At 43.7% G+C, this 144,179-nt stretch overlaps 1 protein-coding gene across 3 annotated transcripts; it reads left to right on the top strand.

Moving 5' to 3' along the window:
• Window positions 1-41,701: 41,701 nt before the first annotated feature.
• On the top strand, window positions 41,702-123,296 carry LOC148451048 (uncharacterized). Of its 3 annotated transcripts, XM_088462339.1 has the most exons (4): window positions 78,937-79,019; window positions 104,333-104,968; window positions 106,319-106,396; window positions 106,492-107,132. In XM_088462339.1, the coding sequence occupies exons 2-4, from the start codon at window positions 104,491-104,493 to the stop codon at window positions 107,019-107,021; spliced, it is 1,086 nt and encodes a 361-aa protein (XP_088318465.1). In that variant the 5' UTR covers window positions 78,937-79,019; window positions 104,333-104,490; the 3' UTR covers window positions 107,022-107,132. The 3 variants fall into 3 exon arrangements, with proteins under 3 accessions (XP_088318464.1, XP_088318463.1, XP_088318465.1); XM_088462338.1 differs by lacking the exons at window positions 104,333-104,968; window positions 106,319-106,396; window positions 106,492-107,132 and adding exons at window positions 41,702-41,807; window positions 122,066-123,296 and having other exon boundaries at window positions 78,918-79,019; XM_088462337.1 differs by lacking the exons at window positions 104,333-104,968; window positions 106,319-106,396; window positions 106,492-107,132 and adding exons at window positions 41,702-41,807; window positions 122,063-123,296 and having other exon boundaries at window positions 78,918-79,019.
• The last annotated feature ends 20,883 nt before the right edge of the window (window positions 123,297-144,179 follow it).

Raw genomic sequence — 144,179 nt, 5'->3', positions numbered from 1 at the left:
TCTCACTGCTTCTCCCCTCTTCTTTTTCCGTGGGTTCGAGACCTTGAAATTACAGTATGTTTTTTAAATTTATTTTTAAAATCTTCACTTAAAATATTCAGTATTCAATACAGTACATGTGGAGCGCATCCCAGTGCTTCGGGAGTCAAACAGCGAAAATAGGATTTTTATTATTCTACATACAGTACTGTACCTTAGAACGCAAACTTGCGTCAATGCCGGCGCTGACATAAACGTGGACATTATAGTGATTTATTATGACCATCAAGTGGCAATGGGCCCTGTTAAAGAGACTGGTTTCTGTATAACAAACTGACTGCGCGTTTAAACCGCAAAATTGCGTGAATGTCTGCGCATGCCAAGTGGTCGGGTTTCAATCACAATGGAATGTGTGCCGCATGTCCAGTGGAGCCAAGCCATACATTAAGTAGCGCTATGCCATGGCGCATGCCCAGTTGTCTGTATTGCTAACAGTACTGTTGAATTTTCACACTTGTGCCATTCTGCACTGTCCTAGACTTACCGCACAGTATACACAATAGTAAATTCATGACTTCATAAAGTGCTACAGTAGTGGACTAACAGTAGTTTGTAGGGAAGGCTGTTTATTACATAGTGACTGTGATGCAGAGCTCAAGCTTGCGTCAATGACAATGCTGTCCTAGACTTGGAAACTTTAGTAATTTAATATGTTCAGTAACTGATAGTTGACTCTGTATAAGAGAGAGGTCCCTATAGTACAAACTGACTCCGCGTTTAAACCGCAAAATTGCGTCAATGTTAGCACAGTTTGCATTGTGGTGACTTATAGCCAGTTCTGATGGGTTACGGTACAAATAGGATCTCTGGCGCGTGCCCAGTGGCGGGGTTGCAATGCATTGCCAGTGGTGCTGAATACACTTGTAGCGCTATGGCTATGTACGCCATGGCGTACAGTATGGAAGATCATACTGTACAGTAGCGGGTCATGATTCACACACAGTGAAAGTGTGTTAATATTATTATTACACTGACTGTGTAATAATAATATTAAAAATAAAAAGTGTAACCTTGACTGTCTAATAATAATGAAAAAAGAGTTTAAGCTTCCAGGTTTTGAACGTGGAACCGGGTTGTACAGTCGTCTGCAATGTAGAAGTTCGATTTCTTACCTCTACGCTACAGATGCCTGAGTACTTCATCGTATGGTACTGTAGATGTCACATAAAGTACTGTAGAGGACTAGGAGAGACTTGTGAGCAAGGGCTTAAGTGATCCGTCTTGCTTATACTTCTCTCCTTATGTTCGAGACCTTGATAATTTAATTTATTTTTTTAATGTTCACTATAGTACTGTAGTTCAGTCTTGTTATCCAACCCTTACAAAAATCAATATATTGTACTGTAGATGGGCCCAGCTACAGTACTGTAGTTTGTTGCTCCATACAGTACACCATACAGTATACCGCATTGCTAGTTGCGCGCTACACTGTGGCGTATTGAGTCTCATAGCACTGCGCATGCCCAGTTGTCTGTATTATACGGTACTTACAACTGTAGTTGTAAGTACAATATGCTAGACATTGTAGTGATTCCCTGACTCTAGGAACTACAGTACAGTTAATGCAGTAGTCTAGGGGGCTAATGCCTAGCCCTACTGCATCTACTATTTTCTTGTCCCGCTGGTTCGAGACCTTTAAAGTATATACTGTATACGGTAATTTTATTTTGTTTTAAATCTTCACTAATACATTATCCAGAAATTCTGGTATTCTATGCCACAGTACTTTATGACAAAAAAGTGTAACCTTGACTGTGTAATAATAATAAAAAATAAAAAGTGTAACCTTTCAAGTTTCGAACCCGCAAAAGGGTTGTACAGGCAGCGTAATGTATTGGTTTGATTATTTACCAATACACTACAGCCGCCTGCAATACCAAGGTTGCACCTGGCTTGAGTGTTTCCTACAATACTGTACTTCATCGTATCTCAGGCGCATGCCCAGATCTACGGTATACCCATGTAGTGCTTTTTTTTTTTTTTAAGTCTTCGCTACTTTTGTTCAGTATTGTTATCCAACTCTTACTAAACTCAGTACATTTTATATATTAGGGGGTAAATGTACTAAGATGGGAGTGCTATTAAGAAGTATTACTGTATCTTCTAGAAGGTGCTACTGTAGATAAATGAGAAGTAGAATCTGATTGGTTGCTATGGGCAACATACAGTACAGTAACTTCTTAAATAGAACTCCCATCTTAGTAAATTTACCCCTACAAGTTTCACTTTTTCCCCCCAATTTTTTTTCTTCCGCCCCAAAAATGAAAGTGAATTTTTAGTGTGTTCTGACTTTTTTTTTTAAAAAAAGTTACGCAGTTTACAGTACCTTTAGGGGACTGTCTTAAGGCTGCACGTTGAAGGCTTCCCGCAACATTGCACCCCCAATTCACCAATTTTTTCTGCCTGCTATTCATACAGTAGGCAAAACTTTTTCACATACTGTCTTACTGTACATTGCATTGACCTCCCGCCTACGGTAGGCGGAAAAGCTTTCAAATTGAATACAGCGATAATTTTACCCCTGGCGAAATGACGTAATCTGCTAAACTTTTTTAGCCAATAACGTGTTTTTGCTCCAATGGGTGAAAAAGTGCCAACCAATGTTCTCCCAACTGTCATCTCACAGGCTGTGTTTGAAAAATGACAGTTGGGAGCTGATTGACTGACACCTTATCACTTTTTTATCACTTCTCACTCTGTCTCCTAACACTGCTTAGTACAGTAAATACACCCCTTGGAGTGAAAAGACGAGACCGGCTAAAAAAGTAAATAGACCACCACTAAATTGAAAACGTCCCTCAGTGTATACAGTACTGTATGTCTACTGTACTGTATTCTACTGTAAGTGCCGGGCAGCTGTGAAATCACTGTGATGGGCAACAGGGATACTGTACAGTATATGACTGTGGGCGGCAACCCCCATTGCCCGGCGCGCCCCTGGTGAGTGAAATCCTGTCCAATAGTACGATGCACCCCTGCATCTGTGTGTTATTGACTGTTTGTACCTTTTTAATGACAGATGCACGTGTTGGGTCTCAGGCGCACTTAAAGACTGAATTACATACAGTACAAACACCAATTGTATAAATTAATGAAAATTTTTATTTAACCTACAGTAACATGCTGTACAGAGGGGGGGGAACTTCTTTAGCTTTCCACCCCCGTAGTCCTCTACTGTCCCCCGCTTCTTTCTTCTGCCGCTGGCATGTCCTGGAATTCCAAGCTGGACACTGACATGACTACTGTACAGTACCTACAGTAGGAGGAAGGAGATGATGTGAGAACAGTCCTTCCTCAATGCCGACCGATATGCCCTACTGGACCGAGGACTACAGTACACAAAAAGATTAGGCTTTTAAGTTAAAATCATCACTGGCACTTTTGGCCTCAGATCCACAGTTTCACCTATACCAGGTGCAGACTCTACCTTGCATCGGAGTGCAAGGTCCACTGTACGCCCTGAAGAAAGGAGGATAGGCAGAGACAAACAGACAGTAAAAGACAGACACACAGGTTCTCACCGGAGATGCTCTTGTTCTTCATCCTGCTTGATCCCACACACCCTGTACTGTAGGAGAGAGAATCTGCTGTGCAGGGCCCTTCCCTGCTCTAACAGTGTCACACTAATACACTTCTCCACATTAATATATGCCCTAACTAACCAGACTAACAAATTTATTAATAACTAATTTGTATTATAATTAAGCCTGGTGGTGAAATACTGTAAGCAGTGCCCCTAGGCCCACAGCCCATAATATAATGATAAAAAAAAAATACATTAAACAAGACAGTATTTGGGTGCCTCAGATGGAGGTGAACACCAGCTGTCATTTTGAGGTCGAAAGTGAAAATAACTCCAAACCCCCCCCTACTGTAGCAGCAGGTGGCACTGGGTTTCCCAAAGAACAAACTGGCAGGGAGCTAGAAGTATCAGAAGATTTGTCTGAATGCGATAATAGAGCACTAACATTATAAAAAATGCTTTTCTCACCTTATCCTGATGTCAAAGGGACCGCCGCTCCAACCATACAGTAGATGTACAGTAGAAGCCTGTCTCTCAATGCACGGTGCACCCACTACTGTACAGTACTGTATGTCTGTAACTATGGATGTGGATGTTGAAGCAGCCACTACTACTATACTGTATATGAACCAAAGGAACCTGAAAACTTGAAACATCTGCATTACAAATGGCAACATCAAGTGCAGTAGCAGAAACTGGCAGCTGCAGCACAATCTGTGATGATGCCAATGTGTGCCTTGGAACAGGGGGCAATGTACAGTAAAAGTAGGTGTAAGGAAAAGAGGAAAAGTATGAAGTACAGTACATAAGGTACAGTAAGGGAAAGTTATTGTAGATAAAGAGCTTATAAAATAAATTAGGAGAATACTGTATACTGTATAATGTAGGGACAGAAAGCACAACCACAATACTGTACATACAGTATGGACACAGTGTACAGTACTTAGCAGTCCAGATCACAAACTGAAAAGAGGAAGTTAAACCCCTCCTTCACATTACTAATTATATACAGTACAGTATAAGCTACATAGCAGTTGCTTGACCGTTTCTTTCGATGACAACTGGTAAGACTCTATGGAGATGATCAATATAATTGTTACACTGGGCACGTGTCAATACTGTTCTCCAAAACTTCATTATCCCATCCAAAAGTTCCTGTTTAGTTGTTGGTTTCACATCAGACCTGATGAACCTCTTCAACTGGGCCCAGACCATTTCAATGGGATTCATGTCCGGTGACCTACAGGAAAGTAAAAAACAAAAACAAATATTCAGTCACAGTACTGTACTTTAGTAAAAAGTGTACTAGAATAATTACTGCTCGGTACTGTACATACTTTTTGGTACAATAAACAGTTAATACAGTACTATAGGACAATACTCACTCTGGTGGTGTGCGTTCCCAATTTATCCCTCTCTCTTCCATGAATTTTGCTGAAGCCGAATGTTTGGGATCATTATCCTGGAATAATCGATGTCCTGATGGAAAGCATTTTCTCACAAATGGCACCATACAGCAATCTACTATTTTTTCTTGGAAGAAGGTCTTATCCATGATGCCTAAAGAGATGAGAAATTGTCAGTAACAAGTGTACACTGTACAGGACTGTAAATAATTTTTACAACAAACATTACTGTACTGCACCTTCAAAAATATAGATTGGTCCTGCACCCCAATGAGATATACCTCCCCATACATGGACCTTTAACGGATGCTTCAGACGTGGTTTAAGTGAGAGATGTGCACGGTGTCGGAAGGACAGCTTGAGAACCTCTCGAGAGAAACTGAAGTTTCTTCTGTGAAAATTACGTAATTAAAATGCTCTCCACTCTCTATCCACCGTCATGCTTGTTCAACTCTCTTTACTTTATTAACATCCCTTATCATGGGATTTATCCTGTGGAATAAAAACAAGTTTTAGTTTACTGTCATGTAAAATCAGTGCATTATTAATATACAGTATATATATATATATATTTTATGTACAGTACCTTGTAGGGCCAAAAGTCCATCCCAGTTCCTTATGCATCCGTTTGATGCTGGAACAGGAGATATCCAGGTCCCATTCTGCTTTTAGAATACGTTGGATTTGTAAAGCTGTACGCTCATCATCCTCACAAGTCAATTTGTGCACAATCTTTTTGACGCTCCTACGGCAGAACACATACAGAGCATATAGCAATTATTGGACAGTTAGTGTTGAAATTGGACCACAATACAGCAATCTAGCAACATACAGTATACTATAATAAAAAAAAGGTTGATGTAAAGTACCTACCATGTGCATTTAGAAGGAAATCTATATCTGGTCCGCGTTCTCTCAAATGCATGATAGCGCACAGTCTGTAAACTATGTTGAATCGCCAGTATTAACCTTTAATATATTCCTGCCTATAAACCTCTAAGATTCACCTGCCTAGAACCTCTAAGACAAAAACCTGCCTATAACCTCTAAATAGAACGCTAATTGCATACGCAGTATAACCGCAAATAAAGACAGGAGTGGAATCTGTGTTTCCAACGCACAAGTATTATTCAGGTAAAAGTACAGTCAGTTACACGCAATCTATACATACATAAGTTAGGCGTAAAAGGAAATAATACAGACCCAAGTACAGTTATACATACGCTGCGCCTCTGGACCCAGAGATAGACCTCAGACTTGATATCCTCAGTTCACCCAATATTCAGCATGAACTTGCAAACCAGTGTTCGGACACATGTATTTATTCCCCCCAGACTGAAACAGGACAAAGGGAGAACTTCCTGCTGATCTCATTGGTTCCCAGAGGAGAAGCATATGTAACGACACATTTAACAGGTTGTTTCAAATAGACTTTCCCTGCCTCTAACAGCCGGAGTCTTTCTGGTAACGCCTCCTGTAACATTCCATCAACTAAACATTTTGTTGTTTGTAAGTTCTGCGATCCGTAACTTGAGTTTGCATGATGCGATCTCTCCACCGATAACACCGGGATTCTGTAAAAAGCGTACGCATCAGAACGAAACCAAACACACCTTGCTTATCATGTATAATACCTTAGATATCAAAAACCTCTATTTCTTAGCATTTAAACTAACTTAACCAACTTGAATCATACAATTTGATGCTAATGGAACCTTGTGTGCGAATATGTAGTGTGTGAGTATTCGGGGTTTGATATAAGGACGCTAGATAATTTGGGGCAGATGCGTGCGCATAAAGCTACTTTTTCAGCGGTTTCATACTAAGTCTCATGCATTCGCTAATTGCGATTATTTAATAGCGCCCTTGTGGGTATAATTGTGCGTATGAAAAATGGTGGAAGAAGCGATCGCATAGTGCTAATAAAAATATCGCCACATGTACTATATTGTGAGTTCACCTAAAATGGCGCTTAGGCGGCCATTCGCAAGATGGCGTCACTGCGATTAAATTTTAAACTGAACTTGTCTCACTCAATTATTCAGCTTCGACAGTCCACCCTTTGATAGCAAACAACATGCTATCACATTCTGCTATAAAAATTTATTTTGGGCTTACATTCACATATTATTTAGTGTTATCATGGGATGGCACAAGGTGGTTCTTAATCCATCAACAATGTGTCTCTAGGCGGGGGCATAAAACTACTATTATACGCACACCGCAGATCTTGGGAGATCATGTGACAGATGTGGGAATGCACCAGTCTTATAACAGTAGCTTTGAAGGGGAATTTGAGACTTTACATTGTATGGGTGTTCTATAGATAACATTTCAATAATATCTTCTATGCATGTCTAAATATTATACATTTAAATGATGGTACTTCCTAGCTCAGGGTTGTAGTGCAGTTCTGTATCTACCTCGGTATACATATTATCATTTCTGACCACCATCATAGTTTCATCCCTTCGTTTCACTCTGTTTTCACATTTTCCACACTTCAACACAATAGGAACACACCGGACGCATATGCCAATTACTATGATGACAATCAGTATAAGGATCAAGAATTTGCCTACGCTGGCAACCACTTCCTGGACCCACTCTCCCAGACCCGAGAACCATTTCACTGGGTTCAGCCATGACACCCATCCTTCTATCTTTTCCCCTGCTTCAGCCACTGATGCGTTATGGTTCTTACGAAATTCCCACTTTAGCTGCAGAATCTCATCCATCTTCTGGTCTATCACCTCCTTAGGGTCGCTGGTATCATTGGTGACATGAGTGCAACACTTTACTCCAAATTGGGTGGCTAACGTTATGCAATACACTCCAGTAACAGCAGTTAAATAATTCAACACTAGCCTGTGTTGCACTAGTTCTTTCTTGTACGCTTGCAATTCTCTCTCTGTGTACCTGAATGTGTCATCGTACATCTCGGTGATATTATCTATTAATTTAGCAAGTTCCTGGATATATCTAAAATGTAATGTACCCCTAGCAATTCTGGTAGGATCCAGGGTGACTAAAACTTGGAAGCCAGTTGTCTCACTGATTAACTGAGCGGCTTTATGCATATCACCAGGTATCATATTTCTCTTGCCTCTGTGTTCATATTGTGTGTGAAGATATGGTGACGGTGTGTTTTTATGTATTCCCAACATTTCAACATGTGTGAGGGTCATAACTTCTGGGACTACTCTTCCCAGATAACACAAACCTTCGGAACTCGGTGAGAGCCATTTATACGCTTTTCTTCCACATATAAAATATACATTATCAGGGAGAATATAAGGAATGGTATGCATCATTATCATTAAACACATTTCTCTTGCAAACAATCCTATCTCAGGCTCTTCCATCTGGTATATGCAAGTTTCTGGTTGTATTATTTTAGCACAATAACCATCTGATACTTTACCAATCATTTCTTTGGTGGAACTCAATGTATACCGGTACCTAAAATATTTCCCACTTGATTTAATGGAGCGTAGCAGATCATAGTTTATGGACTCATTATCAGCTCTTTGTGAGGAGGTCATCATCTGATTATTCCCCGTCACTTCCCAACCTCCGGGTTTATTGGAGTTGGTTATGTTTAAACACAAAAGAGATTTATCTACTTGAAATTGACAGAGTTTGAAATTAGGCGGTTTGGATGAGAGGAATTTTCCATCCAATGTTTTCCCCTTCTGTAATTCTAAAATTTCCGTGATATTCAGCGGAAATGGCACCAACCCTACATTATGCTGTCCCTGTGGCACATGTGAACACACCCAGCAATTGGTTTGATTTAACACTTTGCCTACCATGCTGTGATAATCCTTTAAAGGATACCCTCCCCAGTACGTGCTATATTTAGGTTGGCACCGTTGAATGCAGTTCTCATCAACTAAGGACCCACAAAACTCACAAATACAGGAATCTTCAGATGATAACCCTTCACACCTTCCCCGAGTATCCGGAATGACAGCTCCCTTAACAATAACAGTACTAAGATTGGTCAGACACTCCCCTGATTGGCATTGCACTCCTCCTTTCTCCACTCCATCAGCACTGCCATCAGCTCCTGTTTCCTCAATAGGTCCCCCATCACAGACACTGGGTATTCCGGAACTGACCAGGACGGTGAACACTCTAAAAGAGAATATGAAAATGAACACAGCAGGCCCGTCCATTGTCACAACAAGACCTGCAAATTTCTCTTAGTTCAGGTATCTCACTACAACCTTTTCAATCCTCCAGGAACAAGCTCGTGAGTGACAGATCCACACTATCAGCTTTGTCTCCGACCTGTTTCTCCACCGGTTGATTGACCTTTTTACAGTGAGTGGAATGGACCCAGGTATCTCTCTTGGCCACCTTCAAAGATGTAGTACTTGTCAGCAGCACCTGGTACGGACCTTCCCACCGATCAGTCAAACAACCTGAACGTAAGAAATTTCGGATCATTACATATTCTCCTGGTTCAACATCATGGCAGTTCATTTCAGTTTCTGCTGCTGTTGCTTTAACTGCTTACTCATTGATATAAGATACTTCACAGTTACCTCGTTGTTACCCTTTAGATCTTCATGTGGACTTATAATCAAATGAGGTTGTCTACCAAACAATATTTCAAATGGGGACAGATTCAGAGGAAATCTAGGAGTGGTCCTTATACTATGTAGGACCAAAGGTAAAGCTTCTGGCCATCCTAGTCCAGTCTCCGCCATGATTTTACTTAGCTTATTTTTAATAGTCCTGTTCATCCTCTCTACCTTGGCACTGGCTTGCGGTCGGTAGGGGGTGTGAAGTCGGCTATTAATACCCATCAGCTTACACATATTTTGGAAAACATCACCTGTGAAATGGGTACCCCTATCACTTTCGATGATTCTAGGGATACCGTACCTGCTTTTAAATTCCTGAACTATTTTCTTGGCAGTAAACGCAGCAGTATTAGTGGCTGCTGGGTAGGCCTCAACCCAGTTAGAGAATACGTCTGTGCACACTAATACATACTTAAGGTTCCTGCAGGGTGGTAATTGGATGAAATCAATTTGTATCACCTGGAAAGGTCCATCAGTCAGTGGAATGTGGGACGGTTCGGTAGGGATTGCTTTCCCTATGTTCTTTCTCAAGCAGGTCAGACAGGACATTGCTATCTTCTCTGCTTGTGAAGAAAACCCTGGTGCGCACCAGTATGCCCTCACCAACTTGCACAAGCCCTGTTTACCCAGATGAGTCAGACCGTATGCTGCTTCAGCCAGGCTGGGGTAATATGCCTTGGGGGCTACTGACTTACCATGTCCGTCCCTCCAGAGCCCGGAGGGCTCTTGCCCACACCCCTTGGACTTCCATATGGATTTTTCCTGAATTGGACATAAATTTTGCATCTCAATTAATTTCAGCATATAAATGGTTTGGAATGACATAATTGTTTCAATTGGAGAAGGCATTTTTAACCCCGCTGCCCATTTTGCAGCTTCGTCAGCTCTGTTGTTGCCCAGTGACACTGGGTCATCCTCACATGTGTGGGCTTTGCATTTAATTACTGCCACTACTTTGGGCAGTTGGATTGCTTCTAAGAGATGTTTTATGTGTCGGGAGTGTGCAACTGGTGTGCCTGCTGCTGTCATAAAATTTCTCAGACACCATAGAGCCCCAAAATCGTGCACCACCCCGAACGCGTACCTCGAGTCAGTGTAAATGTTAGCAGATTTGCCTGCTGCCAGTTCACATGCTCTAGTCAGTGCTACTAACTCTGCCACCTGGGCTGAGTGAGGAGGACCGAGAGGTTTAGCTTCCATGATGTCTGTGTCATTTACAACAGCATAATCTGTACATAATTCACCTGTGTCTGTTGTCTATGACAACTCCCATCCGTATAGAAAGTCACATCCACATTCTCTAAAGGTGTGTCATGTATGTCAGGTCTAGCGGTAAAGGTCTGATTCAGATATGTCATACAATCGTGGGTGTCTGCTGAACTCACCTCCCACCAGCAACTCCTCTCCTTCCACCCTTTGTACATCATGTTGTACATATGGCAGGTATGTTGCTGGATTCAGCATACTGCAACGTTTAACTGTAATATTTGCAGGAGCGATTAGGGCTAGTTCCCATTTGGTGAACCTAGCCGAGGAGACGTGTCTGGTTTGAGCTGAGTTCAACAGAGCAGATACAGCATGGGGAGTGTAGACAATCATATCATGGCCCAATACTACGTCCTCACTTTTGCTCACCAATAAAGCGGTAGCTGCTACACTTCTCAAACAGGTGGGGAGTGATCTTGCTACCGTGTCCAATTGGGCACTGTAGTATGCTATGGGCCTACTGGCATCACCATGTTTTTGTGTAAGGACACCTGCAGCACAACCATCAGCTTCCGTACAATATAAATCAAAAGGTGTTTCATAATCGGGTATTCCCAATGCAGGAGCTTTTGTCAGGCTATCCTTAAGATTATGAAAAGCCTGTTCTGATTCCTCAGTGTGTGTGACGCGATCGGGCTTTGAGGAAGACTAGTTCCTGTAAAGGCAAGGCCAAAATAGAAAAACCTGGGATCCACATTCGGCAATATCCACACATTCCCAAGAAGGTACGAATTTGCTGTTGATTCTGCGGCAGTGTCATGTTTTGTATGGCCTGGATTCTATCATTTGTGAGATGTCGTAACCCCTGGGTTAGGCAGTGTCCCAAATATTTTACTCTGGGCTGGCACGGCTGTAACTTGTCCTTAGCCACTTTGTGTCCTGTTTGCGAGAGATGAAGTAACAAAAGTTTAGTATCATTCACACATGACATAAAAGAGTCAGAACATAGCAATAAATCATCCACATATTGAATTAGAACTGATCCATTGGTCGGTTGAAAAGCTTGTAAACAGTCATGCAATGCCTGGGAGAAAATACTGGGGCTGTCTATGAACCCTTGGGGCAATCGTGTCCATGTATATTGCACACCTCTGTATGTAAATGCGAATAGGTACTGACAGTCAGGGTGGAGAGGCACAGAGAAGAAAGCAGAACAGAGGTCAATGACAGTGAAATGGGTTGCATTTGGCGGGATCTGCATCAAGATGACAGCTGGATTCGGCACTACAGGGAATTGGCTCTCTACTACCTTATTAACACCTCTAAGGTCTTGCACCAGCCTATAACCCCTCCCACCACTCTTCTTTACTGGAAAGATGGGACTGTTGGCTACACTAGCTGTACGAACTAAAATTCCCTCTTGCAATAATCGCTCGATTATTGGAAACACCCCTAGTTCTACTTCCTGTTTTAGTGGGTACTGGGGAATTTTTGGAGCTTGCCTACCGCTTTTTAAGTGTATCATTACCGGGCTTACGTTTGCCATTAATCCAGTGTCCTGTCCATCTTTTGTCCAAAGGGAATCTGGAATTTGGGACAACATTTCATCTACTTGTGATGGATTTTCTTTTAAAACTGTAGAGTGATACATTATACTTTGTGGGGTGTCTAACATATCCCGCACCTCGTATACCATTCTCTCTGGGATATCTAAATATACACCATCAGGGGTGCAATATATGACACATCCCATTTTACATAACAAGTCTCTGCCCAGCAAGTTAGTAGGAGCCGCGGCAGCCAGAAGAAAGGAATGTCTGGTATGCAACGGCCCAATACTAACTTCTGCAGGTCTGGTTAAAGGATAACGTTCCACTTTACCTGTCACACCCATTGTTGGTATTGTCTCGTTGGTCACCTGCAAAATTAACGGGAGATTTCATCACTGACTTGGTCGCCCCTGTGTCTACAAGAAAAGGATATTCAGTACCAGCTACATCAACCATCAAGACCGGTTCTTCCCTAGTACTTCCCATTAACCTGACTATCTGTAGACTACAGGTATGACCTGACCCCTAGCATTGGCTACCATTCTCCAATAAAGCATTTACGGCTACAATTGGAGCTGGTGCTTGCTGAATATTTGCTGATCTCTGTGAATATCCCTTATGGGGATATCCAGGTTTCCCTTGGTGTGGGGTCCATACTCTTTTTACTGTACAGTTTCTACTTAAGTGTCCTGTTTGTTTGCAATTAAAACATGTCCGTGATTCAGGTGAAAGCATGTGTTGTTGTGAAGTTTGAGCAGAGGGCAAAGGTGGTGGATATGGGTAAGGATAGGGAGGGTAAGGGTATTGTGGGGGAAAAGAAGTGGGTGGATATCCTGGGACTTGTGGTTGCATTGGGTTAGTGGGATAGAGTTGTGTTTGTTGTTGAGTGGGGTTAGTGAGAGCAACTTGTTCTGGCATGAGTGTGTGTGCAAGTGCAAGCGTGTCTGTTGGCTGTGATGTTAACGTCATTCTCTCCAGAGCTTGTATACTGACAGCCATTAATTTTTCGCTCTGGGTCTCACTCTTTTTTGAGATGTTTTTGTCATGTTCTATGGCAGACTCTATGAGGTTATCTATTGTAAGTCCCCGCCAGCCAGGCTGTGAGGTCTGAACCCGAGTTTTTAAATTCTCTTTTAACCCATCCATTAATATCGTGACTATCATTCCCCTGTGGTGAGTGCTATCTTTAATCTCTTCTATCCCAGTGTACTGGATGATAGCCTGCAGAGCCCGGTCGCAATATTCTTCTGCAGTTTCACTCTCTTTTTGTTTGATTGTGAAGATTTTGTTCCAGTTAACTACTACCGGAAAATATATACCCAATTGAGTCACAATGCGGGAAATGTTACCTTGGTTTACTTGGTCTGTTAAGGGAACGTCGCCATCCAATACACAGTCCGTGATAAATTTTGTCACGTCGGTATTGTGTGGCAGGCAGGCCCTTAACACCACACGCCAATCTTTATTAGTGGGCTCATGAGAACTACCCAAATTTCTCAAAAATCTTTGACATTTGGCTAATTCCTTTTTGGGATTGGGGAAATCATCTATGATGGAATTCAGTTCTGCTCTTGTCCATGGACAATGCATTACTTCTTCCCTCGTGGGCACTACACCGTTTGCATCCGCATTTCCATTCGGAACAGTTATTGTCCGAATGGGATGCAGACCGGCAGCGTTGCTACCTCTGACCTAGTTACCTGGCTGGGGGTTTAATCTGCTGCTGCTACGTATGGTATTAACAACTTCCTCAATGGGTGCAGAGTGTATTAACACTTGCCTTGCTGTTACCGATGGAGATGGCGGCACCACCCGTGATTGTGGTGATGCAGAATCTATCATTTGTACAGCATGGGAAATGGCAGACATTACAATAGGCTCATCTTTTACATCATAAACATTTTCTTTATGGTTACTTAAAAGGGGGTACAAATTACTTGTTACATTTTTATTGGTATTTTTGGTAACTGTACTTGCACCTCCATCCACATAAGGTGGGGGAGGTGAGCGTGAACTGCTGGCAATACTCTCCACGACGCTACTTTGCCGCACGTGCGCGCCAATTTGCAGCTCGCCCGTATTGCATCTCAGCGTCGTGGATGTATTTTCTGGCAATGTGTTCACAACACTAGTTTGCGTCGTTTGCACATTTTTAAGCCAAGCATCCCCTTCATGCTGCCATATTTTTAAACATTCAAAATACTTAATCTTTTTCTCTCGGGATCGCACCATACTGATGTGATCCTGGACATTACCTAACACATTTTTGTCAAAACTTCCAATTCTGGGAAACGGTCTAACACTCTTTCTCGTCATATTAAACCATATATCACAATACCTTATTGCATAAGTACCGTACTTAGTACGCATAATACGATGGGCTGATCCAATCGGAGCCTCCATTAGCAGCACATCATTGCTTAACATTTCTACTGTTTGCGTGGCTCCCATTCTGAGACAACTCCTACACTTTTCAATAAAAATGTAAACTGGTGAAAGACAATCAAGATACTTTCACTTACCTGTGAACGATTTAAGTCGGCGGCGCCCACACACCTGGATAAGATTTCGTAAGGCCACTTCCACACCTAGATAAGTTTTGAAACAGGCAACTTCCAGACCTGGATATGCTTTAGTAAGGTAACTTCCAGACCTATGAGAGTTTATATGTCGGCCACTCTCACGCACCTCTATACAACAAAGACAACATGTACACCTGCTACTGTGTTTAGAATGGTAAAGCTGCTTACCGAGTGACTAGGCTAACCCTTGCACCTAGCCCTTAAGGATCATACTGTACCCTTAACTTTAGGGAATAAATTACCCCTACCAACAATACACACACTGTTACACACTTTTTCTCTGCGCGGAAAATAAACGTTTAACCCAGATATTGGTAGATAGAAAAAAAATGTAAACCTCAATGGCTTTGTTCAAACACGTGGCAGCAGAACCGGAAGTGCGTATACCCTATTGTGCGATCGTACGCATACACAATTATGCGTCTACCACACAAGCGTATAATTACTTTTTTTAACTGCGTACGCAAAAATGCGTTTTTAGCTGCGTACGCAAATACTGCAGCACCCCTCTAAACACAAGGTTCTATCAACAGAGGAAAAACAAACTTTTTTTTTTTTCCTCTCTTGTCCCTGGATTCTAATCAGCGCTTCCTCTACACAATAACCGGCAGTACACTCTCAGCAACACTGTGGTAATGAAAGACTAATGCGTCTCTCAAAAGGCGCCTCCACCCTTTTGCTGAGAGAGGACTGACCGAGTGTTATTGTACATCAGATAGTGTGATAAACCTACGAGCCCCCAACTGTTGAATCGCCAGTATTAACCTTTAATATATTCCTGCCTATAAACCTCTAAGATTCACCTGCCTAGAACCTCTAAGACAAAAACCTTCCTATAACCTCTAAACAGAACGCTAATTGCGTTCGCAGTATAACCGCAAATAAAGACAGGAGTAGAATCTGTGTTTCCAACGCACAAGTATTATTCAGGTAAAAGTACAGTCAGTTACATGCAATCTATACATACATAAGTTAGGCGTAAAAGGAAATAATACAGACCCAAGTATAGTTATACATTCGCTGCGCCTCTGGACCCAGAGATAGACCTCAGACTTGATATCCTCAGTTCACCCAATATTCAGCATGAACTTGCAAACCAGTGTACGGACACATGTATTTATTCCCCCCCAGACTGAAACAGGACAAAGGGAGAACTTCCTGCTGATCTCATTGGTTCCCAGAGGAGAAGCATATGTAACGACACATTTAACAGGTTGTTTCAAATAGACTTTCCCTGCCTCTAACAGCCGGAGTCTTTCTGGTAACGCCTCCTGTAACATTCCATCAACTAAACATTTTGTTGCTTGTAAGTTCTGCGATCCGTAACTTGAGTTTGCATGATGCGATCTCTCCACCGATAACACCGGGATTCTGTAAAAAGCGTACGCATCAGAACGAACCAAACACACCTTGCTTATCATGTATAATACCTTAGATATCAAAAACCTCTATTTCTTAGCATTTAAACTAACTTAACCAACTTGAATCATACAATTTGATGCTAATGGAACCTTGTGTGCGAATATGTAGTGTGTGAGTATTCGGGGTTTGATATAAGGACGCTAGATAATTTGGGGCAGATGCGTGCGCATAAAGCTACTTTTTCAGCGGTTTCATACTAAGTCTCATGCATTCGCTAATTGCGATTATTTAATAGCGCCCTTGTGGGTATAATTGTGCATATGAAAAATGGTGGAAGAAGCGATCGCATAGTGCTAATAAAAATATCGCCACATGTACTATATTGTGAGTTCACCTAAAATGGCGCTTAGGCGGCCATTCGCAAAATGGTGTCTTGCGATCGCATTTCTAAAATGGAGTCTTGCGGCCATTCGCAAGATGGCGTCGCAGCGATTAAATTTTAAACTGAACTTGTCTCACTCAATTATTCAGCTTCGACAACTAACAAGAACACCACACTCTTTCAGCCAGGCCTGGATCTGTCGTGTTGTTTTGTGTTCTTTTTTCATGCTTGCAATTATCTTGCTGATGGCTTTGCTGATTTTTGCCATGTTTGATGACAAAATCTGTGTAAAGAACAAGAGAAATACGTTACAGTACTGTTGCTGAGTATACAGACTGAGTACAGTATACAGTACATAATTTAATGTCCAGTATCTTAAACACAGGGGGGTATTACATTCTTACTGTACATCAGCCGTAACATGTGTACACCGGTATATACTGTACTGTACAGTATAACCAGCTAGTAAATTTCATTTTGCAGGCTGTGTTTAATAAATGATAGTTTTGAGCTAATTAGTGATATATATTTCCCAATTTAATCTCACATCAAGCTTTCATACAGTATGCCCCTTAATACGCAAATATGCATCTACCGTATGAAGGAGACAAACAGGACAATAAACACAGCAATATTGCGACTGAAACTAAGATGGCCGCTGAGCAAAACAAGATGGCGGCGGGGACAGGATGGTCACTCACAGGAGACTATGAGGGGCAACGGGAGGCTAGGAACGATCGGTGTGTGTGTGATAGTTACTCGATTCACAAATAAGCCTCTACGGGGATGGGTGAAGGACGGGGCATACCGAGGCAGTGGGACGATAAACACAGCATTATTGCTACTGAAACTAAAATGGCCGCCGAGCAAAACAAAACGGTACCGTATATGCATTGAAACCTCGCTACGCAAATCAGCATCCAACACAGCAAACTGCAAAAATGACCGTAAGTACTGTACCCTACACAACTGTACAGTACATTGTCTTCTTCTGTACTGTCTCTCTCTCCATTTTTTGTTTTCACAGCGTCTCTTTCTCTCTCTTCTGTACTACAAAGACGCATCTCCAACCTCTTCTCCTTACAGACTTTGTGTTTTTTTTTATTTTTATAAAGGACATCACTCTAAAGGTGCCCATCCACTTAAAGATACCGATATGACAACCACTGCATGATTACAACATTGTAATCGTGCAGTCGTTTGTCAGTACAGTATGTGATGAGCCTACTCTGAACAAGCAGTTGTTCAGTGCAGGGTCATCAATCATTTGCAAACATGCTTTGCAGATACTGTACAGTAATAGTCATTAAATTGTGGGAGGTTACTGTACTGTATCTACACTGCACCTAAAGTATCTCTCTGTCTGCCAGCTTCAGTCAGTATAATCACCTTTGGTGTAGCAATGCTTACACTGTACAGTACTTTTCCTGCATTGTACCGTACTGTAGCCATTGTATTGTTCAGTTTGTTTATGTACTGTACAGTACTTTGTTAGGAGCTACAGTAGCCAAACCATGTACAGTAGCACCATACCATATAAAGGTAAATACAACACTGTTAATGTTAATATATTTTTTCCAATACAGTCTTCAGTCAGGGACCCCCAGGGAAGCAGGGACCCCAAGGGAGGCAGGGACCATGCCTGACTCGAGGTACAGTACAGTATTTATGGTAGTGTCAAGATTGTACAATATTGTACAGTTTGTTATACAGAGCCCTGTCTCACATTCTAGACAGTAGATTCACTAGCAGTTTCTGCAGTTATGAAATCACTATTCTGTGCTGGTAAATTCTACGGCACCGTCAGTTTTTAATATTCAGTACAGGCACATTCATAGCGGCACACTAGTTGTCCTAGCAGATGGGGGATGGTGTCCTTGGCAATGGTCACAATTCCTAGCATTTTTCAGGACACTAGGGCAGAGCTGACTGCTTACAGTAAATGGATTAACAAAGCTTCCTTTATTATGGTAAGGTGAGGCTCTTGCTTGCTTTGGGGGAAGGGACCTGATGCGCACTGTGTATGACTCTCGGCCCCACTGGGCATGCGCCAGAAATCCCATCGCAATCCTCCTACTGGGCATGCGCCCACCAGAGATGGAAATTGAACAGCATACAGTACTGTACCGACTGCAGTAATACAGCCAACTGCGCATGCTCAGTGATGGTATAGCGCTACATGGCGTATGGCTTGGCGCCACAGATCTCATTGTACCCCCCTCCATTTCTAATCCATCGCAGATGGCTGACAGCCACCATAGCACCAACCGTGTAATACAGAGAGCTCTCTCTCATACAGATCCCACTACTACCGTACTTAGTGTGCAAGGTTGGAGCAACATCACCATTGTCATAAGTTTGCGATGCAATGCTATTTTGCACTTCAAACGCACAGTCAGCTTTGAACACAGAGTGCTCTCTCACAGTCAGAAACCACTCTCAGACACAGTCCAAGGGACGTAGCCATAGTGCGTAAGGCTGAGACCGCATCTACGTTGTTGCATGTTTGTGTTTTGTGTTTTGGGCACACAGTTTGTGATACAGAGCCCTGTCTCACATTCTAGACAGTAGATTCACTAGCAGTTTCTGCAGTTATGAAATCACTATTCTGTGATGCTAAATTCTATGGCACTGTCAGTTTTTAATATTCAGTACAGGCACATTCATAGCAGCACACTAGTTGTCCTAGCAGATGGGGGATGGTGTCCTTGGCAAGGGTCACAATTTGTAGCATTTTTCAGGACACTAGGGCAGAGCTGACTGCTTACAGTAAATGGATTAACAAAGATTCCTTTATTATGGTAAGGTGAGGCTCTTGCTTGCTTTGGGGGAAGGGACCTGATGCGCACTGTGTATGACTCTCGGCCCCACTGGGCATGCACCAGAAATCCCATCGCAACCCTCCTACTGGGCATGCGCCCGCCAGAGATGGAAATTCAACAGCATACAGTACTGTACCGACTGCAGTAATACAGCCAACTGCGCATGCTCAGTGATGGCATAGCGCTACATGGTGTATGGCTTGGCGCCACAGATCTCATTGTACCCCCCTTCATTTATAATCCATTGCAGATGGCTGACAGCCACCATAGTGCCAACCGTGTAATACAGAGAGCTCTCTCTCATAGAGATCCCACTACTACTGTACTTAGTGTGCAAGGTTGGAGCAGCATCACCATTGTCATAAGTTTGCGATGCAATGCTATTTTGTGCTTCAAACGCACAGTCAGCTTTGAACACAGAGCGCTCTCTCACACTCGGAAACCACTCTCAGACACAGTCCATGGGACGTAGCGATAGTGCATAAGGCTGAGACCGCATCTACATTGTTGCATGTTTGCGTTTTGCATTTTGGGAGCACAGTTTGTGATACAGAGCCCTGTCTCACATTCTAGACAGTAGATTCACTAGCAGTTTCTGCAGTTATGAAATCACTATTCATTGAAATACAGAGCCCTCTCTTGGCACTACAGATCCCATTGTAAACCCTCCACTGGGCATGCGCATGAAATCCCATTGCAACCCCTCGAAGCAGACAGCCACCACAGTGCAGACATTGACAAAAGTTTTGCACTATTTAAACACACAATCAGTTTGTAATGTCTTACTTTTAAGCAGCCTTTTAAACAACAACACTACAGTATTACAGTACAATACAACACTACTAAAGTAGTTTCACTATAGTGTCCAGAGCAGACAGTGACAATAAAAAAAAATATACGGTACGGTATATTCTTTTCCAGGGATCGAACCCGGGACCATAATTCTACCAAAGTGATCACCTAACCACTAGGCCACACGACAGATACAGTGAACCGCACAGAGCGGCCTCATCCTTGTGCACTCCTCCAGCTGCTGTTTTTAATAAAAAAAATAAAAAAATTGTCATACTGTAATTCATCCCATCTCAGTGAAAGCTGTGCGTGCATCTCATTAATCTACAGTATCGGTTATACCGTGACAACAACTCGGGCAAATTCTCTACTATTCAGTTACTGCACCGTACCGTATGTACAATACAGTATGTGCAGTGATTTGCATCCTGTTATAAGATGTTACGGTATGGTACAGTACTGTATATATGTATATTATGTGACATTAAAAATACAGTATGGGTTGTGCGTACATGCAAATGCTGTGAATGTGATATCCATCCAATTTACTGTAAGTTTAACAGTATGGCATTCAGTACAAGGCATTCAGTACAAATTACAACAGTGGAGCACTCGCCACCCAGCGGTTAAGCACTGTATTACATGCAATTACAAAAGTGGAGCACTCGCCACCCACATGCCGTAGCATATCCTTCGTTGAAGAATACCACGGTATGCCACAAGTCCATGGCGCGACTAAGAGGCCTGCACGCCACACCACAAGTCCATGGCGCGAGTCACGCCACGCCATGAGCAACAAAATAGCTGGGCAGATCTGTATTTCCTAGTTCAGGGTTGTAATGCAGTTCTATATTTACCTCGGTATTCATATTGTCATTACTGACCACCATCATAGTTTTGTTCTTATGTTTTACTCTTTTTTAAATTTTCCAAACTTCAACACAATAGGAACACACCGGGCGCATATGCCAATTATTATGATGACAATTAGTATAAGGATCAAGAATTTGCCTATGCTGGCGATCACTTCCTGGACCCATTCCCCTAGACCTGAGAACCATTTTGCTGGGTTCAGCCATGAAACCCATCCTTCTATCTTTTCCCCTACTTCAGACACTGAAGCGTTATGGTTCTTACGAAACACCCATTTTAGCTGTAGAATTTCATCCATCTTTCAGTCTATCACCTCCTTGGGGTCGCTAGTATCATTGGTGACATAGGTGCAACATTTTACTCCAAATTGGGTGGCCAATGTTATGCAATACCCTCCAGTAACAGCAGTTAAATAATTCAACACTAGCCTGTGTTGCACCAGTTCTTTCTTGTACACTTACAATTCTTTCCCTGATACCTGAATGTGTCATCGTACATCTCGGTGATATTATCTATCAATTTAGCAAGTTCCTGGATATATCTAAAATTTTACGTACCCCGAGCAATCCTGGTGGGATCCAATGCGACTAAAACTTGAAAGCCAGTTGTCTTACTGATTAACTGAGTGGCTTTATGTACGTCACCAGGTATCATTTTCTTTTGCCTCTATGTTCATATTGTGTGTGAAGATATGGTGATGGTGTGTTCTTATGTATACCCAGCATTTCAACATGTGTGAGGGTCATAACTTCTGGGACTACTCTTCCCAGGTAACACAAACCTTCGGAACTCGGGGAGAGCCATTTATACGCTTTTCTTCCACATATGAAATATACATTATCAGGGAGAACATAAGGAATGGTATGCATCATTATCATTAAGCACATTTCCCTTGCAAACAATCCTATTTCTGGGTCTTCCATCTGATACATGCAAGTTTCTGGCTGTATTATTTTAGCACAACAACCATTTGGCACCTTACCAATAATTTCTTTGGTGGAACTCAATGTATACTGATACCTAAAATGTTTCCCACCAGACTTAATGGAGCGTAACAGATCATGGTTGATGGACTCATTATCAGCTCTTTGTGAGAAGGTCATCGTCTGGTTATTCCCCCTCACTTCCCAACTCCCGGGTTTATTGGGGTTGGTTATGTTCAAACACAAAAGTGATCTATCTACTTGGAATTGATAGAGTTTGAAATGAGGTGGTTTGGATGAGAGGAATTTTCCATCCAATGTTTTCCCTTTTTGTAATTCTAAAATTTCCATGCTATTCAGCAGAAATGGCACCAACCCTACATTATGCTATCCCTGTGGCACATGTGAACACACCCAGCAATCAGTTTGATTTAACACTTTGCCTACCATACTATGATAATCCTCTAAAGGATACCCACCCCAGTACGTGCTATATTTAGGTTGGCACCGTTGGATGCAATTCTCATCAACTAGGGACCCACAAAGCTCACAAACACAGGAATCTTCAGACGATAAACCTCCGCACTTTCCCCGAGTATCCGGAATGATAGCTCTCATAACAATAACAGTACTAGGATTGGTCAGACACTCCCCTGATTGGCATTGCACTCCTCCTGACTCCACACCATCGGCACTGCCATCAGCTCCCATTTCCTCTATCGGTCTCCCATCACAGAAACTGGATACTCCCGAACCGACCAAGATGGTGAACACTCTAAAAGAGAATATGAAAATGAACACAGCAGACCCGTCCATTGTCACAACAAGACCTGCAGATTTCTTTTAGTTCAGGTATCTCACTACAACCTGTTCAATCCTCCCGGAACAAGCTCACGAGCGACAGATCCACACTATCAGCTTTGTCTCCAACTTGTTCCTCCACCGGTTGATTGACCTTTTTGAAGTGAGTGGAATGGACCCAGGTATCTCTCTCGGCCACCTTCAAAGATGTAGTACTCGTCAGCAGCACCTGGTATGGACCTTCCCACCGATCAGTCAAACAACCTGAACGCAAGAAATTTCTGATCATAACATATTCTCCTGGTTCAACATCATGACAGTTAGTTTCAGGCATATCATGGGACAACAATTTCAGTTTCTGCTGCTGTTGCTTTAACTGCTTACTCATTGATATAAGATACTTCACAGTTACCTCGTTGTTACCCTTCAGGTCTTCCTGCGGACTTATAATCAAATGAGGTTGTCTACCGAACAATATTTCAAATGGGGACAGATTCAGAGGAGGTCTAGGAGTGGTTCTTATGCTATGTAGAACCAAAGGTAACGCTTCTGTCCATCCTAGTCCAGTCTCTGCCATGATTTTACTTAGCTTATTTTTAATAGTCCCATTCATCCTCTCTACCTTGGCACTGGCTTGCGGTCGGTAGGGGGTATGAAGTCGGCTATTAATACCCATCAGCTTACACATATTTTGAAAAACATCACCTGTGAAATGGGTACCCCTGTCACTTTCAATGATTCTAGGGATACTGTACCTGCATACAAATTCCTGAACTATTTTCTTGGCAGTAAACATAGCAGTATTAGTGGCCGCTGGGTAGGCCTTAACCCAGTTAGAAAATACGTCTGTGCACACTAATACATACTTAAGGTTCCTGCAGGGTGGTAATTGGATGAAATCAATTTGTATCACCTGGAAAGGTCCATCAGTCAGTGGAATGTGGGACGGTTCGGTAGGGATCGCTTTCCCTATGTTCTTTCTCAAGCAGGTCAGAGAGGACATTGCTATCTTTTCTGCTTGTGAAGAAAAACCTGGTGCGCACCAGTATGCCCTCACCAACTTGCACATACCCTGTTTGCCCAGGTGAGTCAGACCGTGTGCTGCCTCAGCCAGGCTGGGGTATTATGCCTTGGGGGCTACTGGCTTACCTTGTCCGTCCCTCCAGAGCCCGGAGGACTCTTGCCCACATCCCTTGGACTACCAGATGGATTTTTCCTGAGTTGAACAGAAATTTTGCATCTCAATTAATTTCAGCATATCAATTGTTTGGAATGACATAGTTGTTTCTGTTGGAGAAAACATTTTTAACCCTGCTGCCCATTTTGCAGCTTCATCGGCTCTGTTGTTGCCCAGTGACACCGGGTCATCCTCACATGTATGGGCTTTGCATTTAATTACTGCCACCGCTTTGGGCAGTTGGATTGCTTCCAAAAGATGTTTTATGTGTTGGGAATGTGCAACTGGTGTGTCTGCTGCTGTCATAAAATTTCTCAGACGCCATAGAGCCCCAAAATCATGCACCACCCCAAACGCATACCTCGGGTCAGTGTAAATGTTAGCAGATTTGCCTGCTGCCAGTTCACACACTCTAGTTAGTGCTACTAACTCTGCCACCTGGGCTGAGTGAGGTGGACCAAGAGGTTTAGCTTCTATGATGGCTGTGTCATTTACAACAGCATAACCTGTACATAATTCACCTGTGTCTGTTTGTCTATGACAACTCCCATCTGTATAAAAAGTTACATCCACATTCTCTAAAGGTGTGTCATGTATGTCAGGTCTAACAGTAAAGGTCTGGTTCAGGTATGTCATACAATCGTGCGTATCATTATGTCTGCTGAACTCACCTCCCGCCAGCAACCTCTCTCCTTCCACCCTTTGTACATCATGTTGTACATATGGTAGGTATGTTGCTGAATTCAGCGTACTGCAACGTTTAACAGTAATATTTGTAGGAGCGATTGTTGCTAGTTCCTATTTGGTGGACCTAGCTGAGGAGATGTGTCTGGTTTGAGCTGAGTTCAACAGAGCAGATACAGCATGGGGAGTGTAGACAATCATATCATGACCCAATACTACATCCTCACTTTTACTCACCAATAGAGTGGTAGCTGCTACACTTCTCAAACAGATGGGGAGTGATCTTGCAACAGTGTCCAATTGGGCACTGTAGTATGCTACGGGCCTACTGGCATCACCATGTTTTTGTGTAAGGACACCTGCAGCACAACCATCGGCTTCCGTACAATGCAAATCATAAGGTTTTTCATAATCAGGTATTCCCAATGCAGGAGCTTTTGTCAGACTATCCATAAGATTAAGGAAAGCCTGCTCTGATTCCTCTGGTTGTATGACACGATCGGGCTTTGAGGAAGAGACTAATTCCTGTAAAGGTAAGGCCAAAATAGAAAAACCTGGGATCCACATTCTACAATATCCACACATTCCCAAGAAGGTACGAATTTGCTGTTGATTCTGTGGCAGTGTCATGTTTTGTATGGCCTGGATTCAATCTGTTGTAAGATGTCATAACCCCTGGGTTAGGCAGTGTCCCAAATATTTTACTCTGGATTGGCACGGCTGTAGTTTGTCCTTAGCCACCTTGTGTCCTGTTTGCGAGAGATGAAGTAACAAAAGTTTAGTATCACTCAAACATGACATAAATGAGTCAGAACATAGCAATAAATCATCCATATATTGAATTAGAACAGATCCATTGTCAGGTTGAAAAGATTGTAAACAGTCGTGCAATGCCTGGGAGAAGATACTGGGGCTGTCTATGAAACCTTGGGGTAACCGTGTCCATGTGTATTGTAAACCTCTGTATGTAAATGCGAATAGATACTGACAGTCAGGATGGAGAGGCACAGAGAAGAAAGCAGAACAGAGGTTAATGACAGTGAAATGGGTTGCATTTGGTGGGATCTGCATCAGAATGACAGCTGGATTTGGCACTACAGGGAACTGGCTCTCTACTACCTTATTAACACCTCTAAGGTCTTGTACCAGCCTATAGCCCCTCCCACCACTCTTCTTCACTGGAAAGATGGGGCTGTTGGCTACACTAGCTGTATGAACTAAAATTCCCTGTTGCAATAATCGCTCAATTATTGGGAAAACCCCTAATTCTACCTCCTGTTTTACTGGGTACTGGGGAATTTTTGTAGCTTGCCTACCGCTTTTTAAATTTACCATTACGTGGCTTACGTTTGCCATTAATCCAGTGTCTTGTCCATCTTTAGTCCAAAGGGAATCTGGAATTAGGGACAACATTTCATTTATCTGAGATGGATTTTCATTTAAACCTGTAGAGTGATACATTATCCTTTGGGGAGTGTTCAATATATTCCGCACCTCGTGTGCAACTCTCTCTGGGATATCTAAAAATACACCATCAGGGGTGCAATATAAAACACATCCCATCTTACATAACAAGTCTCTGCCCAGCAGGTTAGTAGGAGCCGCAGCAGCCAGAAGGAAAGAATGCCTGGTATGCAACGGCCCTATAGTAACCTCTATAGACTTTGTTAAAGGATAATGTTCCACTTTACCTGTAACACCCATTGTTGGTACTGTCTCGTTGGTCACCTGTAAATTAACGGGAGATTTTATCACTGACCTGGTCGCCCCTGTGTCTACAAGAAAAGGATATTCAGTACCAGCTACATCAACCATCATGACCGGTTCTTCCCTAGTACTTCCCGTTAACTTGACTATCTGTAGACTACAGGTATGACCTGACCCCTAGTGTTGGCTACCATTCTCCAATAAAGCATTTACGGCCACAATTGGAGCTGGTGCCTGCTGGACATTTGCTGGCCTCTGTGCATATCCCTTATGGGGATATCCAGGTCTTCCCTGATTTGGGGTTCCTACTCTTTTTATGGTTGTGTCAGGTTAGTGGGATAGAGTTGTGTTTGTTGATGTGTGGGGTTAGTGAGGGCACATACTTGTTCAGGTGTGAGTGTGTGTGCAAGTGCAAGTGTGTCTGTTGGCTGTGATGTTACCGTCATTCCCTCCAGAGCTTGGATACTGACAGCCATAAGTTTTTCACTCTGGGCTTCTCTCTTCTTTGAGATGTTTTTATCATGTTCGATGGCGGTTTCTATGAGGGCATCTAATGTGAGTCCCCTCCAGCCAGGCTGTGAGGTCTGAACCTGAGTTTTTAAACTCTCTTTCAGACCGTCCACAAGTACTGTGACTATCATTCCCCTGTGGTGAGTGCTATCTTTAATATCCTCTATCCCAGTGTACTGGGTCATAGCCTGCAGAGCCCGATCGCAATAATCTTCTGAAGTTTCACTCTCCTTTTGCTTAATGGTGAAAATTTTGTTCCAGTTAACTACTACCGGAAAATATATACCCAATTGATTTACAATGCTGGAAATGTTACCTCGGTTTACTTGGTCTGTTAAGGGAACGTCACCATCCAATACACAATCCGTGATAAATTTTGTCACGTCGGTATTGCTTGGTAGACAGGCCCTTAACACGACTCACCAATATTTATTAGTGGGCTCATGTGAACTACCCAAATTTCTCAAAAATCTTTGACATTTGGCTAGTTCCTTTTTGGGATCGGGGAAATCATTTATGATGGAATTTAGTTCTGCTCTTGTCCAAGGACAATGCATTACTACTTCCCTCGTTGGTACTATACCGTTCGCATCTGCATTTCCATTTGCAATGGTTATTGTCCGAATGGGATGCAGACTGGTAGCGCTTTTACCTTGGTTACCCGGCTGGGGGTTTAGTCTGCTGCTGCTACGTATGGTATGAACAACTTCCTCTACGGGTGCAGAGGGCATTAACACTTCCCTTGCTGTTACCGATGGAGATGGTGGCACCACTCGTGATTGTGGTGATGCAGCATCTATCATCTGCACAGCATGGGAAATGGCAGACTTTACAATAGGCTCATCATCCACATCATGAACATTTTCTTTATAGTTGCTTAAGAGAGGGTACAAGTTGCTTGTTACATTTTTATGGGTATTTTTGGTAACTGTACTTGCACCTCCATCCACATAAGGTGGGGGAGGTGAGCGTGAACTGCTGGCAATACTCTCCACAACGCTACCTTGCTGCACGGGCGAGCCATTTTGCGGCTCACCCGTATTACAATTTAGCGTCACGGATGTATTTTCTGGCAATGTGCTCGCGACGCTAGTTTGCGTCGCTTGCACATTTTTAAGCCATGCATCCCCTTCATGCTGCCACAGTTTTAAACATTCAAAATATTTAACCTTTTTCTTGGGAGCGCATCAGACTGATGTGATCCTGGACATTATCTAACACATTTTTATCAAAACTACCAATTCTGGGAAACGGTCTAACACTCTTCATCGTCATTTTAAACCATACATCACAATACCTTATTGCATAAGTACCGTACTTATTATGCATAATACGACGAGCCGATCCGATCGGCGCCTCCATTAGCAGCACATCATTGTGTAACATCTCTACTGTTTGCGCGGCTCCCATTCTGAGACAACTCCTACACTTTTCAATGAAGATTTAAACTGGCGAAAGACAATCAAGATACTTTCACTTACCTGTGGACGATTTAAGTCGGCGGCGCCCACACACCTGGATAAGATTTGAAAAAGGCAACTTCCACACCCGGATAAGATTTAGTAAGGCAACTTCCACACCTATGGAAGTTTAATGTCGGCCACTTCCATGCACCTCTCTACAACAAAGACAACATGTACACCTGCTACTGTGTATAGAACGGTAAAGCTGCTTACCGAGCGACTAGCACTTAGCCCTTAAAGGTCATATGGTACCTTTAACTGTAGGGACCAAGTTACCCCTACCAACAAAACACTCACTGTTACACACTTTGTGCAACAGTACTACTATAAGATCTTGCCTGTGTACGGAACAACTGCCAATTCTTTGTGCAAAAGTGCATCCTATAACATCTCGCCTGTGTTCCGAACAACTGCCAACTCCTTGTGCAAAGTGCATCCTAAACATCTCGCCTGTGTGCTCAGCAAGTGCCTATCCATCGTGCAACAGAGCATATTCATATCCTTACCTGTGTACCCATCAAGTGCCCTCTTGGTGCGCAACTGTGCGTCAGGACACCACATCAGAGTGTGTTACCAGCACCACCCCTTGGTACAATTCTGCATCAAAACCACCTTCAGTTCTGTACTATTACAAGTGCCACCTCTCGGCGCAATTGTGCGTCAAAGACCTTTCCAGTGTACAAGTTGCAATCTCCTCATTGGTGCAGTCAACTTCTTACAAACGTAGTTCTCTAGTGCCACTGTAGTAATTTCTCTATTCCCGTGGGTACCAGACACCCGACCAAAGGACCGCGACCTGCCAGCTGGGTGCAGCTAAATCCATATTCCGCTTGGAGGGGTCACTGGTGAACACCTTCCAGCTGGTTAGACTCCGTACCATTGGTCAGGTCTCATCAACATATGGTATTCGTGGATGAGTAGATCCAATTCCTTCCTTTGCCCGGGACCTCAGCTTTCATCCCCACAGCAGGGGATTCCACACAGCCAGCCGTGACAACTATCTTATGTCCCTATTTAAAAAATGGGGGGGGCAATGCTCTTTCTGGCACAGGTCACCAAGGAGTCTATGTCAGGACTGTGAATATTTCAGTACATAAAGATAGACTACTTTTGCCAAAGTTCCATTGTGGTCGTTGGAGGAGCTATCCTGCTTGCTGGCATGCTTCTCATTCAGGGAATAGAGTGTTAAAGTGATCATCTGTTTCCCAGGTGTCGTCAGGTTGTGGGTTTCCTAGATTGCTCATTATTTCAGACCTGATTCCATTTGGGTCACATGTTCTGAAACTTCCTATGGATCACAGACCTCTAGTATAAAGCCTGTTACTAACTTTGTCCCAGTGTCTGTGCAATGTTGCTTTCAGGTCTTTTCTTGGACTCCTGCCAGATCCCCGCTGTACCTGTGGATTGCTGTGGACTTTGTTGTATTCCAGATGAACTTCTGATGTCAGTCACACGCTTCACTACAGGGCCCAGCATTCCTATTGCCGAAGTATTGCTGATGGCTCCATCACTGCAGTTTCACCATTTCGCTGCACTATTTACTTTGCCTGTTGTCTTTCCGTTCCTGTGGATATTGAACTTATCCTTGTTACTGTTGTCAACTGCACCATTACAGTGTCATCGCTGCACCATGGGGCTCAACCCCGCTCTGAACCATAGCCACACCACAGGGCCCAACCCTGCTACAATCTTCTCTGCATCACGGGGCTCAACCTCGCTACAATCTTCTCTACATCACAGGGCTCAACCTCGCTACAATCTTGTCTGCATCACGGAGCTCAACCCCGCTACAGTCTTCTCCGCATCCCGGGGCTCAACCCCACTACAATCTTCTCCGCATCACGGGGCTCAACCCCGCTACAATCCTCTCTGCATCATGGGGCTCAACCCCGCTCCGAACTCTAGCCACGCCGCAGGGCTCAACCCTGTCCTGGAATCTCATTGTCTTACAGGGCTTAACCCTGCTCCGACTTCACTACTCCACAAGGCTTAAGTTTGCTTCATCTCTCACTGCACTGCAGGGCTCGGTCCTGTCCCAGAACTATATTATTCTGCAGGACCCGCTCTGCTCCTGATTTCCATTACTACCGGGTTCTACCCTGGCAAAGGTCCTTAATGTCATCCTGAGGTGTTAGCCTCATTTTGGACTCGGGGTTCCCTACCACGTTAGTTCTTATATGCTAAAGACTGATTATATATATTTGGGGATTCTCTCCTATACATTTTATTGCATATGTGAACCTCTGTGCTGTTTGAGACTTTATTTGAGACTTTGCTGTTTATAATCCTTATGTGAATAAATTCTATTTTACTTTTATCCTGTGCTACTGAGTTTCATGGAAAGGTCATTCCTAAGACCACCCCAGTTTATTGTGCCTAGTAGGCCTGCCTCCCTCCAGGAGTCTCAAGTGTCAGCAACCGTGACAGTCTACTTACGGCTGTGGTGTCAGTGACAGGCTTTCACCGGGGAGCCAGGGATGGAGAGATTACAGCAGGCTCCCAACACCCTGTTGCTGCTGCCGGACTAACTGGAGACCGTCATCCCTGCACAGTGTTGGTGCCTGTGCACTGCATGTACAGAGGGAGGAGGGGGTGTAAGGAAGATGGCTTCTGCTGACCATGGACAGAGGTGGGGGGTATGGAGATGACATCTGTTTTGCTGCCCCTGGACAGAGGCTGTTGGTGCTAAAACTAATCTTTTAAACACTTGCTGCATACTGGACAGTGAGGAGGGGCGGGTTGGGGCGACAGATCTATTGAATACAGTTTTACCTATAATTAATAATTGAATACGGTATTACCTATAATTATTGATGAATTACCCATTGCCCACTGTTTAATATTGGGAGGTTAGGGGGTGTAACCCGAAGCTGAGTGATTGTGAATACCAGTGCGCAGACCACCTTAGATGGTGCACAGACCACCTTAGATAGCCATTCTGGGAGCTGGAATGGGGTGTTGGCCACCTTAAATAGCAGTTCCGGGTGCCAGAACAAGATGCTGACCACCTTAGATAGCCTTTCCATTTGCCGAAATGGGGCACAGGCCACCTTAGATAGCATTTCCGGGTGTCGGAACTGGGAGCTAATCACCTAAGATAGCCATTTTGGTGCTGGAATGGGGCACCGGTCACCTTAGATAGTCATTCCAGGTGCCAGAATGCGGAGCTGGCCATCTCAGATAGCCATTCTGGGTGCCAGAATGGGTAACAGGCCACCTTAGATAGCCGTTCTGAATGCTGGAAGGGGGATGACCACCTAAAATATGCCAGAATGGGTAAATAACCATCTAAGATAATCATTCCAGGTACCGGAATGGGGTGCTAGCAACCTTAAATAGCAGTTCCGGGTGCCGGAATGGGGAACAGGCCACCTTAGCTATTCTGGATGCCAGAAAGGAGAGATGACTGCATAAGATAAACATTCTGGGTGCCAGAATGGGGTGTTGGCCACCTAAGATAGCCATTCAGGGTGGCAGAACGGGTAGATGACCACCAAAGATAGCCATTCCAGGTGCCAGATTGGGGTGCTGACCACCTTAGATAGTCGTTCCAGGTGCCAGAATGGGGTGCTGGCCATCTCAGATAGCCATTCTGCTTGCCAGAATGGGGAGCAGGCCACCTAAGATAGCCATTCCATGTGCCAGAATGGGGCGATGGGTACCTTAAATAGCAATTTTGGTTACTGGAATGAAGCACATACCACCTTAGATAGCCATTCCAGGTGCCGGAATGGGGAGTAGGCCACCTAAGATAGCCATTTTGGGTGCCGGATTGAAGAGCTGCTCACTATAGATGGCCGCAGACCACCTCAGATAGTCGTTCCAAGTTCCGGAACAGGAACAGGTAACCTTAGCTAGTCATTCCGGTTGCTGGAATTGGCGTGAACCACCTTAGATAGCCTTTCCGTGTGCCAGAACAGGCATCAGGCCACCTTATATAGCTGTTCTGGGTGCCTGAACTGTGCTTTGAACATTTTAACCAGCCGTTCAGATGACCACCTTAGATAGCAGCTCAGGATTTTGTAACAGGGCACAGACCACCTTAGCTAGCCATTCCAGGTTCATTGAAATGGGCGTGGACCATCTAAGATAGCCGTTCTGGGGTGCGCAATCAGGATGCACACCACCTTAGCCAGCCATTCTGAGTGTCATAATAGGGCGCTGACTACCTTAGATAGCCTTTATTGGGTGCTGGAACGAGGCATAGGCCACCTTACATAGCCATTCCGGGCGCCTGACCTGTGCTTTGAAAATTTTAACCAGCCATTCAGGGTGCTCTGACCAACATAGTTATCCGGCGAAGACCACCTCAGCCAGCCATTCTGGGTGTCTAAACAAATATCTGACAATCTTAGATAACCATTCCGGGTGTTTGAACGGGGCACAGACCACCTAAGTTAGGTTTTCCGGGTGCCTCAACTGAGCTTTGAACATTTTAACAAGCTGTTCGTGGTGTCATAATGGGGGTCTGACCACCTTAGCAGACTGTTCCAACTTAGGACGGTGACGGGGGGGTGGTGGTCGGCGAAACACAGGTGTGCCAGTGCTTTTGAACGCCGGCGTGCACCAATTATCCACTGTGATGCCCTGATAGCATGCGCTGAAGTAAGGTCAGAGTTTGTGCAAGTGTGCGTGAGGCTGCGATGGTACTCGATTGTACCGATGTTTTCGCAGTCTTGCTAAACATTACGGATGTGTGTAAGGTAAAGTGGGCGTCCTTATGTAGAGCTGTGGCGACATTGCGATCGCAATGAATTAGCATACTATCTCAGTTTATAATCGCTGTTGCATTTGCAGTTGCGATCCGTAATGAATCAGGCCGGATTTAGGGCCTGATTCAGAGCCAGACGCTAATTGCGGACGGTCGTTCCTAAAAAGGGGCCAGCTGTTTAAATTGAGCGCTCGCTCATTGCGGTTTGTTGACGCCTCTATGTCTGAGCGAGCGAATGAAAAATGCGCTCGCTATTTTGTAAAGACGCCCCTTTGCCGTTCGCATCACACGTCATCTCCGGTATTTATTTGATTAATTGGGTACATCGAAAGGCATCTGAACTGCTCGCAGTGCTTGAGGTAGGTTTTTCCTACCGCAATCACTGCGAGCAGTTCAGGCTGATAGACAACCAAGTGACGTAGTCGATGACGCTCCTTTACTAATTATGCACTCCCATGAAACGCCCTTTTGACCGTTAGGCACGCCTGCGTTCGGATCTCCACTCTCCCGTTTTCAATCACCTTCCCCTGTTACCACCCACAAACGGTACATTCTGTCAATCAAATTAGCAGCCCCTTGCTGTTTTGCGAGCGCTCGATTTCCGACCGCAATGACTGCATTACGACCAATACGCATGCGCAGTTGTGCAAACATCGCTCACAGAGAACAAGCGGCCGCTTACGAGCGGCTCTGAATCAGGCCCTTAGTGTACAGTATAGTAGTAATACATGTGGATCTTTGCCTGTAGATCTTTGTATGCATGTATGCAGCAGAAGTAGTCATCATCTCTATTAGCTTTAGAAATGTGCGCGGCTCCCGTGTTTTGGTTTTGGATCCGGATTCATCTTCGTGTTTTGGTTTTGGACCTGTATTTTTTTAAAAGAAAGTGGCTAAAATCATGTAATTTGGACCTGTTTGCATGCCATTTAAATCCTGAGTTTGGTTTTTAAATTCGAGTTCCGAATTGACTGCAGAACCGAACTGGGACTCGGATGCCCTAAACTCAGTTGTTGTCGGTTCTCTGGGAACAGGACACTCACATCTCTAATTAGCATGTATTTACCCTAGATCCACCCAAAATCAGCTGGTTCTCTGTGTATGCAAAAGTCTGCATAGCCTGAAAGTAAGTCTACACACCTCCGACACGCCTTAACAACACTTACTGTACAAGTGATCGCCAGGTTCCTGTCCAATTACACCTAAATGCATTGTGGGCACTGTAATACCGCTGGTGCATCTTTAGTCGCCACCATCACTCAAACCATCGAAATTTGCACCAACCCTATGGCAGGTGCAGATTCTCTGTCTGACTCTGTCCTCCTATGTCTGGGAGTGCATCCGCTTTCACTGACACACCCGCAACATTCACATAACACGTCCCTGAGATGGATCATTGTTGCATTGCACTTCTAGCCACCTCCCAGTCACCACCCAAGAATGCCCAGCACTTTCCCACAATATATCTGATAGCATGCGTACTGATCACAACTGCGCTAGAATACCTGTTTTCTTTTTTCTTTATGTAAGACTTCTGATTTATTCTTAGGTGCACCTCCCCATACACATAAGCTAATATAAAGTTTAAATTTAATCTAAAGGGGAACAGATTTTGATATAAACATTGGAGTTCCTGTGCAGATAACCAAACCGTTTGGTCGCATCAGATGCAACCATGCCAGGGAAAGTCCAGTCTGGTGTGGTCGCATCTGATTAAAGCATATCTTGGTTAAAGCATATCAGCCCTCCTCATAAAAAATTTCTTTGCTGCCTCTCCATCATGTTTTCTTCACCCTCCAACTGGTCACCCCTTTCCATTAGTATATTGGGGGTCATTCAGACCCGGTCGTTAGCACCGATGCGCTCGGACCGGGTCGATGGCCCCCCACAGAGCATGCGCACGACGGCGCCGTCGTGCGCATGCGTGAGACCCGCTACGACCGGGTCTCGTTCCAAAGGGGGCGAGCTGTCGATGTTGATTGACAGCTCACCCCATTTGGAAGGCGGGCCGGGGGGGTGGCAGCCCAAACGGAGGCGTTCCCATGGGAACGCCTACCGTTTGGGGGCGACCCCACTGACATCACTAGTGATGTCAGTGGAGAGCTTCCGGCTCAGACAGAGCCAGAAGCTCTGCGGGGCTTACAACCCTACCGTAGGGCGACCCTACCCTAGGGTCTCGTCGTAAGCCCCGATGATCGCAATGGTCTTGACCATCGCGACCATCACCTTAGGCAGTCGTAAGGCTGTGGGTGTTAACCCACAGCCTTACCACCGCAAAGGAGGACGTCTTGAAAATTGAAGATGTCCTCCCCTCATTCAGACCGACCGCACGCTCTGTGCAACCGGCTCTGAATGAGGTCCATTATCTCTTCCAGGCAGGATCCTCCTCCCTCTTGCTCTTCTCCTAGCACACTCCATATCACCAGTGCTCTGCTCCCTTATCTCCTTCAGAGACTGACTGTTTGTTTACCCATACGTTGGGCACATGATCAATAAGTACTTCACTAATTCCACCTGCAGCTCCAGCTAGCCTCAGAGGGTTTCTCAACCCATGCTGCAGTTATCTGTCCTTCACAATCTAGTGTGATGTTAATGTTTATTACTTCTGCTGGGTTGGGTAAGGGATGCTGGCACTCAAGATCCTGGTGCTGAAAATCCCGACGCCAACATCCCGACTAGGTTAAAATACAGACATGTGTCGGTAAGTCCCCTACCCCTAAATCTAACCCCAGGGCCGGCATGAGGGGTGTTCGACCAGTGCGGTCGAACGGGGATGCCACCCATAGAGGGCACACCCCTCCCCAACATTCTGATTTCAGCAGTACAGTAGTGTCCCGCTGTTCCACCCGCAGGTGGTCAAATCAGGAGGTTGGGGACCCCACCGACGCAGCTATGCGATGGTGCAGGATCCCGGAGTCTGAATGGATGCTGCCCCGGAGTCTGACAGACTTTACCTCAGTACAATCCAAGCAACATAGAGTTTCAATTGAAACTCAAACCCGACGGATAATAAATAATAATACACATTTTTTATGCAGTATATACCTGTCCGTTTGCGTTGTTTTTTTAAACTATCGAAAATGTACCCTTTTATCTTTAGATAGAGGCAGTTTAAAAGGGCCCGTGTGCAGGGTCCGTGTGAGCTCCCTCCTCACTAGCAGTAGACTCTGGCTTAGTGCAGGTCTCCTTGAACATGGCACCTGTACCACGTTCCCAGAGAATTCTCTATTGTTCATGCGCAAAACACTGGTAAAATGGCTGCCGCACCATTGTCCCAGTGATTTCTCCTGTACTGCAGTGCCGACCAGCATGGGACTGTAGAGTGGAAAGTAAAATAACACTGCACAACAATGAAAATTTTTCAGATGTGAAAATAGTTACTTAATTGATTTCAGCATGCAAAGAATGAATATGACATTTAAAACTCTGTTAGCTCTGAGTTCCGAGTTATAGCCCATTTATGATGATGTAGAGGTATTCCTAGTGAAGTAGGCAGAATGGAGAGAATCTTATCAGCAATCTGCGTTCTGCGCAGAGGGGGCGGGGCCTAATGACCCAATTAAATGAATCAGTTATTTGTCCCCTCCCCTATGCAAATATATGCGATTCACGGGATTACCCACACAAGATAACTGTGGTGCATTGAGTGACAATCATTGTGAGCGATTCCACCAAGACATTTCAGCAATGGAACAAAGATATCAGGGTAGGTGAATCATTACTGTTGGACAGTGACAAGAGATGCCCCAGAAGAGGAGTACAAGCGACAAGCAAAGAGAAAGCACCCCCATGAATAGGCCACTATATTACATAGTACTTTCCTATGCTGTATGTTTGTTTCGTTTTGTGTTCTTATTTGTGATTGATTGAATTAAAACAACTGTTATTTATTTTCTAACAAGAAAATATCAGATTATTTTAAAATAGCTTTTCTCTATGGCTATATTACTAATGTACATACAGTATAGTGCAAGTAGTGTAGCTCAAAAAATAGAGCTAGTAAAAACATTCTAGTTTTTCTTGACCTCAAATTAGTAATGTATGACAATTTTTAGAAAGGAAGCAAATTAAAAGTATTAATTTGTTGTACAGTGTTATGGGTGCAGGGTTTGCAGTGTACCCATTTATAGATATGCCAATGTCTTTAGAGTCAGTCTATACAAAAAAGGTGGAGTATGCTTGAAAAAGCTGTATAATTTGTGGGCATTCATGGTAATTGCAAATACTCAATGATGATGGCAGGGCTTGAATTACTGAAATGTTTATGACTGGCTGATTGGTGATTTGTTCGCCACTTGGGCACAGAATATGCTTTTGAGAGCATATTTAAGCAATTAAATTTTGGGGGGTTTCTTAGTGTACGCAAGATGGTGATGTGTTTTTGTTGTATTAAAGAGGTTTTAAACATTAAAATAATGTTGTATAGCAATGCAATTTTTACACATAATCAAAGTGGTTTAAAAATATGTGTGACTATAACAGTTTTTTTAGTTATTTGCACAAAGTACAATACCTACAGTATGGTTACGTACACCATCCACCTCTTCCATCCTATCCAACTCCGTGTAGCCTCTTCCATCCTAGCCAACTCCGTGTTGAACCCCTGTTTCTGTCTCCCATTTTCCTGATAAGTTCTCAACCTGGCTCCCCATTCTCTCTTTTCTGATCTCCCCTCCCTCATTGTACTGTAGGTGACTTTAATATTTCAATTGATAATCCCACCAAACCTACTCCCTCCAAACCTCCCTTCCTCATTTGGTCTCTCTCAGAGGACTTCTACCCCTTCCAATAGCAACGGCCAATCCCTCTACTTGGTTGTCATTCACGTTTGTGTTATCTACAGCTCTTCATTCCTCACTATGACCACCACCTCCTATTCTTCAGCATTTCCCTTTGCTACTGCTGCACCGTACACCTCCGCTGAGGCTAATCTTATTAGCAGCAACCTTAATGTCCTTGGTCACTCTAGTTTCACCTTATCCATAGTTTCTCTTCTTTCCACAATCATCACTCTCTTCGGTCAGACCACCCTCTATGGTCAAGCCCTTTCCTCTGTCCTTGACTCTAAAGCATCAGTTGTCACTATTAACGCATGATGATTCTCTCCTCAGCCTTCATGATGTACTTCACTCTGACCCTCTTTCTCGAAAAATACTCATTTTCTGCTGAGCTCCTGTGAAGGAAATTGCACTGTTTAAATTCATGGGGATGGGATGTAGCGAGCACTGGGGAGTGGGGCTGAGCTCCATCCTGTACAGAGAAAAAAAAAACCATTCTCTCACAGTCATCAATCTATGGCAGCGAACCATTGGTTCTCTGCCATTGATGGCAATACTAGTTGACATTGGCCAGGAACCATCGATGTTTCGAATACATCGATGATCGATGGCCAGTCCAGCAGCAGCAGGGTGTGGGGTGCTGACTGTAATATCTCCCACTCCCTGGTGTCAGTCTGTCACTGACACACCCCCCGGATGAGGACGCGCTTACACAGCTCCTCAGCGGCAGAGGTCTGGCGTTCCGGAATCTCCAGATTTCACTGATACCCGGTACATAACATATATTACACACAGTATGTATATTATACCAGACATGACCCCTTACATCAGGTACAAAATGCTCCGCTCCAGGACTTTCCTCTATGATTGACGTCACCTGTGTTGAAACACCTTTCTCTTCAATACTTAGTTCAACAGGTGACGGCAATCATAAATTAAGAGGGAATTTCAGGAACAGAGCATTTTGGGCCCCATTTACAAACAAAAAGTAACCCCTTTAGCGCTCCCTAAAGGGGTTATGCCGCTTTTCTGAATTTACCTTCCAGGCACTGCCGGGTCTCCCTGTCATGCACATGCGCAGACGGACAGTCGCGTATGCGCATGACACTGGAGCCCTGTCGCTGGCAGCGTTGGGCTGCCAGCAGCCCAGATGAGGACCTCGCCGAGGACTCCGCTGGGCTTCGCGGGACCTTGCCGAAGGGGTATTACTAAATTCCAGTGGAATTTTCGTTTGTTTCTCAGTGATACTACACGAAAATTGCTGCTGGTATTTCCCTTCATTTGTAAATGGGGCCCATAGTACCAGGTGGAAGGGGTCATGTTGGAGGGTCTGTAATACCACTGTGAAATCTATGGGTCTGATTCACTACCGTACGCAACTGCGATTACGCACGCAATCTGCTGATTGTTTCGCAGTGCGAATGCCTACGCATTGCAGTGCGTGTGCATGAACCAGCCACTGCGATCGGGACTACGATCTAAGTGACTATACAGAGCCATCACAGAGTAATTGACAGAAAGTTATGTTGTAGGTGGTAACGGGTGTGGGGGGGTGTTTGGTGAAACACAGGCGTCCCAGTGCGTTTGCACTCCGTTGTAGGGGCGTGCATAAATTATCCACTGTGATGACCTACACAGTCTGAGGTCTCATAGCATGCGTGGAAGTTAGCAATTTCTGAGTAAGATCATGGCTTCTGCAAGTGTGCGTGAAGCTGCCATGGTACTCGATTGTACCGATGGTTTCGCATCCTTGCTAAACAGCAGTGGCGTAACTAGGGTATTTGGAGCCCAGGGCAAATTTGAAAAGGTAGCCCCCCCCCCCTCTCCCCCCGATGTGCCAAAAAATGGACGTGGTCACTTAAAAATGGGACGTGTCAACATGACACACCCCTTTATTTTCACACTGAACATTCCTATCCATATGCACCTTAACCCCAGTAGTACCCCTTATACAGTACCCCCAGTATGCAGTTGTGGTCCCTCTTATGCAGGCCCATAGTAGTGACCCTTATACAGTATCCCCAGTAGTGGTCCCTTATACAGCCCCCAATTAGTTCCCCTTACTCAGTACCCCCAGTAGTGGCCCCCCCAAATGCAGTGCTCCATGTAGTGTTCCCCCTTATGCAGTGCCCTTTATATGGTGCCCCAAGTAGTAGTCCCCCCCCTATGCAGTGCCCTTTATATTGTGCCCCCAGCAGTAGTCCCCCCCATGCAGTTTTCCCAGTAGTGGCCCCCTTATGCAGGCACCCAGTAGTGATCCCCCCCTATCCAGTGCCCCCTGTAGTGGCCCTTCCTATTATTGCCCCCAATAGCGGTCCCCTGAGTGCAGTGCCTCTAGTAGTAGGCCCCTTTTATAATGCCCCCAGTGGTAGTTCCCCCCAAGTAGTAGTCCCCAGTAGAGATTCCCCCTCCCGATTAAGTGCCCCCTGTAGTAGCTCCCCCCCCAGTAGAGGTCCTCCCAATAATGGTGCCCCCAGTAGTAGCCACCCCTCCCCCGTTGTGCCCCACCCCCAGTAAAGGTCCCCCCAGTAGTAGCCAACCCCCTCCCCCATTGTGCCCCCAGTAGTGCAGATAGGTTAAAAAAAAAAATTTATATATATAAAATATACTTACCTGACTCCACGCTGCTGCTGCTCCAGTCCGCGACGCCGCTGCCAGTCCTCCCTGGTCTTGACGTCTGTCCCATTACCCACTGCAGTAGCCGGACGGAAGCCCGGCTCTTGCAGTGGGTGCTGCAGCAGTCAATGAGAGTCTATCTGACTCTCATTGGCTGCTGTTTATGCACAACCTGAGCCCGCCTCCTAGCGCTATTGGGCAAGCGCTCAGGGGGAGGGAACGGGCTCAGGTGTGCAGCACAGGACCGGCGCTGGAAGCCTAGCGCCAGTCCTGTGTAAATGTGTAGCGCTGACCGCACTCATTGCGGTCAGCGCTACACTGGCTAACTAGGGTGGGCGGGCCGGCACCGTGGCCGGCGGCGCCCAGGGCACGCACCCCGCTCGCCCTGCCCTAGTTACGCGACTGCTAAACAGTACGTATGTGTGCTGAGTAAAGTGGGCATCCTTATACAGTGCTGCAACGGGATAGCTATCACAATGAATTAGCACACTATCGCAACTGAGTATGTAATGACAATTGCGTATGGTAGTGAATCAGGCCCTATGACATAATGAGGTGATATTTGATATTTATACAGAGGAGTTATGAATGTATACTACAGAATAGATCAGGCTTACACACAGATGATGAGGGGCTCATGTTGGAGGGTTTAGCAACATTAAGAACTTATAAATGGGGTAGGTCTCTCCATCTGTTGTAAAATTAAAAGTGCTAGCAGGCAGGCTGGGTCGTGTAATATCATATAAGATGAAAAGCGGGTACTAATTACCCTACCTCTGCAGCGGGAGACTGCTCCAGGCTGCTAAGCAGCAGCGACAGCAGTCTCCTATGCCTTGGGGGGGAGCGATCACACCTCCTCCTGGCTTTGCGCCGGATTGAGCCTGGGGCTCACGCTGTAAAAGTTAATTAAACCCCCCCATAAATTATGTATAAGGGGGCGTGGCCACATCTGGCGCGATTAGGCCACGCCCACTTTCTCCCGCCGCGTCTGACCGCAAACCTGCTCACACATTTCGTACACATACTATCAGACAAAAGGTGTCATTATGCAATTGACACATATAGTTTATAAAGTTGTTTAGTTTAAAAGAAGGTCGAGAGAGCAATGCAGGTCCCGGAGGATTCTGGATATTGTAGTTTTAAGATCGCACTGTCGTCGGTGCTGACTAAAGTAGAAAAACTACAACTCTCAGAAAGCAGAGGTGGACGATCAGCTGAGCCCATAAACCAATCAGGGAAGAGAAGATGGAAGGGTCTTTTGTCCACTGAGATGTTGCCTCCACGCATGCGCGAAGAGACCTGGAGCAGGTAAGCGCAGTAGGTTATGGATATTGTACTTAACTGTGAATGGTGGAGAAACTTTGAAGAGCTGCAGTATGGAACATTATTTTATATTATATGTGACGTGGGCTGTGGTGCTAAAACAGAGTCTAATCTATTACACAACTCAGCCAGTGGGGATCGGGCAGTGGCTACTGGGGGTCAGGAGGGTCAGTCATACTTTCGCCCCTCCTGTGGCTACTGCCAGTGTGACAACATGTAGACCTCCAGTTGTTGCCTGTGTTCATGGCTGTGCTTCGGCTCCTGGCAATGAAGAGTCAGCTCTGGGTCCAGAGGTGCATGTCACTACTGTTGTAGACAGCCTGATGTTCCCACCTGGTGTCACTGATGTCTTTTTTGGGGGGAAATCTTGGAGAATATGGAGTTTTGTATAATTTGTTTACATTTTTTTTTAGAATTGGAAAGTTGCACAAATACAGTATATACAAAATATCAATGTAACAAATACTGTAACCCTGTATATACTTTGCAATGTCCAAATGCCAGTACAAGGCAGGCTGTAGAATGTAAGGCTAATGATTAGGCAGTATTTTTGTATTCATTACTCATATTGAGAAAGTTAGGAGTGTGAATTTTATGGGCCTGTTCACATGAAAACTAAAGTCCTTTAGATGTGTTTTAGTGATGCGTTTTTAACAGGTTTTCCAAGCGCTTTTATCAAATACCATAGCCCTCATTTATTAATAATTGCAATGCGATATGGGCATGACATTACCGCCCATGATTGCATAACAAGATGCGATCCTATCGTCTGAATGTATCATCTGGCACATGCAGGGACAGGGCTCCGAAGGGAGTCCATCCCTGCGATGTGCCTGGAGAGCTGACGGGGCTGCTGCACATGTGTAGTCCCGCTGACTGCACATGCACGGCTGCCATTGCCGGGGAGGGTTCCGGAGGAACCTTCCGCCAGCTAATTTTACGCGATGTAGCCCATAGGCTATAGCGGCTAACGCCATCTTCAGATGGCAATAGCTGCGGGAGCCAATATCCGGAATGCATCCGGATGTTGGTAAATTGGCAGCATCGCATCCCTATAGAAACCTATGGGGGATGCGGCCGCCCGCGGGAATGGAGGGATCTCCGATACCTGCTGCACGCCCTCCTTCATATATCCGTGGGAAACTTAATATTTGCAGTTAACCCCCGTAAATAGGGTGTTTTTGGGAATATAGCCGCAAATATAGAATGATAAATGGGCCCTCATGTATTGTTCTGGTCGTTACCATACCAACCTTATGCATAAACATTTTATGTGGCAATAGCATCATTTACCCTTGTTTATCCTAACTACTAATAGATTTGTCACATGTTTAACTTGTGAACCTTAAGGGTTGTGTCCAGTGTTGCTTTTTAAAGCCCATTTTCAGGTTTTGAAGCACTTACGCATATTTTGCATACCTTTGTTTTTAATTGCAGCACTGTGGACCTGATTCAGATTCGCACACATAATGGCTATAGCTGTGTTTTTTTTATCCTGTGCATACTCACAAGGCATACTTACTCCCCTCTGTGGATTTGCGGGGCTATTCAGAACAGCACGGAAGTCAGCCGCATCGTCACTTATTTCTATATGTGTTCTAAATTTTTGGCAATGCATTGGGGAGTTTGCATTGCCAAAATTTTGCCCTGAGTATGTAGAACAAATGATGGCTTAGTCAGCGGTAAGGGTATGCACAGATCTTCGGTTTTCAGGTGGATCTCTTGCAGCCAGGATGAGGCTGGTGTAAATGTCCGCTGATAGTGATGATGAGTGCTCTCAAAAGAGGATGTATAGAGGCAGCCACTTACATCGGGCCATCTCTGAATACAGCTATTTTACAGAATGCATTGCGGGGGCGCTTTGTCTGCGAACTGAAGCAGACAGTGTGTCTTTTAACATTGTACAGCTTATAATGAGTGCTTACAAAGCATTGTGCAGTGGGTGTCCCCATTAATTATGGATTTTAATTGAAAAATGTTAGTATTGATTACTTTGGATGTTTGTCCAGGATGCTACTTTCGGCATTTAGAAAATAGCCCAAGCGCTGAAAGGGGCAATTCAATTACGCGCAAGGTGAATACTGCCGGGCTGTTGGTCCCGATTCAATTCACTGCACTGTTTAGTCCGACTTAAGTCGGAGAATGCCAGTTCTCGCACCTTAATCTGGGTGTTTAGCTACGAGAACTGGTATTCTCTGACTAAAGTGCCAGCTGCGAGGCTGTTAGTGCCGCATTAAGCCGGAAAACAACCTCGTGGCCGGCACTTTAGTCGAATTTCTTCACACACCCTTCTGAGAAATCCTTTAGTCGGCTTAACATTGCGGTCATTTGAATAGCTTTGGGGCCTCCTTTCCGGGGCCATTCAACATAGCGATCAATTGACATCATAACCACTGTACTCGCAATTGCATGCTTTCAGTTTCAAATGTTTTTATACCGCACTTTAAACATGAAGGCACCAGTGTGACATTTTGTGTTTACTAAATTGTAATATTTGTGGTTCAGGTTTTAGGGATATCCATGGCTGAGCACATATGACTTCATTAGTATCTCAGTCAATTCGATTTAACCGCCTGTGCTCAACCATGGATATCTCTAAAACCTGAATTGTTGGGGAGCCTTGAGGACCGCGTTTGGGAACATCTGAACATTAAAGGTAATTTGTTTTATTGTTGCAGCTTTTATATCTGCTGAAAGATTGATTTTATCATTGTATAAATGGTTCTTCTGTGTACTTTTTTTATTTTAGATGTATCCAGTTAAGTAGTCAAAATAAAAGTTTTATTGAAATGAAAACTTTATATGGGATGTAGTCAGCAACTCGACAGTCAGTGTTCATGCGGTCACAATATTGACAGTGGCATCCCGACTGTCAGAATACCGACAGATTGCGGGGGTAAGTATTAGGGACAGGGCGAGAGTAAGGGTTAGGCTGCGGGAGGGGAGGTTTAGGGTTAGGCTGAGAGACATGAGGGTTAGGGGTGAGTTAGCATTAGGGGAAGGTTAGGGTAAGGGTTATAATACTTATAAAAATCTGTCAGGTTTCTAAGTGTTGGGATGCCGCTGTCGGTATTCTGACAGTCAGCATCCTGACCTTTGGGATCCCGTACCCAGCCTCTTTATATTGCAAAGTGTAAGGTGCCTACACATTTGGCGATGTGCTCACGATTCGACCATGTGTCCGATTTCCCCTTGAATTCTCCCCGGCAGTCGTGGGCACGATTTGATGTTAGAAACTGTCCAATGTGACAAACTATCGTGCCTCCTAACTATTCCAGTGCATCGTGACTGAGATCTGCTCTACAGCACGGCAGATGTGAAGATGCGATGTACGACCAGCGGGTACGCGCATCGGCATCATGATCGTGAGTTGAAACTCACGATTTGGTCATAATTTACACTATTTGTCATCACAATTCGTCGGAATCGGCAAATCGTGTAAAAAAAATCGCCAAGTGTGCAGGCAGCTTTACTCCCAAGTAACTGAAAGTCCATCATTAAACAATGCTCATTTGTATTATAGAGCCTAACCATTTTCATAACACCACCACCAGCCGGAACCGTGACACAAGACAGGATGGATCCATTGATTCATGTTGTTTACGCTAAATTCTGACCTTCTCACCTGCATGTAAAATCAAGATTTTTCACACCAGGTGTCATTTTTCCAATCTTCAATTGCCAGGTTTGGTGAGCCTGTGATCACTGTAGCTTCATTTTCCTGTTCTTAGCTGGCAGAAGTGGAACTCTTTTTTTTTTTTTTTCTGCTGCTGTCGCCCATCCACTTGACGTTTCAACGTGTCTTGCATACAGAGATAATTTTTTGCATAACACTGTTGTAACACATTATTCTCTATAAGGTCTAAAGACTTTTTTGAGTAAAAGTCCACAGAGATCAGCAGTTTCTGAGATACTGAAATAATTCTGCCTGGCACTAATAATCATTCCATGGTCAGAGTCCCTTAGATCCCATTTCTTCCCCATTGTGATGTTTGGTCTGTACAATACACTTATACCTTTAGGGCCTGATTCAGTTTTGGGAATAGAGTAAAGGCCCTCCTCATACATCTGCAATGGATTGGGGCGATTTGGCGACAGATTGTCTTGATGCTGCTATCTACAGATGTCGGGTCGGAGGATTGGTGATTTCACCGATTTGCCTATCATGATCAATATATGATCATGATTTGCAATTGGTGAAATTTAACATGTAAAATTTCAACAATATTCCGACGGATCGGGGGAACATCGATGGCCGCCGGTTGGCATTTCTGATCCAATCGCAGGAATGGACAATACGGCTGTAGGTGTATGAGGGCCTTAATAAGGAGCCAATAACTGAGCATTTTGGTAAAAACCATGTTGCACTGCAGGTGGGGCAGATTTAAAATGTGCAGAGAGATTTAGAATTGGGAGGGGTATTTCTATCTGAATTCTAAACTGCAGTGTAAAAATAAAGCTGTCCAGCATTTGTGGGCTACATGCAAAAGCAGCTGGAATTTACACCACATGCAAAAAAAAATATATTTATTTGCACCCCTTTCAATGCAACATGGTTTGTCCATGTACACAGTAAAACCCCTTTACATTAATTTCCCGGGTCTGACGCGGTATTTGGAACAAGGTTCCAAACCGTGCCAGACCGCGGAGCCGGGTTGGCGTCATTCACGCTGCACACGGGTGTAGTGAGACCAGGAAGTGCTCATGCTGTAAAAGGGACCAGGGTTGCCCGTTTATACTGAGTTATACAGGTCGTTTCCGTGTTCAACCCTGCAAGCTACCCGGGTTGGATTGCCAGGTCACTCGACCCGGGAATCCAACCCTCTCCCCTTTCTCACCTAGCAGCAGCCTGGGTTAACCCTGCAATAACCCTTTGCTGCTAGTCTGAAAGGGGTATTACTTGCTCTATACATCAGCATTTAGAAAACCGCAATTGAACGATTTGACGATTTGTTGCCCGATTTAACGATTTCCCAATCTAGCAATCTTCACCCATACATTGCTGATATATTTCAGTGATTGGCAGATCTGTCTTTCCTGAAAACAATCTGCCAATCTTGAAAGGCTCATAATTTTACGAGTAAATTTGCAAATTAGCTGATTATTACCATACACTACAAATCTAAATCCCTGATTGATTGATTGGTTAAATCCAGCATGTTGGACAACCTGATTTGGCTATTGCGATCACTTTTTAATGCAATAGTCAGTTGGGGAAGTACATACATTGAATTATTGGGCCACTCATAGCCAAATCGCCCCAATTCATTGCAGATGTATGGGGACCTTAACTCTATTCCAAAATCTGAGTCAGGCCCATAAGGCCCCCATACATTAGCAATCTGAAAAACACAATTGAACAATTTGAAGATATGTTGTCCAATCTTTTCCCAATCTAGCAATCTGCGCCCATAGATTACAGATCTTTTCCAGTGATTTGCAGATAATTTTCAGCAAACACAGGCCCTCATTCAGCGGCGATCGCAAGATGCGAACTCTCTCTCTGAATGATGGCGGCCGCTTCATTTTTGAAGTGCGGCCTCCTGGTCACTAAATTAAGCTGTGGGTTACCACCCACAGCTTAACGACCGACCAGGTTGATGGTCGAGATGGTGAACACGCTCGCGACCATCGGGGCTTGCGACGAGACCCTAAGGTTGGGTCTCGGCAACCGCAAGCCCCAGGGGGCTTCCTGCTCTGATCGAGCAGGAAGCTCCCCACTGACATCACTGATGATGTCAGTGCTTCCGCCCACAAAACGGTAGGCGTTCCTTAAGGAACGCCTCCGTTTTGGAAACCACCCTCCCGGCCCGCCTACAAAACGGGGCGAGCTGTCGATCAACATTGACAGCCGCCCCTTTTGTAGAGAGCTCTGGAGCGAGAGAGTTTCTTTCTCGCACCGGGGCTTGCGCATGCGCAGTGCGGCGGCTGCGCGTTCGCAGGGCTAACTATCGACCCGGTTGCGATTACATCGGTGCTAGCGACCGGGTCTGAATGAGACCCACAGATCTTCCAGTCTTGAAAGGCCCACCATTTTACAAGTAATGGTCTGCACATCTGCTGATCATCTCCATACACTAGCAATCTACAGCCCCAATTGATCTGTGAAATCCAACATGTTGGGCAACCTGATTTACCAATTCCAATCACTTTTTGGTTGAAATCTGTGATCTATGAAGCCCATACATTGCAGATTTGTATACGCAAACATCTGCAAATTGTAGAACTGCCGCAATTGATTGCTGATGTATGGGGGCCTTTTGTCATGTCTGTCTGCTAGTTATTCATTCATTTGATTCCACATAAATGGCTGGTTAGATAATTGCGTTAAAGAGCAGGTGTACCCAATAGTGGTCGCTTTGTGTCTGTGTATATATTTATTTATAGTGTTCCCGTTAGGCTGCTTTAGCGGGGCGCCGCGCCCTGCCCTGCAAAATGCACCCTGCCCCCTCCTCGATCGACATGCCCCCTTTTCAGGATTACGCACGCCTTCGGCGCTTGCAGAGGATGCCCTCCCCGCGAGTCTGTGCCCTGCTTTCCCCCTGTTTAGCGGGAACACACACACATATATAATTTCTACTCCAGGGTCCTTGGGGATCCTAGCGTTCCCGCTAGGCTGTTTTAGCGGGACCCTGCCCTCCAGGAGGAGGGCAAAAAGCGCCCTGCCCTCACAGCCTGCGGGTGCCGTCCTCACCCGCGGGACGCAGTGTCCTGCGGGTGGAGAAACGTGCGGTGACCCGGTCACCACCGGAGAATAGACGCCGGGCACGCCCCCATGTATGACGAAAATGGGACGCGTCTTATAGACACGCCCCCTTTTCATGACCACGCCACCTTTTCGGACGAGGTTGCCCTCTCTAGCTCCGGCGCCCTGCCTGCCGCCGGAGCTAGAGTGAACACTAGGATCCACAGGGATAACTTGGGGTATAGGCATGGGCTTGTCCAAGGGCACCACACAGTTAAAGCTGTCATCCCAGGATGCACCGGGCCCCCTCCTATACCCCGCCCCTAGGCCATGGCACCTCAGTTTCAGTAGGTGCCCGGCTGGAGCTGGGTCACCGCACAGGTGGGCTGTGTGTTCACAGCTATCCTCCCCCGGGCCCGCCTCTATTGATTCCTCCGGCGGCCATCTTGTATGAGCTAGACGCTGGTGTCAGGGTGCTTAGCCTGGGTCCCCCTTACATACCTCTCCTCCATAATTTCAGGTCAGCGTATGTATACATTTTTTATTTTTTATCTATTGATTTGTATTAAGCAGATTAACACCCTCCTTTTACAGCTGCTTGTTGACAAGCGCCACGCTCAGTTTCTTTTCTTCGTATTTATACTGTGTTTTGAGTTAACGGCTGCTGTCATGAGTGGGTTTCTAGAAAGAGCTCAAAGAAGGCAATCATATTTTAATGAGTGGGATTGTGATATAGACAATACTAGTTCAGTTGTTAAAGACTCCGATGTGATTATTGACATTAATAGAACTGTAATGCGTGAACAACTATTCCATTTAGAAGATCTGTTACGTGATGAATCACGGAATTGGTTAGATTGTGTTAATTTACAACACTATGTGGACAGGAAGATGATTCCCCGGGGACTTAGGCTCTTTAAATCCTCTATTTTTGAGCAGGGGTCTGAGTTCCAACAAGAATGGGAACAAACACTAGATTTATGTTCAATTAATTTATTGAAAATCATTATTAAATATAGGTCACATAAGACTGATGTCTTGGAAAAAGAAATAGAGAAAACTAGGAAAGAACTGGAACCTTTTCAAACTGATAAGGAATTCCAAGAAAAAGATCAGATTATTAATGAGAGAATTAGCAACTTTGAAAAATTTATAGTGGAAAATAAGAAAAAGAAATTTAGAAGGGATCAAAATGACTACCAGAATAACAGAGTCAGAAGCTTTAAGACACATAATATTGAAATGGAATCTGACCCTGGGAGAAACACTGCTGAGATATATTCAGGGACATATAAACACAATATGAGACATCATACCATTCCCTATAGAACCAACAAGAAAGAATGGAACACTCCCCGACCAGATCTTAGACCTCACAATAGAGGACAGCAATATCTGGAGACCCACAAAGAATTGGAAGCGAAACCGAAAGTTCGACACCTATACAATAATAAACAGGTTGAATCTTAGCCGAAGGTTTTTCGAGAGGCTCCCCCTCGCCCCAATCACTGGGACATGCAACATCATCCCATAAGAGATTCAGGAACACCAAAAAGACAGAGGGAAAAAAGTTTAGAGGCTGCAGGGGAGGTACACACAGTAAAAAGAAATGTGAGAAGAATTTAAGATCTAGGGAAAATATGAAGGGAAGCAATAATGTGGATACTAAACCACATGAAACTGTTGTATACCCCAATGTTTTCAATATTTCCTCTAGAAGTCTCAATTATGATGAACTATCCCTATTGGGTAGGGGGTTAAAATTTGCCCCAACAAGTGAACCAAACATTTTTGAGTTATTTGTGGATCTCAATAAATATGTCAGAACTTTATGTCGCAAAAGGTATTTTGCCAATAAGAAACTGAAACATGATCAGGATGACTCTATGCCAATTATTCTTGACTCCACAGATAACCAATCCCTTTCTATTCTACATGAACTTTGGGAAGAAGGTCACACTACGACTCAGGATACAGTAGTGAAATTATATGACACTACATGCTCCAATGTTAACCAATTTAAGCTGAAATCGGAATTTTTTCCGATCTCGGCTAAAAGCAACAACATTGAGTCATTTTACAAAATCACTCTCGAGGACTTTAAGTCCTTATGTCATAGGATTTCAAAAAAGTCCTCCCATACCTCCAATTTGACAAGAGCAGAGAAGCGTGCTCTCCATTTATTAACAAAGGACTCTTCGATAATAATAAAGGAGGCGGATAAGGGAGGGGGTCTGGTGGTCCAAGATAAGGAGGATTACCTCCAGGAAGCATATAATCAATTAAATAATGCCACCTTCTACCGGACTCTCACTAATAACCCTACAGAAACCTTTTTGAGAGAGTATAAAATTTTGTTAGACAATGCTTTATTAGAGGGGGTCATATCCAGGGAAACATGGCGTTTTCTATTTATTCCTTTCCCCACTATTCCGGTGTATTATCATTTACCCAAAATCCACAAATCCCTCATTTCCCCTCCTGGTCGTCCAATTATTTCGGGCATTAATTCTCTTACGTCTAACCTCTTTTTATGTTGATTCTTTTTTGCAACCTTTTGCTCCCAAGCTCAGGTCCCATCTCAAAGATACCACTCAATTTTTACGATGCATTCAGGATATAGAGTGGAAGGAGACCTATGCGTTCCTTACACTTGACGTACAGTCACTTTATACCAATATACCCCATTCATTGGGGGTGGAGACCATTGCCACCTGCTTATCGAGAGATGGGAACCTGACACGGGAACAAAAATCATTTTTGTTATCTTCCATTTCTTTCATTCTTTCTCACAACTATTTTCTTTTTAACAATGTTTATTTCCTTCAAATCATGGGGACGGCCATGGGGACCAGATTTGCGCCGAGCTACGCCAACCTATACATGGGGGAGTTTGAGAACCTCCACGTGTGGGGTGGCGACTTCGGCGCATCTCTGGTCTTTTATGGCCGTTACATTGATGACCTTTTTATTATTTGGGATGGGGATCTTCTTTCGGCTGAACGTTTTGTTTCTTCTTTGAATTCTAATACCTTTAATCTCACTTTTACTTTCACCTATGATAGAAAACGCATTGACTTCCTGGATGTGACCCTTGAAGCATCTGGTACCAGAATATACAGTTCGAATTTTACTAAACCGGTTAACACTCAATCTTACCTTCATTTCCAAAGTTCACATTATAAACCATGGAAGGTGAACATCCCCAAGGGGCAGTTGATGCGATTACGCAGAAACTGCTCCTTGGATGATGTATTTAGGCAACAAGCTGATGAAATGCTGAAAGCCTTCAGACTAAGAGGCTATCCAGAGGGTATCCTAAATAAAGCTTTGAGTGAAGTTTTGGAGATGAATAGAATGGATCTTTTGACTCCGAAACTTCCTCACCTAAATAGGGATCGAACTCTAACCCTGGATTCTGCATTTATCTGTAAATATACATCTTGTCACAAAGAGATAAGCGACATCATTAGAAGAAACTATAAAATTTTGGGATACGATAATGTTTTGAAAAGTGTTCTACCAAAAACACTGCGTATTATTTTTAAGAAAAATAAATCATTAAAAAACATATTGGCTCCCAGTCATTTTAAAACTGCTAAATCCACTGATACTGATTCTGAATCAGCAAGACGCTTGTCCTCCCAATGGTTACCATCTCGTCCACCAGGTTTCTACGGGTGCGGTAAAAATAGATGCACTATGTGCACACATATTCCAAGACGTACTACCACTATTAGTATAGGTTCCAATGATGAACAATTTAATATTGGTAGTTTCATGAATTGTGACTCTATATATGTCATTTATTTACTCACCTGTGGTTGCGGTCTGAGGTACGTGGGGCGTACGACAAGAGCTATTAAAATAAGATTTATGGAACATCGCCGTAATATAATTAATAAGTTCCAGAATCATAGTGTGTCAAGACACTTTATGGAAGCTCATGAGAGCAATATCAGTGGTCTTTCTATTGTGGGATTAGAACAGATTCAAACAACAGCACGAGGCGGCGACAGATATAGAATTCTGTGCCGACAAGAAGTTTACTGGATGTTCAAGTTGAATACCTTCTATCCAGAAGGTCTGAACGAATCAGTGGAACTTAACTGTATTGGTTGAACTCGGTTGAGTATTCAAGCAGACTGGTTTTCTATCACCGGATTCAATCAATGCAGGATGAACGTGATACCATTCTCCACTGATCGGAGCCCCCCTTTTTTGCTATTGTATTTAAAATGTGTATATGATCCCTGATAGATATTTATACCTGCAATTGGGTATTATTTAACATAATTCACTGATTATCTTTCCAGGTTGCGTTTTCTCTAATATTGATAATGTTTTTTATTAATAATATTTTTGGTATCAGTTTAACAATATTGCTTTAAATGTGTAAATTGATTAATGTGATTGGTTTCTTGTTATTACCTTATCATTTAATTGATCCAGATAAATTGACAGTGACCAATATATATGGGATCAAGTTTGCATGGAGTCCGCTTTATCGATATATCATTATCTTTTTATTTATCTTCAGTACACAGTATGTTGTTTGATTGACCGTTTAATTGATCGCTATCTGGTGATATCAGTCCGTATAAGTTTTACTGCACCCAGCGAAGGATAGGTCTGCTAGCTGAGACAGCCCCGCTGATATCTATGTCAGCGTCACGTGGTGTTGTTTACATCACGTGACTGCACCAGACTTTGTAGCAATCTCCAGCCCTGATACAACATGCGGCTGTTTCCAAGGAGACTCCACGCGGCTGTGAATATACGAGATAATCAGGACCAATCACACTTCATCTGTGTCACTAGTCACATGATCGGACCGAAGTCACATGACCATGTTAGTGATAGAACGAATAACAGTATTTCAGGTATTTTAAACTACTCGTTTTTATGGGAACATATATGATTCTATATTTTGATTGCCTTCAGAGAGATTTTTATGTATTGTTATTGTCTTTTTCTTACTGGCTTGGTTAATTAGTTTAGAAAATCTGCACATCTGTTTTGGATTTACTCATTTAAAGAGGTATAAGTACTTGGCACATTCAGAGACACTTATACACTTGCTCCTGACGAAGGTGTGGGTATTTCCACACGGAAACGCGTTGAGCTTGCCATTAACATTGTACCTTGATATCCTTTGCTGAATCTACTCTGGGAGGACTTTAAATCAGTGTGGACATCCTAACAAGATCCGGACCAGCACCTTTTCCGTTCTGAGACACCACTGGAATCACCCTCCATAGGAGGATATTACTGCAAGGACATCTTGCTAACCAGGATTGGTAACGTCTCTTTTAACACTGGATTATTTTCCGGAATCTACAGATTGACATTTATTATCCACATCAGTGCCTCCAGTATGAGTAAGATATCAGAGTTAATTGACTGAGAATTATACCTAATTGTGATATCATATCTGTGCAGCAATACAACTACTCCGATGTAAGGAGCGGTTTATTAATATTGTGTTTTATACGTGATGGAATAAATGTTTTTTTAACCAAGCCAGTTACCTATACATTTGTTATAGACTAATATATATTCAGGGTAATTTCCTGAACCCCACTCATTGCAACATCTTTCACGCTAGCGCTGTATACATTTTTTATTTTTTATCCTCCCCCGGGCCCGCCTCTATTGATTCCTCCGGCGGCCATCTTGTATGAGCTAGACGCTGGTGTCAGGGTGCTTAGCCTGGGTCCCCCTTACATACCTCTCCTCCATAATTTCAGGTCAGCATATGTAGCACTATCACTACCGGGCTGCTGCTCTGTGTAGTTGATAGTGCAATTAGTGCAGGCAATTTCTGCATTGTATGTGACTATTATGCTAGCGCTGTGTGTCTGATTCTTATCCTGTCAGCCATTTTACTATCCCTATTTTTTCCTGTTCAGCCCTCTCGGTGCAGTACTGTCAGGATGGGAATTTGTCTCACAGTTTTAAGTGTTTATTAATGTGGGAAGGTCACATACAAAATATGTCCAGTGAGGACTCCTAACGACCGAGAAACTGAAAAAGGAAGCAATCGCACGGTCGGTCGGTCACAACCAAAGTGACGCCCATACATGAACAATACACCTCTTCTAGCTAATGAGTGATAGCAGCTAGCGATTGAGTCAATCGTTGTCAGTCGCTGTATGTTAATTTTCTCCTGATGGTTGCGGCCGCTTGTGTTGTGTTGATGCCCACAAAAATATAAAAAAAAACGCATAGAAAAAGCCACCCCCATGAAATGTATTTATTCTTATTATTCGCTAATGCAAACGCAGTTGAATCAATTACAAGCCAATTAGCAGTGTTATTCGCTTCATCAATCGATAATCGATTATTAGCTGCTTGCATTGTGTGGCTCAAAATAGAAACAACAATCCTAACATCAGTAACATTCGAGTGTATCGATTGTACTGTGTGGCTTGTGGGAGCTCCTACCTTACCTTAAGCTGTAGATTAGCCCGCCCTCTAACCTGCTCGCAGAGTGACGTTTTACTACTTCTGGCCTTCTATGTCGGTCGTAGCAGGTAATTTATGTACGCCCCTAAAACACCCTCAAAACGCTGAGGCACGCCTGCGTTTTCAGACCACCACCCCCGTCAACACCCACAAACGGCCTTTCATGTCAATCAACGCTTGTAAGCCATACGATCTACAGCATTTTGGATCGCAAAGCCTTGTGCGCACAACTAACTGTGCGCATGTGTGGTTTGGAAACATCGGATGCGTACGACCGAGCGGCCGCCTGCGACTGACTCTGAATGAGGTCCTCTGTGTCTATGGGAGCACCTCTCATGTTTTCCTGCTCTATGTGCAAGGCAAGTGTGGGGGAGGGTTTAGTACTTCAGGATGGTATATGTACTACATGTTTGACCCTTCCTGGTACCTCTGCTGTACCCAGCACCTCACAGGAACCCCCATTGGCTTCATTTGCACAAGCCTTTGAATATCCTTGTGAATAGGTTAACAGCCCCGGCCTGTGTTTCCCCCTCAGCAGGTTCTTCCACCGGTGGAACCTGTTTGGGCGCAGTCTGTGTCTGCTACGGTGTAAAATATTGCAGAGCAGGATTCAAGACCTGCTAAAAGACCCCTATTGTCATTTCCATCTACACAGTTTGATGATGATGACGGGTCATCTGATGATGGAGAGATTCTGGATATGTCTGACACTGACACTCCTCAATTAGGGACGGAAGTTAAGTCCAAAATATATATATTAGGTCTAATACGGGCAGTCCGTACGGCCATGGTGATTACTGACGACACGCTACCTGCAACACCTACACATGCTTATTTTAAGGCTGTTAGGGGAAAAACTGCTGCAGCACCTCTATCTGGCCAGCTAGTGGAGGAGGCGTGGAATCCTCCGGGTAAGAGGTTTCAGCCTCAAAAACGTCTAGCACGTGCATACCCCTTTGCAGAGGATTATTTCACTAAATGGGAGTCTCCCCCCTCAGGTGGATTCTCATGTGACGTGCTTAGTAAAGAGCGCGACTCTACCTAAGCCGTCAATGTCTTCTTTGACAGATGCTGCAGACCGTAAGGTGGAAGTGTGTCTTAAATCTATTCCATGGCAGGGGAGCATCCACGTCAGCTATGGCAGTCTGCTGGGTGGCCCAGGCTATGGAAAGAACAGGTGGTGTTAGTGGTTAATCTCCGGGATTCTGCTACGTACATTAATGAAGCGCCTTGGACCTTTAGTCTTCTGACTTCTAGGATTTCCGCGGCTGCCATGTCTGCTCGCCACCTTGTGGTTATGTTCCTGGAGGGCGGATGCTGAATCCAAGAAGGGTTTGGAATGCTTACCTTATGATGGTCAGGTCCTGTCTGGGCCCGCTTTGGACAAAATTGTGGACACGTTGGCGGGAGCCAAATCGGCATGTCTGCCTTCGGCCCCGACTCCGTCAGGGTCTAAGAACCCATCCTTTCGACCCTATCGCCCACAGAGCAAATCTAAGGTGCAGTCCTTTCCGAGACCATCCTGCCCCAAAAAGACCGCCAAGCCCAGCCAGACGACAAACCCTCAGCCTGACGGGCTGGGCCTCCCCTTGGGGGACCCCAAGGTGGGAGGCCGACTTCTGCAATACGCCCAGTGCTGGTATCAGATCACCACAGACACTTGGGTAAGGGAAGTGGTATCTCAGAGCTATGCCCTCTCCTTCTGCAGATGGCCTCCTCATCAGTTCTTTGCAGCAGGCCTTCCTCCAGATCCAACAAAACCTCTAGCGATCCAGGTCATGGTGGCACACCTGCGGTTTCAGGGGGTTCGCCTCTTACCTTATTTGGTCGACCTTCTGTTGTTGGCGGGGTCGCCACAGGTCCTTTGCAACCATCTGCAACTGACAATATCAGTGTTGCAGGCACACGGCTGGCTAGTGAACTGGAATAACTCCTCACTAATTCCTTCTCAGAGGATGGTCCATCTCAGAGCATTGTTGGACTCTCAGCAGCAGAAGATCTTCTTGATGGAAGAAAAGATAGCCCTGTTGCAGTCCAGGATACGCAGTTGGCTACAGAGTCGCCGAGTGTCTCTTCACTCGGCAATGAGGTTACTGGGTTACATGGTGTCGACGTTTGACATGGTGGAATATGCCCAGTTCCATTCCAAACCTCTGCAGATGTTGATCCTCTCCAGATGGGACGGAATTCCCCGTCTGATAAAGACACAGATGATCAGGCTCTCTTCGGAGGTGCGCCTGTCTCTGACTTGGTGGTTACAGAAGTCTCATCTCAACAGGGGACGTCCGTTTTGGATTTTGGATTGGGTCCTTCTAACAACGGATGCCTGCCTGCGGGGCTGGGACGCTGTGACGGGACCACACGTCTTCCAGGGATGGTGGACGTCAGAGAAATCTGTCCTGCCAATCAATATATTGGAACTTCGGGCAGTGTTCAGAGCGCTGCAACACGCAAGACTGTTTCTGCAGGGAAAACCCGTACACATTGTCAGACAACGCCACCACAGTGGCTTACATAATCCCTCAAGGAGGAACTCGAAGTCAGGTGGCTCTAAAAGAGGTATCCCCCATTCTGATCTGGGCAGAAGGCAATCTCCCTGCCATCTTGGCAGTGTTCATTCCGGGAGTACTCAACTGGGAAGCGGACTTCCTCAGCCATCACGATGTACAGCCGGGGGAATGGTCTCTTCACCAGGAGGTATTTCAACTCCAGGTGAACAATTGGGGCCTTCCTTAAATAGATCTCATGGCCTCCAGACATAACCTTAAGCTGTGGGCGTACGGATCGAAACGAGACGCAGAGGCTCTCCTGGTGGACGCTCTGTCGGTACGGTGGCTTTTCTGGTTCGCGTACCTGTTCCCTCCGTTTTCCCTACTGCCTCGAGTACTTCGATAGTTCAAGCAAGGAGGCGGCAAGATCCTGCTGGTCGCTCCTGTGTGGCCCAGACTACATTGGTACTCGGATCTTCAGTGTCTGTCCATTGACGCTCCATTACCTTTGCCTCAATGCCCGGACCTGCTGTCTATTTTTGACGGCGTGGCTTTTGAGACTTCCCTCTTGAGGGCTAAGGGTTTCTCCAGATCTGTGGGGAATACCATGCTATGAGCTCGGAATCCTGCTTCGGCCAGAATTTACCACAGAGGGAGCATTCGTATTTTGAGTGGAGTGGCCCTGGAGAGTACGATCCTCAGGAGTTTCGGATATCCAGGATGCTGGCTTTCGTACAGGGTGGCTTGGATCTTGGTCTGTGCCTCGCCTCAGGGAAGGTCAACTGGGAAGGTCTGTCTGTTTGGTTTCATCATAGGATTGCTGCGCTGCCTGATATCCGCACCTTTATGCAGGGTGTCCTTCGCATCCAGCCTCCCTTTGCTCCCCCAGTGGCTCCTTGGGATTTGGCTGTGGTTCTGAGGGTGCTCCAAGGTCCTCCATTCGAGCCTTTGGGTTCCATGGATTTGAAATGGCTTATGACAAAGACAGTGTTCCTTCTGGCTATTGCCTCGGCCAGAAGAGTGTCGGATCTGGGGGCTTTCGCCTGTCGCCCTCCCTTTCTGATTTTTCATTTGGACCGGCCGGTTCTTCGGACCCACCCTGATTTCCTTCCTAAGGTGGTGTCTAGTTTCCATATTAATGAGGAAATTGTGGTTCCGGAATTCCTCTGATCTCTCAGCTGGTGAGGCTTCCTTGGATGTGGTACAGGCGCTGCGTATTTATGTGGACCGTACCACTTCTTTACGAAAATTGGACTCCTTGTTTGTCCTGTATGGCTTTCAAAAGACGGGTTGGCCTGCTAATAAGCAGACTTTGGCGCGGTGTATTCGCCTGGCGATCTCTGAGGCTTACAAATGTGCCACTCTGTGAAGGCACATTTGTGACCGGACGCCTTCGTCTAGGCCGGCCCTGATCACAGGTTAGCACTTTCAGACTCCCACTCACGTCAGTGACCGGCTGTCACTGACTCCGCCCACTGCGCCGTGGGCGTTTACTGAAGCTGCCACCACCAAGCTCCCTTCAGCGGCGCTTGGAACCGCTTTTAGATACACTCAGGCTCCTACCTTGGCACCTGGAACCGCTTTTGCTGCGTATGCGTTTGACTAGCTGCGGCCACACCCCCTGATTGGTGTCGGCTGATTCCTCCTGATCCCTCGCCAATGGACCAGGTCTGCACGGTAGCTTGGCAGAGGGCTTGAACTTGGAGACGCGGAGCTCTTACCCTGAACAGCCGGAGAACGGAATAGCATTTGGCGCAATTCTGTTGGTCGCAGGATTGAGGCAATTGAAATCAGGCAAGATGTTTATTGCTCAAAGTCTTAAAGAAGACTCGTTGCCTTCGGATTGAAGGGGAATAATCAGCATACAAGAGGTTACAGAAATTAAACAGCAGTTCTTCTCCACAAAGGATTCTCAAAGATGTACAATATTACCAGGCACAAAGCCGTCTTTTGTGCCACTCCAATACACATTACCACAGGGGGTAAGTCTGCCCTGTGGTTTCCAACCAATCTCCTTAAGTGCATGACCTGTGCATGTGCTGGCCACATGCACGTTTAACATTGTCCCCTATAGACAGTGGGGACTGGTCACTCCCCTGAGCCTGAGACTACCTGGTGTTTTGGTCGCCACCAAGGAGTCAGCTCGTCTAGGGCCGGGGAAGGTTTCCCTCCAAAACCCTACTTAGGAATCTACTAAGGGACCAGGCCAGCCACCTCTGCCTGACTGAGCTCCAGAGGTGGGCAAGCAGGGTCCCCGGGCACGGTTTCCTGGCCACGTAAGGGAAGCTATTTGAAGCTCCCTAAACCCACTTAGCCAGTTCCCTATGCACCTCCTCATACCACTTCCAGGCACGAGGCTGCATAGGAGACATTTTATTCCCCTAGGGAAGAGGCTGGGGGACCCAGCAGCCCACAGAGAGCTCCGGATCCCCCTGGACCTTCACAGATCACAGGTAAGTGCATTTTTCCTTAAATTATACACTTTAAACATCCATTTTTAAGTACATTTCATGCCTGTGCACAGCATCAGGCTTCTAAACACTTGCAGCACAGCAGCCCAAGACCTCCTATCCTGGCTCACTGCTGCCCAAGCCATTTAAAATGTGTTTGTTTTTATTATTTTGTTTTGCCCAGCGCACAGCGCTAGGCTCCCTAATCCCTGCCGTCCTGGACTGCTGGGGTTAATCCTCCTGAGCGCCGCAGCACAGAACTCTGGCTGTGAGTGCTCCATATTGCCCCCTCTCAGCATTGGGGACTTAGGGAGCCAATGCTCCCTGTCCCCCAATCGGCAGCCACGCTGCCCTAGACAGCCCCCGCTGCTCCGCTGCACTGGGAGCCGGCTTCTTCGGTCTCCCAGTGTATGGCCTTTCCTCCTTGATGGGGTATAGGGAGCCAGAGTTCCCGACCCCCAGTGTGCGTCCATCGCAGTCCTTCCCTCAGTGCAGAGCACCGAGGGTTAACTGCCTCCACGCTGTGCTGGAGAGCTGGGATGCAGGGAGCTAGACTCCCGGTCCCCAGCGTCAGCGCACAGCACCACCTGGGGAGCTGGCTAGCCCGGTCCCCCTGTGCACCACTTAGCCACGCAGTCCGGGACAATCATGTCCCGGCTGCAGCGGCTTTCTGCTGTCCTGGGGTGCCGGGAGCGCTGCTCACAATCCCCAGCAGCCAGCACTCAGCCCTGCCCTCCGCTGCCTGGCCACGAGGAGCAGCCGGCACGGAGGGGCCAGCAGCGTCCATGTGGAGCTGGGGTGTCGGGAGCCAGGCTCCCGGACCCCAGCGTGGAGCCTTCATTGCCGCATCGGAGACGATCCGGGGGTTGTGGCGCTTTCTTACAGCCCCCACCCCCGGCCCAGCATTCCAAGGGTTAACACAAACCACTGCCGTGGCCACCGGGGAACGTCTTGGGCCCGCGGCAGAGCATTACATATAATTTAAACACTCGGCGCCTATCGCCGGCAATTCATTTCTAACATGGCGACTAGCACCCTCAATACAATCAATTATGGCGCCTAGTGCCCATTGTTATATTTAAAAATGGTGCAGCAGCATGGGTGTTAACCCCTTCAGTGCCGCTGCCGCCATTGTACAAGTGGGACCGGCCTCCGGCCACAGCGTTCCACGAGGCCTGTGGGTCCTTCGTGGGCAGCTTGCTGTGGCGCCTTGGCTGTTCAGCTTTGCAAGGCGGCTTTGTGGTCCTCTGTACATACTTTTGTCAGGCATTACACCTTTGACACATTTGCTTCTCAGGATGCTTCCTTTGGGCGGCGGTTGCTCCTTTTTGCACAGGAGCATCCCCACCCTTGAAGGATACTGCTTTGGGACATCCCAAGGTATCCCTGTGGATCCCTAAGGGCCCTGGAGTAGAAAACAATGGATATGGTAAAAACTTACCTTTGTTATCTCTGTTTCTACGAAGTCCTTAGGGTCCACAGGGCGCCCACACTGATGTTCTGTGCTTCTGTAGGGTGTTATTCTGGTCACCAGTTTCTGTCTCCTTTTATGTGAGAATGGGATCCTTCTGTGTTCCAGACTTTCTTCCTTTTGTTCTCCTCCTCCGGCCTATGGCTTGCTACTGAAACTGAGGTGCCGTGGCCTGGAGGCGGGGTATAGGAGGGGGGGACCGCTGCATCCTGGGATGACCGCTTTAACTGTGTGGTGCCCATGGACAAGCCCATGCCTATACTCCAAGGTATCCTTGTGGACCCTAAGGACTTTGTAGATAACAAAGATAAGTTCTTACCGTATCTTTTATTTTATTATATACATATATATTTACCAGCAGGGAAATATCACAGCTGTTTTCCCACACATGTGGGAAAACGGTTATCATTTGCTGTAACTTAATAAATCTCAGGCATTATTTTCCAAATTGACCAATAAATCTCTATAGTGTATCCCATACCTGTTAATTCTTTTTTTTTTTTTTTTTTGCTCTTTAAAACTGCGGGACAAACTTATGAGTTAACACCTTTGTACTTAAAAAGAGCCCATTTCATTTGAATGGTATATAATGGTGTCGGTTTGTCTTTAGGCAGGCAGGTAGCATTGTTTTCCTTCCTTTTCCTCCTTATCCTTCTTTTTTGACTCTGCAACGCACCATTCTCATCCAAGCCAAGGGTAGGCTTTATAACCTGGAAGCAGTTTTGATTGTGAAAATTTAAATATCTGCATCTGAAAGTCCAGCAGTGCTTTGATGCATTTAATGCTCATTTTAGAGGCACCAGGATGGACCGGCCAGGCTAAAGAAGTACAAAGAACTGCTTTCAGCATTTCTTATCCCAGATGCAACCTAGACTAGACATACACATTGGGCTCAATCTAATTTGGAGTGAGTTTGCGAATGAGAGTGTGTTTCATGAAACTCGCATAAAATGAAACCACGCACCCGAGAGATGACGTGGCGAGGGTGTGCGACTTTCCTACAAAATGCATCCTGAGAGAAGTGCATGAAAAATTGGGGAAATCATCATGGACCCCCAAAAAGTGACAACTGAGATTGCATATAGAATTGCTATTAGTGGCCATAAGGAATGCACTGTAGGTTTTTTTTTTTAAATCGTTTATTAGAATTAAAGGTAAACAACAGTACAATTTGGTGTCACAGTAAATATATTCTTCGAAAACAATATATATATATATATATATATATATATATATATACACATACATACATATATATACATACATATACACATAATCATATAGAAAAAAATACACCGGTAATGTTATAATAGAAGTTCTTCAACTAATTTGAGATTGAAAAAAATATTATCTTAAGTAGTTATAACAACATCGGTAGAATGTGGTAAGAAAGTAAAAATTTAAATTCAGGTGAAGGATATTTGGGACGAAGGGAAAGTCTAAAAAAAAAATTAAAAAAGGACGAGGGGGGGGAGTGTGTAGGCGAGTCGGGGTAATGCAAGAAAAAATAAATAGATATTAAATAAATAAATAAATGAAAACATCGAGAATAGATATAGAGGATACGATTCATGAAAGACCTGGAAGAGGAGTTGCTTGAGAGGAGTACCAGGGTGACCAAATTGAATGGAATTTCTGCACTGAGTTATTCAAGAGGCTGGTAGTATACTCCATTTTAGAAACAAACCAGATTCTATTTAAAAGTTCTTGTTTAGTTGGGGTATTATTTTTTTTCCAGTTGCGTGCTAGTTGATACTTAGCCGCACAGGAGATGTGGAGAATTAATTTATTAGTGTCTTTGGAAACCTGATCCAACGGGAGACAAAGTAAGATGTTAGCGGGGGAAAGAGAGATAGGTAGGGTGACAGCAGATGATATGAGGGAGCAAACCATATTCCAGAATGGGACTATCCTTGGGCACGACCACCAAATGTGAAAAAATGTGCCGACATGACCACACTGTCTCCAGCACAGGTTAGAGGTGTTGGGATACATATGATGGAGGCGTTCTGGGACTAAATACCATCTTGTGAGAACTTTATATGAATTTTCTTTGATTGCTACACTGATGGAACATTTAGAAATAGTAAGATGTATTGTCTCCCAGGTGTCATCGCCCAATGGGTGTCCCAAATCTGACTCCCATGCCAGCTCGTGTGTCAAGGCTAAGGGGGATTCCGGTGCCAATATAGAATGGTAAAGAAAAGATATAGTACCCTTGTCAGTGGATCGGTGAATGCAGTATCTTTCTATAGGAGAAGGATTTCGGGGCGAGGTAGTGGAAAATAAGGAGGTGATGAAGTGGCGAATTTGTAAGTATTGATAGTGTAACGAGTTGGGAATCATGTGTTTTTCCTGAATATCATTAAACGTTTGAGGGGCGAATTGTCCTATAATATGACGAAGGCAGGTAATACCCGCCCTGGTCCAGGTAGATGCCATGATAGGTGAGAGGCCTGGTGGGAAGGAAGGGTTGTTCCATATGGGGGTTTGAGGAGAAGGATAGGTGGAGAGAGAGAGTTTTTTTATTAAGATTATCCCATATGAGGAGTGTCAGAGCTACCGTTGGTACGGAGAGGGCAGTGCGTGGTCTGAGTTTGAAAGGTAACCAAGGCAGATGTGAGATTGAATCATAACCCACTAAATCATTTTCGATATCAACCCAGCGTTTAGTAAAACTAGGAGCATGCCAGGCCACCATCTGACTCAAATGGGAAGCTTTATAGTAGCGTGACAAAAGAGGCAAACCTAGGCCTCCGTCTGATGGTCTTCTAGCTAAGATATCTCGACGTATACGAGGTCTCTTATAGTTCCATATAAATTTACAATATAAAGATTGGAGTTGGTTGAGGACTTGGGTTGGTATTGCCACAGGTAGAGTCTGAAACAGATAAAGCAATTTTGGTAAAACATTCATCTTTATGGCATTGATACGCCCAATCCATGAGATAAAATAAGTTTTCCACTGCAGGATATCCTGTTCAATTGTTTTAAACAAAGGAGGATAATTCGCTTTATATAGGTGATCATATGTTTTAGTAATATTAACAACAAAATATCGCAAAGAGTCTACTCTCCAATGGAAATTAAAATTCAATTGCAATAGCCGTTTCAGATCACCCGGGAGGTGAATGGGAAGAGCCTCAGATTTAGTTTGATTGACTTTGTAGCCCGACAGGTCTCCATATAGGGACAATTCATGGAATAAATTTGGTAGAGAGGTAAGTGGTTTGGTCAAAGTAAGAAGAATATCATCAGCAAATAAAGAGAGAGTGTATTGAGAGTTTCCAATAGTTACACCAGATATGTCAGGGTTAGCCCGTATTCTCCTAGCTAGTGGTTCGATAATCATTGCAAATATAAGGGGCGATAACGGGCAACCCTGTCGGGTGCCATTAGTTATAGAAAAAGGATCTGAGAGTATCCCCCCAGCCAGAACAGATGCAGTTGGATTAAAATAAAGGGATTTAATAGCTTGTAAAAATTTACCCCCGAGACCAAAAGATGTAAGCGTGTGCATCATAAATAACCAGGAAACCCTATCAAAGGCTTTCTCCGCGTCCAGAGCAAGCACAAGAGAAGGAAGTTGATGATTATTTATATAGTGGATTATGTCCACTGTTCGCCTAGTATTATCAAGTGCTTGCCTGGACGGAACAAAGCCTACCTGATCCGGGTGAATAAGGTTGGGTAGAAGGGGGTTAAGCCTGTTTGCCAGGATCTTAGCGAAGATTTTTAAATCCGCGTTAAGTAATGAAATGGGTCGATAATTAGAGGTGAGGAGTGGGTCCTTACCCGGTTTGGGAATGACCGTGATGGTAGCTCTTGTGGTAGAGGGATGAAAAGTTTCTCCATTTAAAATTTGGTTAAACATTTCAGTAAGATGGGGAATTAAAGAAGCTTGAAACGTTTTGTAATAGGAAATTGGGAATCCATCAGGGCCAGGTGCTTTAGATGGTTTTTGTGATTTCAGAGCATTACATGTTTCTTCTTCTGTTATGGGGAGACCAAGTGTTCCCGACAATTGTTGGTCAATACAAGGGAGATCACATTAGGATAAATAATCTACAGTTTGAGAGTCAGCATTGGGATCTGAACTGGCTGATTCTGAAAGGTTATATAAATGGCTATAATAGGTCTTAAAAATAGTATTTATGGCTATTGGGTTGTATTGAGATTCCCCATTGTCATCTTTAAGGGCTTGAATGGCAGATTTAGCTTTCCGGGATTTTAATCTATTAGCTAGTAGAGTGTCCGCCCTATTACTTTTTTCATAGAAACGTTGGTTAAGCCAGCGGAGGGATTTCTCTGTTTTTTCAGCCAGAAGGGCGTTAAGATCATTTTTAGCTGATGTGAGTTGTTTATAAATATGGGAAGAAGGATTGTTTTTGTGAGAGGTTTCTAATCTTTGAACTTCTTCAGTTAAATGAGCTAATTGACGTTTATTAGTCTTATTTCTATAGGAGGCATAGCTAATTATACGTCCGCGTATAACTGATTTATGAGCTTCCCAAACTAAGGGTGAACAGGGGGAGTTTGCTTTATTAATAGAAAAATAATCGGTCATTGCAGATCTAATTTTTTCTTGAAATTGGGGTATCCTCAAAAGCGTTTCATTTAAGCGCCAAGGATGTTTAGACATAGGTGTCTCTAGGAGATTGAGTGCAATTGTAAGAATAGAATGATCCGACCACGTATTGGGTAGAATAGAGGAATTGACTATGTGTTCTGAGAATTGAGTGCAACAGAGAAATAGATCAATTCTAGAATAGGTTTGATGGGGGGGAGAAAAAAAAGTGTAGTCACGAGAGGAGGGATTAAATGCTCGCCAAGCGTCAAAAAGTCCCGATTCTCGTAGGTGTTTGTTAAGAGATTTGCTTAATTGATGTGATTGGGGACGATTTGGAGAGTGCGATTTATCGAGTTCTGGGTTAAGAACCGCATTAAAGTCCCCACCTACAATGAGACAACCCTTCCTTCGTTTATTTAGAGTTGAAAAAAATGAATTGAAGAAGGAAATTTGGTTTGTGTTAGAAGCATATACATTAGCTATCGTCAGGTCTATATGTCCCAATTTTCCTGTTATAATAATGAACCTGCCATCTGTGTCGGTAAAGACAGAGTCTTGAACAAAGGGTAGTTTATTGTTGATTAGTATAGCTACACCGTTGTGTTTAGTCGGACTGGAGGAGTAAAACACGTTTGAGAAATGTTTAGATTGGAGAGACGGGTGAGAGGAAGCACGAAAATGGGTTTCCTGTAGGAGTACAATGCCAGCTTTAAGGCCACGAATGGAGCGAAATAATAGTGATCGTTTCTGGGGCGTATTGAGACCCTTGACGTTCATGGAAGCGAAGGTCAAAGGCATTTTGATGGATTTTAGAATGCAAGATTAGGTTTAGGGGGAAAGTAAATAAATGTTGGGTCCTGACTCGCCTACGGGGTAAAGGGAGGAGAGGAAAGAAGGAAGAAAAGAGAAAAAAAAAAAAGGGAAAAGGAAGAAGATCGGTTATGAAATCCCCGAGTCTAGCGGAGAATATCACATACAGAGATTAGGACTTAAGAGTCCAGAGAGGTTTAAGAAACTTGATCTCTATAACCTCTAGGGAATATGTAAATAATAAAAATAAAAAAGTAGCAAACAGAAAAGAAAAATAATAATGATTTTGGTATGGAAAATATTCACTGGTTAAATATAAATTAATCTAAACAGAATTGGATTTAGATAGAACCCTCTGGGTGTGTTCTAACAATAATAAATGTATGATAAGGCCTATATTGTATTAGAAAAAACATATAATTAGTATATATAATCCAGTAATAAGAACTTCAAGAACCGTAAAATAAGACATTCGCTATAATTTTAAACTGAAATAAGTTTGAAAGACATTTTCTAGAATATGTGGTAAACGACTGATGAACCATTTGTGGATAAACAACATATAGGTAGGAAAACAAAAACATCATGGTGTTTAAATTTTGCAATAAGAAAAGCCTATAATGACAAAAAAAATAAAATAAAAAATAAAAAATATAGGCCGACTTAGATATTGATGTATGAGTGGGAGTCAAAAAACCAAGCTAATAGGTATGACTGAGTAGGATCTATGTAAAATAACAAAACCTATTAGACGAGTGTATTTTCATTTTTGATTAATGAAAAGTTCAAGTGCTGTCATTAGTTGAATGAGGAGGGGGTCCGGATTCTTCAAGGTGATTCAGCAAGTCTTTACCCTCTCTAGGGTCTCGAATAATAATCGTTTTTCCGTGTAGATCGATAATAAGTTTGAAGGGGAACCCCCAGCGGTATCGAATCCCACGATCACATAGAGCTCTTGTCAGTTCTCTGAGTTCTCTTCTTTTAATTATTGTGGTAGGTGCAAGATCTTGGTAAAACTGAAGTTTGGTGTTCTCGTATAGGACGTGAGGTTTGCCTCGGGTTGGGGCTAGGATAGATTCTTTATCTTTGAAGCTGAGAAATCTTATAATGACATCTCTCGGGGGGGTCGCCCTCCCGAGGTTTGGGTCTGAGTGCTCTATGTGCCCGTTCCAGAGGCATGTGACGAGAGCCCAGATCTGGGAGGATAAAAGAGAACATCCTATAAAGGTACGGTTCCAAAGATTCTAAGGTTATGGATTCTGGTATATTTCGAATACGGAGGTTATTTCGCCTTTCACGGTTCTCAAGATCCTCATTTTTCGTGCGAAGATCCGAAAGTTCTTGTGCTATATGATCTAGGTCTTTGTGGGTCTCAGTCTGAGCTTTATGAAGAATATCCTGACGTGATTCCAGTTTAGACGTTCTAGAGGCCAAGGAGGAGATATCTGATTTAATAGATAAAACTGCTTTGTCAAGTTTGGTCTCCAAGGAATCTTTAAAATCGGTGATTAGTGATCTTAGGGCTAGAATATTGTCCTTGGTAGAAAGGGCAGGGGAAGATGATCTATCTTCATCTGGAAGCGAGAGTGAGGGAGTGGTAGAATTTTGCGGTTGTGACATTTTGTCGGTTTTCGCGAAATGTTGAGCGATATCGCCACTTGGTTTCTTGGTTCTCGTATTGGATCTGTTCATGATGTTAAGGCAGTTTACTGTCGGAGAGAGGTCAGGGAGATGATTGGTGATAAGGCCAGTGAATAGACTCCCAGAGGGTATGAAATCTGTTGTTTAGGGAGCCATAAATGAGGTACTGAGATGTTAAATGGAACTGTTAAAGAGTGTTGTAGTTGTACAGATAGTGAAATTACACCAAGTCGTCACAAGAGGGAGCCAGTACTTCAGAATTAAGAGCAAATAATTTCTTCATCTCACTTTTTTTTCCTTGTCACTTGATCTTTATTTCTTTATATAGGTTGTAATATGGTTTAGTTAGTTGATCTAGGTTTTTGTTTGAGTTGTATGTACAACAATATAATAGAAAAACAATATTATTAGTCTGCAGTCTATTGGGATTGACTGTTTAGACCTCTGTAATATGGAGGGTTGCAGGGAAAAAAATAAATAAATAAATAAAAAAAAAAAATAAAAATAAATAAATCAGGGCCAATAAACCTATATGGGGCTTGTCAATAGTGGTTGTAAACAGGCACCACGCAGCTTGCAGGGCTGCAGTATAAACTTGTGGGCACTTGAGTGAGAAGGCTCGCAGCTCCAATAACCCCTGATAAAGGTAAGTCGTGCTAATAGTAGTGCAGCGGCAGTAAAGCCATCGAGAGTCAGTGAGAGTGAAAGTCAGAGTCAGACACCCGCAAGTTCAGGCCCCAAGCGGAGTCACCACCAAGCTGTGGAGTCCTGCAGGGAAGATGGCGGCCTCCCGCGCTTCCGATCGCGGGTGTTTCAGGAGGTCCTTTGGGGTCACATGCGGCCTCACCTGGAGTCTTTGGCTGCAAGCAGGGGTCCGGAGGGCATATGGAGAGCGCGGTCCCGTCCAGCGGCGACTGCAATCGCTCCGGCCCGCTCCGGTCTGTGGAGCTCCAAAATTGAGGCCGGGGCTTCTGGAAGAGGTGTAGGCCTCAGCGATTCCGGAGCCTCAGGTCACTCCCAGAGTCCGGGTAAAGGGTCAGCGGGGCAGCAGGCGGTCGGGGGTGGTAAAGTGGACCCACTAAGGCAGCGGGGTCCAGCAGGAGACAGGCTTATAGGTGGGTGGTATAGGGAGCTGTAGGAGAACACGTCTGCTCTGTTCAGGAGTTAGGCCACACCCCCCTTTTACAATGATTTTATTGATCGCACTGTAGGTTTTTAAAAGGTGTTAAATGGCTGATTTGTGCGCTTTTTTTATTAATGGTTGAAAAATTATAGCAAACAAGTATTATTTTTCAAATTAAAATCTGTCTAGCATTTTAGAGGGACAGAAAAATGTCTGTTTAGCAGTCTTTCAGTGTTTTTATACACATTTGTTAAACATTGGAATAAACACCTTTACCTCCCTGCATGTTCAAAAACCCCTCTCCCATCAATGCACCTCCACATACCAGTCCCACATAATTTATCCCATTAATTTAACTTTTTTGAGAAATTCACCTGAAAACTGGCATCTCTATTGGCCAAATTAACTATTTAAACCACTCCAAATGCATGATTATTCATTGGGAGTTGTACCAGAGGTTCTGCACACTGACATTTTTTTTCTTCAAATAAAAACTTACTTCCATACTTTTTCACCTACTCCTTTCCTGAAAAAGCAATGTGAGTTTAAAATTGGATTGCAAATATAATTCACAGTGCGGGTTCGCTATGAGAACGGCTCACAGGACCCCAGTGGCACCTAATAGGATTGAGTGGATGGAGTCTGTGTCCAGAAAAAAACTTCAGCCCATCCCTAAACAGCCAAACAGACCCACTTGAGTTAAAAACCCAACATTAGGTGTTTTTCATATCTTCAATTTATACTGAATAGTTGTTACAATCTCACACGATGGTGAGGCCGCAGGACTGCTGATTGAGGGCTACACAAGATGATGAGGTGGCAGTCCTTCCACTTTGGGGACTAGCTGGAGTGTGGCTGTGGGAGGATAGCACTACACAGAACAATATAGTCGTAGGTATGTCAGGGACTGAGGAGCAACTGAGTAGTTAGGCAATGAGTGGCACGACAATACTAATTGCTGCAGGGCAGGGCTGACCTGGACTGAGATGTAGCAGGATTACAGACAAGACTGGACTGGACATGACAAGAATAGACTATGACAAGAGGGACAGAAAAACAGACAAGAACTAGACAGACACAACAAAATAGATTCAAGGTACTAGATGTGGCCTAGAGGCCGTGGTGTGGCTTTGAGAACCGGGTGATACTTGGCTGACTTGCAGCCTTTGGGCTGAAGTGCGGCTTAGAGGGCCGGGTGATACTTGGCTGAAATCAGCCTGCGGGCTGAGGTGCGGCTGAGACAACAAAGATGCGAATTTGGGAGCCTGGTAGTACTTGACTAGGAAGCAGTCTGTGGGCTGAGTTGTGGCTTTGGGAGCCGGGTAGTACTTGGCTAGGAAGTAGCCTGCAGGCTGAGGTGCGGCCGAGACAGCCGGGATGCAGGAACCTGACGGCAGGAAGGTGAAAACAGATGCAGCCAGAACACAGGGTAAAAGCAACTGGATAGAGAGTACAGCAGATTGAACAGCTGAATACTGACACACAGCTTAACAGGACATGCAGTATAGAAATGCCACTGAACAAATGCTGAAAGGTGCAGGATACTGGAACTGTGGAACTTGGGAAGACCAGCAAAAGTTCAGACTTCAGAGAGACATGCATACATTTGTTGTCAGACAGTATAACCGGCTCTGAGTGCAGGGCTGGCTGTAACTTTAAAGGAAGCAGGGTCCAATCAGAACCATTTCCTGGAGAGAGCAATTCCTAATCAAAGGCATGTGTGCATCTGCTCTGCACACAGATAGCTAGTTAATTAGTGAGCACATGAGATTAGCACACTGACAGGCTATGAGCTGTACACAGACAAGACAGAATTAGATGCAGTATCCCAGTCACAACTATAGCTGGGACCTGCCACCAAGATGATCCGCTACCTGCGGATCCTAACAATAGTTAGTTATAGTTTTCTTTCTCAGTGCTCTCCAAGAGCCTATATTAAATAAGAAACTAGCCTAGGATTTGTGCAAAAGGGATAAAGTTTGTGTAATTGGGGCCTGATTCCGAGATGTACACTATTCCAATGTTCATGCAATTGTGAGATAATTATCGGTAGTCTGCACATGTATGACGGTTGCAATACGCACGCGCAATGATTGAATTGCAGTGAGGATTAATTTGCTAATGATTGACAGAAAGTGAATGTTTTGTGGTATATAAGGGGAAATGACGGCTAAAACAAAGGTGTGTCACGGCCATTTTCATGGTGTGTTTCCGGCTGTGTCTGTGATCCAGTACGCAGATAACATGGCTCCGGTGTCTCAGTTGTAGCGCCCATTCTGAGTAACCATAGACTCCCTCATGGAGTTGATGTTTGCATGATCTGCCTCCGATGCTGCGTATGTGTACGCGTTTGCGGACAGCTGTGATGGCTCCGATGAGTCTTAGTACAAGTCCTGACGGCTGTTTCATTAGCATATATAGGGCATCTGGGGGACACTTCCTTACATCTGGGGTTAGAGTGGCAGGTAGGCTTCATCACTTAATGAGCTAGCTAATTAGCCCCTCCCCTCTGACCCCATCTCAGTTTTTCTCAAGTGCTGAAGGAGTAGACAGCATGGAGTTAGCTCCAGAGACAGGCAGTCTCTGGAATTTTTTTATTTTAATTTTTCTCTTCCCTCCTTCTCTATGAGCTGGTATCCCTCCTGTTCTCCCTAGATATCCAGGCTGGGTATGTGCGGAGTCTCCCCTTACTGTTTGCAGGATCTGCAAAGAGCTGAGGTCATGGTTCCGGACGGATTGCGGGGCTCAGAAGAGGGATCCAGGCACGGGGAAGGCAGGAAGCGCTGCGGTGCCATGAGGCTGGTGCACTGCCAGCAGAAGTTGCTAGCAGGAACTACATGTACAAAAACACCAGCTGATGCTTTGGTTGTAGACCAGGGGAAAACTCCTTTTTAGGCTAAAAGAAAGTTCTCTTTATAAAGACTTGTGTAGTTTCTCTTCAATATGAATAAGTACCATAATCATAAGAAGACCTCTTAAGAGGCTAAAGGGGCCTATCCATTAGCAGATAAATTTGAATGATGAACGATTTATCGTTCAGTCGTTCAATTTATCTGCTAATGGATAGGCTCTGAACGATGAAAATGCGCATTCCCGCGGCCGACAAATTTTGTCTTTCGTCTCTCCAACATGTTGGTCAATTATCACTTATAGCTGACAGATATTAGAAATATCTGTCAGTTTATAAGCGGTAAACGAAGAAACAATATTTTTTATAAAAGTTAATAGAAACAAAAAAAATCCACTCCCTGAATGATGTCATGCAATATTGTTCGTCGTTCGCAAAAATCTGTCATGTACATGACAGATATCTGTCACCGCAGCCCCAGGAGTTTTCAAGGTATAAATAATTTGTCTTTCATCGTAGAGAAAGATCTGCTAATGGATAGGCCCCTTAAGCCTGGAGGAAGATTGAGTTTGCATAAATGGTTAAATAGTCACACTAATCACTTAATAGCAAATGTTGTCAATTCTATGAAATTTTCATGTTTGTGTCGGCCTAACTAGGATGGACTACTTTTTGGGAAAGTTAAGCTTGGTCCAGGAAGATTGAAAAGTCTACTTAGTATTTTTTTCTCTTTGTTAAAGATTGTGTTTACAGCCACACCGACCTACAGCAAGACCAGGACATGTCCAATGTCATTTGATCTTGGAAGCTAAGCAATGTTGGGACTGGTTAGTACTTGGGTGGGAGACCACCTTGGAATACAAAATGCTGTAGGTACCACAGGGAAATAATAGGTGCTGTTGATACGGGTATTGGTGCAGATAAATAGGGTGTCTAGTTTATTTATGTCTTAACACAGTGGTCAGAAATGTATCTGAATCAGGATTTTATTTGACATAGAGTAAAACTTTGGTTAAGCTCGGTGGATATATCTCAGACATATTATAGCAGGTTTGGCTGTTCTGTCATTCTCAGTATCATTGCTGTACTGCAGACTATAATGTTAATTACAAATTTAAGTTAGTATCTGTAAAGAAGGTCATATGGTGTATAGACACTAGTAAAGCTCACCAACACATGTCCATTTTGGATTGAAACCTGAATTCACTTAGTTGTGAGTATACCAGGTATGTCTATTAAATAACGAGACTGAATAAATAACTCCTCTTTATTTATTGGTATTACAAATATAATGTTTGTCCCCTTCAATATACTCCCCATTTGCACTAATACATCACTGTAGTCTTGTTTTCCACTGGTCAGAGGCATGGAGCAAATCAACTTCTGTTGTTTCAACATATCTGCTGTTTTCTTCTATACAGCATCAACTGATTGAAAATGTGTCCCTTTAAGCACTGATTTAACTTTTGGGAAAAGATAAAAGTTGCAAGGTGATAAATCGGGCGAATATGGTGGATGTTCGAGTGTAGTAATGTGATTGTCGGTCAAAAACAGCTTCACAGAAAGTGCTTTGTCAGCAGGTGCATTTTCCTGGTGAAGAATGAAACCATTTTTCCACAATTGCGGCCGTTTCTTTCTGACTCTCTCTCAGCTTTGTCAAAACTTCCTTATAATAATGCTGGGTAACTTTTGTGCCTTCTGGAAACCATTCTTGCAATATTACACCCTTGATATCGAAAAAAACCAATGAGCATTGCTTTGAATTTTGACTTTCTTTGGCAAGCTTTTTTCATTCTTGGTGATGACGGTGTTATCCAGTGCATTGACTGTCTTTTGGTTTCAGGATCGTACAGGAAGATCCAGGTCTCATCACAAGTGATTACTTTATGAAACAGGTTTGGATCTGTGTCAAGTTGCTGCAGAATGTCAACACGACATTCCTTACTAAAAATGTCAAATTGAGACGTTCAATTTTTAAACAGCATTTTTCGGCACTCTACAGAGAACACAACCAAATTAAATGGCGACTCACAATCAACTGAACGTCATAGAGTGTTGCTGCTTGTCATGTAGGTTCAGACAAGTTCAAGATTACTACGTATGCAGTTAGAACCGGTTCTGACTGCTTTGTTTACTAGGCTAAGCTTTTGAATGTATGCAGGATTGGGCCTGTCTATTATTTGGATGGTAGTCCATCTGGTGATACCAGATGCAGGAGGTAGTTCTGGCATCTTAAATTTGTCACCCCCATTAACTAAGGGCCTGATTCACTACAGATCGCTGCGATGGGTCTGCGTAGTCACTGCGATCGCAGTCCCGATCAGATGCAGTGTGTAATAAAAAGTACCTTTAGTGAAAACTGCATCAAAATCTGTCCAGTGGTTCTCAAGACTAGCCTGCACAAACAGATGTCTGGCAGGGACTTTATTTTATATTATGTATAAAAAGAGAGATATATTGCACTACTCAAATTGTATGCCAGATGGCAGCAACGTAACATAAAATCCTAAATTATTCAGACTATTAATACTATTAATACCATCTAATAATAAAACTTCTATGGAGAACTCTACATTTTCGCATGTTCCTTAAACATGAAGTGAATGCTTCAGTTATCATTGCTTTGTTCAGAGGTACATCCCCTCCTAAGATTATGTACTAGCGTCCCACCCTGCCTTCGCACCGGAGTAATTTCATCTTGCCAAAGACCCCTACATCTCATAACCTACACCATGTCACCACAACCCCCGTCTTCTTACTACTGCCCCCTGCATCTCACCAGTGTAACCACAACCCCCACTGCTTCTGCCCTGCAGCTGGCTGGGGCCCGGCCACTGGGATGTGCTGGGAAGGGCAAGAGGATCTTGGATGAGAGATTTGTATTGCAGCTACAATAAGCATTAAAAGCAGCATGTCCAAGGGGCTGGGGCACCTGTGCATATTTATGCAGCCTCCATGCACACCCCTCCCCAGCTGCCGAACATAGCGATGAGCAATGATCTCTTTGCATAATGTACCCTGTATTTCCTGGGCTTCCTGTTGAGCTTCCTCGCCATGGTGCCCCTGTCCAATAACAGCGCTGACTTCAATGAGAGGTGCCTCCTGTTCATAGAGGGCCTGTGGCTGAGCGGGAACATCACACTGAAAAAGGAGCACTTCACAGTGGAGGAGTGGAGCCTGCAGGTTCAGTGCAGGGATGGACATCGGAATCTGATGGTTACTAACCATCTATATTTTTGTTCTGATGGTAGTGTTTTTACCATTTGATGGTAGCGGTCCAATGTTTGCCACCATCGAATGGAAATCATTTGACGGTGTTCTGATGTGTTTTTTTTTTTTTTTTTTAATTCCTGATAGCTATGCCTCCCCTCGCTCGTTTCTGTCTACTGTGTCTGCATCAGTGTTCCATCATCAGTTCGTTGGAGGCTGTGTGTCTCTCTCTGTCTTCCTCAGACATGACCTTGCTCTGTCGATGACTCCTTTCCCTCTGTAGGCTGCTGCTAAGCAACAGGGCACATTGCTATCTCTGATTGGCTCTCACTCTGCAGAATTTACAAAGCAGTGGCTTCTGTAAGCCGCTGCTTCCCGGCGGGTTGCAGGTGAATATTTGATCAGCTCCTATACAATGGCATGGTGCAAGATTTTTTTTTCTGTGACTTTACCTCACTAAAATAATCACTGCTCGGCTCCCTTTTGTCACAGATTAATGGTTCATACACCCATCAAAATCCGTCCAGTGATTCACGAGATTAGCATGAACGAACAGGCAGACCCCTAAAGGAAAGCGTGTCTGTCTGACTGTCTGTTTGTCCTTCATGCGCGGCCAGAATTTTGGACCTAGCTCCACCAAAGTTGCCATGGTTGTGTAGTTTGACCAGGACTAGGTTTTTGCCTAGGTTTGAACTTCATTAGGGCCACGCACTGTCACACATTCGCTAAAAATAGAGACACTCTTAAATTACACAGGTTCCAAGGCTGGCTCCAGAAGAAATTGTCAGTCTGTGAGAAAGCTACAAAGGTATAATTTTAACCTCAGTTTGGGCAAACTTGATGACTCATGCAAGTTCATTAAATTCAGAGCCTCTGTGTTTGCATGCAAGGGTGTAACTACAACTTTGTGGGCCACATAGCAAGATCTTAAAAAGGGCCCCACCAGAGGTAAAAAAAAACACATATATTTGCCCCCACACATAGCCAATTCATTTTATGCGACACAAACCCCATTCAGGTTATGCCTCACAGAGCCCATTCAGGTTATGCCACACAGTAGTACCCACCGTATACAAATGCCACAAAGTAATGCCCCTTACACTACACAGTAATGCCCCTGATACATTATACCACACAGTAATGCACTTTACAGATTGTCACATAGTAGTAGTGCCCCATATAACATTATTCCACATAATAGTAGTGCCCCTTACACATTATGCCCCCAGCAACTCACCTCCCCGTGTCCCTCCAGCAGTCTCTCACCTCCCCATGTGCCATCAGCAGCCAGCAGGTGTGGATTTGGGGCCAGGCCGCCAACTTAATTACAGCTGCAATTTGAATCTGGCGCCAGTCCGAGAGCTCCAAGTGCCTCAAGACCAGAGCCGCTGTCTCTCCATGACTGTCTGCCAGTGTACGAGCTGTAATCAGCTGGTGGCATAGCACCAAATGAACATCGCTGTCACCTGGGCGCCACTTGGGAGACCTGACTAGACCGGCCCACCTTTTGTGTGTGACTGGGTGCAAGGGGAGCGGCGGGCTACAGAGGCAGCACAGAAACCATAGCAGCCGCACACTTTGCACCCACGGTAGTTATGCCACTGTTTGCATGCCTGTGTGTAACAATGGGGTCCTTTTCAGGATCAATGGAATGGCGTTCTAGGTGAGGACATTGTAAACAAATAAAGGCTGCAGGTGTACTTCAGGGTCCAGTCTTCAACCCGGGCAATGCCGGGTATCCCAGCTAGTTTTTTATATAGAGATAGAGGTGCATTTGTATGATTTTCGAAATACAATGTGGAACTTATACATATTTGCTTATTTTTAAATTCTCATCTCCAGTGTTTTGAAGTTTATTTCCTACACCTGTAAAGATTTTCTTTATTTACACACGTGCTCAGTGGTCATACTGTATTTTTTTCTGTGGAATAAAATGTCTTCTCCTAATATTTTAAGGGGTATTTCTGACCTAATAAGAGAAACACAAAGCTCAGCATAAACACATAAAATACTTTACTTCTCAGTACTAGAAAAGCCCAGAGACCTCTGTCCTAACATGCCACTCTGATGTACCTCTTTCTCCAAATTTCCTTCATATTAGGATGCCACTTGCCACATAATGCTAGCACATGCCACTAAGGCTTCTTACTTGCTTTAAAATTCCCACACCTGCAGTATATAGAGCATCAAAATAAAGCTGGTCAATCTGGGAACTACCCTCAGACCTCAGAAACTACAAAATGATCTGTTTCATGCATCTTCCTTCTAGCACCCTGCCCTCTATCCAGCCAAGTGTTGCTTTCTGCTCTGGTGCTTCTAGCACACTCAGCTGATGCAACAAACTGTGGAGATTAAGCAGATTGTGTGCTAGAAGCACCAAAGCAGACAGCCACACCCCAGGCAGAAGAAAGGAATTGCACGGCTTGTGACAGGTGCCGGGTGCTAGAATGAACACTGTTATAATTCAGGTAAGTGGTTAACCATGCCAATATCTCTGCATAAATATATAGTGTTGGTTTATTGTGGAGAAAAATGACAGTGGGCGCAGTTACACAGGTAAGCAGACTGTGAGCTCTCGCCAGGGAAAGATAAATAGCCGGAATTGCTTGTACAGGTTGAGTCTCCCATATCCAAATATTCCGAAATACGGGAATATTTTTAGCATGACTGAGATAGTAAAACCTTTGCTTTCTTTTTTTTTTTTTATCTCTATATTTTTTAAAAGGTAGATAACAAGCAAATAAGAAAATTACAAAAAATAAAAAAAATAACATATAGCCATAGAAAGAAAAAAACAACTGAAGACATCAATGTACACAAACTTTGTTTAAAGCACAAATTATTAAAAATATAGTATAAAATCACCTTCAGGCTGTGTGTATAAGGTATATATGAATCATAAATGAATTTCATGTATATACACAAACTTTTTTTGATGCACAAAATTATTAAAAATATTGTATAAAATGACCTGCAGGCTGTGTGTATAAGGTGTATATAACACATACATGCATTGTGTGTGTATATTTGGGTCCCATTCCCAAGATATATCATTATTTTATGCAAATATTCCAAAGTACAGAATATTCCGATATCCAAAATACCTCTGGTCCCAAGCATTTTGGATATTGGAGACTCAACCTGTACCATTCATCAAATACTTACTTGGCTTTACTAGGAATTAATTTTAGAGCAAAGCATTACTCTGACATGAAAGTGACATTTTTGCATAATTCTGTAAGGTCTGTTTCAGTTCTCTGTTTCTTTACCCTTTCATTCAGTATATCCAATGTAGCTGGAGTAATATTTATTTCTCATTACCTTGCACAGGTCTAAACATGGATTCTGAGATTATTCCAAAGAGTGAAATTGAAGACAAAGCAACCACAAGTGTTACCCAGGATAATCCGCAGATCTTGGATACCAACACAAGTGAGTGACCCCTTGCAGAGCAGTGATGAAGTGCAAGATCAGTCACCCATTTAGTAACATGCATGTGATCTGGCTGAGCAGGCTTCGCATTTAGACAGCCACGGAAATGCTTGATGTGATATGAAGAGGAACAAAGAAAATATCAAATACCGTTTCACATAAATTTGTGCCAAGTGACTGAGTGTAATTGTAGGTCGTGTTTTCTTCTTGGTCTCCTATTTTTAAACTCAGTAACTCAGAATAGGTTGGTTGATAATATAACACTTCTAGCAGTTGGTATTATATATATTGCCTGATCCTTAACATTTATTAACCATTGTTTACATATAACACAGCACGTTATGGAGAATATGTAATCATTGTCATTATCCCTTGTCCCAGTGGAACTTGAAATCTTTATCTCCTGTCACGCACAGTAGAGTTAACTTTATCAGTTTATTCATCTGAGAATTAACTTACCAGTATGTCTGGAATGAGTGGGGAAGCAGAAGTACACGGGTAGAACATACAAAGTCGACACATATAAGGCTCATAATGGAAGCCATGACCTCAGTACTGCGAGGCACCAATGCTAACCACTGTTCCACTCATTATTTAATGATTATTGACTACTCAGCTCAGAACACCTCCCACAGTGACTAACTGCTGTTTATGTATGTCAGAAAGTCCATAAGGTCTATATACTAATCGTCTATTAAGCCACAATCTACACACACCCCACACATGGTTAGGGTACAACTTGAGGGAGTAAAGCTAGGTGCACACCTGTACAATCATCAGGCCGATCATCCTATGGGCCGTATTTAGTTGTGCGAAAAGTCGCATTTGGTGAAAAGCATTCGCCGGTGCAAACTTTACGTGCGTATGACGATATCCAATTGGGGTGTTCGTAGGTGTTCGTATAGACAGAAACCGGTGAAAAGTTTTAACCATCTCAGAGCAGGTGATAAAATGAGCAAAATCTCTATTTTTGGCAAAAAATGTGGGGACTTGGTTCAGAACCCTTTAGACATCCCCCTAATGACTAATTAGGCAAAAAAAAATGGCTTAATTCCCCCTAACACTGACGTCATTTTTGGAGTGAAAATTTTAAAAGTGTTGGAAAATGAGTTTAAAGTACTGGGTCAGGTATTTTGGGGGGCTGTATGGATGGGACAGGTGTTTTTAGGATTGCAGGTGGCTGCAGCAGGTATTTTTAACATCTTTTAAAACTGCACTTTATAGACACAAAAATATACTAGCACCCATTTTCATGTACACCCAATTTAACTACAGCAATTATTTTTTCCAAAAGAAATTGCTTTATATCTTTTTCCACACTTATGCAAATATGCACATAACAACCATTTGACTCATTTCAAGAACCCAAAATACTTTTATTAATACACTTTTATATTGATTTCCAGTGTCAGTTAGGCTTTTTATGGGGTACAGGCTGATTTCCCCAAAATGTGCTGTACTTTTCTCTAGTTTCGCCATGCACAATTATCGCAAATAGACGTTTCCACGTGTAGCAAAAAAATATATGTATAGAGGGAATAAATCGGCGCAAAAAACAAGAGAGCAACCTAAAAGACAATTATAAGGTCTACCCCAGTCCTAAGTAAACAATGTATAGAAAATAGATGGAAACACTCTATCAGAGCTACTTGGGATCTAGTGCAGAAAATTACAAGACATATAGAACATGAAGGATGGTAGAAACTGATTAGTAAAATATTATTTTCAAACTCGTGGACTATGTCATGTGTTCACTTCGCATGAAAACAATTTGACATCTCAGTCAATGTAAAAAACACGCTATTTAATGTAACACAAAATTGACATATAAACATTTCAATGATCCAAAGAAGTGATAATAAACTTGTAAAGATAAAATTGTAGTAATAACAAATGCCCGCCAGGTGGCTACTTTACCAGATGGCAGAAGTAAGCTGGAATTGGTGTTATATTGCAGGAGGATAGTCCAGATCTCCCGAGGCCTGTATACCCTTCCTTTTAGCAGTCTGGTACGGATAGCCCCTCTGTCCTACTTACCGCTGACGTGTTTCGGGACTGGTTTGTCCCTCTTTCAAGGCATGGAGAGTTAGAACATAATATTTTACTAATCAGTTTCTACCATCCTTCATGTTCTATGTTCTATATGTCTTGTAATTTTCTGCATTAGTTCCCAAGTAGCGCCGATATAGAGTTTTTATCTATTTTCTATATGTCTACACGTGTTTTGCATTCGGATAGGGCGAAAAGTGGGAGCTCGTATTGAGAAAGTACGCGTAAAGATTGTATCAAAAGTGGTGAATGCTGCGTTAACTTCGCCATGTGAACGTTTTTCGCCAAATGCGACTTTTCGCAACTAATTGAATACGGCCCTTATTGGCTGACCAAACCGATAATTGTATAACTGTGTCTGCAGGAGCATTAGCTGATAAACAGCTTAAACCGCTCCTGCAAACAGTCGGATTGGGAGGTCGCATCTTATGAGCAGTTTAATATTTAAGATGCCCGACCTTCCGATCCATTGAAGAATGTACAACCTGAGCTAGAAATAGTACGGGGTACATACTGTTCAGATAATTGCTCCAAGGAACATAGAATTTATCTGATCTGCCAAGTGATCGGCATAGTGTGTACCTAGCTTTAACCCAATTACCCTGACTAATTTTGCCTTATAACTAAACCTCACTTACCTATATAACTTAACTACCCTTTAACAGTGTTTATTTGCTAGTGATTAATCATATCTATCGTGCCCTTAAAGATTAGCCCTAACTTCTATAATGCTGCGCAGGCTTAATGTATGTTGTTACAGTGAGTGCAGCAGGTATCAAATAAAAGAACAGTTTAATCTTGTATTAACAGTTATTCCGTTGCCACAGCACTCCTCTCCGCGATCACATGGATCCAAGGCCAGGCATTGAAAGCATACACCATAACAAGCACTGCCTGGTACATCCTGAGGATTGCTCCAAGCAGTTGCACAGACTGCAGGATGCCTGCCTGGAATCGCCGGCTGGCACTGCAGCAATGGTACTGGCTGCTGTGCTGTTCCAGGCACCCTGTACCATTCCAGCAATCTGGCTAGCCAGCAGCAAGGGCTGTGGTGGTGCCACCCCCTGGGCCCTCCACCCTGTGCAACTGCACATGTCGCACACCCCTAGTTACAGCCCTGATTGGGAATACAAATCTGGAGAAAAGTAAATCTAACAGCGCATTAAACTATGAAACTGGGAACCATTTTGAAAGTGCACTCACAGGACTTGTACAAGCAAAAAAAAATGCTGGTGACACCACACCTGAGTCTCCTTGTCGTCTACGTTTCAGTTTACTCAACTATCGTCAGGTCCTGAAGAAAGTTGAATAAACAAAGTAGACGACAAGGAGACTTATGTGTGGTGTCACCAGCATTTTTTTGCTTGTACAAGTGCTGTGACTGCTACTTTTCTCTCTCTCTCTCTCTCTCTCTCTCTCTCTCTCTCTCTCTCTCTCTCTCGTGTATGTGTTGTATATTTAAGCAGATGTGTCCTCACTCATCTTGCAGTCGTGTCAAACAGCCCATCTTGACCCGTCTGGTCCCGTGGGACTCTGCTAGCTCCGGGCGTCTTTTTGGCATCTTTATTTGGCCAAAATGAGACTAGGATGCACCAGCAGACTGCGCTGATTAATTTGATATGTGACACTTGTATATCTATGTGAGATTTGGAAAGTGCCTCAATACATCGGCCACTTTTTTTTACGACAACTTCTGTTTACAGTCTCAGTCACATACAGATATGCAAGCTTCACACAGATCGGCCCAGCTAGTTTGTTGCTTATAGCGCGCCATTCAGGCCTCCTCTGTTACGCCATGGAAAGTTACGTGATGGCTATACTGTGGCGTACCGTGGTATCCTACAAAGAAAGATAAGCCATGGCATGTAATACACTGCTTAACCTCCGGGAGGCGAGTGCTCCACTGATAAAAAAATTTGTACTGCGGTGGGTTGTTGAGAGAGCGTCTTCTGGTCAATGTAGTCTACTGTACGGCTGCTTTATTGGGACTCTGTACAGTAATATGCATCTAGCGCAGGAGTGCTGTGTGACTTAGTAGTGCCAAGTGTCTTTTTGTGCGTCTTTTTCCTTAAAATGCATCTTATTGGCACAAGCAGCTTCTGCTGATTAAAATGATATGCAGCATGCCTATGTTCTGTGAGCCTATGTTCTGTGAGCCAGTGCGGGTGTATCTGCAAGTGAATCACTATATTACAGTGGCTGTTAGTGTAACGTAGCGTTTCGTGTGCACTGACTCACAGAACATAGGCATGCTGCATATAATTTTAATCAGCAGAAGCAGCATGAGCTATCTATTCGATTCGCTGTATGAATCAGATGCTTTTGAAAGTAAAAAGTCACAAAAAAGACACTCGTGCTACCGAGTCATGCCATATTAGTACAGTACATGTAAACACATTCATCACGTCTCGTCTCATCACGGCACGCACAGGGGTCTGTGCGTGCCTGTGACCCCTGTCTGAGCCGATGAGACAAAAATATACACTACTGTTCAAAAGTTTGGGGTCACTTAGAAATGTCCTTATTTTTGAAAGAAAAGCAGTTTTTTTTCAATGAAGATAACATTAAATTAATCAAAAATAAACTAAATACATTTTTAATGTGGTAAATGACTTACTAGTTGCAAACGTCTGCTTTTAAAGGAATATCTACATAGGTGTATAGAGGCCCATTTCCAGCAACCATCACTCCAGTGTTCTAATGGTACATTGTGTTTTCTAAGCACGTTAGAAGACTAATGGATGATTAGAAAACCCTTGAAAATCCTAGTGCAATTATGTTAGCACAGCTGAAAACGGGTTTGCTCGTTAGAGAAGCTCTAAAACTGGCCTTCTTTTGCGCTAGTTGAGTTTCTGGAGCATCACATTTGTGGGGTCGATTATACTCTCCAAATGGCCAGAAAAAGAGAACTTTCATGTGACACTCGACAGTCTATTCTTGTTCTTATAAATGAAGGCTATTCCATGTGAGGAATTGCCAAGAAACTGAACATTTCCTACAACGTTGTGTACTACTCCCTTCAGACAACAGCACAAACAGACTCTAGCAGAGGAGAAAGAGAAGTGGGAGGCCCCGGTGCACAACTGTGCAAGAAGACCAGTACATCAGAGTCTCTAGTTTGAGAAGTAGATACCTCACAAGTCCTCAACTGGCAGCTTCATTAAATGGTACCCTCAAAACGCCAGTGTCAACGTCTACTTTGATGAGGCAACTCCGGGATGCTGGCCTTCTAGGCAGAGTGGCAAAGAAAAAGCAATATCTGAGACTGGCCAGTAAAAGGAAAAGATTAATATGGACAAAAGAACACAGACATTGGACAGAGGAAGATTGGAAAAAGGTGTTATGGACAGACAAATCGAAGTTTGAGGTGTTTGGATCACACAGAAGAACATTTGTGAGATGCAGAACAAGTGAAAAGATGCTGGAAGTGTGCCTGACGCAATCTGTCAAGCATGGTGGAGGTAATGTAATGGTCTGTGGCTGCTTTGGTGCTGGTAAAGTTGGAGATTTGTATAAGGTACAGTAAAAGGGATTTTGAATAAGGAAGCCTATCACTCTATTTTGCAACGCCATGACATACCCTGTGGACAGAGCTTGATTTGAGCCAATTTCCTCCTCCAACAGGACAATGACCCAAAGCACACCTCCAAATTATGCAAGAAGCATGGTATTCTGTCTGTAATGGAGTGGCCAGCACAGTCACCAGCTCTCAACCCCATTGAGCTGTTGTGGGAGCAGCTTGACCGTATGGTACACATGAAGTACCCATCAAGCCAATCCAACTTGTGGGAGGTGCTTCAGGAAGCGTGGGGTGAAATTTGTTCACATTACCTCAACAAGTTAACAGCTAGAATGCCAAAGGTCTGCAATGCTGTAATTGCTGCAAAAGGAGCATTCTTTGACGAAAGCAAAGTTTGAAGGACAAAATTATTTCAAATAAAAAAATCATTATTTCTAACCTTGCCAATGTCGTGACTATATGTTCTATTCAATTTTGCAACTCATTTGATAAATAAAATTCAGTTTTCATGTAAAACACGAAATTGTCTGGGTGGCCCCAAACTATTGAACGGTAGTGTATATATATATTTTTTTAAAGTTCAGGACTCGCACACATACTGTACTGTTATTATTTAATACTTTATTGCATATTCTTTTACAGCATTGATTCCAAGACCAAAATGCTGTACTATAGAGTACCGAATCACAGCTTTTGTCAGTCGATCATCGGGCGGTGATACAGAAAACACATTGGAAATCTGACGAATGCGCTGTGTAGTTTAGGAAAAGTGACACCTGGTGGACAAAAAGTTGTATTACACAATATTACTTTTTTCCAGTGCTACGCCACGTTCCGTTATGAAATATTCTGTGTGGCGTGACTCAAGGCATCTGTGTGGCGCGAGATGCATGGCACGCTATATGGCTGTATGGAGCAGCAAACTAGATGGGCACATTTTTTATATTTTTATCCTGATCATTAAAATTTTTAATAAAAAGGATTTGGTCCTCCTTTTTTCAAGATTTTTATTCTTACAGACCAATAGTTCATCCCGCTCTATATCATTAACCCTAGCGTTTGCTTCTTTGATGAGTTTTTTAAGATAACCCCTTCAAACCTCTCATTAAAAACAGAGTTGTTCCTGAAATTTCTCTTTTGTATCACAATTCCACTTAATCCTACATATTTGCGAAAAGGTATATTATCCTTTCAAAACTGTGCATGTCCACTTTTATAGTGGACATAACTGTTTTGTATCTACAGTTTTTATATAATTTGAGGTGTGTATTACATTATTATCTGACGATATAAACAAATCTAAAAACTCTAACTATAGATTCCTTTTGGATATTAAAAATAAAAGATAAATTTATAATCATTTTGACCAATATAAGACATAAAATCAGAAAAATCTTCCAGAGAACCCTCCCATACCATCAAGATGTCCTCTATGTAACGCTTAAAAAGGATGATATTTTTCTTAAATGGATGATCTCCATAAACATATCTCTGCTCCCAGCTCCCCATATGGAGATTGGCGAAGCTGGGAGCGAAGACAGTGCCCATGGCCGTACCACAGACTTGCAAATAAAAATCCTCCAAAAATTTTAAATAATTATGTTTTACAATGTATTCAATCAGAGCGCAGATAAAATCTCTATGTTGTACATTAAGTGTGGGGTCAGCATCCAGAAACTCTCTGCATGATGAGATCCCCTTCTCATGAACTATAGAAGTATATAGAGATTGGACATCTACCGTGGCCCAATAATAATTTTCTTTCTATGTAAATCCCTTTAAAATCTGTAAAACTGCCGTAGTGTCCTTAATATATGAATTCAAACTAGACACATATGTAAAACAAAAAGTGAAAAACAAGCCCCTCATAGTGTAATATGTCTATCAGTTAAGCACGCACCATTACGACTTAAATATGCGGACCGTAATATGTCAGTATATAGGCATGTAATCAATAATCTGCTGAGTTGCTTTATCTCACTCTTGGTTTTTATAAAGTCCCGTTCTTACTCCACTTTCATTAGTGTGTATATAGGCGAAGAAAACACACTCATAGTGTATTACCAGTGACAATTTTAATTTAAACACAAATGGACACACAAAAAAAATTGCGTAATTAAATTAAAAAAGTGCAATAAGGCTTATCTGAAAAGATCACAGCGTCAGTGAACAGAGGTCCTCGCTTCCTCAACGCGTCTCGTCTCTTATACTGCTTAGGTAGGACTTAAGGTATTCTGTCTTGATAAAGGAGGTCACTCCGAAACGTTGACTATTAAGCTACAGTAAGGCTTATTATTTCTACAGTCTCCTTGAGTGCCTGCCGTTTCCTATTTTATATTTACATTGTCATGGATATGGCACCGGAGCATGTTGCTAAAAACAGATATTGAGTGCCGGACTACAACTGTTCTTTCATACATATATATATATATATATATTTATTTCACTCTGGGATTTGTTTGGGCAGGCTTCTGATTACTGACGAGAACACGTTAATTTTTAAGGGCAAAATTTTATATGAAACGTGTCACTATAGTTTTGTAGTTTATTATAAATTGGGGGCACTAACTATTTACCATTCAACCTTCCAATATTCCCTGCTCAATGCTGCTCAGATTTTTTCACATACTATCAGACTTGCACCTTCACTGCTCAGCAGATCACCCCACATGCTCATTATCTGAGATGTCTCCACATGACATCAGACCTTCAGTGCCCCTGAGGCTTCCCCACATGCCCCTTCAATACCCCTCAGACGACCCACATCTCCCTTAAATGCCCTGCAGACCTTCCCACATGCCATTAGAATGCCCCATCATTGCCAATCAGAAAATCCTACAGAGTTCTTTAGTGAGTTGAATATCTGCCTGCTGTAACATATAGCATGCAATGTGCATTTTAAAATACTGCTTAGTGGTTGGAGGGTAGATTTGGCTGTAGAGAAAAATGCTTGCCCCTAGGGAGGGAAGAGCCTGCAGGCACAAGGAAGCAGTGTGTGGGTGTTTTAGCAGATCTGCCATATGCTTGAGGTTACCACGCTAGTCAGCAAGGTGCAGATCATCAGAGAAGGCACCCAGGGCAGTTCTTATGATAGTAGGTTATGCAGAGGTGCAGGAGTTAGAAGCTTTAGCTCTCACCCACTGCTGCTCTAGAGCCAGCCATGGCTTAGCAGGTCCCATGTGGAACTCCTCTCAGTGCAAAGTATGTGCCAAAAGTAATGGTTTAGGGCAAGACTTGAGAGGATAATTGGTGCTAAGGGTTTCCAGGTCTGACAGAGATCCTTCTTTTTTCACAGCTCCAAGTGCTATATCAACATCAATAACACAAAAGGGTAATTTTGCATCAAATCAACACACTGATTTTACCTCACCAGCTCAGATTTTGTTAAAATTTGATATATGGAGAGTATATATTATGAATAACCCTAAATCGCTAGAGAGAAATAATCGCTTTTCAGACTTGGATTGTGGTTCCAAAGCACAAAAAGTTCTTATTGTATAAAAAGAAATTTACACGCCTTGATCTACACCAATTAGCGCAAAAGACAATTACAATCAAAGGTACAGCCAATACATACAAGCGCTCTGGATCCAGATTCCCGGCATCAAACGTGAAGCCTCCGTCATAAGAAAGAAAGAAGACTAACTACAGGACTGAGAGTGCTTCAATATATATCCTACAGAGAGTGGACAACACAATAGGAACGAGCTGGCATAATCCATTGGTTCTTGTTCTTGTCATTCTGGTACGATGCAGGTCATAGGACAGTTCATATGGTGACAACAGGGATATGGTCCATCCCTCCAGACGAGGTAAGACACTAAATACAAAGTACATATTCTAGCCAATAATTCCCTATAATCCATAACCACCGAACGCAAGATGCGACTCCTTCGCCAATAGATTCGGATATCTGGAATTAAACAGGGTGCCGGTATGATACCAAACATGACATGTCTACTAAGTTCTATACCTTACACATCATATATGTACATTTTACACCATAATGATTAGATAACAAAACCTCTAATATTACGCTCAATGCTGGGGAACCTTTTATATGTGTGCTTGCATAATTGAATGTGAGATACTTACAGGACTTCATCAGTGTACGTTGTGCGGTTGAATGCAGCGCAAACGTGCGCTGCGTGTATGTGTCATGTATTATGCAAATATGTGCTGTATGTGAGTTTATATTTTATTCGCTAATGTGCGTCTATATGTGTCATGGATTAATTAATATATATATATATATATATATAATATACAAAGAAAATGGATCTCAGACTGCACATTCTGGACATACATATATATAATTGGAGGTGCTACCATTGGAGACCATTATTATATACACAAAGAAGAAATACAGGTGCACAACTCCAAATTAACTGATTATATATAAATAAATTCATTTTGCAGTAAATACAATAGAGGTTTTTGGCATAATCTTGGCCAAGCTTATGGGCCTGCCCACGATATCCGGGTAACCTCTTGTCGGGCAGGTCCCTAACATACTAAGGCTCAAATCCAGAGCGCAGGACACCCCCAAACTAGCCCAGCCAATCCACCCCAAAGCACCGCTCTAATAAGAAAAGTGAAGTGTTAAGAGCAGCCGCTGGCCGCATATAAAGCATAAAAATAAAAAAGTGAAATACATATATATAAAAGAAACAGACAGTGAGGTATTAAAATGTGTTAAAGGAAAATGCCATCTGCGGATCTATATGGGATCATTGGTGGGATGTGGGATCTCATGGAACCTATAAAGGAATTTTGGGGACTTGAGACTACATTATCTAGGATGTTTAAAAATAACATTAATAATACATCTAGGCATGACCACACAATTCTATATTCCATCATCTGATGGTACACTCTAATTCAGGGTTGTAATGCAGCTCTTCCTTGACCTTGGTATCCATAATCTTATTGCTTACCACCATCATAATCTGTTTGCTCTTGTACATTTTCCACACTTCAAGGCATTAGGAACACACATGACACATAAACCAATTACTAGGATGACAATAAGTTTGAGGATCAGGAGCTTGCCCACGATAACAACCAGTTCCTGGACCCCCTCTCCTAGACCGGAGAACCATTTCACAGGGTTCAACCAAGAGAACCACTCTTCTACCTTTTCCTCTACTTCAGCCAGTGAAGCATTATGGTTCTTTCGAAATTCCCATTTCAGCTGCAGAATTTCATCCATCTTCTGATCTATCACCTCCTTGGGGTCACTAGTGTTATTGGTGATGTACGTGCAACACTTGACACCAAATTGGGTGGCTAGAGTCACACAGTATCTGCCAATAACAGCTGTTAAATAATTTAACACTAGCTTATGTTACACAAATTCTTTCTTATAAGCCTGTAACTCCTTACCTGTATACCTGAACGTGTCATCAGACATCTGTGATATTATCTATTAATTTAGCAAGTTTTTGGATGTATCTAAAATTCAAAGTACCCTGAGCGATCCTGGTGGGATCTAGTGCTACCAAAATTTGGAAACCAGTTGTTTCACTAATCAACTGTGTAGCTGTATGTATGTCACCAGGTATCATGTTTCTTTTGCCACGGTGTTCATAATGCATATGAAGATATGGAGATGGTGTGTTTTTATGGATACCAAGCATTTCACCATGTGTAAGGGTCATAACCTCTGGAAGTACCCTTCCCAGATAGCACAAACCTTCAGAACTCAGAGAGAGCCTCTTATGCGCTTCCTTCCACATATAAAATACACATCGCCTGGGAGTACATAAGGAATAGAATGCATTGTTATCATCGGACACATTTCTCTGACAAAGAATCCTACCCCAGGCTTTCCCATCTGACTGATGCACGTTTTAGGTTGTACAATAACTGCACAGTACCCTTCTGGTACTCTGCCAACCATTACCTTGGTGGAACTAATTGTATACCTATACCGGAAGTATCTCCTATTGGTAGTAATGTTGCATATAAGTTCACCATCTACTGGTACATTATCAGCTCTGTGTGAAAAGGTCATTGTCTGATTGTTCCCAGACACCTCCCAATTTCCTGGTTTATTGGAATTGGTGATGTTTAAACATAACAGGGACCTATCCACCTGGTACTGATGGAGCTTGAAATTTGGAGGCTTGGACATAATAAATTTCCCCCCCTAGCGTCTTCTCCTTATGTAATCCAAGGACCTCAGAGACATTTGACGGGAATGGTACTAGTCTTACATTATGTTGTCCCTGAGGCACGTGAGAACACACCCAACATTCAGTCTGATTTAAGACTTTGCCCACCAATGTATGATAATCCTCTAAAGGATGTCCACCCCAATACTGGTTATACTTGGGCTGACACCGTTGGAGGCATCTCTCATCGATTAGGGACCCACAATACTCACAAATACAGTATTCCTCAGACAATAACCCCTCACAGTCTCCGAGTTTCTAGGATAACAGATCTCTTAGCAATTACTGTACTGAGTTTGGTCAGATACCGCCCTTGTGAATGTATTGCTCCTTCTCCCGACTTCACTCCATCGATATCACCATTGACCTCTCCCTCCATCATCTGTCCTCCAGTGCAGAAACAGGACATCCCGAAACAAACAAGGATGATGAGAATTCTGGAAGAAAATAGGAACGCAGCCCCAGTCCGCCACTCCATTGCTGGAATAGTGGACTGCAAATTTCCCTAGCTCAGGAATCTCACTGCAGTCTTTAACTCTCCCGGAACAAGCTCGCAATTGACAGGTCTACGTTATCTGCCTCGACTCCGCTTTGTATCTCCACTGGTTGGTTGACCTTTCTGCAGTGAGTGGAATGGACCCAGGTATCTCTCTCTGCCACTTTCAAGCATGTCGTACTTGTCAGCAACACTTGATACGGACCTTCCCACCGATCTGTCAGACAACCTGAACGTAAGAAATTTCTAATCCTATCAAATTCTCCAGGTTCAAAATCATGACAGTTTGTTTCTGGCATATCAGGTGACAACAATTTAAATTTCTGCTGCTGCTGTTTCAACTGTTTACTCATTGTTATAAGATACTTTACAGTAACCTCATTGTTACTCTTCAAATCTTCCTGTGGACTTACAATCAGATGAGGTTGTCTCCCAAACAGTATCTCAAAGGGGGGACAGATTAAGAGGGGGTCTAGGAGTTGTCCTGATGCTATGAAGGACTAGCGGTGAGGCTTCTGGCCACCCTAGTCCAGTTTCTGCCATGATCTTACTCCGTTTATTCTTAATAGTACCGTTTACCCTCTCCACCTTGGCACTGGCTTGTGGTCGAACGGGGGTTGCGAAGTCTACTATTAATACCCATTAACTTACACATGTTCTGGAAGACATCACCTGTGAAATGAGTACTGCTATCACTTTCTATGATTCTAGGGATACCGTACCTGCATAACAATTCCTGAACAATCTTTTTGGCAGTAAACACAGCAGTATTAGTGGCAGCTGGATATACCTCAACCCAGTTAGAAAACACATCTGTACAAACTAATACATACTTGAGATTTCGGCAGGGTGATAATTGGATGAAATCAATTTGTGTTACCTGAAAAGGACCGTCTGTCGGAGGGATGTGGGATGGTTCGGTTGGTATTGTTTTGCCAACGTTTTTCCTCAAGCAAGTCAAGCAGGACATTGCCCTCTTTTCAGCTTGGGAAGCCCGGTGCACACCAATACGCTCTGACCAACTTGCACATACCTTGCTTTCCCAGGTGAGTCAGACCATGCGCTGCTTCAGCCAAGCCTGGGTAGTATGCCTCTGGTGCCACCGGCTTACTGACCGACTCCTGTCCACATCCCTTTGATCTCCAGACTGCCTTTTCCTGAATGTAACACAAATTTTGCATCTCAATTAATTTCTGCGTATCAATTGTCTGAAAAACCATAATTTTTTTAACTGGCATGTTAATTCTTAACCCTGCTACCCATTTGGCAGCTTCATCTGCCCTGCTATTGCCCAGTGACACAGGGTCTTCTTCACATGTATGGGCTTTACATTTGCTGACGGCTACTTCTTTTGGTAGCTGAATTGCTGTCAACAGTCCTTTTGTATGGTGTGAGTGTGCAACTGGTGTACCTGCTGCTGTCATAAAATTTCTAAGACGCCATAGAGCCCCAAAATCATGTACTACCCCGAAGGTGTACCTGGAGTCAGTGTAGATGTTAGCTGACTTACCTTCCGCTAGTTTACACGCTCTTTTTAGTGCCACCAGTTCAGCCACTTGTGCTGAGTGAGGTGGCTCAAGTGGTTCGGCTTCTACAACATCATAATCATTTACAACTGCATAACCTGTGCATAATTCTCCTGTGTCAGTTTGTCTTTGACAACTCCCATCTGTGTAAAACGTCAAATCTCCATTTACTAGTGGTGTTTCACGTATATCTGGTCTAGCAGTAAAGGTCTGATTTAAATACTCCATACAATCATGTGTGTTCGTATACCTGCAAAACTCACCTTCAATCAGCAACTCCCCTCTGTCCACCCTTTGTGCATCTCTAGGCACATATGGCACGTACGTTGCTGGATTCAACGTATTACACCGTTTAATGGTAATATTGGCAGGTGCCATTAGAGCTAGTTCCCATTTTGTGAACCTAGCTGAGGAAACATGTTGAGTTTGAGCAGAATTCAGCAGTGCAGACACAGCATGTGGTGTATAAACAATCATATCATGACCTAATATTACATCCTCACTCTTATCGACCAAAAGAGTGGTTGCTGCTACACTTCTTAAACACGTTGGGAGTGATCTTGCCACAGTGTCCAATTGGGCACTGTAGGATACTACAGGTCTGCTAGTGTCACCATGTTTTTGTGTGAGGACACCTGCCGTGCATTCCCAGGGCAGGTGCTTTTGTCAGACTATCCTTAAGGTTAAGGAAAGCCTGCTCTGTTTCCTCAGTATGTGTGACACGGTCGGGTTTTGAGGATGACACCAAATTCCTGCAATGGTAATGCCAAAATAGAAAAATGTGGGATCCATGATTTGCGGTATTCACACATGCCCAAGAAGGTACGGATTTGCTGCTGGATTTGCGGCAGTGTCTTGGTCTGTATGGCCTGTATTCTGTCAGTTGTCGTAGCCCCTGGGTTAGACAGTATCCCAAGTATTTAACCTTAGTCTGACATGGTTGTGATTTGTCCTTTGCTACCTTGTGTCCTGTTTGTGAGAGATGAAGCAACAATAGTTTAGTATCATTCAAACATGACATAAACGAAATAGAGTACAACACATTCAGCAGACCTTCAAATCATAAAATGCAATATTATATGTGGTTTACATGCGATCTAATACACAGATGATACAGTATAACACACCACATGTTACCTTACTAAGAAGTGAATTCCTTAACTGCTGTATTGCAAGGATTTTTTTCAGAAGTACACACACATGCGCACATACAAAACTCCAGACAGAAAATTCTCATATGCAGCATGTACAAACTTATACATAGAGAACCTTCATATTTGGGTTTGCTGTGATTAATTATGAATGCATAATTTTCACTGCAGATTGCCTAGACTTTCAAGGAGATCAAGGAAAAATTAACAAACATAGTAGCTACTCTGGCCTCAGTTCTCAATCTCAATATTTATTGTAAACAAAGACACCTGATTTTTTTCCTAGAGGTGCAATGACTAAGGCTTGTACACACTTTGAATTCCTAGAGGTGATTTAAAACACATTTTCTTTTTTTTTTTTCAGTTACATTTTTCCTTATAGTTACTTGTTACGATTTTTATAATTTTTGGCATTGGCTGTACCATCACCTGCAGCTGCTTAGGGCAGCGGAGGCGAGCATGCGCTAATAGCAATACCTTGGGCAACGGTACCTTGCGGTGCGTGCACGTTCCCTGGTTGCACGCACCCGACGCTAACTGGCGTCGCGGGCGCGCTCCCTGGTGGTGCCTGCGTAACGCTGTTTGCGTGCATGCTCTTTTGCGTCGTGCTCGTGACGCTACTTAGCTGCACAAGCACGCCACTCAGCCACTTGTTCCCCTCATGCTGCCACAATTTCAAACAATCATTATACTTTACTCGTTTCTTTAGAGATTTCACCATACTAACATTATTCAACACCTCCACCTCAAAACTGCCAATTTTTAGGAAAAGGTTTCACACATTCCTTGGTCATCTTAACCCATACATTACAGTACGCAGTTGCATGCGCACCATACTTTGTATACATTATATGCCTTGCCGAAGTGTCGGCCCATCCAAAAGCAGCACATCATCAACCATTCCCAGCGTCAGCCTGGAACCCATCTGGGAAAACGCTAAGCAACTCTTCGCTAGTGAATGTGGACCGGTGAACGATTCCAATAGAGCTACGTTCACGCACTCCTATCCCGTTGTGCGCAACCGGCCCGCTAACCGTTATGGACAGCGCGCACAACAAGGTACAGAATAACGTCTTATATGATTATACTGTCTTTCCGGACACCTTTCAGCCCTTGCCCGGTAGCTCACCCTTTTTGAGTACTCTCCCCTGTTAGAATTTAAGTGTTCCAATAACACTTACCCTTTCCAGTGATTTCCTCCACTACCCCCAAGCCACAATCACGGTCTGCCCAACCGTGTGCTCCGGTCACAGTGTCCAGAGAACCTAACTGATCAATGGGCTCTGTGGCTACAGTTGGGGGCAGAATTTCAAAAACCCCTTGTTTTCTTCAAGGTACAAAATCTCTGTCCTTGCTGCAGTAGCTTGCTGCCTCATCAGACACCTACCAAGTCTTTCAGGACCAACACATGGTACCTCGTCTGGGCCCCTCACACAGTAGTAGCCTCTATCACGTTATAATCACGTCTGCTCACACACACTTTTTGTTTTCTGCGCAGAAAATAAACTTTTCACTAGTATGGCAGTATGATTCAGAGGTTTTAAACAATGTAATCGCTATCAATATAACAATACTATCAGAACAACTTGTTTGTAACACGTGGCAGCAATACACGAAACACGTATACGTTATTGTGCGAATCACACTTTAGTGTTGAGACAGACAATGAAAGAAACAAACTTCTTCTCTCCTGTCCCAGGTCCTAGCCAGCGCTCCTTGAAAGCACACAACAGCGTATATCGGTTTCACAACATTGAATGGTGCAGGTTTTGAACACAGTGCATTCCTTCCTGCGTATGGCAAATAAATAAAAGTTTTACTGCGCTTAAGAGTTACCCAATTTCAATAATAATCGACTGAACAGCAAAAGTAAATGCCAATTTAGTATAATGAAAAAATATTAAGTTAAAAAACAGAAATATTTTAATGAAAAATGGTATATATCGTATTAGTTAAATACAGATGCAACACAATATCACATTTAACAGTAGAGAAATTTCTCATTCAAAGCGCATGTGAACTCATAAACAATTATAAAATAGCAAAAAATTACTTTAATATAGTACAGCCGCGTCCGGCTAGTAAAAAGCACAATAAAACAGTGTTAGTATGAAAAATATATTGTTATCATTTTCCCTCAATAAGGCTTCAATGCTGTAACAACTAAAAAATAAACTGGTAGGTCCAACTGTTCAAGATATTGTTATATTGTAGTTATCATATATGTTTTTATAGCAGCTTTTATCACAAAGTCCACCACGTATATATGTCTCTGTGTTGAAAACAGTCCACAGTCTTTTGCAACAATAATGTATATCAAGGAAAAGACATTTTAATGTATCTAGCACTGTGTAATAATAAACAGTAGCTATTTCTCCCACACAGCATGAGACAAAGCCGTCAATACAACTTTCTGTTTAGTTGTTAGTCCTTTTATCCATAAGCATAGCCTTGCAGGTATAAGAGACTATTTAGTAATGGGGGACTCAGTGAAGTGTAGCTGTATACCATCTCTTGTCTGGGTGATCTCCTGCTTAAAGGTGTGATCTCCAATAGGGGTTATAGCGGCTAATGCACCTGGACGTCCCGTCAGAGGTGCGAGAGCTGAAATCTCTCCCGACTATGTCTCCAAAGTCAGCGGCTGTGCTGTATGCTGGTGGGCTGACCGACCACACAGGTATCCACTGCGGCGGTCACGATCAATGCAGAGGTGAGCGGAGCTGCTCACCCCCTGGGCGGCTGTGCTGTGTGCTGGTGGGCTGATCGATCACACAGGTAATCACTGCGGCGGTCACGATCAATGCAGAGGTTAGCGGAGCTGCTGGTGGTTCACCGGAGCAATGAGGTGAATGAGATAGCAATCCCTAACGCGTTTCTTCCATTAGGATTTCTTCAGAGGATTTCTTCACCACACCACACACATACCATTTTTCATTAAAATATTTCTGTTTTTTAACTTAATATTTTTTCATTATACTAAATTGGCATTTACTTTTGATGTTCAGTCATTTATTATTGAATTGGGTAACTCTTAAGTGCAGTAAAACTTTAATTTATTTTTCTGTTTGAAATTCGGTAGCATCCATTAAATACTGCAGCTAAAGGGAATATTACCAACTAGAATTAGTAATATTTTTAATCGGCCATTATTTACTACCAATTAATCTACATATTTTTTATTATTTGTATCTTATTTTAAAGCGCCGAGGCTATACATTCTTTTTTTGTGGGTTCCTGCGTATGACGCCTTTTCCATCCTTTGTTGAGAAATCGAGATCTGGCCGCTATAGTGCGACTTCTCGGTAGCTTGGCCTCCAAAACTATGAGCCCCCAACTATGAATACCCTTATATCGCTAGAGAGAAATAATCGCTTTCCAGACTTGGATTGTGGTTCCAAAGCACAAAAAGTTCTTATTGCATAAAAAGAAATTTACACGCCTTGATCTGCAACAATTAGCGCAAAAGACAATTACAATCAAAGGTACAGCCAATACATACGCAAGCGCTCTGGATCCAGATTCCCGGCATCAAACGTGAAGCCTCCGTCATAAGAAAGAAAGAAGATGACTGACTACAGGACTGAGAGCGCTTGAATATATATCCTACAGAGAGTGGACAACACAATAGGAACGAGCTGGCATAATCCATTGGTTCTTGTCATTCTGGTACGATGCAGGTCATAGGACAGTTCATATGGTGACAACAGGGATATGGTCCATCCCTCCAGACGAGATAAAACTGGATAAGACACTAGATACAAAGTACATATTCTAACCAATAATTCCCTATAATCCATGACCACCGTACGCAAGATGCAACTCCTTCGCCAATAGATTTGGATATCTGGAATTAAACAGGGTGTCAGTATGATACCAAACGTGACATGTCTACTAAGTTCTATACGTACATATCATATATGTACATTTTACACCATAATGATTAGCTAACAAAACCTCTAATATTACACTCACTGCTAGGGAACCTTTATATGTGTGCTTGCATAAATGAATGTGAGATATTTACAGGAATTCATCAGTGTACATTGTGCGTCTGAACGCACGTTGCTTATGTATCGTGTATCATGCAAATATCTGCTGTATGTGAGTTAATATTTTATTCGCTAATGTGCATCTGTATATGTGTCATGGATTAATATATATACAATATATACACAACTTGTTTGAGCCACAAAATTATTGAAAATATTGTATAACATTACCTGCAGGCTGTGCGTATAAGGTGTATCTAAAACATAAATGCATTCTGTGGTTAGATGTGGGTCCCATTCACAAGATATTTCATTATGGTATGCAAATATTCCAAAATACGAAATATTCCGATATCCAAAATACCCCTGGTCCCAAGCATTTTGGATATGGGAGATTCAACCCGTACAACACAATAGGCTGTGTGAGGAAAAACCTTTTCCAAATTCAAAATGAAATATTTGATCATGATTATCTCAAAAAGTACGTTGACAAAAAAGTTTTAAATTCTGTAAATAGTCTATACTAATCTTAAATTTTTGGCAACATTAAAAAGTGGGAGGATAATGGGTTCATAGTTTAAAAATAATTTTAAAGCAAGGTAGTTTATTCAAAACAGCCGGGTGTATTACAAGTACTAATAGATAATACAGGTTGAGTCTTCCATATCCAAAATGCTTGGGACCAGGGGTATTTTGGATATCAGAATATTCTCTATTTTGGAATGTTTGCATACTATAATGAAATATCTTAGGAATGGGACCCAAATCTAAACACAGAATACATTTATGTTTTATATACACCTTATACATACAGCCTGCAGGTAATTTTATGCAATATTTTTAATAATTTTGTGGCTTAAGCAAAGTTCTATACATACTGTATAGTGCCTTGTAAAAGTATTCACCCCCTTTGCATTTTTCATGTTTTGTTGCCTCACAACCTGGAATTAAAATGGATTGTTTGAAGGTGTGCATCATTTCATTCACAGAACATGCCTACAACAGTGAAGTTGTGTTTTTTTATATTTTGAATCAAACAACATTTAGGACAACATAACAGAAAACTTCAGCGTGCATAACTGTTCACCCCCCTAAAGTCAGTACTTTGTCGAGCCACCTTTTGAGGCAATTACAGCTGCAAGTCGCTTTGGATAAGTCTCTATTAGCTTGCCACAACTTGCCCCTGGGATTTTTGCCCATTCCTCAAGGCAAAACTGCTCCAGTTCCTTCATGTTGGATGGTTTTCTGCTTGTGAAGAGCAATCTTCAAGTCTGACCACAGATTCTGAATTGGATTGAGATCTGGGCTTTGACTAGGCCATTCCAACACATTTAAATGTTTCCCCTTAAACCACTAGAGTGTTGCTTTAGCAGTATTCTTCGGGTCATTGTCCTGCTGGAAGGTGAACCTCCTTCCCAGTCTCAAATCACAGGCAGACTGAAACAGGTTTTGCTAAAGAATATCCCTGTACTTAGCACCATCCATCTTTCCCTCGACTCAAATCCGTTTCCCAGTACCTGCTGCTGAAAAACATCCCCACAGCATGATGCTGCCATCACCATGTTGCACTGTGGGGATAGTGTTCTTGGGGTGATGGGATGTGTTGGGTTTGCGCCAGACATATAATTTTTTTTGGTGGCCGAAAAGTTAAATTTTAGTCTCATCTGACCAGAGCACCTTCCTCAATACATTTGGGGAGTCGCCCACATACCTTTTGGCAAACTCAAATTGCGTCTTCTTATTTTTATCACTAAGTAATAGCTTTTTTCTGGCCACTTTTCCATAAAGCCCAGCTCTATGGAGTGTACGGCTTATTGTGGTCACATGCACAGATACACCAGTCTCTGCTGTGGAACTCTGCAGCTCCTTCAGGGTTACCTTTGGTCTCTGTGCTGCCTCTCTGTGAGTTTTGGTGGGCAGCCCTCTCTTGGCAGGTTTGTTATGCTACCATGTTCTTTCCATTTGATGATGATGGATTTGATGGTGCTTCGAGGGATCATCAAAGATTTGGATATTTTTTTATAACCCAACCCAGAATTATACTTCTCAACAACTTTGTCCCTGACTTGTTTGGAGAGCTCCTTGGTATTCATGGTGTGATACCTCTTGCTTAGTGGTGTTGCAGCCTCTGGGGCCTTTCAGAAAATGTGTGTTTATACTGACAGATCATGTGACACTTAGATTTCACACAGGTGGACTTCATTTCACTATTTATGTGACTTCTGAAGGTAATTGGTTGCACCAGAACTTTTGAGGGGCTTCATAGCAAAGGGGGTGATTACATATGCACATGCCAATTTTCAGGTTTTTATTTATAAAGATTCTTTTTTATATATATTTTTCTCATTGCACTTCACCAAATTAGACTGTTTTGTGCAGATCCATCACAAAAAAAATCAGATTAAAAAAATAAATAAACTACAGGTTGTAATGTAATAAAAAGGTAAAAAGCCAAGGGGATGAATACTTTTGCAAGGCACTATACATGAAATTCATTTATGTTTCATATACACCTTAGACACAAAGCCTGACTAACTTTATACAATATTTTTTTCTAATTTTGTGCCTCAAACAAAGTCTTCGTACATTGAACCATCAAAACGCAAAGGTTTCACTATCTCAGTCATGTTAAAAAAAAATCCGTTCTTTGGAGTATTTAGATATGGGAGACTCAACATGTAATCGATCTGATGGCTTCAGAAGATTAATTATATAAATAAAGTTGAAAAGAAATACTTTTGTAAATAAATTGTATTAGTCAGTCAAAAATATTAGCTGAAGATAGTTTGTCAATGCCTCAGTGGTTTTTAAAGTGTCATCAGGAGACATGATATAAGTTCTTCCAGTTGGAGTTATAGGGTCGACTTTGCATAAGACATCTATTAGTGGTATCCATAGTACGTCAGGCTTCCTTGGATAGAAGACTGATGGTGAAAGTCCAGCTGGATGAAGGAAGGTCACTTTTAATTCATCTTCATTCTTGTCCATCACATAAGCAAGCCACCATTTCTTGTTTTACACAACGGATATATAGCCATTTATTTGTTTCAACTGGAGTTGGTCTAGAGATTGTGTAACGAATACTGATGATGTAGCCTTAGAAAAGGTTTTTACAGATATTTTTTATGTACTTGAATCAACAGGTATAAAAGCATGATACTGTTGTTTTCCCCGAATAGTTACTGACTGGCTGAAACGATGATTCAAAAATGTTTCAGACTCAATACTCAATATAGTCTTCTTGCGTTGTGAACGTCAAATTAATTCCAGATATGTTTTCTACAGCCCATTCATAAAGTTGGGTAGGTATGAGGATTTGGTTCTCATATGGACTTTGAAGGCTGGCTCCAGCTGCCAGTCTTTTGACTGAGCCGCCAACTCCATCACAGGGGCCTTACCCATGCGCTGTGGCCGAAATATGCCACTTGGCCTCAACATCGAAGTCTAGCTTGTGACAAGACAAGTTTGTGAAAAAAAACTGAATGTTTAGCTTGATTGATAACTGTTTAAATATAAAAAATGTAATAACAAATTACAGTATGATCAACTGAAAACATCCTCCAAAACACCACTATAATGCACTTACATTCACTCAATACTGACTCCAGACACAAACTAATAGGTATTGCGAGGGGAGGGGGCACTGACTGGGTGCAGCCTCATAACTTGTCAAGAGCTTGCACAGACATGCTACAAACTGTCCTGCAATACTGAGCATGATTCCTGACCATTGATTCATGAGAATGATTCATAAACAATGCATTAACATTATTGAAGATCATTATTTATTTTCTTGCAAGCATTATTCATTGTTTTTAGTTAATAATGTGATATAGGAACTTTTATTAGGCCTACAATATCTTAATTTTTGTAAATTCTCTTAATTACTTTTTGACAATCTCTACATGTGAGAATATATAATATCTATATTATATATTCTCACATGTACATATTGACAAAAAGTAATTAAGAGAATTTACATTAATTCAATATTGAGTGTTAGGCTAATTTTAGTTGTTCCATCATATAATTGGATTTAAAAGTAGGCCCTGATTTTTTTCAAACATAGTGCCTACTCCTGTTTAAAATTATTTTTAACTATGAACCCATTATCCTCCAACTTTAAAATTTTGAAAAACATTTAACATTAGTATAGACTATTTCCAGAAATTTATTAAACTTTTTTTTTCTCTACGCACTTTTTGAGATAATCATGTTCAAAAATTTCAGTTTGAATTTGGAAAAAGTTTTTCCTCGCAAAGTGTTGTATATAATAGGAAAGGGCATAAAAACACAGTAAAATGACTCCACTCCCACCTCTCTAGCCTAATAAGCAGAGCTACTATGACAACTTGAAAATATGCTTGTGCGTTTTTGACAGATTTATGAAAACTTTGCATTTTGTATTTTTCTTAGACTAAATATATACTGTCCATATACCAAATCTGAACAAAATCTGAGCTAGTGAGGTAACATTTTAACAAAAAGTGTGTTGATTTGAAACGGAATGGCCCAAAAGTTACAGGTCCACATTACAAGAACTCTGAGTTAATTTCAAGTATTGAATAGTCTGTGTGCACATTCTCTTCATACAGTATTTAATATATTGTAAATAACATGGAAAATATCAGAACCTTCTTAATGTTGGAAAATCATGAGCGTGCATAGTACTGTATGTGAATGTTACTATAGGTAGCAAAGGAAAAATTTGGCCTGTTCTGCAGCATCTGTCATACCCTTCCTTCCATTTTTCCTCTTACATAAGGCTTTGCAAAGCTAATATGAAACCAGTTCCTATTGGTACTTTTGGCACAATATTGCAAAATTGTAATTAAAATGGCCTAATTTGCCATTACGTTCATTTACTGACTTTCAAAGTTCTACAACTTTTGCTGATATTGAGGCTAGATGTCCTCATACATCTAGCCTCAAAACGACATGTGGCGCGTGACACCTGGCACGAGTGTCGCATCTTTTTTTCACTCTTAAGTGCGTCTTAGTCACAATGTGATGTGACTAGGATGCACCAGGAGACTAATTAATTTGATATGTGACACTTGTATATCTGTGTGCAACCGAGTCTGTATACATAGCATTTCGTATACAGATTCATAATAATTATTTTCTTTCTGATATATAATCAGACAACTTACTACTTTGCTTTCACTGATCCATGTTCATGAAGTGTGGTGCACACAATGATACCAAACAGCTGAGTCGCTACTTTTCTTCTTTTAAATAGTTTGAATGTCTGATTAGAGAATTGAACACATGTGTGATGCTAATTCAAGAAAATTATAATTATTATTATTATATTGTAATGTTTGTATAGTTTTCATTACTTATTTAAAAAATATATATATTTTTTATGGTTTTTATTGTATATTGAATGTATATTTGCATACAGCGTGAAAGATCTATATGCTATATTGACTAATTGTGAGTAAATAAAATAATTTACATTATGATCAATGGAGCCTTGATTACTATATCTAATTTTCTGTCATTTCACAATTGATATATTAAAAGGTCTGCGTTAATAAAAAAATCTATTGTTCGTTTAGTTTAGGCAATGGGTATTCACAAATCCCATAATTGAGGACATGAAGCTTTAATTTAATATATATATAAAATATACCAACTAATTTTGTATTGGGACTGTAGAAAAGTAATTGATGTGGTACATAAGCTCCTAGATCAATAGTTTCTATTTTTATAGTGCTAATTCAAGAAAGCAATTTGGTTGAAATCACTATAAGCCAATTATTATATTTTCTGTGGGGTACCAACAAATCTGTCCAGGCCATTTTAAAATATCTTGGAGAATAAGTAATTAGTTGTCTCTATTCACAGTTTATTTGGTTTATTCTACGACCTAGTAAAGACAAGCCGGTATACATGTGACAATAGCTCTTAATTTCATGACTTTTCAGCAGGAATGAAGCATTGTTTCAATGATCTTCAAGGTTACTAACAATCTTGTCCATGCTTGTGCCCCACAGCTCTTTATTAGTCTGCTTTATTCACGTTCCCAAAAGTAATTCACTTGGTTCTTCAAAAGGTTTTAAAAAAAGTGAAGTTTGGCCCCATAATGCTTACATACAAATGTCAGACAACATATTGGTATCAGTTATGCCTTTGATAATACCTTTTTACTGTACATAAATGGGAACAGCTACTGTACTCTCTCAGCCAAGTAGTCAACCAAATAAACAGTGCCGCATGTCGTATGTTTTAAAATAATACCAGCAATAACTTCAGCAAAGTAATTAATTATCAAATGCCAATGAAAAGATATATTGAATTTTGTTATATTCTTTTAATTCACATTAAACTGTTAAATCCAGCAAACAAAATCGCAGGATTAAAATTGAGCCTGTGATTATTTTTTGTTTGTTTTTTCCAGCTTTGTGTTTTCAAGTACTGCTTTCAGAACACTTCTCATGCACCAGCACCCACTAAAATTCACATTATCGAAGAAAAACATCCAGGCAGCAGACTGACAGGTTTTGTTTTGTATTTTTAATTTCCTATTTTTTTTTTTTATACTTTAATAACAAATACATGAGAATGCAGAATATTGGAGAGGTCGTCTCTGCTGGGCACTCAGATGAGGGTCCTAACAAAGCACAGGGAGATAATTGTTCTGCTCAGTCAGGAAGAGCAACTAGATTCTCCTATCAAGAAAACAGCATCCTTATCTCAAAGGTTGTGGAGTACTATCATCAGATCATTGGCCAGAAGGCTGTAAAAGTGCCCAAATCAAGGAAGAAGGCTCTGTGGATTAGTATTACCGATGCAGTGAACAGCGTCGGCCTGCATGTACGCAGCGTAGACGTCTGCAAGAAGAGGTATCATGATATCAAAAGGCACGTTAAGAAAAAATTGGCTGAAGCAGAAAAACACAAGAAGGGAAATGGGGACGAGCCTTCAATGGACGTGGAGCTTTCCGACTACGAGGAAGAGCTCAGGAAAATTTTGAGCACAGAAGTAACAGATTCCATCAAGTTCAAAGGCTACATAGACACCGGCCTATCCTCAGGTAATACACCCTCTGGTAATTATCAGTGCTAATACTCTGGTAGGAACACAAGACTTTGCTGTAGTCTTACACTTCATTCTCTCTTTATATATGTTCCTATATTTGGCTGTGACTTTCTTAAGCCATAATTTCTTTCAAATTATATTGGCCAAGGTGCATATTTTGCCAGCCAATCACAATTTGATATATATGCGTACGCTGCATCTCCATCATGTGTTTGTGGCTGACAGTTACAGTGTACCTGCCACCTACATAGATGTTGAGGGTTGAATCATTATTCATCAATTGCCCTATGCCCCAGTGATTATTTCTTAGTGAATTAATTGGGGCAGATTCAATTACCTGCAGGTCGTCTTGTTCGGTCTGATCTTGTGGGTAAAGTGCCTATTCTATTAGAGATCCTTGACCTGAGGCAGCAGTTAATGCTGAATTCTGTCAGCACCCTCCTGAGGTTCGAGCTGAAATTACCTGCGACACAAAACCACAAGTCATTAGTTCTGCCCCATTGACTGCGTTCTCATGAGTAGGCCTACTCATAAAGCGTCCCTAATGTGTGTAGGTGTGGGGTCAACTATATAATGTTTTATTTCGATGTCCCTATTTTGTGTAGTCTTTCTAATGTCATGTCAGTATTGTAGTCCTTAATTTGTGCATTGACCACATCCTGCTCCACTGACTAAATGATTTTTAAAGTGGCATGAAGTGAAGGCTAGAATTCAAAGCTTGCCTAAGTGTTGGCATATACTTTATTATTAACCATTGCAAATATCACAATGTAATATTGCGTGTGCCCATTTATTGACTGGATCCAGGTTGAGCCACTTATGGTGGCTTAATTTCTTATGTTAGCACAAGCCCCAGAAGAATCATATCCCCATGCCTCCTGTTTTCTATAACAAATAAAATTGTATATTTAAATTTCGACATTAATATGTATCCCATTTGCCACCCCTAAAATAGCGTTTTTATTTTGTAGACTATTTTTTGTAGATAACAAAATTATATTTACTTCATTATTTAGTTGACTTTTGCAACTTGATAAAGAATTTAGCAGAAAAGCTTCAGACCCAGTAGAACACCCAATAGTACATACAACCTGGTCTTCAGGCATGTAGATGTTTGGGCAGGTGCCTATACAGCCTTGTTAAGTTGATTGTTGCCTAATATATTCATAAACAATTTATGATCCTCTTTCTGTGACTAGTTGTACAGGTATAAATTCATTAAAATGCTTGAAATAGTCATGTTAATAAATAGTACATCCATGATAGAATGACACTGATAAATGCATTAAATGGTGACAATGACAGTCATATATATTTGGTTTTATTATTTTTTTTTTTTTTAAAGAAATGTTTCAAGATTTGATGGGGTTCGGGGTTTCTCCTGAGCATGCCGCTGATAGCGACTCTGTGTCTACATCTTCTGGTAATTATACAACTTTAAATACAGTTTTGCATCAAGATGTAACAGTTGCTTGCTGCTGCATGCGTTACTTAACTGCCTTCTGTGTTACTTTCTAGAGGATAATCAAGAAATCATTGTGACTACCGTGGACCCTCAGGATATTGTAGTCATGTCAGATACAGAGAATATTCAGCCACATTCAGTTGTACTGGATGAAATGGATTCCAAAAAAACAGAGAATGAAGGCATGTTTAACAATGTAATGAAATCTGAAGAGTGCCTGAATTGCCGAGGGAAAATATTTGAAGATTTTGGCAGTAGCGTGCAGCGCTTACACGCTGAGGTAGTTGCCATGAATCACATGCTAGACCTTATAGCTACTAACCAAGAAAAGGCAAGAGAAGAAACAGCCCGTTACAGGGAAGAGACGGCCTCTTACCGAACTAATAAACTTAAGCTTCTCATGGAAGCCAATGATATAGCAGCTAAAAGACTTGCAATGGAGTCTTCCTTGGAGACAAATTTTCATCACCAGCAGCCAATTCCCCCTGCAGATGAAGGAGGGACGAGTAACTTGCGCAAGAGTACTTTACGTACAAGGGGGGGAGTGTCCGCTTCACCTGCTGGAAAAGGCGGGAAACTATAACGTTTTACTGTTTTTTGGGGGGGGGAAAGAGGGATTATTTTGTATTATATATTTGTATTGTTTCAGTACTAAACACTTCAGTGATTTTCTCCCTTCATCTGAATGGCCATGTCAGAGTTTGTTCTATTTCTATAAAAATATTTTTCCTGTAGTTTGTCTTCTCTGTGCGATATTATTCATATACACCGCTAGATGGTTCAAGAGTTCCAGATATTTCCTCATACACCTAGCCTCAATAAGCCATGCGGCACGAGACGCCTGGTACAAGTGAATTGCATCAAGTTGTGTAGCTTCTTTTTCACTTGAATGTGCGTCTCAGTTGCAACACGATGCGACAAAACCCAATTCACTGATTAATTTGAAATGCGACACTTGTATATTGTTGTATTTGTGTGCGACTGAGCCTGAATCTGTACAGGGAACTTGGTGTGAAGAAAAGCTGCGGCTGCTGCATTGTAGCACTTGATATACAGATTCAGACTCCTTTGCACTTAGATATACAAGTATCTCATATCAAATTAATCAGTGCAGTCTCGCTAAACTGTTTTGTGGCATCGTATTGCGACTAAGATACACATTCAAGTACCTGGAGCACCGAGAAGGAATGTTTGGTGTGACTGCGGCAATAGTGTATGAGGACACATCTGTAATTGGTAAAATTGGTTTAGACATGTTCTAGAAGGGTGTCTACTGTAATAGTTCTTATGTCAGTGCACACCCCTATTAAATTGTGCATACTTAAGGGCTTGCTGTTTCCATGCATTCAGCAAGACTCCATTCCAATAGTGTGGATGCGAGTCCTGTTTAAGCTTAACGTATGAAGTATATACAAGTGTACTTTGAACTGTTCCTGCTGGTGCGTGCACTTGTACAGTGCCAAAAAGTCTTACACCCAACATGTGTTTTTCTTGTTAATCTAGAAGAAAATTCAGATCCAAAATTCTATTATTATGTTCTCACACCTGTTAATATCCAATACTCTGGTGATAAACCAAATAAAAAAACATACTATAACTTAAAGATCTCTACACTCTCAGCATTTGCCTACTGGTAGCTGCCATTATAATCCTTGTCAGTCTGTGCTTTGTTTTTTGAAAGGGAAGGACATTACTTATAATGAATGTGTTTCTCTGTGACTATATGTGTGAAATTAGATTTTCTAGTATGGCACCGTACAGTTAGTATAGCTTAACTTGTATATCTCCTATCAATACACTTCACCTTTCCCTCTTGTTTGCCCTTTGTTCCTTCCCCTTGGTGCTCCTTCCACCTCTGTCTAGTCTCCTGTGTGTTCCATCCCACTCCCTCTGGTCCCCTGCATGTTCCATCCCTCTCCCTCTGGTCTCCTTCATGTTCCATCTTCCTTCCTCTGCTTTCCTGTGTGTACCTGCACGTCTCCCTCTGGTCTCCTACGTGTACTTGCACATCTTCTCCTAGTCTTCTGCGTGCACCTGCATGTCTCCCCCTGGTATTCTGCGTGTACGTGCTGTGGTGAGAGGGGTTGTCTCTCACCTGAATTTCCCACATTCTGGTGGGATAAGCTCCCGCCAAGGGAGAGAAAAACAAGACCAGCTCACGTACTCTTAAGGTGCAGTGTCTGCTACCATTAAAAAGATACTGCTTTACCAAGCAATTGCCTGTCTGGAGTCCTCATTTCAATACCCCGTGCTACAGTGCACATGCAGGGACCTACATGTCTTCCCCTGGTTTCCTGTGTGTACTTGCACATCTCCTTCTGGGCTCCTGGGTGTACCTACCTGCACATCTGGCCCTGGTCTCCTGCATGTACCTACACATCTCTCTCTTGTCTCCTGGGTGTACCTGCACGTCTCCCTCTAGTCTCCTGGGTGTACCTGCACTTCTCCCATTGGTTTCCTGGGTGCACCTACACATCTCCCTCTGGTACGCTTGGTGTACCTGCACGTCTCCCTCTGGTCTCCTGGGGGTGTACCTGCACGTCTCCCTCTGGTCTCCTGGGTGTACCTGCACGTCTCCCTCTGGTCTCCTGGGTGTACCTGCACGTCTCCCTCTGGTCTCCTGTGTGTACCTGCACGTCTCCCTCTGGTCTCCTGGGTGTACCTGCACGTCTCCCTCTGGTCTTCTGCATGCTTCTGCCCGTCACCCTCTGGTCTCCTGGGTGCACCTGCCCGCCTCCCTCTGGTCTCCTGGGTGCACCTGCCCACCTCCCTCTGGTCTCCTGGAAGCACCTGCCAGTCTCCCTCTGGTCTCCTGGAAGCACCTGCCAGTCTCCCTCTGGTCTCCTGGAAGCACCTGCCCGTCTCCCTCTGGTCTCCTGGTTCACTTGCCTGTCTCCCTCTGGTGTGCAGGGTGCACTTCCCCGTCTCCCTCAGGTCTCCTGCGTGCACCTGCACGTCTCCTTTCTGGTCTCCTATGTGTACCTGCACGTCTCCTGCGTGCACCAGCACATCTGCCTATTTGTTTCCTACGTACAACTGCACTTCTCCCTCGGTGTTCTACGGGCACCTGCACGTCTCCCTCTGGTCTATTGAATTTCATGCACGTCTCCCCCTGGTATCTTCCATGCACCTGCACGTATTCCTCAGTCCTCCTGCGTGCACCTGCACATCTCACTCTAGTCTCCTGGTAATACCTGCATGTCTCCTGCGTGTACCTGCCTGTCTGCCTCTGGTCTCCTGGATGCACCTGCCCGTCTCCCCCTGGTCTCCTGGATGCACCTGTCCGTCTCCCTCTGGTCTCCTGGATGCACCTGCCCGTCTCCCTCTGGTCTCCTGGATGCACCTGCCCGTCTCCCTCTGGTCTCCTGGATGTACCTGCCCGTCTCCCCCCTGGTCTCCTGGGTGCACCTGCCCGTCTCCCTCTGGTCTGCCTGGTGCACTTGCCCGTCTCCCTCAGGTCTCCTGCGTGCACCTAAAATACAAGTACAAAATAAACATTCACCACAGGGCATCCACAAAACCGCATTTGGTGAATAATACCTCTTTCAGATATAAGTAAAAACCCATGAATTTGCCAGGGCATGGCAAGTTGACTCTGGTCTTGCTTATGTCTGAAAGGGTCTGACCCGGATCGACAGTCCCAGATCCGTGACCCTGCAATCGACCACGGTTATTCCCGGAACTTGCAACCCATGTCAGTGCCCCGGCTTATATCTGAAAGGCATGGCCCGGGTCTTGATAACATGGGTCATGCGTAAAAGGACTTGATTGGCGGGCACAGTAGTGCTTGGAGATTACATCATCTCCAAATATTCATTGTTAGACAAAAGGCCCGGGTCACTGGAAGACCCAGATCTGGTGTGAAGGGTGACAACCTGGCAATAACCCGGGTCCATCACCAAGGTGTGAGAGGGGCAAAGTACTGAAACCTCGGCTTCAACCTGTGTCCAGGGTCTGAGCCGGGTTTATGTCTGAAAGGGGAATAAATAAATGGTTAAATACACAGATCCACAATACATTCATTATATAGTAATATACAATATCTAAATTTAATGAACTGTAGTTGACTATAGTAGAGCTATAGTGGATTTGACACCGGTGAAATATGTAAGATTATAATCAACTTAAAGTGCATACAGAAGTGGAGTCCATATGTATTTTAGTGAAATACTGTGTGAATGCAGCTTACATATTCACAAAAGTGTGATTTTTGCTGGTGCTTACTGAATTCATAGAGGTTTATTGCAGCCAATGTCCACGAAGTGGCAGCAGGAAGTCACTTTCGACAACAAGTTACATTTTTCCTTATGCCCCATAGAAGTGCACAGGATGTTAGGCAATGTTGAGGTATATTATTGCGTTGTGCATAACCGAACATCAAGGCTGTACATCGCAGAGGGTTGAATATGGCCCTAAGATTATTTTCCCATGGATATTGGTGCTGTTTCCACTGTGAGTGACGGGTATATAGTAGTAGCATGTAAGCAATCTCATTAGGTGTGTGAACCATTGGACCTCTCAAAAACACATGTCTGACCGGTAACTGCACAGTTGGTATAAAAGTGGGGAACTTAGATGCTATACTGTCTAATATCATCACTTTTTTATAACCTGTATAAGAATTTGTCAAACACTGCCCTAGCATAATAAAAATATGTATCTGTGCTACAACAGTATCCTGTTATATCCAAGCTCACCTATTAGGCACATAGAGGCAAAGAGATTTTCCAATGACGTAATTATTCTCAAACTGTGTCTGTCAAAATAGTTTTAAGAGTGATAAGTCTATAAAATAAATATATGTATTTGACCAGTGAACTTTTCTCCCATGCTCTATAGCTGATAGTTCCATAAAACAATGGAATATTCTATTACTCAAAAGAAGTCAGATAACACAGAAAACGTGAAGCAGAAATAAATGGTCACAAGGAAATGACACAGTAAGATAACATGAGGGTGATGTGCTGTAATGAGATCACTTGGCACAACCCTGAATTTATTTATGACAATATGAAATTGGACTTTGAATTGAGAGCCTTAAGCTAGGTACACACCTAATAGATATGAGAAATGATTCACAATTGTATTTTTCTACTTCAGGGTCCATAAGGTATCCACAGGATACCTTGGGGTATAGGTGTGACGTCAGTCGCTGGGCACCATAGAGTTAAGCTTTTCAGCCTCCCAGGATGCACTAGGGTCCCCCTCCTATACCCCGCCCCCGAGCCAAGGCACCTCAGTTTAGTTTGGTGCCCGGCCAGCGTCGGGTGCACCTGTCGGAGTGGGGGGCTAGAAGAGCCCCTGAAGCTTTCTTCAGTGCAGCTGTGGCTGCACATCTGGATGTACAGCATGGACTGTCAGTCCTGACGTCCATGCTGTCTTCCCTACACCCCCGCCGGTACCAGAACGCCGGTACCGATCCGGGGATGCTAGTGAGCATCTGGGGTCACAGCTAGCGGTGACCCCAGATGTTCCGGACCATGGCCGGATCCAAGGGGGACAAAGGTAAGCAGCGGGGTCCCGCGGTGGGTCCCCGCTGGTCACATGGTCCTAAGTCCCCAGGCAGGGGGCTCCCTGGGGACTGGCTGCAGCGTGGAGCCAGGCGACCAACCTGCGCTTTCCACTACCCCCTGGGACAGCGGACCGCAGCAGAGCGGTAGCGCTGCGGCGTCCCAGGGGTTAAATGCATGCCAGGGGAGTGCGCCTTCCCTGTCTCACAGCCGGCGCCTCCCCCGCTGCACACAGCCCTCTCTGAATGCTGCCGACTGGTCCTGTGGCAGCGCTCCTCCCCCAGGCCAGCCTCCTCTCTGCTCCTCGGCGGCCATCTTCTCAGAACGCATGGTGAACGCTGCTGGAAGCGCTGGACGGAAGCATCGTGGTCTGGGTCCCCCCACATACCTCTCCTCCGCTGTGGCTCAGGTCTGTGTATGCAGCGCTGTGTCCTACCAGGCCCTGTGTCTGTGTAGTTGAGTGATCAGCGCTGTTAGTGCAGGAATTGTTATCTCTCTGCATTGTATGTGACTGTGCTAGCGCTGCCTGTAACTTTTCTTCTCTAAACTGTCAGCTTTATTACTGTCCCTGTTCTTTCTGCTAAAGCCCTTGCGGTGCGGTGCTGCAGGGTGGTCTCTTGCCTATTTAATACTTAATTGGTGAGAGAGGTCACATACGTGGTGCCATCATGTCTGAAAGTGATTTTCCCCTCCGGCTACAGTGTACCACTTGCAAAGTACCGTTAGCGGAGGGGGAGGGTAGCGCAGAGGGCCTTTGCCGGCAGTGTTTGTCCATGGCGCGGCCTATTACGGTTACAGCACCGGTACAGGAGCCGCCCTGGGCTTGTTTCGCTCAGGCGTTAACAGCTTTAGTGGGCCAGTTAGCTCCGCAGCCCGCGTTTACTCCGATGGGTTTGTCCCAGCAGTCTGTGGTGTCGTCACCCATGCAGGGGTTCCCACGACAATTGGTGGTACCCCACAGTCTCCCTATTTCCCCACTCCCGGGTTCTCAGGAGCCAGCGTGGGTTAACTCCCTGACGAGTTCTGTACAGCACTTGTCGGATGTGTTGCAAGGGGAGTCTGTGATGCGGCCTCATAGAAGGCCGGTGGCGTCTCTGTCCGCTCCTTATGAGGATGACGAAGGGACGTCTGATGATGGGGAGATTCTGGATCCTTACGATCAGGAACCTCTCCATACTAAGGACGCTGATGCTAAGTCCAAAGTATATATTCCTGGACTTATTCGGGCGGTCCGCACAGCCTTGGTGATTGAGGACGAAGTTCCCCCAGCGGCTAAATCTAAGTATGCCTTTTTCAAAGATGTGAAGGGCGATGCCACAGTCTTTCCTCTTTCGGGTCAGTTGATGGACCATTTAGAGGAGGCGTGGAAACAACCTGGCAAAAGATACCAGCCGCAGAGACGCCTGGCGGTGGCTTATCCGTTCGCGGATAATTATTTTGCTAAGTGGGAATCCCCTCCACAGGTGGATTCTCACGTGACCCGTCTTGTCCGTAGTGCCACATTGCCGATGCCATCCATGTCCTCCCTTAAGGATGCTACAGACCGCAAGGTAGAAATCTGCCTTAAGTCCGCTTATTCCCATGCAGGGGGGGCAGCACGGCCGGCTATGGCCATTTGCTGGGTTGCCAGAGCGATGGAGCGCTGGGCGGATTCATTAGAGGCTTCTTTTGAATCCGACTGTCCGGCCGAACAGGCGGAGTTGATTGGCAATCTCCGTGATTCGGCCACCTACATCAACGAGGCGGCTCTAGACATTAGTACTCTGGTGTCTAGAATTTCTTCAGCAGCGGTAGCTGCTCGTCGCACCTTGTGGCTGCGATCCTGGAAGGCGGACGCAGATTCCAAGAAAGGTCTGGAAGCGTTGCCGTTTACCGGAGAAGTTCTCTTCGGTCCGGATCTGGATAAGATTGTGGCCACGCTGGCGGCAGACAAATCTGCTTGTCTCCCGTCGGCCGCTGCTCCTTCTGGTTCGGGACCATCGTCCTTTCGGTCATCTAGGGCCCAGGGCAGGCCCAAACCACAGTCGTTTCCTCGACAGGCTGGCCCTAAGAAATCGGTCAAGCCCCGGAAGCAGGCATGGAGTACCAGACATCCGGCCCCCAAGCCAGATGACAAGCCTGCGGCCTGACGGTCCGGGCCTCCCTTTGGGGGATCCCAGGGTGGGAGGCCGCCTGCTACAGTTCGCCCAGTGTTGGTCGACCACTACGACAGACACTTGGGTTCTGGAGGTGGTTTCCCACGGATACGCCCTCTCCTTCCGGCACAGACCCCCGGCTCGCTTCTTCACCACGGGTCTACCATCAGACCGGAACAAGGCTATGGAGCTGCGGAATGTATTGCACACTATGCTCCAGGCTGGAGTTATAGTGCCTGTTCCATTCTCCCAGAGGGGCCAGGGTTTCTATTCAAATCTATTTTTGGTACAGAAACCCAATGGGTCATATCGTCCGATTCTCAACCTCAAAGCACTCAACAAGTCTTTGCGGGTCCCGAAGTTTGGGATGGAGACCCTACGGTCCATCATTCTGGCGCTGGAACCTGGTGACTACATGGTGTCATTGGACATACAGGACGCTTACCTGCATGTCCCTATTCTTTTGCGCCATCAACAGTTCCTCAGGTTTGCAATCCGCAGCGACCACTTCCAGTTTCAGGCGTTACCTTTTGGCCTGGCAACAGCACCACGTGTTTTCACCAAGGTGATGGCGGTCATGGCGGCTTCTCTGCGGCTGCAGGGAGTCCGCATGTTGCCGTATTTGGACGACCTGTTATTGGTGGCAGGATCTCCAGAGCTCCTGTTACGCCACTTGGACCTGACCATTGCACTGCTGCAACGGCACGGCTGGCTAATCAACTGGCAGAAGTCCACTCTAATCCCGTCTCGGAGGATTCTGCATCTTGGAGCCTTATTGGACTCGGGACAGCAAAGGATCTTCGTGACGGAGGACAAGATCTCTGCTTTACAGTCAAGGGTGCGCAGTTGCCTGCACAGCCGCCGGGTGTCCTTACACTCGGCGATGAGGTTACTGGGCTCCATGGTGTCGGTGTTCGACATGGTGGAATACGCCCAGTTTCACTCCAGACCTCTGCAGCACCTGATCCTGTCCAAGTGGAACGGGCTGCCTCAGTCTCTGAAGTCCCAGACGATTGTGCTCACCCAGGAGGTTCGCCTGTCCTTTGCGTGGTGGTTACAGACGACCCACCTCAACAAGGGACGTCCGTTCTGGGTTCCAAATTGGGTCCTGTTGACGACGGACGCCAGTCTTCGGGGCTGGGGAGCAGTTTCGGGTCCACACTTGTTCCAGGGCAGGTGGACGCCGACAGAAGCGGAGCTTCCAATAAATATCTTGGAACTCTGTGCGATCTTCAATGCTCTCCAGCAGGCACAGCGGTTTCTCCAGGGTCGCCCGGTGCAGGTCCAGTCGGACAACGCTACCACCGTGGCCTACATAAACAGGCAAGGAGGAACTCGCAGTCGGGCGGCTCTCGTAGAGGTCTCTCGGATCCTGGTTTGGGCGGAGAGCAATCTTCTGGCCATATCAGCGGTCTTCATCCCGGGAGTGCTCAATTGGGAGGCGGACTTTCTAAGTCGCCAGGACGTTCATCCGGGGGAATGGTCCCTGCACCCGGACGTTTTTCAACTACTGGTGGACAGGTGGGGTCTTCCAGAAATCGACCTCATGGCGTCCCGGCACAACAACAAGTTGCCGGTGTACGGGTCTCGCACAAGAGACGAAGGGGTGTCTCTGGTGGATGCTCTGTCCGTCCGGTGGACGTTCCGGTTCGCATACCTGTTCCCTCCGGTCTCCCTTCTTCCACGGGTAATCCGGAAATTCAAACAGGAAGGAGGGACGCTCCTGTTGATAGCTCCCGCGTGGCCCCGACGGCACTGGTTCTCAGACCTTCAGGGTCTGTCCGTGGACAGTCCTCTGCGGTTGCCGCTACGACCGGACCTTCTGTCTCAGGGTCCTTGCCTTCACCCGGACCTGACTCGGCTGTCTTTGACGGCGTGGCTGTTGAGACGGCCATGCTGAGGTCCCGGGGGTTTTCCAGCTCTGTGGTGCGTACCATGTTACGAGCTCGGAAACCGTCTTCCGCGAGGATATACCATCGCGTGTGGCATACGTTCTTCCAGTGGTGTCGACCGAGAGGTTATGCACCGCGGGAGTTTCGTCTGTCTCCGATTCTCGCTTTCCTGCAAGCGGGACTAGATCATGGGCTTCGCCTTGCTTCTTTGAAGGTACAGGTTTCGGCCCTATCTGTCTGGTTTCACCGTAGGATTGCTACAATCCCGGATGTGCGCACCTTTATGCAAGGTGTTCTCCGTATTCAGCCGCCCTTTGTTCCACCTGTGGCGCCTTGGGATTTGGCTGTGGTCCTGAGGGCTCTCCAAGGACCGCCGTTTGAACCACTGGGCTCAGTGGATATTAAATGGCTAACAGCTAAGACTGTTTTCCTTCTGGCCATTGCTTCGGCCAGACGTGTTTCTGAGTTAGGGGCTCTTTCTTGTAGACCCCCTTTCTTGGTTTTTTTATGGGAACTGGGCAGTGCTCCGCACTCGGCCCGAGTTTCTTCCCAAAGTTGTTTCCCAGTTTCATGTTAACGAGGAAATAGTTGTTCCGGCCTTTAACTCACCGGGTCTTTCCGTGGGTGAGGCCTCTTTGGATGTTGTGCGGGCCTTAAGGACTTATGTTGACCGCACTTCTTCGTTTAGGAAGTCGGACGCTTTGTCCTCTATGGCTTCCGTAAAAAGGGTTGGCCTGCTTTAAAGCAAACTTTGGCAGCCTGGATCCGTATGGCTATTTCTGAAGCTTATCTTCATGAAGGCCTACCGGTCCCTCCTTCTCTGAAGGCTCATTCCACTAGGTCTGTGGGTCCTTCGTGGGCAGCTCGACGTGGTGCCTCGGCAGTTCAGATCTGCAAGGCTGCTACGTGGTCCTCTGTCCATACCTTCGTGAGGTATTACAGGTTTGACACCTTCGCCTCTCAGGATGCTTCCTTCGGGCGGCGGATTCTCCTTTCTGCACAGGAGCGTCCCCACAGTTAAAGGATACTGCTTTGGGACATCCCCAAGGTATCCTGTGGATACCCTATGGACCCTGAAGTAGAAAATATGAGATATGGTAAGAACTTTCCCTTGTTATCTCTATTTCTACGAAGTCCATAGGGTTCCACAGGACTCCCGCCCTGTCGCACCTGTGCTGCAAGATGGGCTTTGCTCTGGTCACCGGTTTTCCGTCTCCCTCTGGTGAGAATGTGATTCTTGTATGTGTCCAGATCTTTTTTCTCTCTCTTCCTTCTCCTCCTCCGGCCTATGGCTTCATAACTAACTGAGGTGCCTTGGCTCGGGGGCGGGGTATAGGAGGGGGACCCTAGTGCATCCTGGGAGGCTGAAAAGCTTAACTCTATGGTGCCCAGCGACTGACGTCACACCTATACCCAAGGTATCCTGTGGAACCCTATGGACTTCGTAGAAATAGAGATAACAAGGGTAAGTTCTTACCATATCTCATATTATTTCTGGGAGATGTAACAATCCGAGGTCCATTGTACACACTGCTGAATTTTCTTTTCATATCTGAATAATTTATGTCCTACAGATCAACAAAGGTCACATTTTTAAATTAACTATGGGCCTGATTCAAATGTGGAGGCAAATGCCATCACAGCTGCGATTTTGCACGGATCGCAATTGCGAAAATATGCTAATTACTCACTCGCCGTCCCATGCTTAGACACCCACTGAAAGTATCTTACAGACAAAATCAAATACATGGAACACAGATCAGGCAGCCATCAGCCTTCTCAGTAAGTCTCAGACACAGCGGGTCTCCAGACACGCAGAGGGCTCTCCTACTGCTAGCAAGAACACAGTGGCTACTTTGTGGACACCCAGAAAACAGTGTTTAAACAATCAGACACACCTGTGTTTTTCTAATGATCCCATTATTTCCCCTAGCTGTCACTCACTTTGCAAATGAATCCTCTGTGCGAGCGTACTCGCAAATCAATCGGTTTGCGTACACAGTGCGCCTTACCCGCATACACTATGGCAAACAATCGCTCAATCTGCGTAAATATCGGCTTTGCTTCCACTTCTGAATCAGGCCCTATGTCAGACAGATCATGTACACGCTACATCATTTCCAACACATGTTGTGCAGCAGGATCAGATCTGGTAAGTTTTTAAACAATAATTGGCCCTGGGTGCTGTGTACACACTGTACAATAATAGGACCTGATATTCAATTCTCGGTTATGCAAGTATACATGAAGTAATCTAATTGGTCAGTAATTATGCCATGCACTCATGGAATGCTTCATTAGAATTTTGGAATATTTGAAGCCACTTAACATAATGTCTGATGTAAGTTGTTTTCATCCATTTAAAATGGTCGACAGTGTTGCTACCAATATGATAACCTTAAGGGGCCATACTGTAGGAGAGATGTATCAAACCTTCTAAAGAAGACAAGCTCCATAGCAACCAATCAGCTTCTTGCTATCAGTTATCTCGTGCAATCTATAAAATTATACAGGTTGAGTCTCCCATATCCAAATATTCCGAAATACGGAATTTCTTGACCTTGACTGAGAAAGTGAAACCTTTGCATTTTGATGGTTCAAATTACACAAACTTTGTTTAAGGTACAAAATTATTAAAAAAAATATGGTATAAAATTACATGCAGGCTGTGTGTATAAGGTGTATATAAAACATAAATGCATTCTGTGCTTAGATTTGGGTCCCATTCCCAATACGGAATATTCCGATATCCAAAATATCCCTGGTCCCAAGCATTGTGGATATGGGAGACTCAACCTGTAGCTAGAAGCTGACCGGTTGCTATGGCAACTTCTCCACTTGTCTTCTTTAGAAGGTTTGGAACATCTCCCCCATAAAGTGATGCATTGTATGATTTTTGTTTGCAGCACAATGCCTACTGTCTATCAAAACACATTTGGAGATTATCCTATTCTTTCCCTTGGGTCTTCATCATTAATGTGTGCAGCACAGCTCCTTACATGACTGTAGTAAGACACGTCTGGCTGCCTGACATGATGACTGAACGGCAAGTCTATATATTAAGAATATTGGGAAGTGAGCAAACATACATAAATCAATGTACTTAGTACAGTATCTTAATAATTATGGTACACATCAGTAAACATGAACCAAGACTCTACAACAGCTCTGGTACTCTGGCTGTGTAATGTTTAACCAGATGTTAGTTTCATAAAACACTTGTATGTATTCACACTGTCTAGCCATCATCACTTATGGTGCATAGTGGCAGATGCCCTGTCCTTGGTGCAAGAGTTCACTCTGAAATTAAAGTGATTTCTGGGTATGTTTTACTCTGAATAGCCTGCAATTACATCTACACCCACGGCACACCTATGTGCGAATGCCACCATTAACTGCCCAATTACGCACATTTAGTTGCAAGTGGAGATGCGGCTGAGATGCATATGATTGAATCACTCCTAGTTGCACAAAGTTGCATATGCAGGCTCTGGCATGCTGTATGTGCAGACACTAGATATCGGGAGAGCTGTCCACAACTTAGAATCAGCCCCAGAATGTGTTTTTATATATATACAGTCAGGTCCATAACTATTGGGACATTGACAGAATTTTCATATTTTGGCCTCTATTCACCACCACAATGTCTTTGAAATGAAACAAACAAGATGTGCTTTAACTGCAGACGTTCAGATTTAATTTGAGGGTAATTACATCCAAATCAGGTGAACGGTGTAGGAATTACAACGGTTTCTATATGTGCCTCCCACTTTTTAAGGGGCCAAAAGTAATGGGCCTAAAAACTCAAAAGCTATTTCATGGACAGGTGTGGGCTATTCCCTCGTTATTTCATTATCAAATAAGCAGGTAAAAGGTCTGGAGTTGATTCTAGGTGTGACATTTGCATTTGGAATCAGTTGCTGTCGACTCTCAATATGAGATCCAAAGAGCTGTCACTATCAGTGAAGCAAGCCATCATTAGGCTGAAAAATCAAAACAAACCCATCAGAGAGATAGCATAAACATTAGGTGTGGCCAAGTCAACTGTTTGGAACATTCTTAAAAAGAAAGAATGCACCGGAGAGCTCAGCAAAACCAAAAGACCCAGAAGACCACGGAAAACAACTGTGGTGGATGACAGAAGAATTATTTCACCGATGAAGAAAAACCCCTTCACAACAGTTGGTGAAATCAAGAACACTCTCCAGGAGGTAGGTGCATATGTGTCAAAGTCAACAATCAAGAGAAGACTTCACAAGAGTGAATATAGTTCACCACTAGATGTAAACAATTGGTGAGCCACAAAAACAGGAAGACCAGATTAGAGTTTGCCAAACAACATCTAAAAAAGCTATTACAGTTTCGGAACAACATCCTATGGACAGATGAGACAACGATCAACTTGTACCAGAGTGATGGAAAGAGAAGAGTATGGAGAAGGAAAGGAACTGCTCACGATCCAAAACATACCACCTCATCAGTGTAGCATGGTGGTGGTAGTGTCATGGCGTGGGCATGTATGGCTGCCAATGGAACTGGTTCCCTTGTATTTATTGATGATGTGACTGCTGACAAAAGCAGCAGAATGAATTCTGAAGTGTTTCAGGCAATATTATATGCTCATATTCAGTCAAATGCTTCAGAACTCATTGGACGGCGCTTCACAGGGCAGATGGACAATGACCCGTAGCATACTGCAAAAGCAACCAAAGAGTTTTTTAAGGCTAAAAAGTGGAATGTTATGCAATGTCCAAGTCAATCCCCTGACCTGAATCCGATTGAGCATGCATTTCACTTGATGAAGACAAAACTGAAGAGAAAATGCCCCAAGAACAAGCAGGAACTGAAGACATTTGCAGTAGAGGCGTGGCAGAGCATCACCAGGGATGAAACCCAGCGTCTGGTGATGTCTATGCATTCCAGACTTCAGGCTGTAATTGCCTGCAAAGGATTTGCAACAAAGTATTAAAAAGTGAAAGTTAGATTTAGGATTGTTTAGTTTGTCCCATTACTTTTGGCCCCTTAAAAAGTGGGAGGCACATATAGAAACCGTTGTAATTCCTACACCGTTCACCTGATTTGGATGTAATTACCCTCAAATTAAATCTGAAAGTCTGTAGTTAAAGCACATCTTGTTTGTTTCATTTCAAAGCCATTGTGGTGGTGAATAGAGGCCAAAATATGAAAATTCTGTCAATGTCCCAATATTTATGGACCTGACTGTATATAGCCATTTATGTCCATCATGCATAGAAAAAAGAAATTAACAAGTTATAACACTTTTTTCTTCATTAATTTATTTGATAGCAAAAAGAAATAATTGCAAAAATTTTGTTTTATACTGTACTTATCTTATGAAATGCCGGCAACAGCAGCTGATCTCGTCCCAGGCTCATTGATTTTTGTACTCAGCCCTATGACCCTGAACAAAAAACTAGAAAAGTCTGAAAAATGTAGATGAGCAAGGTAACTGTGCAGTTTGCTGCACTGGAACTCCTTTTATGAATCTCATCCCACCATATTTAGCTAATGTAAATTCATTGCGATGCTTTCCATTTCATTATCATTTATTTATTCTGCACCACAAAGGACACAGAGTAGAACAAAACATTATACAGTAACAAACCTCAATGAGTTGCATATCACAGATGGAACTCAGAGGAGGGACGTGGACAAAACACATAAGATTACTGGTGTGAACCAAGCCAATGCCCAAAATCATGGGAAAAGCAAACCGTGCCAGAGACCAGAGAGAAGGTGTCTGACATGGGTGCCCAGGTAGATAAAAAAAAGTGTAAAACAAGAAAGATGGCCCTATCCTGAAGAGCTTACAAGTAATCCACTGCTTTCTATTGGTTATATTGTGCTTACCAAAGCTCTATGAAAACAAAAGTAAAGAAAAATAATAATTCAGAGAGCTTTTTTCTTCCATCGTATTTATACTACAATAACACATTTTCCCAACCTTGAATTGGTTTTTGTTTTCTTCTACTAATGTACAGATTGATTGCTCTAAAACCATTCATTCAGTAGCATTTTTTTTTTTTTTTTTTTAAACTTCACTACCATACTTTCCTTTTTTTCCAGCAGAATCTGCCTGTCCAGGTGCCTCACCCAGCTTGAAAGAAGAAGAAGTAGGGAAGAAAGATAAGCCTCAGCATTCACATCGAAAACTAAGGTGGCAGAGACCCAGCAAACAAAAAAATATCACTGTAAGTTCTACAGGAACTAAGGATCTAGAAAACACAGCTGAGAACATGAGTTCTCCAGAGGAAAGTACAGAAAGCCAAAATGAAGATGATGAGAAGAGGAACAGCAGCAATCTTCGTCTGCGCAAATCCACAGTGGAGTCTAAATATAAATGCAGGAAACATAACAAGGATTCTTTAGAGCTCTCAAAGTTAACAATCCGTTATACGCCCTATAAAGTGCAAAAAACTTACATATGCACTGAATGTGGTCGGAGTTGTATCTCAAGTTCACATCTCATTATACATCAGAGATCCCATACTGGGGAACGACCTTTCTCTTGTAACAACTGTGGAAAAAGTTTTGCCAGAAAGTCATCTCTAGTCATACACGAGAGGATCCACACAGGAGAGCGGCCATATACTTGCACGCATTGTGGGAAGAGCTTCACTAGCAGTGCTACTCTGTCTACTCACATCAGGATCCACACAGGAGAAAGGCCTTACGTCTGCTGGGAATGCGGGAAAAGTTTTACCAGCAACTCCTCGCTGTTTATACATAACAGGACACACACAGGCGAGAAGCCATATATATGTGTTGAATGTGGGAAGACGTTTTCATGTACATCTGCTCTGGTCATACACAAGAGGTCTCACACAGGAGAGAAGCCTTTCACATGTGAAGAATGTGGTAAGAGCTTTGCTGATAATTCTAGGCTCGTAAAACATAAGGCAGCGCATACAGGCGACTGGGCTTTTGTTTGCACTGTCTGTGGGAAAGGATTCACTTGTTACTCCAATCTTAATGTTCACCAGAGATCACACACTGGAGAGAGACCGTACGCATGCAACAAGTGCGATAAAAGATTTGCCCTCAATAGGGACCTTGTCCGGCACCAGACAACACACACTGGAGAGAGGCCCTACGCATGCTCTGAATGTGGCAAATGTTTTACTCGTAAGGCTCATCTCACCACACATGTCAAAATTCATGCCAGGCTAAAGACCGTTAAGGTTCCTGAATAAACAAAATCAAGGGTCTTTTTCCTATAGAAATCAATTGACTGTTCTTTTGCCATGTGTTACAAGGGAAACCGAAGTGACAAAGGCTCTTCAACTTTCCAATTTTTATTCCTGTGGAAAACTGTATGGAGAATAATGTCAAATGTACAAAATTCATCCTGCATGGTTCATTCAATAAAAGTAATAACCAGCATTAAGTATCATGATACACAACACTTAGCGACTGTAGCTTACTATGTATTATGTTTTTTAAACTATACAGCTACAGTATGTGTACTCCTATAACCACATTGCATATTGATATTTTACAACTTTCATTGCCCCTTCTTTACTACTTACAATTTTTCATAAATGTAGAGAAAGATCCTGTTTTCAGCTATTTCATTGTTCTGTTAAAGAAAATATATATGAAACAGTCAAGCAGCCAGCTACTCTGATGGGTTACATTGTCTTACTGAAAGCGTACTATTTGTACCCCTTTCAGACATAACCAAAAACCCGGGAATTTGCCGGGGCACCATAAGTCTACCTGGCTCTTGCTTATGTCTGAAAGGATCAGACCTGGGATGACAGTCCCGGGTACGCGACCCTGCAATCTGCCAGTGTTATTCCCAGGACTTGCAACCCAACTTATGTATGGGTCGCGCTGAGGAGCTGATTGGATGTTCGGGGCTGCCTGGGGCTGTTACCTCATCAGTGGCAGCCAAAAAAAGTCCCCTTTAAATTACTTCAGACTGAATTCCAGGGCAGACATGGCTTATGTGTGAAAGGGATAAACCCGGTGTAGCGTGAAAGGGGTTTTCCAAGCTGGGACCGTGTCGAAAAAACCTGGGTCGGAGCTGTGTATTTGCTGGGGTGTATGTCTGAAAGGGGTATTAAAATTATGAATTACGATTTAGGTAGACCCCTTCCAGACATAAACCCCGGCTTTTACCTGGCTAGGACCCTGGACACTGAACACTGGTTAAAGCCGGGATTTCACTAACCCGCTTTCACACCTGGGTGATGGACTTGGGTTATTCCCAAGTCATCACCCTTCACATTGGATCATGATCTTCCACACCCAGATCTTCCATTAAACAATGGACGCTTGGAGATGATGTCATCTCTAAGCGCTACTGTGCCTGCCAACAAAGTCCTTGTAGACATGACCCTGGTCATCAAGACCCAGGTCATGCCTTTCAGACGTAAGCCGGGGCACTGACATGGGCTACAAGTTCCTGGAATAATCCTGGTCAATTACAGGGACGCGGACTGTCAATACAGGTCAGACCCTTTCAGACATAAGCAGGAACCGGGTCGACTCGCCGTGCCCCGGCAAATACCCAGGGTTTTGCTTTTGTCTGAAAGGTGAATAAGACACTTGATTTTCAGTAAGTAATCTGTCTGTTTAGTTGTTATGGTTTAGTGGAAATGTTACACAGTAATTAATTTTCATTTATTAATTGTTTTTTCGGCCTCTGTACACACTTTTCCCACACATCATGAATTTTTATGCTCAATCGTCTATTATTTATCTCAAACTCTGCTTCTTCATATGGATTATTTAACATGATGTATGGAAAAAGATTCGTATATATTTTCCACTGCATTCAGCACCTTAAAGAGGGCATGTACATGTGGGACGTGAATAAACTGAGCACACTTGTGTTTGTTGTGTGAAGTAAATGAACGAAATGTGCACAGTGCTGTGTAAACGCGCTAAATAAATAAATGTAATTACATTATATAAAAAGTGTATTTTCAATCTACAGTATGAGCCTGTTCAGAGAGATTTGGAGGTTACAGCTTTTTTTTTTTTTTTTTTACCCTCAACTTATTTTTTTACTACTCATGCACGTCGTCTTTTTTTTTTTTTAAGGCAACTTGTGCCTCCTAGGGGTCGATGACAAGTTAGATTACAGTTAAGGTGTGTTGACTTTTATTAGGCCAAGATGGTCTAATGCACATGTTTTTGGATTGGACTTGTGGTATTCAAATCCTGATGCAATTTACAAGATGATGATGATCACACCCTTTAATGCTAATGAAGTTAAAGTGCCGAAACTGTGATTTAAAAGTAAAATTGCAGTATACTGAACACATTTTACAAAAAATCTTTAGGAAGCGGAAAGCAGCCCAAATTTTTATTAGTTTTGTTCATAAATAAAAAAATATATATTTGCATCTTTTTTTATTAAGACCCCACATGCTCCACTTGATCTTGGATGCTTATCTGCATTCTATGGCCATTTACTCTATAATGTGCATGCATTCTATACAGCAAGGGTGGGGAACCTTTTTTCTGCCGAGGGCCATTTTGATATATAGAACATTTGCGGGGCCAGTGCAGGCCATGCCCCATCTGAGTGACGTCACATGGGGACGAGGTCACAATTGCCGGTGATTACAGCAATGCCCGGAACATCTTGAGGATACTCCGAGGAGCTGTAAGGGCAGCGGTGTAATCGTCTGAATTGTCCTAAGGATGCTCCAGGCGGCACTACAGCATAGATTCTGCCTGCAGGGTGCCATTCTAGGCACCCTGCTAGCCAGATGAAGCTGGCAGAAAAAAAAGCTCAGAGGGCCAGACCAAATGATTGCCCCCGGGCCTGAGGATCCCCAACCCATGCTGTACAGCAATGTTTTTTGCAACTTTTGTACTCGGAGTGGTGGTATTTCCTATAATATAATATATCTGGTGCATCTGCTGTTTGCATGGAGGGAGTTGATTTTGCTACCTATGCAGAGTCAGTCACATTACAGGTCTGCAACCATCTCAGAATAGGTAGCAAAAAGCAACTTTTTACTGGTGCATTAAGCGATTACGTTGGCATTCAACTCTGAATAAGGCCCATAGTTTTCTAAATTTGACTATATGTTGATTTATAAATCAGATACCATACTTAGGGGTCTATTTACTAAGCAGTGTTAGGAGACAGAGTGAAAAGTGATAAGAAAGTGATACGGTGCCAGCCAATCAGCTCCCAACTATCATCTCACAGGCTGTGTTTGAAAAATGACAGTTGGGAGCTGATTGGCTATCACTTTTATATCACTTTTCACTCTGTCTCCTAAAACTGCTTAGTGTATAAACCCCTCATTCTGATATTAATAATGTAATTAGCGCTTGACAATGTGGGATGGTGTGTTGGAATGGATGGAGATCTCTGTAGGGTGACTTTAGTGATAAATGGTGATTTCTTGGACAAATGTAAGGCCTATTAAAATGTAATGATGGAGAGAGTTATTTTTAGCAACACTTCTACAGTATACTACAGTATATTATTTCATCAGTATTATAATTTAAAGTTTCAAAGTAATAAGATGAAGGTGGTATTTTGCTATAATAAAATTGTCAAGACAGCATAAGGGACATTTGTAAACATTGGTGAACCTGTAACCGCAAACATTGTGCCGATAACAAACAGATGTTTGGTTTAATTTTCTAAACTGTATTATAAATTACTCTGATTAGTATGGGTTATATCAGTTACAGGTACAGCAGGTGTATTAAATGTATGCTGTAAAATGTAGAAGTCGTATTGTTATTTATCATATAGTGGACCGAATTCAATTCAATGCGATTATGAGTAGCCGCGGGAGGGAGCTCCTGCAGCTATTCAATACGCCACGCTGTTTACTTGGTCGGGAATTGGTTAAGTCAGAGAATGCCAGTTCTCACGACATAACCTGGGTGTTTTAGGCACGAGAACCAGCATTCTCTGACTAAAGTGCAGAGTGCGCGGCTGTTAGAGCCGCGCTAAGTTGGCAAACAGCTGCATGCCTGGCACTTTTGCCGGATTTCGCCTGGCATCCCCAGGGGGGTGCGAGAAGAAATAATTTAGCCAAACTGCACGGTGAATTGAAAAGCTGCGGTAGCTCCCTCCCTGGGCTATTCATCTTCGCATTGAATTGAATTCGGCACAGTGAATTTGTGCTGTTAAACCTAAAAGTGTGTATAATATATTGAAAAGTTTTAATACTGTTCTTTCTCTTTAATGAACTTGGATAAAAGGTCACAGTGATGCCTCATTTGCTTTTTTCCTCTGTTCTCTAGTACTAGTACAGATGTGTCCTCTCATGCATCTAGCCTCAATATGCCACGGTGCAAGACACCTGGTGCGAGTGAGCCACCAGGTCCCATCGACTCTGCCAGCATCAGGTGTCTTTTGCACCCGAAAATGCATCTTAGTTGATGCATTGATATAGTACAATGTATTCAATGATAGCAAATGGCGGGTTGCTATTGGTTACATCACCTGTATATTATGATGCCAGAATACATTAAGAGTTTTGTCACCAGGTGAATATGAATCTCTGAAACTTTTATTTGTTTAAAAAAAAGACTATTTTGGCAAAATCTTGATTTGAAGCTCCCAAATATAACTTTCCTTGGTTACATTAAAATATATTGTGATTATGGGGGGAATTCAATTGGGTGCGAGGTTTTCTCACCAAAAAATCACACAGACCTCGTGCCCAATTTCAGAATACAGCGGGTATGCGCCCTTCTGATTTTTAAAAATGCACGCTGGATTTTCAGCACTGAAAACCCTGCATTGCGAGAAAAAGTAAAACTAAAGAGAAAACGACTTACCTGTCTGGTGGTCTCCATGGCTCCCAGTCATTTACATTCTATGTTTGCACTTGGGAGGGGGCTGCTGGGAGTCAAGAGGGCTGCTGGGTGGGGAGGTGGCTGCAGAGAGATTCAGTTCTCCCTGATGCTGCCTCCGGGGGTCACACACACACACACATACATACACTGACACAACGACCGGGTCCTGACGCTGGAGGAAGAAGACACCGATTCGGAAGGTGAGTAATTACTGACTAATTAAGCATACTTTGCCAACTCTCCCTGATTGTCAGGGACACATCCTGAAATAGTAACAATCTCCCTGAAGAGTCTAGTAATCTCCCTGATTGCACCTTACCCCCATTATGTAGCTGGTATATACTGTACATTCAAATGTGATCATTACTATCATTTCCCTGCATTAGTTATAAGGCACAATGATAATCAGAGGTGTATCTGCCCATTGGCCAGGATGGCACTCGCCAGGGGAGCCGACCAAGGGTGGCCGCCACCCAGCGGTGCCACCCACAGACTGGGTAGATACACCCCTGATTGACTGTGCATGACTCCCCATTTCCACAGTGCATACCCGGCTATTGACCTTTTAACAATAGCGGCAGCCGCGGCCCACAGAGTTTACTGACAGTAGCACCGGCTGCCACACATCAAAGGTCAATCATTTATTGTAGCAGCCAGCCGTCCTTAGCTGTGTGTCATAGAGTAGGACAGCCGCTGGCACGCTGCCGCTCCTCCCCTCACAGGCAGCCACACACAGTGACTCCGCCTCCGGATCTCTATGAAGACTCCGCCCCCGGCTGTCTGTGGAGGCTGCAGCTGTCACTATAAAGCTCGAACAGGATCAAACAAAGTAAGTGTGGAGGAGATGATGGAGAGGGAGGAACCTATTAATGTAATGGGGCTGGTCTATTAATTTATTAGTATAGTGGGGGTGAACCATATAATGTAATAGGGAAGGGACTGAGTTATTAATTTTATTATTTTGTGGGTCGGCTATTAGTGAGGGGAGTTTTAATAATTTATGTAATGGGGTGGGGGCTGGCTATTTATTGATGTTTTGGGGTAAATCATTTAACAGTGGTTGGCAACTATTTATTTAGTGATGGATATTTAATAAAATACTAGCATCTTGGCAATGACTATTAGTTTAAGATGGGGTGAAGGGTAATTTATTAAATATTAATGCTAATTATAAGCTTTATGGGATGGAAGGTTTATTTACTTATTGGAGATGGATACATGGGATCAGCAGTGATTATGTTGATCCCAGAATAGAAGATGTGAAATAACTGAGCAGTAAGCATTGAACACCGTGATCGCACCCACCGCCGAGACTCCCAAGCCCTGTGCAGTGTCATTTCCAGTATCCCCATACAATGGGATGTAGTTTAAATCCCGGCTGTCGGGGTGCTGGTGCCAGAATCCCGACACCAGTCAGAATCCCGGCACCAGCATACCAACCGCCAGCTTCCCGATGGTAAGTGTTAGGGGTTAGCCACTAGGTGGAAGGTTAGGCCCAGGCTGCAGGGGAGGTTAGGTTTAGGCTGCGGAGAGGAAGGGGTAGGTTTAAGGGTGGGGTTAGGATACCCTAACCCTGTCGGGATGTGAGCATCAAGATTATGAGCACTGGGATTCCTACCCTGGCATCACGTACCCAACCCCACACAACTGCATGCCAAAAGAACTCTGGTACCTTTGCTGTCTCTAGAATGTGTGTTATTTCTTAACAGCAATGTGAAGGCACTATTTTCCCTTGTGGGCTATATGAAACTTTATATTGTTTAGGAATACTGTAATATATCTGAGGGGGGGCACTAGTCCCTTATTTTGCCAGGGGCGCTTGAACCCCTAGATACACCCCTTATACCTATGGCTACATGCATTTTCTGAGAAATATCAGCGTGTTTTCATCAGCAAGTAGATCAAGTTTAGGACACACCTGTCAGATGTAGCAGTACACTTTAACGTAGTGCTCATAGGTGTTGCTTTCACAATCTCCCTGAAATGCTTTTTCAGTAGGCAAAGTATGTAATTAAAGCTATTTGGAAACTTCCAATTGCTTCATTTATGATTAGGAGGGGTGTCTCCGGGGTCCCAGAGAATTTCCAAACCATTTTTCCTAAAAATACAGATTTTAGGAAAAATTGGTTGTGCTCAAAAAAACCTCTCGGGGCTAACCTCGCAACTAATTGAATAGCAAACATCAAGTACCTGCAGGAAAAACATCACTGGTGTGGGTTTTTTTGCTATTTATTTTTGCACCTAATTAAATATCCCCCTATGATTTTCAGTGATATTTCCAGGTGATAAGATGAATTGTAATCTAGTATTACTGTAGCTGCAACATATTTGTAAAAAAAATAAAAAGTTTGGTGATGGGAAGAGCAGGTCTGTGGGAAGAGCAGGTCTGTGGGAATGATTGGTTTTAGCTGTTAAGAGATATGAAGAAAATAACATGAGGGAGGGAAAAAAATTACATTTGATAAAATAGCCAGTAATTGGTGTGTAATTGGGAAACTGGTAATACAGGTTTTTGGTGCATAGATGTTAGTCCTAGGTCATAGATAAGATGACTGATAGATAAAATAAGCAAATTTTCATCTGATCATGTAATTTCTTTGAATCACTCCATGGTAGCCCTGACATATGGGTTAAATCCTGGTCAGCTAACTAGAGACAGGAAAAAGTCCCAGATGATTTATAGTCAACGCTGAAAATTGTAGCAACAGAAACATGGAAGATAAAATTTGAGGCTGCCATTTATAGTGGCTTTGGAAGTCGCTATAAATCGTCTTCACAGAAATGAAATGATAATGAGCTGATGCAGAGTTGAACACAAGTCGGCCACAATTACTCCCCACATTGGTATAAGGAACTAAAGGCAGCTATTTGCCTGTATGCTGAGTTGTATGCATTTGTGAGGTCACATTCTCCCTATATGCTTGGCTGCATAGCCCTGATGGTTAGCAGTAGAGAGATTTTCTGACAACAGGCATATTTACACATTTGCAAACAGTGGCGGTTCTTGGGGCGGGCAAGCAGGGCTATTGCCCAGGGTGCTGCGTCCTATGGGTGCATCCACAGTGTTCCTGCCTGCGCCATCTAAACAGACAGCACCCGTCTGCGCTTGCCCTACCAGCCATTGTACCGCCGTCATAGCCTACAGCAGGCAGCCCCTGCCTCTTGCTCCCTCCCACCTTTCCCAGATGTGGCACCTCAGTGGCATTCTGGGAGTCCCAGAATGCTAGGCGCAACCGTGGAGGAGAGAGCACCGCCGAGAGAAGCAGCAGTCATTGAGCAGAGCCCATGATGACGGCGCTGGGTTTGAGTGAAGCGATCGCCCAGGTGGAGAGCGCTGCCAAAGTTGTAATGGTGAGCGGGGTGAGATGGCAGGACGGAGATTGCGGCCATCCCAGGGGGAGCTGTGTATGGGACAAGCAGCTGGCGGTGTGCGCTGGGCACGGTGTGCAGGTGCCCACAATGACCCGAGTCAGGGGTTGCCGCTTGCTGCCTTTCTGCATGAGTGTAGACATGGGCTGCCCACGGGGTCCTCTGTTCCTTGATCTCCTGTTAGAGACTTCAGGATCACCTGGCTGTGATAGAGTACTATTTCCATGATGCTGACATGATGGCTGGGTGCTGCAGACCTGGCATTTGGCTGGGCATAAGATGCTGTAAGTGACAAAGTGGCACAGGCATATTGTGTTACTTATGTGCAGTCATCCTGAAACCCTCATTACAATGAAAAGGGACAGTGTGCTAATGCTAGAAGTGATCATTAATAGCCCATAGCCCCATGCTCCTTTCTGTCTTGTTAATGTTTTGCATATAAACTTTTTTTGCTCTATATTATGGCATAATGTATTATAAAGGGCATTACTGTGTGTGTCATAATGTATTATAAAGGGCATTACATGCGTGTGGCATAATGTATTGTAAAGGGCATTACTTTGTGTGGCTTAATTGTAAAGGGCATTACTGCGTGTGGCATAGTGTGTTATAAAGGGCATTACTGCGTGTGGCATAATGTATTTTAAAGGGCATTACTGCGTGTGGCATAATGTATTATAAAGGGCATTACTGCGTGTGGCATAATGTGTTCTAAAGGGCATTACTGCGTGTGGCATGTTGTGTTATACAGGCCTTACTGCATGCGGCATAATGTGTTATACAGGGCATTACTGCATGCGGCATAATGTGTTATACAGGGCCTTTCTGCATGCGGCATAATGTGTTATACAGGGCCTTTCTGCATGCGGCATAATGTGTTATACAGGGCGGCATAATGTGTTATACAGGGCATTACTGCGTGTGGCATAATATAAAGGGCACTACTGCATGTGGCATAGTGTGTTATACAGGGCATTATTGCGTGTGGCATAATATAAAGGGCACTATTGCATGTGGCATAATGTATTATAAAGGGCATTAATGCGTGTGGCATAATATATAATAAAGGGCATTACTGCATGTGGCATAATATATTATAAAGGGCATTACTGCGAGTGGCATAATATATAATAAAGGGCATTACTGCATATGGCATAATATATTATAAAGGGCATTACTGCGAGTGGCATAATGTATTATAAAGGATGATGAATTGGGGGTGTCCCACAAGGACATGCCCCCTCGGCAATCAACCACGCCCCCTTTCCGTAAGCGCGGTAAGGCACGTGCAGAGGAACTCCATCTGTAAACTTTTTTTTGGGTGGGGGGGTTTTGCAACTGGAAACTTCCGCCCTGAGCTCCACAATGTCTAGAACCGGCCCTGTTTGCAAACTGTATAGCCCACGGTTCTCAACACACTATTACTGGACTTAACCATGTTCTAATGCTCAACCATACAGTCACAATCCTTCAGTTGTAATTGGAAATGCAGTTACACATGACTCGAATCTCCTGCAGTTGCAAACTCTTAGCTCTGGACCGTGCACAGGGCCTGAACGCAGGTTCCCAATGTTTGGGAATCTGTGCAGGCGGCAGACCAATTCTGCACATGTGCAGAACGGGTCTGCGAGTCCGCTTACAAACTGGCAGCAGACTGTCAGTGATTGACAATCTTTTGCGGTTTGGAGGCGGGGAGGGGGCAGCGACAGCCTCCGTTACCCGAAACGGTGCCTTGTTGCTGCCGTTGGGGGGGGGGTGCGGGAGGGAAGAGGCCAGGATCTCCATCGGGTGACAGAGGTTTCCTGGCCTTGTCCTCTCAACTGCGGTGGTCAGCTGCGGGACCCTACAGCAGCCGGCCGATGGTACGCAGATTAACCGACACTACGTTGAACAACGCAGCTCGGTTAAGTAATGCACAGGGGGCGTGATGCCTCCTGCTGCATTACCATATCTGCAAGGATCGCAATTGCAAAGCTGCCTGCGTGCATACATCATATATCTATAGCCTGCGTGCATACATCATATATCTATGGCCTGAGTGCAGCTTTGCAATTACAATCCTTAAAGCATCAGGCCCACAGTGTGTAAACATGCAAGATCCATCCACAACACTGACTTGGGTTCAGCTCTGCATCAGACTCGGCCTGATTCACTACCGATCGCAACTGTGAATGAAATAGTGATTACGCACGCAGTCTCACTGCAATATTATGCTAATCCATTGCGATCTCTATGCTGCCGCAGCACAACATAAGGATGCCCACTATACCTTACACACATCCGTAATATTTAGCAAGACTGCAAAACCTCACGCACACTTGCACAAGCTCTGACCATACTCAGAAATTGCTAATCTTGTTGCACGCTATGAGTCCTCAAGCTGCGTAAGTTATCGCAGTGGCTAATTTATGCACGCCCATGCAACGGTGTTCCAACGCACCGGCACGCCTGCATTTTGCCAACTAGCCCCCATCAGGACCCACAAATTGTACGTCCTGTCAATCACTCTGCGATGGGTCTGCATTGTCACTGCCCGATCGCAGTGGCCGGTTTACGCGGTGCATACGCACTAAATAATCGTCCGATTGCGTGCATATTAGCAGTTATGATTCAAGCTGAATCAGGCCCTCTGTGGGGTAAATGTGAGTCACAGGCTGTTACATTTATCCATATTTGTTTACCTCTTGTTCAGAGTCCATGACAATCCTATATCCCTCACAAAAATACTTCCCAGACACAAAATGATATTATAAATCTGTATATAAATACCTATAGTATGGATGCTTGCCCTAGATTGCTAAAAATCTAGGATATTAATATTTTTATTTACCTATTCATTACTGCCCCTTTTTATGATTTTTGTATTCATAACTATACATCTTGGCAATTACCAAATTTTTCCGTTTAAGTCGTACCCCTTCCGATGTCCATGCAATGTCATCTCTCCCCTTATTTATGTTTCCCTTATGTTACTACCTCACTATTCTACCCAAATTTTTCCCGTTAGAGGCAGTGTCTATCATTCTGAGCCACACCCACTAGATTTATTGGACCAACTGAATTAAAGCACCTCCCAACCTAGGGAGTATTTATAACACATGATGGAAAGACATCCTGTAACCCTTGAAAAAGGCTGCATCAAGCCAAAACGCGTTGGAAACACCTTACCTACTGCATTGAAATACAAACAGCCCCACAAGACATCTATACCGGGACCCCGGCACCCCCGTAACACATTGGTACGGAGATACCCACCGGAAGCGACGCTTACGGAGCAAGTGCTGGAAGTAGACCTGCACCCAGACACAGACAAGTGAACAGGTCACGCGGCACATGATAGAGTAGCGGGGAGGAGACGTGACTTCAGGACTAGCCGGCAGCAGCAGTGGACCCTGTAACAGCAACAGTCTGCCCGACGTGGAGAGGGTAAGTGCCGCGTGGTCCACATAGCCGAGTCCCGCTAACAGCGCAGCCGCCTCCCCTGCACACAAACACCGAATCACAAACGACAAGCGATCCCCTCCATGCCAGCTATTACGCCTCAGCACGCGACCATTGCATTAGAGACTATGGGGTCTATTTACTAAGCAGTGTTAGGAGAAGTGATAAGTGATTTTTCAAACAGCCTGTGAGATGACAGTTGGGAGCTGATTGGCTGGCTCCTTATCACTTTCTTATCACTTTTCACTCTGTCTCCTAACACTGCTTAGTAAATAGACCACTAAAACTTACACTGGACTTTATTGAACTACAGCAGCAAATGCTGTATTGAGCCCATTTGTTTTTTTTGTCTCTTTTTTTACTTTTTTCATCCCAAGAAAAGGACCTAATCCTAACCCATCCCTTTTTCCTACCCTTACCCTCCACTATACACTTATGTCCAAGTCTGTCACACTTACCCCACACACACCTGCCTCTGTAAAGTCCAGTATGATCTAGTATGTTCTGTCTGTATGTCAAACAGTTTCTATCTGTTTGCATTATATACTGTTAACAACGGGTGGTTGTTATTGGAAGAAGATCTCGCTAGCCAGGTTCTAGGGGTCGCACATGGAGCAGGCAGTGGGATTCGTAACAACACTGCTGTGTCTGCTTGCAGAGTTGCAGTAACTGTAATATGCAAATGCTAGTATCGGCCTCCCCCTGGTGCAGTAGCCAGCATCTGACCTGATTGTGCAAGCCCTGAAATGCCCAGTTTTAGCATCTATGCATGCGGTGATATTGTGATACACCACCATCGTAGCACTATTGACAATTGCACCAGCCCTATGGCAGGTGCAGTTTCTCATCGAACATGGCCTCTGGCTGTGGTTGTGTGTCACTGACACTTCCGTTACACTCCAATAGCACGACAATGGATCATATTTTTCTACTGCAGGGTCCATAGGGCTCCTTTGGGTATAGGCGATGACGTCAGTCTTGGGCACCTCAATAGTTAAACTTGTGCTCCCAGGATGCATCGGGCTCCTCTCCTATACTCCGCCGCCAAGCCAAGGCACCTCAGTTTTGTAGGTGCTCGGCACTGAGTCGGGTCACTTCAAGAGGGGCTGCGTTGACAGCCCCAGAAAACTTTTAAAACTACAAGAGTGGCCAGCAGGGGCAGTACAGCAGATGCCCATGCTGCCACTCCGACACCCCGCCGGCGCTGAGACGCTGGCATGGCGCCAATCATCGCGGCGGATGTCTGGGGGTTTTGACTAGCAAAAATCCCCAGATGCCCAGGACTGTGGCCGGACTTCACGGGGGACATTAAGGTAAGCAGCAGGCGTCCGCTGACATCACAGTCCTGTAGGCTTCCCAGGTGGGGGTCCTGTGTGGAAGAGGCTGCGCATGTTAACAGGCATTGCGCCTGCTCTGACAGTATACTATCAGGGATAGCGGGCTACAGTGTGCGGATGTTGTCCACATCTCAGGGGTTAATAGCATGCCTGGGGAGCGAACCTTCCTTGTACTGCACAGCCGACCCCTCCCCTGCTGCACTGCGTGCCTTTCCACTGCAGTCTGGCGGTTGCAGGCAGCTCTCAGGCACGCCCCCTATGAGTCTGGTGGCCATTTTATACGTGCTGAAGCGCTGGTCTCACCGGGAGCTGAGGAGCCTGGGTCCCCCTACATACCTCTCCTCTAAGCAGGTCAGTGTATATAGCACTATTCCTACTAGACACAAGGTCTAGTTAGTTGATAATAGTGCAGTATAGTGCAGGTTTTCCTGGCATTGTATGTGTCTGTGCTAGCTCTGTCTGCCTGTAGATCTCTGTCAGCCATTTTATCTATCCCTGTACTTTCTCTTTCCCTAGCCCTTGTGGTGACAGTGCTGCTCAGGGGTTAATTTGCTTCACAGTTCAAACGATTATTGAGCTGAGGAGTTTGACACATACATTCATTATGTCTGGCAGCTATTCTGGTCAGTCTGATCTACCCCTCACACAGTCCTGCAACAGATGTTTGGCTGGAATAAGAGAGGACAAGATTATTGTGGGAGGATTGTGTACCCTGTGTACCAGGAATGCCGCATTACCTGTTGGGCCCAGCTCTTCTCAAGAGCCACCCTGGGCTTGCTTTGCACAAGCACTAACTACCCTGATGGGTCGGCTTGTGACCCCATCATTGGGGTACGCTCTGCAGCTTGCTATGCCATCTGCGTCACAGGGAATCCCCAGACAGTTGGCTGTGGCTCATAGTATGCCTTAACAACCTACTTCATACCAAACACAAATAGAACCTGTTTGGGTTAATACACTCTCCCACATGGTGCAAAACCTGATGGAGGTGTTACAAGTGGAGCCTTTCCAACGTTCTGTTAGGAAGGAGGTACTGTCTTCCCAGTCCACGTACTATCAAGATGATGTGTCGACTGATGATGGGGAAATACAGGACTTACCTGAGTCTGAGCTCCCTCTAAAAGAGGTGGAGCCCAAGTCCACAATATATGTGCACGGCAGTGTGGCCATGAATATTGGGGATATACCCCAGCAGCCAAATCCAAACATGCTTACTTTAAAGAAGTTAAAAGTTCAGTGACAGCTTTTCCACTGTCTGATCAGCTGGTTGAACACGTGGAAGAAGCATGGAAAACTCCAAGCAGGAGATTTCAGCCACAGAAGAGATTGGAGACTACTTATCCATTTGAGGAGAAGTATTTCTCTAAATGGGAAACTCCACCTCAGGTGGATTCTCATATTACGCGCCTTGTCAAAAGTGCGACACTCCCTATGCCATCCATGTCATCATTAAAGGATGTCACGGACAGGAAGGTGGAAATATGCTTAAAGTCCATTTATTCCCTTTCAGGGGGAGTGGCTAGGCCAGCTATGGCAATATGCTTGGTGGCCAGGGCAACGGAGCATTGGGCTAATGCCCTGGAGGCGTCCTTGCCTGTTGAAGCTACCAGTGAACAAGTGGAACTGGTAGGTTTCCTCAGAAATTCAGCCACATATGTGAATGAGGCTGCTCTGGATGTTAGTATGCTAACATACCGCATTTCATCGGCTGCAGTGTCGCCTAGACGCTCTCTCTGGTTGCGATCTTGGAGGGCGGATGCTGAGTCCAAGAAGGGATTAGAAGGTTTACCCTTTAATGGCCAGGTACTTTTTGGTCCAGATTTGGACAAAATTATGGACACTTTGGCGGCTGCCAAGTCTGCCTGTTTACCTTCGGCCCCATTACCCTCGAGTTCTGGAACTCAGTCATTTCGGCCCTTCCATCCTCAGAGTAAGGCCAAGGCTCAGTCCTTTCCCAGACCGTCTGGAACTAAAAATCACAAAGCCCAAAAAGCAGGCCTGGAATGCTAGGCGTCCAGCTGCCAAGCCCGAGGCTAAACCTTCAGCCTGACTGGACGGGCATCTCATTGGGGGGACCCAAGGTGGGATGCTGACTCTTCAGTTCGCTCAGTGTTGGTGTCATACCACAACAGACACTGGGGTAAGGGAAGTGGTCTCTCAAGGGTACGCCCTTTCATTCCAGAACAGACCTCCACATCAACTCTGCCTTACAGGACAACAGATAGATCAGGAAAAGGCATTGGAACTGCAGAGAGTGGTTCGATCTATGCTCCTACAGGGAGTTATAGTTCCAGTACCTGTTCCCCAGAGGGGAACGGGGTATTATTCCACTTTCTTTTTGGTTCCAAAACCGAATGCTACATACAGGCCTATCCTGAATCTCAAGTCCCTAAACAAGTTCAAGATGGAAACCCTGCAGTCAATTATACTGGCTATGGAACCTGGGGATTTTATGGTGTCTCTGGACATACAGGATGCCTACCTGCACATCCCGATAGCTTCGGCTCACCAGAAGTACCTCAGGTTCGCAGTGTTGCAACAACACTTCCAGTTTCAGGCCCTGCCTTTTGGACTGTCCATGGGACCCAGGGTGTTTACCAAACTTATGGCTGTAATGGTGGCCCGACTGCGGCTGCAGGGGATCCGTCTATTACCCTACCTGGACGACTTGCTATTGCTGGCCTGGTCTCCGGAATTGTTTCTTCAGCATCTGCAACTGACATTGACAGTGCTACAAAGCCACGGTTGATTGATCAACTGGAAGAAGTTCTCACTGACGCCCTCACAGAGGATGCTACATCTTGGGGCTTTGTTGGATTCTCAACAACAGAGGATTTTCTTAACCAGGGACAAGATGACCACGCTGTAGTAGCGGGTTTGCAGCTGCCTGCGCAGTCGCTGTGTGTCGATCCACTCGGCAATGTAGTTGCTGGGCTCCATGGTGTCAACCTTCGACATGGTGGACTATGGCCAATTCCATTCCAGGCCTCTACAGACACTGATCCTGTCCAGATGGGATGGATCTCCATGCCAGATAAGAACACAGACGTTGGTACTGTCTCCGGAGGTACGTCTGTCTCTGACTTGGTGGGTTCATACAAGTCACCTTACCAAGGGCTGCCCCTTTTGGATTCCAGAGTGGGTCCTCCTGACGACTAATGCATGTCCCTGGGGCTGGGGTGCAGTGACAGGTCCACACTTCCAAGGAAGCTGGACAATGGAGGAGTCCGTGCTGCCAATAAACATATTGGAACTAAGGGTAGTTCTAAGGGCTCTTCAACAAGCACGGCTCATACTTCAGGGAAATCCTGTGCAAGTCCAGTCAGACAACACCACCACAGTGGCCTACATAAACTGCCAAGGAGGCACTCGAAGTCCGGCAGCACTGGTGAAAGTGTCCCGCAGTTTCTGAATCAGGCCCTGAGATCCCTACTTTTTTTGGCTGCTTGAGAGAATCTATTGACTTGATCATTTAAAAATACTGTAATGTGATTCAATAATATACTCAGTGTTGATACCTGTACCTTCACTATTCTAAGACCTTTTTGCAAACCTCCCTAAAGAAAGACCAGTGTTTGAGGTATGCTAATATCCAGTCAATAAATGTGATAATTAAAATTAACAGATCACCTGTAACTGTAGTGTCACTTGACACCTAATGAAATGTTTATGTGATTTCTTTGAATTGACGTCACTTAAGCACTATAGGTTGTATTATCACAGTGATATAGGACAACCATTCAAATATACATAAATCCCAGCATGCCTTGCAACAGTTTTAGCATGGCCAAATAACAAAACTGTTGCAGGGCTATTACGATCCACTGACGTTCTTAGCAGTTTCTAGTCCTGGCTGTTGCTAAGCAGCAGGAAGCTGTCAGTATTGTGGAAGCATTTAGCTGCAGGAAGTCTGCAATTAAGCTCTCAGTGTGTGTGCACTTCAGCTGCAATTGCAATTAGGAGAATGGCTTGCATTGTTTCCTCAGTCTGTTATATTGCAGTCACTCCCAGCATTCCTTGCCGGTGATAGCTTATACCTTGTGTTGTTGCCTGGTCCATTCTATGTGTATCGTTGTTCTGGTCTCCTGCTCTGCATATGCCCAGTTGTCTGTTCCCAGTTTTCTACATTCTTGTGGAGCTTTAATTATTGTTTCTACCAACTGCAAGTATTAGCAAACCTACACAGTGAATATCATCTCTGCTGTTGTTTTTCTGCAAATACAAATATCTGCCTTGCACACCTATGCTAATACAGTGAATATCATCTCTGCTGAAGTGTTTTTGCAAATACAATATCTGCCTTACATAAATGCATATTTGCTGTGTTGGATTCTGTGCTGCTGCTGCTACACCTGTAAGTCTTGCTGTGTGGATTATTGTTGCTGTTTGCTAATTCACCTGTTTGCTATCTGGACTAACTGCTGCAATTAACCCTGTTGATGCTGGTTCTGATATTGCAATAACCCAGACCCTTTAAAGTATCTGTTTCTACTCCAGCCAATATCCTTTGATCGCCCTTGTATTGTATAAGCCCCTACTGCCTGAGTTTAAGACCTGGCAGCCGTCTAAGTAGCGGTGAGCATATTCAACTCTATGGGAACATTGGGTTGTTATAGGCAGAAGAACTCAGTAGGAGGCTCTAGGGGTCTTATACATATACGTGGGTATTTCATAACAGGCATGCTGGGACGTGTAGTTCTACAACATCTGGGGGGCTGCTTATTGCCCATCCCTATGTGAGAGCAACCCTTTGGTTGCTCAAAATGTCCGACGGTACATGGCTGCCGGTCCCAGTGGAACTGCATATTCTGACACAGTCCCTGACACCAGCACACCCACCAGTCACCACCCAGGAACAGATCTCCATGCAATTCCAATCTCTTTCCCACCGGCAGTAACCATTGGGATGCATACAGATTGAAAACATTGAACGTCCACATCTGAATCAGGCCCAAAGTATCCAAACACCATTAGCACAGTATATACTGTATAAGTTTACCTGAATAAAATAGAGAAAAAGCACAATTAAATAGTTTTAGCTTCCAGTAGATGGTATATTCAGACATACAAGAAAGGAGGATAACAAATCTACAGATGTGCCCAACTAATTTGTTGCTCATAGCACGCCATTCAGGCCTCCTGTGTCACGCCATGGAACATTTTGTGATGGCTTTATTGTGGCGTACTGTGGTATTCTACAACGAAAGATAAACCATGGCATGTAATATACTGCTTCACCTCTAGGTGGCGAGTGCTCCACTGATAAAATTTGTACTGCGGTGGTATGTTGAGAGAAATGCTTTCAGTTCAGTTCTTTAAAATAACTGAACTTTAGTTGCTCTGTCATTATGTAATGCTTAGTGTTCATCTTCTGGACAATGTTAGCTACTGTACGGCTGCTTTATTAGAACTCGGTACAGTAATATGCATTTACTGTACGGTCACTTTTGGGGCAGGTACTTTGCAGCACAGTAATAGAGATGTGTCCACATATATCTATCCTCCGTGCGCTACAAGTTGCTCCATACATAATGCAGGAGTGCTGTGTGACTCGGTAGCGCCGAGTGTCTTTTATGTGTCTTTTTACCCTAAAATGTGTCTTATTAGCACAAGCAGCTTCTGCTGCTTAAAATTATATGTATCATGTCTATGTTCTGTGAGCCAGTATTGATGTATCTGCAAGCAAATCACTACGTTAAAGTGTTATAGTCGCTATTAGTGTAACGTAACGTTTCTCGTGCAGATACACCCGAACTGGCTCACAGAATATAGGCATGCTGCATATCATTTTATTAAGCAGAAGCTGCTTGTGCTATCAATTCAATTCGCTGTATGATTCAGATGCATTTGAAGGTAAAAAGTTGCATAAAAGACAGTTGCATTACTGAGTCACGCAATGCCATAACAGAATTCACACAAACCATCAAGTGATTTATTTTTAATCCAGTAATGAAGATTCAAAAGAAAAAGAAAAAAAAAACAAACTCCCCTTCCATGATTCGAATCCCGGACCCCAAGGTGCAAGGTGCAGACCTTACCCACTAGCCTACACACTCTAGCCATGTTGAGAGCTGCACCTGTCGTGTATGTGATGTGAAGTGTGCAAATTAAAGCAGGCAATGTGTACAATGTCAGTAGTGGGCTCAGCATGCGGCAGCATTGAATAGAAGTGAATTATGGTGGGGGTGGTGGTGAGCCATACAATGAGCTCAATGGAGTTGAATAGTAATTGTGTGAAGGTGGGGGAGGTGGTGAAGGAACTTGGGTCGCTATACACAGAGAGGAAGGGAGAAGGGAAGTGCATAGTGTATTTTAAAAGTATTGAACCTGAAATTATCTCTATGAAAAACTTGCCCCCTGTTATGTGTACAATACAATGTCTACTGTATAGCAGAAATGCCAAGTGGTGGGATGTCGAGAGAAATGTTTTGAGTCTAAGGTCACAGGAGTGCTGTGTGACTCTGTAGCGTCGAGTATCTTTTATGCGTCTTTTTACCCGAAAATGCGTCTTATTAGCACAAGCAGCTTCTGCTGATTAAAATGATATGCAGTATGCCTATGCTCTGTGAGCCAGTATGGGTGTATCTGCAAGCAAATCACTACGTTAAAGTGTTATAGTCGTTATTAGTGTAATGTAATGTTTCGCGTGCAGATACACCCAAACTGGCTCACAGAATATAGGCATGCTGCTTATAATTTTAATCAGCAGAAGCTTGTGCTATCAGTTAGATTCTCTGTATGATTCAGATGAATTTGAAGGTAAAAAGTTGCATAAAAGACGCTCGCGCTACCAAGTCATGCCATAACAGAATTCACCGGAGTGTTGAGTGACTCGGTAGTGCCGAGCATCTTGTTTGCATCTTGTATGCATCTTTTTACCCTAAAATGTGTCTTATTAGCACAAGCAGCTTCTGCTGATTAAAATTATATGCAGCATGCCTATGTTCTGTGAGCCAGTATGGGTGTATCTGCAGGCAAATCACTACATTAAAGTGTTACAGTTGTTACACATCGATTCACTGTATGATTCAGATGCATTTGAAGGTAAAAAGTTGCATAAAAGATGCTCGCACTACCGAGTCATCATGTCAGTGAAAGCTGTGTATGCCTGTGACCCCTGTCTGAACCCTATATATTTTTTTTTAACAGTACAGGACTCACACACACACACTGTTATTATTTAATACTTTATTACACATTCTTCACAGCTTCTGTTAGTCAATCATCGGGCGGTGATACAGAAAATGCATTGGAACACTGATGCATGTGCTGTGTAGTTTAGGAAAAGTGACACCTGGTGGACAAAAAGTTGTATTACATGATATGACTTTTTTCCAGTGCTACGCTACGTTCCGTTAAGAAACATTCTGTGTGGCGCGACTCAAGGCATCTGTGTGGCGCGAGATGCATGGCGCGATACATGGCTGTATGGAGCAACAAACTAGCTAGGCACATCTGTAGTGCAACATTGCAAGTAAACATTAAACATAAATATTTAATTTATCCAGTCACATGAAGACAAATATAAAACAGCATATTACATAATGTTAAACATAAATCATCCTAAATGGTCCGTACCAGGAACGATTGAAATTAAACTTGGAATAAATATTAGGGTCTGGATTCTGTAATTGCCCTCTGATACTGTATAAGTATGTATAAGGATGACCTCACAAATTCTTGATGTGTTTCAGTATAGATGTACCTTTTTCAAACAAAAAAAATATACAATACTCAAACAAAAAGGCAGTGCATACATCATATACATTATTCCAAAAGGATCTAGATGTCACTAAATCTATTTTCTATTAAAAAGTAGTTTCACTGATTCAAAACCAAGAATGTTATAGATAATCTAATAGTCTGTAGAGTAAAAAGAATAAATGATCAAGGCTTGGGGTCCTATTCAGGATGTTAATTATCAGGGTCTGACACGAGACAGCTGATGTGAAATTCGGACCAGTGAATGTTTTCACTGCTCCTTTCAGAGCAGTGACACTAGGGCGCATATGTGACCTACAAGTCACGCTTGCGCACAAGTCCCCTGTGTTACAAGTCGCCGTCACGACTTGTCACTCTCCAATGCTGCAATTATCACTCCTACCACTTCCGCCCGCCATGCGGTAACTGCACCATCTGTTGCTAGGCGATCAGGACGCCGGGTGACACCACATGTTACTGGGAACATGGGATGATATTCCATTACTCTGATTGGTACTTGACCTTTTTTATGCCTGACAGTGTCCTCG

This window comes from Taudactylus pleione, unplaced genomic scaffold, assembly GCF_031769625.1.
Source record: "Taudactylus pleione unplaced genomic scaffold, aTauple2 ptg001191l, whole genome shotgun sequence".
NCBI lineage: Eukaryota > Metazoa > Chordata > Amphibia > Anura > Myobatrachidae > Taudactylus > Taudactylus pleione.
The sequence above is the reverse complement of the archived record's forward strand: the minus strand, read 5'-3'. Positions and strand labels throughout refer to the sequence as shown.

Bases quoted from the DNA above. Each gene is read 5' to 3' on its own strand.
- LOC148451048 (XM_088462337.1), top strand. From the start codon at position 78,926: ATGGATTCTGAGATTATTCCAAAGAGTGAAATTGAAGACAAAGCAACC. The intron at 79,020-122,062 runs GTGAGTGACCCC...CTTTTTTTCCAG, and splicing joins GATCTTGGATACCAACACAA to CAGAATCTGCCTGTCCAGGT.